General features: G+C 44.5%; 2 protein-coding genes and 1 long non-coding RNA gene across 5 annotated transcripts; 2 read left to right on the forward strand and 1 right to left on the reverse strand.

Annotated features, from left to right (window-relative positions):
• The first annotated feature begins 49,981 nt into the window (after positions 1–49,981).
• On the forward strand, positions 49,982–50,500 carry LOC126933797 (60S ribosomal protein L21-like). The gene has a single exon (XM_050753968.1). It carries the CDS (start codon positions 49,982–49,984, stop codon positions 50,462–50,464), a length of 483 nt encoding a protein of 160 aa, XP_050609925.1. The 3' UTR covers positions 50,465–50,500.
• Positions 50,501–52,434: 1,934 nt separating this feature from the next.
• Positions 52,435–62,706, reverse strand: LOC126933808 (uncharacterized). The gene is made up of 3 exons (XR_007718736.1): positions 62,562–62,706; positions 60,007–60,099; positions 52,435–53,026 (listed from the first exon to the last, which is right to left on the reverse strand). It is a non-coding gene; the product is annotated as an uncharacterized LOC126933808 (long non-coding RNA).
• Positions 62,707–70,587: 7,881 nt separating this feature from the next.
• On the forward strand, positions 70,588–119,955 carry YWHAQ (tyrosine 3-monooxygenase/tryptophan 5-monooxygenase activation protein theta). 3 transcript variants are annotated; one of them, XM_050753948.1, is made up of 5 exons: positions 70,588–70,676; positions 71,083–71,458; positions 112,426–112,549; positions 115,661–115,824; positions 116,486–119,955. In XM_050753948.1, the coding sequence occupies exons 2-5, from the start codon at positions 71,165–71,167 to the stop codon at positions 116,669–116,671; spliced, it is 768 nt and encodes a 255-aa protein (XP_050609905.1). In that variant the 5' UTR covers positions 70,588–70,676; positions 71,083–71,164; the 3' UTR covers positions 116,672–119,955. The 3 variants fall into 3 exon arrangements, with proteins under 3 accessions (XP_050609905.1, XP_050609908.1, XP_050609906.1); XM_050753951.1 differs by lacking the exons at positions 112,426–112,549; positions 115,661–115,824; positions 116,486–119,955 and adding an exon at positions 84,268–84,996; XM_050753949.1 differs by lacking the exons at positions 112,426–112,549; positions 115,661–115,824; positions 116,486–119,955 and adding an exon at positions 74,299–76,374.
• Positions 119,956–129,610: the final 9,655 nt, after the last annotated feature.

The following is a 129,610-nucleotide window of genomic DNA, read 5'->3' on the forward strand; positions in this document are numbered from 1 at the left end:
CTCAGTCTTTTTTAAAAAAACTTAAGACCTGATGAGTCACCATGGAGCCAGCCACAAATAGGCATGTGCCTTCTTCAGATGCCTTGGTCCGTGGCTGTAGGGAAAGTTCTCTGCAGAAGTGTAGATCAGAAGTCCCCCCAGGTGGGTCCGTGATGACACATACAGCTCGACAACACACGGTTCTGCCCCAGGCCGCTCAGGGTGTCACTTGGGATGCTGAACAATATGAGATCCTGTCTCCGAGGTAGTTATGTTCCCTAAACATACCGTTCATTAGCTCCTTATTTCTGTGCACACCTTTGAACGCCTTCTGCTGCAGGTGTCCTTTCTCCTCCAGCTGATGAACGCCTTCCCCTCCCCTAAGGTCCCTATAGAATAGCTCCTTGTATAGTCACGTGGCCATACTGATGTATACTTGGGGCAACTGGCGAAAAAAAAAAAAAAAAAGCTTGAGCTAAATAACCTTGATGAAGATCTAGACAAACAGAGCAGGACAGACAGAACTGGGTCACTCCAAGGATAGGATTCCTGGATGAGTAAACCATTACTCTATCAACCCTCTTTAGAGACATCGCAAAACTAAGTGTCCTGGGACAAGTCTCTTTCCCTCTCTGAACCCCAGAACCCCCTCTATAAAATGGGGACATTGGGACTGGGCGCAGTGGCTCATGCCTGTTGTAATCCCAGCACTTTGGGAGGCCGAGGTGGGTGGATCACCTGAGGTCAGGAGTTCAAGACCAGCCTGGCCAACATGGTAAAACCCCTTCTCTACTAAAAATACAAAAATTAGCTAGGCGTGGTGGAGGGTACCTGTAATACCAGCCACTTGGGAGGCTGAGACAGTAGAATTGCTTGAACCTGGAAGGCAGAGGTTGCAGTGAGCTGAGATCGTGCCACTGCACTTCAGCCTGGGCAACAAGAGTGAAACTCCATCTCAATCAATCAATCAATAAAATTGGGACACTGGATGTTCCTTACAGGTCCCCCAGCTCTGACAACTTTATGCCTTCGTGACTCTGGGTCCCCTTTCTCTTCTCCTGAGGGTCATCTGGTGCCCTGGAGAGCGTATGTCCCCACCTGTTGATACCATCACTGGCCTCAGCCTAAGGAGGGGCTCACTCTGTTTGGTTTTCTAGTTTCTCCTCTTGGTGTCCCCTCCCTCAGTCTTCTGGAACACTCAGCTGTGGGACCCTGGGCAAGCAGGGATCTCTCGGGCCCTTATCTTGCTGCTTTTACCATGCCACCCTGTCTCCATGAAGCACAGAGGCCCTGCACAGCCCTCTCCTCCCAGAGTCCCAGCCAGTGTGCGGAGCACCTGCTCAACCTACCTGGGGTCTGTGCTACTCCCACTCTAACCCTCACCAGCCTTCTGACCCTTCTCTCAGGGACTCACAATAGCAACCCACTTTCTTCCTTCTCAGACTCTCTCTAAACTCTTTCCCCCAGCCTGAAAAGGCACTCATCATCTCTCTGTGATGGAAAAACCCCTGGGTGGTTCATGGCGTTACCTCTGTGCTCTGAGGCCTCTGGACTTTGTTCATAACATTGAAACCAGGCTGCTGGGGAGGGTGGCAGACAAAACATCTCATTTCACTCCCTCCCAAAAGCCCACCAGAATGATAGTAAACAGATTCACTCACACACACACACGCACACACATACGTACACACACACACATGTGCACACGCACACATGCACACATGTAGGTGCACACACAGAAATAACAGGAGAGCAGACCCTGATGTTTGCAAGCAGATGGAAGAATGGTAACAGACTTAGCAGACCCCAGAAAGCAAAATCTCAAACCCACGCTCGAGAAAATTGAGAACCAACTACTCAGAATTCTCAAGAAATCAACAGGATCAAGAACCTCTGGCACTCAAGTAAAAGGGTTACTAAAATAAGGAGGATTGACTCAAAGGAGCCAGAAAAGTAGTTGGGTCCCAAGGGTCCCCTCTTCACTCATGAGTACCTGCCCTTCCTCTTCCCAGAAGAAGATTGGAGGTCTATTCTCAGGAGAAGAGTAAAAGTGGTTCTTGGGGTTGGGGGATGCATGCACAGTTGAGGACATACACTCTCACCACAGATGGCAGGTTTAAGTGAATATATGATGCTCAATGCTCAAACCACTGCCCCCACAGCGGGCCTGAGGTCTGGAGCTGGGTCTTCGCCTCGGTGAAGAGACTGGAAATGTCTTCTCTAGAGAAATGAGCCACAGAGTACACCTTTTCTCACTGGGCATTCAGACCCACACCAGAGCTCATCTCTGAGACATTTCAGAATACCGTGGGTAAACAAGATCATGCAAGCTTCCAGAGAGGGGAACAGGTCACATTCCAAAAGATAGGAACTAGAATGGGCTTTATTTCTTTTTCTTTTCCTGTTTTTTGAGACAGATTCTCGCTCTGTCATCCAGGCTGGAGTGCAGTGGCGCTATCTCAGCTCCCTACAACTCCACCTCCCAGGTTCAAGTGATTTTCGTGCCTCAGCCTCCCAGAGTAGCTGGAATTATAGGCATGCATCACCATGCCCAGTTAATTTTTGTATTTTTTGTAGAGATGGGGGTATCGCCATGTTGCCCAGACTGATCTTGAACTCCTGACCTCAAGTGATCTGCCTGCCTTGGCCTCCCAAACTACTGGGATTACAGGCTACCACACCCAGCCAAGAATGGGCTTGATATCCTACAGCAACCCTGGAAGCTAAAAGATAGGAGAGCAATGGCTTCAGAATTCGAGGGATACTGGTTTATGATCTAGAATGCTACAAATAGCCAACCTATTCATCAGGGAGAGGTAAGAACAGGACACGTTCAGACATGCAAGGACCCAAAAGGCTTAACTGCAATGACTCCCTTCTCAGGAAACCTCTAGAGAATGTCCCCCTTTTAAAGGAGGGGTAACCCAAGAAAGAGTCACTGGGCACAGGAAACAAGCAGCCCCGCATGGAAAGGCAGCTGAGGGTGGTCCCTATACGAGGCACAGGCAGACGCTGGGAAGACGGGTGCACGCCGGACACGGGGCGCAGGTAGGAAAGTGCCTGGAGAGACTGACCGTTTCAGGAGGATGAACCCAGCAGTGCCTGGTACATTGGAATGTCTCGAGAGGACCTTGAGACAACTGGTGAAAAGTTCGGAGTTGAATTGGTGATAAATACACAGAAAATTAAACCATAAAAAGACAATTATTAACTTCAAGGATAACAAAAAATTTGTGTAGAAAAGGAAAAGTACTCACGACATTTTACTATATTTTTTAACTGATCTAAAGTATTTCCATGGCTTAATGATATATGATGACTATGAATCTAACTAAAATTATATCATAATTCCATAGGGATGTAGGAAGGTGTATCACAGAGGCACCTGACAGCAATAACTCAAGCACACCCTGAGAATGACGCTGTGTGTGTTTCACATTCTGAGCTAAGGAATCCGGGAGTGGCCAACCTGGAAATTCACTCCTTATCTATAAAGGGCGTCTGAACCCCTGGTCCGTTCCTTTGAATATAGGTCATACAAGGAATTGAGGTCCTTTGTTTTGGGTTAAATGAAGGTTGCTAGGTGGAAGTTGGTAAGTGAAATGCTACATAAACTACACGCTTTTTACAAACAGTTGCAGTTCTCCTGTTCAGCTGCCACTCCTGAACTGCCCTGTATGTAAGGCCACAATAAACCCTACGTCTCATTCGCTGGCTCCGGGTCTCTTCTTTGGCCTCCTGAAAAATTAAAAAGTGATTATGCAGCTGGGCACGGTGGCTCATGCCTGTAATCCTAACACTTTGGGAGGCAGAGGTGGGCAGGTCACCTGAGGTCAGGAGTTTGAGACCAGCCTTGCCAACATGGTGAAACCCCATCTTTACTAAAATTACCAAAAAACTTAGCCAGGCACGGTGGTGGTGCCTGTAATCCCAGCTACTTGATGAGGCTGAGGTAGGAGAATCGTTCAAACCCGGGAGGCAGAGGTTGCAGTGAGCCAAGATGGCGCCATCACACTCCAGCCTGGGTGACAAGAGGGAGACTCCGTCTTAAAAAAAAAAACAGTAATTATGCAAACCTGTCTTCTAGAGATAGATAGGCCATCCTGATAATCAGCTAAAAACACTTTGGGAGGCGGAGGTGGGCAGATCTCTTGAGCTCAGGAGTTTGAGACCAGCCTGGGCAACATGACAAGACCACCATCTCTACTAAACATACAAAAATAAATTAGCTGGAAGTAGTGGCGCATGCCAGTGGTCCCAGATCTTTGGGGGACTGAGGCAGGAGGGTAGCTTGAGTCTGGAAGGTCGAGGCTGCAGTCAGCCGTGTTCAAAGCGAGACCCTGTCTTAAAAACAAAATCAGTAAACAAAGTGAAAGGCTACTTCAAGGAGGGAAATAGGGAGCAGGGGCAGGAACTGCTGTTGTGTTTCTACAAGATACCTTCTAGAGCTATTCTCTTCAATATATATGCATAAAACACAAAAGAAAAGGAGAAAAGAGGGTGGTGGCCCTCACTTCTGTCTTTGCTCTGTGAGAACAGTTGCATTCCTACATGGAAAGCTCTTGGGGAACCCGAGAGGCACGGGCAGATTGACTGGAGTCCAACTTCAGAGCCGGAGTCTCTGCCATACAAGCTTCCTAGAGGCAGCCAACAGCGCAGAGGCCCAAGACCAGAGAGAATCAAGCCCCTGAGCCTGGCCCTGTAGCATCAGCCCCTGACCACACTGAGCGTACGAGGCCACTCAGCACAGGACGTGTCCCGGTGATGGGAAGTGCACGTTTCCAGTCTCTCTTCCCAGGGAAGAGGGCGCCACGCAGTCCAGCGAAGGGCAGTTCCCCCCACCCTGCCCACCCCAGCCCCGAGCACCGGCTTGGCACCCACTGGGTGCTCTGAACATTGGCAAATGCATGTCATGGACAAAACACTGAGTTCTCAAATTTGGTATGTGTGGCCGGGCATGGTGGTTCACACCTGTAATCCCAGCACTTTGGGAGGCCAAGGCAGGTGGATCACCTGACGTCAGGAGTTCAAGGGCAGCCGGGCCAACGTGGTGAAACCCCATCTGTACTCAAATTACAAACAAAATTAACCGAGCATGGTGCCAGGCACCTGTAGTCCTAGCTACTCGAGAGGCTGAGGCAGGAGAATCGCTTGAACCTGGGAGGCAGAGGTTGCAGTGAGCTGAGATCGTGCCATTGCACTCTCCAGCCTGGGTGACAGAGTAAGACTCCATCTCAAAAGAAAAAAGAATAAAATAAAATTGGTATGTGTGTCTTTCTCGTCTGGTCCTCACATCTTCCGTGTAAAGGAGGTGGAGTTTTTTTTCATATTCCTTTCTTCAGACAAGATAAAGGAGTTGTTTATATTTTTTCAAAGCCAATATATTGAGAGTCCAGAAGGTGAAACAATGTCCCAAGGGCGCAGGGTTCCTGCTTGTAGAAGTGAGATGTTCTCAAACTCACTGCGCCGGCTCTCACCTGAGCACAGCAAGCCCGGCTTCTTTTCATTCCTGCTTCCTGGAGGCCTCACAGAAGCCACCCACGGAGAGGCGGGGGTGGGAGGCCACGGAGCACTCGAAGACTCAGGCAGCGCTGGCACGGGACAGTGCAGTGAAATGGGACACACGGACCTGAAATGGGACGACCAACTTGCCGGCCTTTGTCCCCGCAGTGGCTGCACACAACAATTCACCTTCGTGACTGTCTCAGAAAGCAATTTAGGAAAGCCTGCGAGAAACTGGGTCAATGTACAGGCCTGAGCGATGACAGGCCCAGGTTTTCCTTGAGAGAAAGCTCTCCTGTAGGGACCCAGCAGGAGATGGGCCCAGGGACAGCGTGAACTGACGCGGATCAAACCCTCAGCAGGGTTAGGCTCGCCACACACACAATCTGTGGGCGTATTTGTGGGATGAGGAGACCCGGAAACTGAGGCTCAGACACGCCAGGTTCCCTGCCCGGGAAGTGGACAGTGTCCGAGGTCCTTCCACCAGAGCACACGGACCAACCCAAGCGGGGTTCCTGGGAATCAAAGCTTCCAAAGGTGGCTTGTCCTGGGCTGTCATCTGCGGCATACCTAAGACTTAAACATGAGCTGCTTCAAGGGAGGGCGTTAGCCGGGTGGCCGGCCCGCGGGGAGCTCGGTATTTTTAGTCATTTTGTCATACAGACCAGGATGGAGAGATGAGAAACCGCAGGGACTGGCACAGGCCTCGGGATGAACTCACGAGGCCTGAAATAGGAGGAGCCCAGCCTCCTGATGCCTGTCCAGGCCTCTGTGCTGAGTCAACCACAGAAGTGTCAGTTGCGTTCTTTCTTTTTTTCTGGGGCCCCAAATCTCTTTTAGAGGGTATTAAATCAAAGAGAGATTGATCTAGAAGGAAACTTAAAAGATTGTAGCGTCTAAGCCCTTTCTTTGACGAATGAGGCTAAAAGAAGGGGAGTTTCCTGTGAAGTACTGGAGGACCCTCACCCTAGGCCCCTTGACCACACCCTGTCTCTGCACCATCCCAGGGCAGAGGGCTGAGGTGGAGTGTGGAGGGCGTGGCCCTGCCGTTAGAAAGCCCTGGGTGTGGATTCTGTCTCGTTGCTCACAAGCTTGGCAGCTTCCACCTGCTGCTTTGCTTGCTCTGTGATGCTCATTTCTCAAATCGGGATGTTGTGGATTTTTGAGACATTCCAAGGAGACAACATACAAACATGCCTTCTCGTCCTCTTCCTGTTCCACCAACTTCGGGGAATTCTGGGAGGAAGGAGATCTAACAAGCTGCTGTGGAAGTCCCCAGTGGAACCCTTCCAGCAGCCATTCCCTCCCCCCTCTCCCCAGGAGAACCTGATTGTGTCCAGCACCCTCTCCCCTTGGCCAAGTGCTTCCGGAGGTGGTCAGCGCCCAGCACCAGGTTGCAAGTAAGATGATCCTCAGCCACTTGTTGGCCAATCAGAAATGAAAGGCAATCTGCTGGGGCAAATGGTCCCGAGATGTTGTCATGCAGATGTGACATCTGGGCCTAAGGCAGCTTTGCCAGGAAGGACCTCAACCTGAGAGCTAAGGACAGCAGAGAAGAATAAAGAAAAGAACTGGAGTCCACGGCTCTAGACTGCTTGTCACATGAGATCACAGATTGCTCACCCTCTAAGCCATTCCCCATTCCCCTTGGAGGCTTTTGATATTTGAAGCCCACCCAGATCATTCTCGCTGCAATGGATGAGTCTGAACAGAAGTACAGTTTTATTTTTAATGCCAAGGCTAACTCAAGACTGAACTCTCCTTGAGGCCCTTTCAAAAGACGGTGCAATTTCATTAATCCAGCAGTCTCTCCTTTCACGCAAACTTCCTGACCATCCTGCTCCTCCCAATGTGCCTGTGTGTTCAAGGCTGTGTCGCACTTGGATCCTGAAGTCAGGTGTCCCAGTGATGTCAAAAGAAACTGTCAGGCCGGGCACAGTGGCTCACACCTATAATCCCAGTGCTTTGGGAGGCTGAGGCAGAACACCTGAGGTCAGGAGTTCGAGACCAGCCTGGTCAACATGGTGAAACCCTGTCTCTACTAAAAATACAAAAATTAGCGGAGTGCAGTGGCAGGCGCCTGTAGTCCCAGCTACTTGGGAGGCTGAGGCACAATTGCTTGAACCCAGGAGGCGGAGGTTGCAGTGAGCCAAGACTGTGCCACTGCATTCCAGCCTGGGCAACAGAGTCAGACTTCATCTCAAAAAAAAAATAAAGAAGAATTGGAGGGCATGTTTGTTCGCTGCCTCCTGAGAGCTTCACGTGACCTCTGGGGGCACACCACCAGAGTCTGTATCCCACCCACTCCCTCCCTCATGGGTCAGGTCTGGCCGTGGGGAGCCTGCATTTGTCCCTTCCAGTAGCAGCCAGGCCTGGGCTTGCTACTCAAACTGCCTCCCTGCCGCTTGGCCTTTTCACACTGAACCACAGAGTTTAATCTGGGAGAGGGGCTAGACAGGGGGACTGTGAAGGTGGTGGCCAAGCCAGGTGAGGCAATGGTGGGAAGAAGGGAGATGGGTGACAAGATTCAATTCCTGAACTGTCAAAGGTGAGGTCTCTGCTGGTCTTAGGACTCCATTCTTGGCTCTAAAGACCCAGATGAGCAGGTGTCATTTGAAGGCCAGAAATTTGGGAAGACATAAAATCAACATTTATTAAGCAACTACTGTGTTCCAGGAACCATCCTTTATGAATGAGGTTGCTCTTCTATACCCATTTTATAGGTGATGAGACTGAGGCTCAGAGGGTGGAGAGCATCAAATCCAGCTCAGAAGTCTGGTGGGTTTAGCTCCAAAGCCTGTGCTTTCCACAGCACCGACTGCCCTCAGGTATCAAATAAAGGACACACAGAGTAAACTGGACTTACGATAGACTTCATGTGAGAGAGATCTCACTGCACTTGGCTTTTTAGTAAGAGGCAAGATTTATACAATCTGAAGAGAAACCTTTTTAGGAAAAAATAAGCATGATGGGTTCCATGTACCTCCCCACCAGGAAGAGCGAGGCTGCTGGCTGCAGCGTGGGAGTGGCTCTTCTCCTGGATAGGTCGGGCTTCTGACCACTCTGCTAGGCTAGGGTGACCCCAGGCTATGCTACCTCCGCTCCCTCATCACTAGCTGGTCCCCATCACCAACCCAGGAAGGGAGGCTTATTGGAATAGCACAGTATGTCCGTGTATGCAAGTGGGGGTGTGTGTGTGTAGCTAAAACTCAAGTCTTGGCGGGGAAGGGAAGTGAAACTAAAAGGTCTGTATATTTATTTGACTAGGCCCAAGTGGGGCTGTGTAAGTGTGTGTGTTTGTGTGTGTATAATCTAATTTTGTTTGTGTCCGTGAGGCTGAATTTCAACTCAGGATCCTGCATCCCATCTCCTTCTGGCCAGCATGAGGAGGCTGGCACAACTGGGGAGGAATCTGCTGGGATTCGCTGTGAAGCTACACTGGTTTCCTCCCAGATGAATCTGGACAGGTCTAGATGAGTCACAAATTCTGAATCCCCCAGGGGCCGCATTTCCTTCCTATAATCCCTTTCTGTCGTTAGACTGTGCAGAGTGAAATCAGATTGAGGCTGATTTGCAGGAAGCACCTGAAACAAAATATTCTGAGGTTGCCTCAGGACCTGCCTGGGGTCCTGGGGTGTCAGGGCCACAGGGTCCACAAAGGAGCCAAGGAACTCAGCTGCACTCTTCCTGGCAGGGGCCAAGGCCTGAGCACCCCTTCCTCACACTGCCTCCCCACTGCCCTCCACCAGGAAAGACCCCACCAACAAGAGCTCAAGGAGCATGAACACCAAGGGGGCACACACAGCATTCTGTCTTCCTGTCCCTCTCCAGTTGTCGTTTGTTAAGGGACACTGGAGCCAGTGCTTCCCCACTCTTGCCCTTGCTTTTAATGACCCCCAAGCTCTACCTGTAGCAGGACCAAGAAGTCCATCTTCTTAACAAAATTTTGAGCCTCCATCTCCTTCCCAGAAACCCCCCCCACCTTCCCCTTCTCAGGCCTAGGAAGGCCTCACGGCATGTGGAAGGGGTACTCCTCTGAGTGCTGGGGCCTCTGTCCCTCACCAGCAGCATCTCTGGCCAGCCAGTCAGCTTCCTAAGCCCTTGTTCTTCATTTGTGAACAGAGCTGAGGTTTACTCCTAGCTCACGAGATGAAGAAGGAAACCCAGGCATGGTGGCTCATGCCTGTAATACCAGGGCTTTGAGAGGCCAAGGTGGGAGGATCGCTTGAGGCCAGTTCAAGACTAGCCTGAGCAATTGGACAAAACCCCCTCCACAAAAACCGAAAAAACTCAGTGGTGGTTCATGCCCGTAGTCCTAGCTACTGAGGAGCATCACTTGAGCACAGGAGTTCAAGGGTGCAGTGAGCTATGATCATACCACTGCAGTCCTCCTGCGCTAGATCCTGTCTCTAAAAATAAAAATACAATGAAAAAAAAAAATGTGGATCCAACTCCTGGGAAGCAGAAGCTGTTGGCGTTAGAACTCTGTCCACCTTTTCTGTATCATGTATGTAAAACACCTTTTTCTTTCATTATCTGCACGTATTTTCTACTGGTTAATATTTACATATCTTTTTCCATTATGTACTTGCAACATTCCTGAATCCTTTTATTTAGATGTAAGTAGCATAGAGTGGGTTTAAAAAAAAAACAAATAGTCTCACGATTTTTGTCTTTAACAAGATTATCTAAGCCGGGCACAGTGGCTCATGCCTATAATCTCAGCACTTTGGGAGCCCAAGGCGGGCAGATCACTTGAGGTCAGGAGTTTGAGACCAGCCTGGCCAATATGGAAACGCCGTCTCCAATAAAAACACAAAAATAAGCCGCTTGGTTGTGCACGCTTGTAATCCAAGCTACTCAGGAGGCTGAGGCAGAAGAATCATTTGAACCCGGGAGGCAGAGTTTGCAGTGAACCGAGATCGTGCCATTGCACCCCAGCCTGACTGACAGAGCAAGACTCCATCTCAAAAACAAACAAAAAACCCCAAAAAGACAAGATTATCTAATCTATTTACGTTTTACATAATTTCTGATATATTTCTATTTAAATATACCATTTTTGTGATAATGGTATTTTGGTATTGTAATTTTAAAGTCCTTATCTGATAAAAATACACCCTACAATGTTTATGAATAAAATAACATGATGTCTGAGATTTGTTTTAAAATAGGAAAAAGTGGAAAACAGAAATGAAACTAGACCGTTAAGTATTAGGATAATGGATGCATAACGTTCATGATACTATTCTGTTTATTTTATTTTTATTTATTTAGATACAGGGTCTCAATCTGTTGCACAGGCTGAACTGCAGTGTCACAAGCATAGCTCACGGCAACCTCTAGCTGCTGGGATCAAGCCATCCTCCCGCCTTAGGCTCCCAAGTAGCTATACTACAGGCCTATACCACCATACCTGGCTAATTGTAATTTAATTTTTTTTTTCAGAGACAAGGTCTTACTATGTTGCCCAGGCTAGTCTCAAACTCCTGGGCTCAAGCAATCCCCCCACGTCCACCTTTCAAAGTATCTGGATTACCGGTGTGAGATACCATGCCTGGCCTATTTTTGTGGTACTTAATTTCCCATAATAAAAAGTGTTTTTTTAAATCTGGCTTTTTTTTTTTTTTTTTTTTAAAGAAATGGAGTCTTGCTATATTGCCCAGGCTGGAATGCAGTTGCTATTCACATGAACAATCATAGCACATGCTATAGCCTGGAACTCTTGGGCTCAAGGGATCCTCCTGCCTCAGGCATTAAACAGGATATGCTAAGGGTGTATGCCACCGCACCTGGCCACCTGGCTCTCTGCTCTTATTTTATACTTTCTAGTTGTCCTGTCTATTTTATGTTTCTTTTTCTCTCATATCTTGCCCTCTCTTAGATTATTTTTTAGCATTCTACCTTTCCCTTTCATTCATTTGGAAGTTACATACACTGTTTCCATTTAATCAGAATTTACCATTGAAATTACAACATGCATTCTCAGCTTAACCAAGTCTAACATTAATCAGTGTTTTTGTCCTCCTCTCTCAACTGCATTTATTTCTCCCTCAACTTATCTGCAACTGTTTTCATGTATCTTAATTCTATTTTTAAGCCCTACAGGACGTTATTATCATTGCTTAGTGTAGTCTGTGTTCATTTAGATTCATTCACACATTCACCAGTTTCTTTGTTCCTCATTTCTTTTTGTACCACAGACTTTCCCACTGGAATTATCCTTTTTCTAACTGAAGTATATCCTATAGAATTTAAGTCTTTGTATGACAAACTCTCTCAACTGTCCTTGTATGAAACTCTATTTTTGAAAGACGTTTGTGTTGAGCATGGGAGTCTAAATTAGCAATTATTGCCAGCCCGTTGGATTCTGTTATCTTGAGCTTCTAGAGTTGCTTTGAGAAGTCAGCTCTCAGTCCCTCTGTGGCTCATGTGCATTTTTCTTTCTAGCTACTTCCTAGGTTATCACTTTCTGGTGGTTTTTCTGAACTTTCACGGTGACGTATCGCAGTGCAGATTTCATTTTAGTTATCCAGTTTGGGATTCACTGTGATTCTTTAATTTGCGGATCAATGCCTTTTATTAGTTCCAGAAAAATTCTCAGCCATCATCTCCTCAAATATCACCTCTGCCACACTGTCTTTCTCTTCTCTTTCTAGGCTTTCAGCCTATACTGGGCTTTTTCGCTCTGTATCTCTTGCCTTGTTACTGGAATAATTTTCCATCTTGTCTTTCCACACTGCACTCTGCAAACGTTTTTCTAATTGTTTTTACATTCCACTAATATCGCTTCTGCTACGTACAATCTACTATGAAATCCGTCCTTTCGGTTTTCATTTCAATTATTGCAGTTTATTATTTCTACCAGTTCTATGAGGTTCTTTCTCAAATTTTCTATGGGACTTTTCATAGATTCCTATTGCCTGAAGAATCTTCAAGCCTGGATTTGAGTTTGTTAGTCGCTATAGTCTTTTATAGTCTGGTTCTTGCGCGGTTTCTGTGAGAGCCTAATTGTCTATTACAGGTCTGGTTGTGTCCAGATTTGGGGGGTTCTTGGTCTCGCTGGCTTCAAGAATGAAGCCGTGGACCCTTGTAGTGAATGTTGCAGTTCTTAAAGATTGTGTGTCCAGGGTTTGTTCCTTCAGATGTGTCTGGAGCTTCTTCCTTCTGGTGGGTTTGTGGTCTTACTGACAGGCGTGAAACAGCAGACCTTTGCGGTGAGTGTTACAGCTCGTAAAGGCGGCATGTCTGGAGTTGTTCGTTCTTCCTGGTGGGTTTGTGGTCTCACTGGCTTCAGGAGTGAAGGTGCAGACCTTCACAGCCTTAGTTACAACTCATACAGGCGGTGTGCACCCAAAAGGTGAGCACTAGATTTATTACAAAGAGCAAAAGAAAACAGCTTCTACAGAGTGCAAGCAGACCCCAGCAGGTTGTCACCGCTGGCTCTGGCAGCCTGCTTTTAGTCCCTTATCTGACCCCACCCACATCCTGCTGATTGGTCCATTTTACAGAGAGCTGATTTGTCCATTTTGACAGAGTGCTGATTGGTGCATTTACAATCCCTGAGACTAGACACAGAGTGCTAGATGGAAAAAGCTCAAAGTCCCGACTAGGTTAGCTAGATACAGAGTACTGATTGGTGTATTTACAAACCTTGAGCTAGACACAGAGTATTGATTGGTGTATTTACAAACCTTGAGCTAGACACAGAGTGCTGATTGGTGTATTTACAAACCCTGAGCTAGACACAGAATGCTGATTGGTGCATTTATAATTGTTTAGCTAGACACAGAGTGCTAGACAGAGAAGTTCTCCAAGTCCCCACTAGGTTAGCTAGATACAGAGTACTGATTGGTGTATTTACAAACCTTGAGCTAGACACAGAATGCTGATTGGTGCATTTATAATTGTTTAGCTAGACACAGAGTGCTAGACAGAGAAGTTCTCCAAGTCCCCACTAGGTTAGCTAGATACAGAGTACTGATTGGTGTATTTACAAACCTTGAGCTAGACACAGGGTGCTGATTGGTGTATTTACAATCCCTTGACTAGATATAAAGGTTCCCCAAGCCCCCACTAGACCCAGGAGCCCAGCTGGCTTCACCTAGTGGATCTGGCACCAGGGCTGCAGGCAGAGCTGCCCACCAGTCCCGCGCTGTGCACCTGCACTTCTCAACTCTTGGGTGGTTGATGGGATCCAGCGCTGCAGAGCAGGGGGCAGCCCTTGTTGGGGAGGCTCAGGCTGCGCAGGAGCCCAAGGAGGGGTGTTGGGGGAGGCTCAGGCATGGCGGGCTGTGGGTCCCAAGCCCTGCCCCACTGGGAGGTATCTGAGGTCCGGCGAGAATTCAAGTGCAGCGCTGGTGGGCCAGTAGTGCTAGGGGACCCAGTGCACCCTCCATAGCAGCTGGCCTGGGTGCTAAGCCCCTCATTGCCCAGGGCCGGCAGCACCACGGCCTCTCCCAGTGCGGGGCCCACCAAGCCCACGCCTACCCGGAACTCGCACCTGCCTGCCAGCGCCTTGCACAGCCTGGGTTCCCACCCTCACTTCTCCCTCCACACCTCCCTACAAGCAGAGGGAGCCAGCTCTGGCCTCGGCCAGCCCAGAGAGGGGCTCCCACAGTGCAGCAGCGGGCTGAAGGGCTCCTCAAGCATGGCCAGAGTCGTTGCCGAGGCCAAGGAGGTGCTGAGAGCGAGCAAGGGCTGCCAGCATGTTGTCACCTCTCATGCTCATTGTATTTAAAAATTGCCTGTAGGAATAATTTGCCACCCATTGATAAAGATGTCTCCCCAAAGAGGATATATATTTGTTCCTTCTAGGCACCTAGAGCATTACCAGGTTCAAGCTCGAGAGTTTCTGACCCAGGTGAGGCAGGAGAATAAGGTCTGGAGGCAGGGAACCTAACGGGGATTCACACTGATTTCCCAGAATTTAATCAAAAGGAAAACTCCCCTTTGTAAGCCCTCTTCCCTTTTCCTGCCTCACAGATGAAAAATGAAAGTACTTCTGATTGGTCCCTTCCTGCAACCAATGAGACTAGTCATGGGCCTAGTCTTAATTTGCATAGGGATATAACTTGGTAACTTCATTACAGTTGCTTCCACAACCGATCAGACTGGTTGTGGGCCACTACTTCATTTACATAGGGTGTAAACCAAGTAACCAGTGGGAAACCTCTAGAAGGTATTTAAAACCCAGAAAAAGGTATAACTAGCACTCTTGAGCACTGCTTGTTGGAGTGATCTCACACTGTGTGTCGCATACTTTTGTTTCAATAAATCTATGCTTTTGTTGCTTCATTCTTTCCTTGCTTTGTGTGTGCGTTTTGTCCAATGTTTTGTTCAAAATACCAAGAACCTGGACAACTCGTAGTCAAGACCCTCCCCTGGAAGCACAGGGGCTTTTCCATTTACAGATTTTGATATTATATTTTTCATCCTGAGAATCTTGAATCTTAGGTTCTAGTTTTCTGGATTTAGCAAATGATCTCAGGGCAAGAACATCTGTAATTCAGGCTTACCTCTCTGAATGAATGTTCCCTTCATTTTTGATGTGGTGGTTTCTTAGTGTCTTAATATTTCTTTAATGCTTTCATCAAGACATGTCTTATCCGTATTTTTTAGTTTTGAACAAAACTACTGAACAGTAGGAAGATTTTTCCAAATAGCCTGTCAACAATCCTGAAAATTAGAAGTCTTTTTGAAGTTTAGACTATGAAATCCTCATACTAGAGCAGTGTTTCACAAACTTTAATGTGCATAAACATTACATTGGGATTTTTTTTTTTTTTTTTTTTGAGATAGAGTCTCACTGTGTAGCCCAGGTTGGAGTGCAGTGGCACGATCTTCACTCACTGTAACCTCCGCCTCCAGGGTCCCAGTTCAAGCAATTCTCCTCCCTCAGCCTCCTGAGTAGCTGGGATTACAGGCATGTGCCTCCTCGTCCAGCTAATTTTTGTTTTTTGTTGTTTTAGTAGAGACGGGGTTTCACCATGTTGGCCAGGCTGGTCTTGAACTCCTGGCCTCAAGTGATCCGCCCACCTCAGCCTCCCAAAGTGCTGTGATTACAGGCGTGAGCCACCGCATCCGTCCGGGATCTTCTTAAAATGTATATCCTGACTGAGTCTGGGCTGAGAAATCATGAATTTGCATCTTTAACAAGCTACAGATGCTGCCGGTCCTACTGCTTCATGGACCACTATTCTGTGTGGGAAAGCAATAGAGGACATTTTTCCAGAAAAAATAGGGAATCTCTGCATTTTACTCTGTTTTTTCCTTGTTTGAAGTCTATTAGATTCAAATCTACACTTAATTTTAACAAATCTATTTATCTGGTTTCACAGAACACAAAAGAATAGGAGTGTGTGTGTTTGTTGGGTAGAGGAGGGTCTGCCAGAGATAGGGACATAGATAATTGCCAGAGATATCTGGTCCCTGAATAACTCTTAAGCTACCTGTTCTGGCCAAAGCAGGGTCAAGTATTACAACCAACCTCCAGGTCTGAAAGTGCATTACCTATAGCAATTGTTTTCAATTTTTTGGTCTCAGTGCATCTTTACATTCTTAAAAAGTATCAAAAAACCCAAAGAGCTTTTAATTATGCAGGTTATATCTGTCAATATTTACCATATTGGAAATTAAAATAGATAAAAGTTTTAAAATATATGTTTATTAATGAATTGAAAATAATGCCAGGCATGGTAGCTCATGCCTGTAATCCCAGCACTTTGGGAGGCTGAGGCAGGTAGATCACTTGAGCTCAGGAGTTTGAGACCAGACTGGAGAACATGGTGAAACCCCACCTCTACAAAAAATACAAAAATTAGCCAGGAATAGTAGTGCCCACCTGTTATCCCAGCTACTTGGGTAGGCTGGGGTGGGAGGATCACTTGAGCCCAAGAGGTGGAGGCTGCAGTCAGCGGCAATCATGCCACTGCACTCCAGTCTGGGTGAGAGAAAAAAAAGAAGAAGAAAATAATGACTAATGCATTATATATGAATATATCTTCTGAAATATAATTGTATTTTTCAAAACAACAATAAATTTCCTGAGAAGAGTAGCACTGTTTTATAGTTGGAAAACCTATACCTGCTTTTAAATTCAATCCATTGTGATATTTTGGTTTGTTTGCAGAATTTAAAGAATAGCTAGGCCGAGCACGGTGGCTCATGCCTGTAATCCCAGCACTTTGGGAGGCTGAGGTGAGTGGATCACCTGAGGTCAGGAGTTCGAGACCAGCGTGACCAATATAGTGAAACCCCATCTCTACTAAAAATACAAAAATAACTGGGTGTGGTGGTGGGCGCCTGTAGTCCTAGCTACTCAGGAGGCCGAGACAGGAGAATTGCTTCAACCCAGGAGGCGGAGGTTGCAGTGAGCCGAGATCGTGCCACTGCACAGAGCAAGACTCCGTCTCAAAAAACAAACAAACAAAAAAATAGCTGGCTCACAGAGACATGTAGTTTGAAAAAATAGGAATATTTTAATGGTCTTTTTCAGTTAATTGTGGATACTCTAACTTGATATTACATAAGACTTCAATAAATGGTAGTTTCTTAGAGGTAGTTGCAGTGGAGAATCTGAATTTCTATCAATGAACTTTTTATGCTTGGTTACATTAAAATCCATTGTTCTATCTGCTACTTTCAATGCATCTCTTATTCATGCATGATTTTGTAACATAATGCATTTGTTATTTGCAAAGTATTGGTTCACTGAGTGATACAGAGCTTCCAAATGTTGACATGTTTCATCATACAATATTAAAAGACAGACCTGGCACAGTGGCTCACGCCTGTAATCCCAGCACTTTGGGAGGCCGAGGCAAGTGGATCACTCGAGGTCAGGAGTTCAAGATCAGCCTGGCCAACACGGTGAAACCCCATTTCTACCAAAAATATAAAAAATTGGCCAGGTGTGGTGGCACGCACCTATAATCCCAGCTACTTGAGCGGCTGAGGCAGTAGAATCGCTTGGACCCGGGAGGTGGAGGTTCCAGTGAGCTGAGATCGAGCCACTGCACTCCAGCCTGGGCAACAAGAGTGAGACTCCATCTCAAATAAAAATAAAACAATTTAAAAAATGAAAACCACACACATTCATCTTTACCCACGGCTCATCAGTGTTTAAGTAATGGGAGGCTTAGCTGAAGGTGGCAGATACAAATTTTCTAAATTCTAATTTTTCAGTTGAAAATTGAAATTGTATTCATTGCCGACAAATACTATCAGTTGTTTTCCTTGAAGCGACAGCCTCCTTGATTGATTTTGTGGAAATGTTTGTCAAACATCTAAGTCAGAATAACCAGCACTTGTTTGTCAGTTGTCCTTTGCAAGTAAAAATGACACTCCCTGAAAAATGCAGCTAGTTCAGCCTGCAACTGCGTTGCACAAATGCTTTCCTTCAAACATCACATTTGATCACTTCCCAGTTCCTCATGCAGAATAGTAAAAGGACCTGTACTCAAAGGTTGAGATTTTATAAAATTAGTAATTTCTACAGCTTCACCAAGGACATTCTTTTTGTTCTTTATTTTTTTATTTTATTTTTTTATTTTTAGAGTCTGTGTTCTGCTGAAGTCAAGGACATTCTTAAATGAAACTGGCTTTTTTCTCACTGAGTGCCCGGTTATAAGGAGCACAGTGACCGCTAGAGCAGGTTGGGGCCTCTGCCTCCATCCATGCCGAGGTGCCAGCAGTTTACACACCATCGCTTTTGTACCATCAGTGCAAAGGCCACCTCAGTGAACAGGGCAGAACAACTCATTATTATTATATTATAGAGATAATTTTGACCTTGAGGACTCCTTGAAGGGTTTTGGATTCCGCTAGGGGTTCAAGGACCACAATTTGAAAGCCAGTCCAGCTAAGATTTTAAAACCCTACTAGGCTGGGTGCGGTGGCTCACACCTGTAATCCCAGCACTTTGGGAGGCTGAGGTGGGGGGATCGCTTGAGTCCAAGAGTTTGTGACCAGCCTGGGTAACATAATGAGGCTCTGTCTCTACAAAAAGATTTAAAAATTAGCCAGGTGTGGTGGCATGTGCCTGTGTCCCCAGCTATTTGAGAGGCTAGGTGGGAGGATTGCTTGAGCCTGGGATGCTGAAACTGCAGTGAGTCATGATCACGCCACTGCACTCCAGCCTGGGTGACAGAGTGAGACCCTGTCTCAAAATAATAATAAATAAATCTTACTGTGAGATACTTCATAACCCTTAGAAACAAGGAAGTGGAGCTGTATATCCTCACATGGAACTTTTTCTAAGTCAAATTTAGTATGTAAAAATAAAAATTTAAACAAGCAAGTAATGGGACAATAGTATTCTATGTACTATGACATCACATTTGTGTGTGTGTGTGTGTGTGTGTGATGCATACCATACTGTTAGTAATTTCAGAGAGCTTCAAGGTTTTTTGTTCTTGTTCTTATTTTGTTTTGTTTTGTTTTGTTTTGTTTTGAGACAGAGTCTTGCTCTGTTGCCCAGGCTGGAGTGCAATGGCGTGATCTTGGTTCACTGCAACTCCACCTCCCAGGTTCAAGTGATTCTCCTGCCTCAGTCTCCCAAGTAACTGGGATTACAGGCATGTGCCACCACACCTGGCTAATTTTTGTATTTTCAGTAGGGCCAGGGTTTCACCATGTTGGTGAGGCTGGTCTTGAACTCCTGACTTCAGGTGATCCTCCAGCCTCGGCCTCCCAGAGTGCTGGGATTACAGTCGTGAGCCACCATGCCCGGCCTCAAGTTTTTACTTTATATGCCTGTATCCATCTACTAGAATAATGTATTTATATGTTGTTTCACTCAATGACTTAACAGTTTTTTTAAATGAAACAAAGGGAGAGGAAAGAGCCTATTTTCTCAGCTTAATGGCGCCTTACTTCAGGCCTGGGCCCATGGCAGGCAAAGGAGGAAGCCATCACCACATTTGTTTCCTGGGGGGAACTGGGGAGGGAGTGTGAGCACTGAACTGGTCTCTGAGGAGTGTGGCATGGAGAGCTTTGAAGAGATCAAGCAAATGCACACGTTCTGCTGCCAAGGCTTTTACCAAACAGCCCCGGTTTTCTCCTCAGGTGGGAGCAGCAGAAGAAGGGAATGCTTTTACTTCTTTTTGTTTATATATGTAGCAGTCTGCAATAAAGGAGGTGAAATAACTCTTTTTTTTTTAAGACAGCTTCTTGCTCTGGCACCCAGGCTAGAGCACAGCGGTACAATCATGGCTCACTGTAGCCGTGACGTTGCAGGCTCAAGCATTCCTCACACCTCAGCCTCCTGCGTAGCTGGGACCACGGGTATGCGCCACCATGCCCAGCTAATTTTTTTACAAAACTTTTTGTAAAAACAGGTTCTCACTGTGCTGCCCAGGCTGGTCTCAAACTTCTGGGCTCAAGTGATCCTCCCACCTTGGCCTCCCAAAGTGCCGGGATTATAGGCATGAGCCACCACGCCTGGCTTGAAGTAACTTCTACCTCAGGGTGGCTGTGGTGGCTGAGGGCGGCTGGGAAGGGCTAGGCCTGAACTACAGTCTGTGGGAGCAAGGTCTTGGGGGCAGGCCTGTGGCTGGAAGGAATTACAGTGCAGCAGATGGAGCTGAGGCCTGCAGGAGCCTCCGGGAGAGACGGTTGAACTGCTGGCCCTGCTCCTTCAAGGTTAGGAGACCTCAGGCAACTGGCTTCCTCTCCCTGACTCTTGGCTTCCTGGTTTGTAAGAGGGGATATAACACGACTCGCAAAATGTTGTTGGTGAACAGTAAAGGAAATAATGTGTAGAGGATCAAGCAGAGTCTAGCACATAGCACTCATTCAATGGGAGTGTGATCCTAAGAATAAGTGTTAATCAGGTAAAATGTGGGGGAAGATGCTATGGACTGAGTGCCTGTGTCCCCACCCAAAACCCGTATGTTGAAACCTGTTCTGCGGCAGGCAGATCTATGCAAACCTACCCCTAAAGGCCAGGGGAGCTGAGAGGCCAAAGAAAGGCTGACAAAATCCAGTTTCTCAGAAAGAAACATCTAATAGAGACTTCGGAACAGAAGGCATGTCTTGGGCAGCTGCAAGATGGTGGATCTCCAGGTCATTATCATCTCCCAGACCCAGAGCTTATGTACCATAAAGAAAGGGTATATGCACTTCAGAAAGAATTTGCCTATGCAGAGGATTTACAGTAAACAGTAGATAAAGCAGAAATCTTAGAGGCATTCCTGGAACTGGAATTCATCAGAAGTCAACATGGCAGACTAGCATCCAAGATGGAGTTGCTTTAGCCCCTACAAAACCTAGTCTCCAATGTGATGGTATTAGGTGGAGGGGCCTATGGGAGATGATTAGGTCGTGAGAACAGAACCCTCAAGAATGAGATTAATGCCCTTATAAAAGAGGCCCCAGAGAGATGCCTTCCCTTTCTACCATGTGAGGACACGTCTATGAATCAGAAAGCAGGTCCTCACCAAACACCAAATCTACCTTGACCTTGGATTTCTCAGACCCCAGATCTGTGAGAAATGAATTTCTGTTGTGTATAAGCCACCCAGTTAATGGCCTTGTATTACAGCAGATAATACAGCAGATAGACTAAGACAGAAGGGTCCCACGGGGGTACTGTCACTTACATGCCACTTTGTGGGAGGCCAGCAAGAAGGATGGCAGGTACTGGGGCTTCAGGAACAAGCCTGGGGTTCAGACACAGAATTATAGCACCTGTGGAGGTGGAATGGGGAGGGCTGGCGTGTCCCAGAGCATGAGGCAGGTTCACAGGACAGAGTCCCAGCCTAGGCCCAGGAAATGAGGCAGGGTCCTGTGACCCAAGCAAGAGAACTCGGCAGGCAGCCTATCGTGGGGTTGTGGCAGGCAGGGCTGGACAGACCTGTGCAGGCACCCACACATGCTCTCAGTCTGAAGGCAGGAATGCTGCCCCTCTTCCCCGAGTTCCATGCACTCAGTCCAGGGCTGAAAGGAATGGGTGAAGGACCCCCATGAGGTTGCAGTCCCACCACATGCTACAGCCAGGGCATGAGCTTTTAGGACTCTTTCAGCCTCGGATCTGATGGGTCCTATGGACTGGGCTGGGCTGTGCCTCCTGTCATGTGTAGTGTCTTAGTCTGTTCCAGCTGCTCTAACAAAATATCATAGACTTGTAAACAACAGAAATTTTGTCCTCACAGTTCTAGAACCTGGGAAGTCCAAGATTAAGGTGCTGGCAGACTCAGTGCCTGGAGAGGACCCATTTCCTGGTTCATAGACAGCTGTCTTCTCGTTGTGTTCTCACAAGGTGGAAGCGGCAAGGCAGCTCTCTGGGGTCTGTTCTCTAAGGGTACTAATCACATCGTGAGGGTGTGGTCTCATGATATAATCACCTACTAAAGGCCCCGCCTCCAAGTACCATCATTTCGGCAATTAGATTTCAACATATGAATTTTGGGGGAAACACAGACTTTCAGGCCATAGATGGAGGAAGGCCTGGAAGCAGGCACTGGGTCGGCTTGGTTTTCAGAGTGTCTTACATCTGCGTGGGCCTGAGACATGGGAGCTGGGCTTTGAGGCGTGGGTGGTGATATGGTCTGACTCTGCGTCCCCACCCAAATTTCATCTTGAATCGTAATCCGAATTGCAATCTCCACATGTTGGGGGAGGTGATTCGATCATGGGGGCGGTGCCCCCATGCTGTTCCCATGATAGTGAATGAGTTTTCACAAGATCTGAGGGTTTTATATAGAGGGCTTTTCTCCCTTTTGCTCTGCACTTCTCTCTCCTGCTGCCATGTGAAGGAGGACATGTTTGCTTCCCCTTCCGCCGTGATTGTAAATTTCCTGAGGCCTTCCCAGCCATGTGAAACTGTGAATCGATTAAACCTCTTTCCTTTATAACTTACCTAGTCTTGGGCATTCCTTACAACAGCATGAGGAAGAACTAATACAGGTTGTGCTGGGCAGAACTCAAGAACTTAGTAGAATATCAGCCTACTGTGTACTGTAGAGATTACAGAGAAGTCCAAATGACAACTCCTGCTTTCAGTTTCAGTGAGGAAGTAATATTACCTTATATAAAATAATAATATGATTGTGTATTCTAAAATACAGTACAATTAATGAAAGCCATAAGAATGTGTTTGTTCTTTTATTTACTCATCTCTTTTAATGAGCATATCTGCTCAGAAGCCAGGAAAAGATTGATAAATGTGACTACTAAATTTAAATTTAAAACTTTTATGAGGCAAAAATAAATAAACAAATAAGAAATAAGAAGGAATAATAAACAACAAACTGGGGGGAGATGATATATAAACAGGCTAATTTCATTAAAATCTAAAGGACCTAGGCAAATCAATATGAAAGTGAAAAATAACCAAATAGGACAATGAGAAAAGGACATTGTAACTAAGTAGTTCACTGAAAAGGAAATATAAATGACCAATAATAACATTTTAAAAATACAACTTTTCTCAAATTAGTGCCACTCAGAACACTGAATTGTATTTTTCAGACTAGTAAAAATTACAGAGGTGACTACATTGTGTTGGCAAGAGTTTTTGGAAAAAGACTCCTGCCCTATGCTTGGACTTTAATTTGTTGCCACCTTTTCAGAGACCTTTGACAAATTCTAAATGCCCTTGCTATGTCCTAGCAATTTCATTTCTAGAAATTTGTCCTATAACTACCTATGTACAAGAGCAAATAGGTACATATAAAAAGAGATTATAACGGCCAGGTGCGGTGGCTCAGGCCTGTAATCTCAGCACTTTGGGAGGCTGAGGTAGGTGGATCACCTGAGGACAGGAGTTCGAGACCAGCCTGGCTAACATGGTGAAACCCTGTCTCTACTAAAAATACAAAAATTAGCCAGTTGTGGTGGCACGCACCTGTAATCAATCCCAGATACTCAGTAGGCTGAGGCAGGAGAATCATTTGAACCCGGGAGGTGGATGTTGCAGTGAGCTGAGATGGCGCCACTGCACTCCAGTCTGGGCAACAGAGTGAGACCCTGTCTCCAAAAAAAAAAAAAAAAAAAAAAAGAGAGAGAGAGAGATACGGATACAGCACTGTCTAAAATAGAAAAAAAGCAATTTAAGATGCGAAATTGTTTAAATAGACTTTTCTAGACTTCTATTATGGTATATTATGCATCGATAGATTAAAGTAGATCTATACGTGTTGCCATGGAAAGTTTTAAAAGCTATATTGCTGGCCAGGCCAGGCATGGTGGCTCACACTTGTAATCCCAGTACTTTGGGAGGCCGAAGCAGGAGGATCACTTAAGGTCAGGAGTTCAAGACCAGCCTGGCCAACATGGTGAAACCCCATCTCTACTAAAAATACAAAAAATTAGACCGGTATGGTGGTGGGTGCCTGTAATCCCAGCTACTCAGGAGGCTGAAGCAGCAGAATCGTTTGAACCCAGGAGGCAGAGGTTGCAATGTACCACTGCACTCCAACCTGGGCAACAGAGGGAGACCCAATCTCAAAAAAATAAAATAAAGCTAAATTGCTGGACAGGCGTGGTGGCTCACCTATAATCCCAGCTACTCAGGAGGCTGAGGTGGGAGGATCACTCAAAGCCAGAAGCTCAAGGCTACAGTGAGCTGTGATTGCACCACTGTACTTCAGCCTGAGTGAACCTGCCTCAAAAAAAAAAAAAAAAAAAGCTAAAGTGAAAAAGGCAAGCGTGGGACAGCATGGCCCACATGGCCCTGTGCATATGCTCACGTGTGCACATGTAGTATAGTCGTTCAGGTGTAGTCAATATCTAGAAGGCTGCTCTCCTCATGTATGTGGATGCCTCTGAAGAATGAGATTCAGAAGTGGCAGGAAACTTTTATTCATTTTTTGCTTTAGACCCTTTTGCAATGTTGGAATTACTTTTAAACCAGTTTAAAATTGTTACTGAGCATCTAATCCATACCTAGTGCCGTGTTGTACCCTGCAAATACAAAGATAAAATTCACATTCACTGGCCTCCAGCAGCCCCCACGTCACGAGGACAGAGGTGTAGAAGAATAGGTCGGGCACAACATGTTAAGTGTGACACAGCGAGCTCGGTTTTCAGGAACAGGAGGCAGGGTCTGGCACCACTTTTTGGAGGAGCTGACGTGTGAGCTCTGAAGGCTCTACTGAGCCAGTGAGGCAGAGGGCAAGTGGAGGACCCCAGGCTGAAAAAGAACTGGCACCAGCGTGCGGAGCCCCACAAGCAGGGCGCTTAGGGGTCCCCAGGTAGTTTGCTATGGCTGACATGTGGTGACTGTGGGCACGTGGTGAGAGGCAGGCTGTAGACAGGGGCAGAGCACATAGGGCTATGGGGTCCTCCTGTCCTCCTGCAGGAGTGGGCAGTCATTTGTGGCTGCAGTCAAAGTGGTGGCTTCTTGGAAGAGAAGAAGCTTCCGGCAGCTTCTGGCACCTTCTAGGATTGTTTGCGCAGGATCTCAAATTCTCTCTCTTTCTTGGTTGGCTTTTAACAAATCTTCCTGTGATGGGGAGTGTGTGAAGGGCTGGCGAGCAGAGGAGCTGGAAGCTGAGACCAGGTCATCTGAATCACTCCTTTGTAGAGGGTGCATGTTTTTCCGACAGACTCCTCTCTGCTGTAGGTGAAAATTGCTGAGGGAGTGCACTCCTGGGTGTGCTATAACAACTCCCCCGGGGTCCTAGCTGTGAAGACGCACTGTGCTGCTTCTCACAGCTATCCGGGAAACCAGAGCTGTGCGGCTTCCCAAGGCCCCGCCCTGCGACCTCTCCGCCATAGAGTAAGGATGGGGACAGAAGAGACAGCAACACATTTGCAAATCTGTGATACTTGTTTCTTAATTTCCATCTAACCAAGCTCACTGAAAGAATAGATCAAGGATGATGTCAGCAAGCCTAGGTAGTTTGACTACTTAGTCATCCTCAAGGAAATGGGGCATTTGGTTAATTGAATTCTATGGCTCCCATTGAGTTACCACGGTGACAAAGGATAGATGTGCCAGAGCCGAAAGCATTGAGACATTAAAAGACTATACTTAATACTCCATGCTGCGGATTCAGTCTTTCTGGGAGAATTCAAAAGGAACCAAGTAGCTGGCAAAGCCGGATTCACTGTAATGGGCATCAGTTTCTCTGCCCAAGATTTTGGAGGTAAGAGGTTCTGGAGTTTGGATTGAGTCAATGGCCTCAGGCAAGCTTTGGCTCAAAACCCTTCACTGGCTCCTCAGATAGGATTAACAGGTTTAAGAAAAAAAAAACACGCCCAGTTAAATTTGAATTTCAGATACACAATGAATACTCTTTTAGCATAAGTATGTTCATGCAAATATCCATTGTGTTTCTGAAATTTGAATTTAACTGAGCATTCTTCATTTGAGCATTCTTCATTGGGACAACCCAATCCCAAAGTCTACAATTTAAAGCACCAGTCTGGCATCCAGTTCCCCAGGGCTGAGCCCCTTCCTAACTTTTCCCTCCCGAAACATCCTTTCCTACTCCCTGTTCCCTGATTGGTACTCAGTTTAGCTTGCAGACAAGTTCAACTACCTCCCACACAGCGCATTGTCTTTTGCTTTCTGGCCCTTGGTTCTTTGCAAACTTGTTCCCCTTCACTTTCCATTCTAAGCGAGTGGGTACTGTGACATCCTTGACCCCGGGGAGGACAGAGCCTCTCTCCTTTTTAAACATCTTTAGTATCTTTTTGATTGAGCTTCTGTGATTATAGAGGGCACTTACTGCTTGGTCTGCCTGACACCTCCTCCCTTCTGGGAAGCATGCCTTCTTTGGAGAACTGCTTCTCCTCTGACTCTAACCCTTTGATTTTAGCAGGAGCTTCCCAACTCTTCTATGACTCTGCCGCTGGCCACAGATGACTGGCCCAGAGGTGGACACCTGATCCAAGCCAGGTCTTATCAGATCCTTCTCCAGGCATTTTTAATATCTCATTTTGTCTGGCACCCAGTTCAGATAACACCCCGACACCTGTACTGGGCATTGAGCCAGAATCACCATTCTTATCCAAACATAATCTTTTCATGTGTTAGGATCGATAGTCTAAATTAGCATCTCAACTAAGGATACTCGCGACCGTGTACTGTGGTGACAGAAGAGGCCACAATATAACAGGATAAGCCCTGGTCCAGGAGTCCAGAGAGAGACCTGAGCTCTAGTGGCAGCTCAGCCACTAACTTCCTGCAGGACTCATCATCCCAGCAGACTGCAAGCCCCGAGGGCAGGACCACCTCTTATCCTTCTCTCCAGCCTCAGCACACACACTGGGTAGGTGTTAGATAAATGGTTGACAGTGATGGTGATCATGGTGATGGCAACAATGACAGCATGACTGCTGTTCCCTGGACCTCAGCTTTCTGGATTTTTGTTTGTTTGTTTGTTTGTTTTTTAGAGTTCTGTTGCCTATGCTGGAGTGCAGTGGCATAATCAGAGTTCACAGAAGCCTCACACTCCTGGGTTCGTCCCACCTCAGCCTCCCGAGCAGTTACAACTACAGGTGTGCACCACCACACCTGGCTAGTTTCTCTCTCTCTCTCTCTCTCTTTTTTTTTTTTTGGTAGAGATGGGTCTCACTATGTTGCCCAGGCCAGTCTCAAACTCCTGGTGTCAAGGGATCCTCCCGCCTGAGCCTTCCAAAGTGTTGGGATTACAGGTGTGAGCCACCACACCCAGCCTAAATGTTCTTAATAAAACCCCAAATTAAATACTTAATGTGGCTCTCTTTTTTTTTTTTTTTTTTTTTTTTTAGACAGGGTCTCGCTCTGTCACCCAGGCTGGAGTGCAGTGGTGCAATCTTGGCTAACTGCAACTTCCACCTTCTGGGTTCAAGCAATCTCCTGGCTCAGCCCCTCAAGTAGCTGGAACTACAGGTGTGAGCCATTATGTCTGGCTAACTTTTGTATTTTTAGTAGTGATGGGGTTTCACCGTGTTGGCCAGGCTGGTCTCGAACTCCTAACCTCAAGTGATCCATCCACCTCAGCCTCCCAAATTGCTGGGATTACAGATGTGAGCCACTGTACCTGGCCTGCTCTTCAAAAGAAAGACTGTCAGGAGAAAGAGAAGACAAGCCACAGGCTGGGAGAAAATGTCTGCATAAGGCACTTCTGATTAAAAACTGTTATCTAAAATATACAAATAACCCTTAAAACTCAACAGAAAGAAAATGAACAATTCAAAAAATAATGGGAAAAAGACTCAAACAGGCTGGGCACGGTGGCTGATGCCTGTAATCTCAGCACTTTGGGAGGCCGAGGTGGGTGGATCACTTGAGGTCAGGAGTTCAAGACCAGCCTGGCCAAAATGGTGAAACCCTGTCTCTACATTGGACAGGCATGGTGGTGGGTGCCTATAGTCCCAGCTACTCAGGAGGCTGAGGCAGGAGAATCGTTTGAACCTGGGAGGTGGAGGTTGCAGTGAGCTGAGATCACACCATTGCACTCCAGCCTGGACAACAGAGCGAGACTCCATCTCAAAAAAAAAAAGGAAAAAAAGAAAAAGAAAAACACTTATACAGACCCCTCACCAAAGATGTACAGATGGAAAAATAAGTGTATGAGAAGATGCTCAACATCATACATCCTTAGGGAATTACAAATTAAAACAATGAGATACCACTACACACCTATTAGCATGGCCAAAATCCAAAACACTGACAACACGAAATGCTGATGGGGATGTAGAGTAACAGGAACACGGGAGTGCAAAACGGTATAGCCACTTTGGAGAACAGTTTGGGTTTTTTACAAAACTAAACATACAATCATGCTACTTGGTAGTTACCCAAACAATTGAAAACTTATGTCCACCCAAAAACTTGCACAAGAATGTTTAGAGCAGGCTGGGCATGGTGGCTAATGCATGTAATCCCAGCACTTTGGTAGGCCGACGTGGGCAAATTGTTTGAGGCCAGGAGTTCGAAACCAGCCTGGCCAACATGGTGAAACCCTGCCTCTACCAAAAATACAAAAAAATTAGCTGGGCACGGTGGCATATGCCTGTAATCCTAGCTACTCAGGAGGCTGAGGTAGGAGAGTCACTTGAACCTAGGAAATGGAGGTTGCAGTGAGCCAAGATCATGCCACTGTACTTCAGCCTGGGCGACAGAGTGAGACTCCCTCCATCTCAAAAATAACAATAAAATAATGTCTAGAGCAGCTTTACTCATAGTTGCCAAAACTTGGAAACATCCCAGATGTCCTTCAATAGGTGAATGGATAAACTGTGGTATATCCACACAATGGAATATTATTCAGTGCTTTAAAAAAAGAGCTATCAAGCTGCATGGAGGAAAATTAAATGCATATTACTAAGTGAATGAATCCAAGCTGAAAAGGCTACTTACGGTACAATTCCAGCTATATGACATTCTGGAAAAGGCAAAACTATGGAGACAGTAAAAAGATCAGTGGTTGCCAGGGGTTTGAGGGAAGATAGGGATGAATAGGCAGAGCAAGGAGGATTTTTAGGACAATGAAACTATTCTGTATGATGTCATAATGGTGGGTACTGTCATTATATATCTGCCAAAACACATACCCTAATGTAAGCTATGGACTGTGAGTGATAATAGGGTGTCAACATTGGTTCATCAATTACAACCTCATTGGTGCAGAATGTTGATGGTCTGTGCAGGAGCGGGTATATGGAAAGTCTCTGTACCTTCAGCTCAATTTTGCTGTGAATCTAAACTGCTCTAAAAAATAAAGTCTCGGCCGGGCGCGGTGGCTCAAGCCTGTAATCCCAGCACTTTGGGAGGCCGAGACGGGCGGATCACGAGGTCAGGAGTTCGAGACCATCCTGGCTAACACGGTGAAACCCCGTCTCTACTAAAAAATACAAAAAAAAAAACTAGCCGGGCGAGGTGGCGGGCGCCTGTAGTCCCGGCTACTCGGGAGGCTGAGGCAGGAGAATGGCGTAAAAACCCGGGAGGCAGAGCTTGCAGTGAGCTGAGATCCGGCCACTGCACTCCAGCCTGGGCGACACAGCGAGACTCCGTCTCAAAAAAAAAAAAATAATAATAATAATAATAATAAAGTCTCTATAACAATATATATACTTAATACAGAATTGATATGAGGTGGGGTTATGACTGTTTTTTTTTTAGACCTGTCTTGCTTTGCGCAGTGGTGCAATCACAGCTCACTGCAGCCTTGACCTCCCGGGCTCAAGGGATCCTCCCACCTCAGCCTCTCATGGGGCCACAGGTGCGTGCCACCACGCCTGACTAATTTTTTTTTTTTTTTTTTTTTTAAGACAGGATCTTGTTATGTTGCCCAGCCTGGTCTCAAACTCTTGGACTCAAGCAATCCTCCCACTTCAGTCTCCCAAAGTGCTGGAATTACAGGTGTGAACCATTGCACCCGGCCAGGGCTACAGTATTCTTAAAACAAGGTAGTCCAGGAATAGACTCTGTGTAATAATCATTTTTCGCCTTCCTGTTTACTAAATCTACATATTGTATAAACTATTTTTTTTTTCTTTTTGAGACAGAGTCTTGCTCTTTCACCCAGGCTGGGGTGCAGTGGCATGCTTGGCTCAGTGCAAGCTCTGTCTCCCAGGTTTGAGCAATTCTTTTGCCTGAGCCTCCCAAGTCGCTGGGATTACAGGTTTGTACCACAAGGCCCAGCTAACTTTTTTTTTTTTTTTTTTTTTTTTTTTTTTTTTTTGAGACAGAGTCTCGCTCTGTCGCCCAGGCTGGAGTGCAGTGGCCAGATCTCAGCTCACTGCAAGCTCCGCCTCCCGGGTTCACGCCATTCTCCTGCCTCAGCCTCCCGAGTAGCTGGGACTACAGGCGCCCGCCACCTCGCCCGGCTAGTTTTTTGTATTTTTTTTTTTTAGTAGAGACGGGGTTTCACCGTGTTAGCCAGGATGGTCTCGATCTCCTGACCTCGTGATCCACCCGTCTCGGCCTCCCAAAGTGCTGGGATTACAGGCTTGAGCCACCGCGCCCGGCCCCAGCTAACTTTTGTATTTTTAGTAGAGACAGGGTTTCACCATGTTGGTCAGGCTGGTCTCAAACTGCTGGCCTCAAATGATCCACCCGCCTCGGCCTCCCAAAGTGCTGGGATTACAGGCGTGAGCCACCGTGCCCAGCCTACACCTTGTACAAACTTCTATCATTGCAGTGATCACATAGGTCTTTATCCAACTGAGGTGTGCATAATATTAGGAGTATGTGAAAAGATTTTAGGTGATACACAAACAAATGTTTTTATTCTACTCTTTATTTTTAAATGTATCAGAATAAATATGGGTAACATATATAGTATTGATAGGAAGTTTTCCTTTAAGATAAAGAATGTATTGAGGAAATGATAAATAGTGCAGGGAGCACTGAGGTGGCCTGACACACAAATAGAAATATGGCCCCCCCAAAAAAATCCAGGAAAGGGAAACATAGAGAATGGGTTTGCTTTGCAAATGCTGCCGGGTGGCAACAACCTGCTTACACACCAGGGAATTTGTAGGCCACCCCGGGCCTCTCTCATCTGCCTTTTACAAGGAAGGCCTTTTGTGTATTTAGGGGGTTGATATGCAATGTGTTGGTGTCACTTTATAAAATCAACACATTTTAGGAAAGTTGCACTTAAATCGAACTGTTACAAAGCAAAAATTCATAGTGAAGGCCAGGCACAGTGGCTCATGCCTATAATCCCAGCATTTTGGGAGGTCGAGGCAGGCAGATCACTTGAGGTCAGGAGTTCAAGACCAGCCTGGCCAACATGGTAAGACCCCATCTCTACTAAAAATACAAAAATTAGCTGGGCGTGGTGGCACAAGCCTGTAATCCCAGCTACTTGGGAGGCTGAGGCAGGAGAATCTCTTGAACCCGGGAGGTGGAGGTTGCAGTGAGGTGAGACTGCGCCACCGCACTCCAGCCTGGGAGACAGAGTGAGACTCCGTCTCAAAAAAGAATTCATAGTGACGCTTACTATTCACTGGCTACTGCAGTGGCTTAAAAAAATAAAATGACAGCCTGGGCGCGGTGGCTCATGCCTGTAATCTCAGTACTTCGGGAGGACAAGGCAGGCAGATCACGACATCACGAGATCAAGACTATCCTGGTTAACACGGTAAAACCCCATCTCTACTAAAAATACAAAAAATTAGCCAGGCATGTTGCCAGACGCCTGTAGTCCCAGCTGCTCGGGAGGCTGAGGCAGGAGAATGGCATGAACCCGGCAGGCAGAGCTTGCAGTGAGCAGAGGTCATGCCACTGCATTCCAGCCTGGGCGACGGAGCGAGACTCCATCTCAAAAATAAATAAAATAAAATAAAATAAAAATTTAAAAAATGACAGGGGCTGTGAGAAATCCATCAGCTACTTTGTGTCACATCCAGAAAATAACTAATGGCTTTGCCCCAGGGCTACAGCTGCCCCGAAGGGTATTATGAAGGATTAAAGAGTATCAAGGGAGTAATTCTAATTTAAGACTCACAGTGCCTTAAATCTGTCATGATGAGAAATGAAAACTTCTATTTCTGTACGCTGACAAGAAGGCTTGGAGAGGCATTCTCAGAAAGAGGCAGAAATCTGAAGTCCAGGAGTAGAAGCTCAGCTGGGGGTCAGAGCAAGGTTGGGCGGGGGCCGGACAAAGATGGAGGCAGCAGAAGCCAACAAGTCCAGGCAGTTGAGGCAGAGGGGCCTCAGAAGCCTAAGTCGGTGCTCAAAATACATATCATTCATTTTTTCCTCAAAAGTGAATGAATGGGGCTGGCGGGTGTTTCTGTTACACAGGAGCCTTCATCTTGACAGTCTATCTGGGCTTTCAGAAAGTTTTGTGAAATGTTTTGCCAGTATTTACTCAGCTGCATGAACCTGTTTACTTTTTAAGTAAACATCTTTTAGATTCAAGAGTAAATGAAACCTTAGGCAGTCAAAGCAAGCAGGCAGAAGATTCCAGATCTGCTGATTGCAGTCTCCTATCTACACGTTCAAAATCGAGAACTGGCTCCAGGTAGCTGTCCAGCCCTGGAGCTTAAGTCACCATGACTGGATGCAGCTGGGCCTGGGTGCTACATCAGTGTCTCCACCCAGGTGTCAAGTTCTGCCAACAGCCCCCAACCAGGAGTCTGCCAGGCAGCAAACCCAACTCTCCTTCTCAGGCTGGCACCAGCCCAAGAAGAGAGAATGCAGGGCAATCATGAGCAGGGACAAGGCACAGCCTCTTCCGACAGAGTCCACCCTTCCAGGCTCCTCTCTAGAAAGCAGAGCCAGGACATGTCTTTGCCTGAACACTCCTTCAGAGGTTCTTGCATTTTGGACAACTGCAGTTGGATCCCAGAGTTCACTTGCAGAAAACAGAACCCAGGCTATAGAATGAACTGTTCAGAGGCACCCAGGCTCAGAAACATACATAGAAAATGAAAAGATCATTCTAGATATAAACATACATGTAAAATAAAAATATCTTTCCAGATATAAAAATACCACTCCACCCAGCACTTTGGGAGGCCAAGAAGGGCTAATCTCCTGAGGTCAGGAGTTTGAGACCAGCCTGGCCAACTTGGCAAAACCCTGTCTTTATTAAAAATACAAAAATGGCCGGGCGCGGTGGCTCACGCCTGTAATCCCAGCACTTTGGGAGGCCGAGGCAGGCGGATCACAAGGTCAGGAGATCGAGACCACGGTGAAACCCCGTCTCTACTGAAAATACAAAAAATTAGCCGGGCACGGTGGCGGGCGCCTGTAGTCCCAGCTACTTGGGAGGCTGAGGCAGGAGAATGGCGTGAACCTGGGAGGTGGAGCTCGCAGTGAGCCAAGATAGTGCCACTGCACTCCAACTTAGCGGACAGAGCAAGACTCCGTCTCAAAAAAAAAAAAAAAAAAAAATACAAAAATTAGCGGGGCACGGTGGCTCATGCCTGTAATCCCAGCTACTCGGGAGACTGAGGCAGGAGAATCACTTGAACTCGGTAGGCAGAGGTTGCAGTGAGTCAAGATCACGCCACTGCATTCTCCAGCCTGGGTGACAGAGCAAGACTCTGTCTAAACAACAACAACAACAACAACAACAGCAACAACAAACGCTCCAGAGGGAGTCTGGAGTTCACAGCCAATGTCACCCACTGGGTGCTACTTCAATCCCTAACTGAGCAGGTCTGGCATAGTCTTCCCTGGTTCTGGTCCAGATCAACTTTTCTCATCATTCTCTTTGTGCTTGAGTTATTTTCAGCCTCACAAGTTCTGTGACATTACAGCCATTTGTTGGTGTCAACAACATGAGTGCAGAGAGGTCTTATTCTCTCTGTCTGCAGAGTCCCATGTCAACGGCACAGACTCAACCCACTGTCCTGTCACTCTGGGTATTCCTGTGTCTATTTGTTCCTGCAGGGTTCACGTCAAGCTGAAATGATGGTGTCTTTCTCCAGGCACTCTCTACCCATGGGAACAAGTCTGCAAATCTTCCTCTATGAATGTCTGTTACATCTGCAGAGGTTGGAAGATATTTTTACAGACCTCTTTGGCTTTAAGCAGGGAAGATACATTCTGGAGTTAAGTGGGAGACCTTCTCTGACCCATGATTTCTTACTGTGTTCCTTTATCAAATTGTCCCTTCTTTGGGATCGTTAGTGTTAGGAACCACCCCCGTTCCTTTTCTGCCTCACCAGGGTTTTGTAGTTCTGCTCTTTCCTACCCCGATTGACTGGGATATCCTCTCTGCACCAGCCCATGTGATCCCAGCAAGAAACTGAAGACCCTTGGTCAAATCTTACCTGTGGGAGACTCCTCCACACACCCAGACCCCACGGTGAACATCTGGAGGCTCATCAGGTGAGCTGTTTCTATCAATAAAATGGTTCCTGAAAAGTTGTATGTAAGTAACATTTTTATAAATTGAAAATCTGACAGGAACTCTGCATATAGTCTATTTAGATTTAAATACACCTTGTCGTACAAATACTTAATCCCTCTATATTTTAGGTTTTGTGAATTGTGTTTTTCTAATAGTGTATTTTTTGTTTGTTTGTTTTGAGACAGCGTCTCACTCTGTCACCCAGGCTGGAGTGCAATAGCGCCATCTCAGCTCACTGCAACCTCCACCTCCTGGGTTCCAGCGATTCTCCTGCCTCAGCCTCCCGAGTAGCTGGGATTATAAGCATGCACCACCATGCCCAGCTAATTTTTGTATTTTTAGTAGAGACGGGGGTTTCACCATGTTGGCCAGGCTGGTCTCGAACTCCTGACCTCTGGTGGTCTCCCCGCCTTGGGCTCCCGAAGTGCTAGCATTACAGGCACAAGCCACTGCACCTGGCCTAATAGTGCATTATCTTAAAGAGGAACCCTTCTCCAGCGACAAGGCCATGAGTGTCCACTAGAAGCAAAGCCAGGCCCCAGCTGGAGGAGACAGCCTGTCTGAAGGCAAGAGGCTGGGAGACTGAGTACAAGAGAAGAGATATGTCTCCTACCTCCCTAGCCTGGAGGAACCTGTCCTCACCCTGAGGGGGCCAGTCCTTAATCTATGAGGACCTGTTATCGGCCCACCTGAGATATGTAGACAACATGACATGGCCTGTCCATACCCTGAGGGGACCAGTCCTCAGCCTGGAGAATGTATTTCTACATTTCTTTGTCTCAAGTAGCCTGTGGGCTGTTACAGTCCCCAGCTCGAGACCATGTGCTACTCATCTTTGTGCCCCTTCTGGGCGCAGTGCCCAGGGAATATTGTTGGAGATCCCCCAGCTTCTTCAGTAATTTCCACTTTCCCTGGGACACACCCATGAGGACACACACCTGCATTCTTTCCCATTTTCACCCCCTTTTTCTTTGCAGGTCTCACCTTTGGACCAAAGGTCCATAAGTTATTGTTGTTAAGAATTTCCCCAATGCCTTTTTTCTTGGGGAGCAGTTTCCAGGTCCAATTCAACAAATACTTATTGTATGTCTATAACTGAATGCAAGGGACGGGGCTACTCGCTATGAAGGTACAAACCAATAGTGGAAGTATTGCCCATCCTGTCCCACCTAAAGTCTATTAGGAAAACAGAGGGGATGCTTCCCTATGCTGCAGAGATATTCCCCAGGGAAGATAACCTTAGTTCACACAGAGCCCCCTGGAGACAGGATATTGACATGGCCATTGCATCCCAGGCTCTGATCCAAGGTAAGCCCTTGACGTTGAATTGCACAGCTGAGCTCCTGAGACTGCCGAACTAGCTGGTCGCTAATGTGTGAGCTGTAGGCCGAAAGAGGACTCGCATTCCGGAATGTTTAGATCAACCAGTCAACACCCCTAGGGGTGTCCATGCGGGAGACAAATGTCAGTGAAAGGCAGGAGCCAGAGACTGAGCTGATATCATCCACAACGACTGCCACAGCCACTCACTTCCCGCTGCAGGGACAGGTTACCCTGGGGCCATGGGGTTGTATCACCTGGTCAGGGCCAGAGACATGCTGCCTGGACATGGCTCTGCAGTCCGCGTTAACCCTTCACTTCCACTGACACCTTTTCTTTTCCTTTCCTTTCTTTTCCTTTCTCTCTCTCTCTCTCTCTCTCTCTTTCTTTCTTTCTTTCTGAGATGAAGTCTCACTCTGTCACCCAGGCTGGAGTGCAGTGGTGTGATCTTGTCTCACTGCAACCTCCGCCTCCCAGGTTCAAGCAATTCTCCTGCCTCAGCCTCCCCAGTAGCTGGGACTACAGGCATCGGCCACCATACTCAGCTAATATTTGTATTTTTTAGTAGAGATGGGATTTCACCATATTGGCCAGGCTGGTTTCAAACTCCTGACCTTGTGATCCACCCGCCTTGGCCTCCCAAAGTGTGAGATTACAGGCATGAGCCACCACGCCTGGCCCACATTTGCTTATTTAATCTATTAGGAGTACTGATTCATTAATTCAGTCAGTAAGTCCTTCTCCACCTGCTCCTTTTCTGGAAGACATTTTGCCTTTGAAGTTGATTTTATCTATCACGCACTGCCTAACTAGCTTGACTCTTGGTCTCTGGACATGTCTCCCGGTCACCAATGGGCCACCTCCAAGGCAGGACCTCCATTGTGCCAACTCAACAAAGCAGGCTAAGCTACATGTCTAACAAGTGCTGTGGAACAGTAGAAGGGAGAGCCTTTACTCAGCTGATTCAAAGAACTTCATGGAATGGGTGGGATTGGTACAGGTTTTGGAGGATGCTGGAATTTGAATAGGCAGAAAGAAGAGGGAGGTGGTATATTTAGGTGAGCAGAAACTTGGAGGAAGGCAAGAAAAAAGAGGTGACAGGCCTGCTAAGGAGAAAGCTATGAAGGAGAATCTGGGGAGGTGAAAGCAGAGAGAGAGCCAAAGGAGCTCATGCCGTGAGAATGGGGACCATGGAAGGCTTTTATGCAGAGTGACATAATCAAAGTATAACTTCAGGAAAACTAAGCTGGCGATGGAAGAAGAGCCTGGTTTTAGACAGATCAAATGCCAAGTAAAAGATTCCCAGAATAGAATTATAAATAGAGTTTCCACAAATACAAAAACTCTTGCCCTAGTTCACCCTAGGCATCTGTCTGTGGAGGGGGATTAGAATTTGTCACAAATGGAACTCCCAAGAGAAGGGTAAAAAGGTAATATTGTGCTGCTATATTCAAAAATAGCATTAAGCAGCAAAAACACATTTTGCAAGCCAGACTGTTATCTAAAGAAAGGATCCCCCAAGTTTCTTTCTTCCTTCGGCATGTCAGCATGTGGGCTTGGAAGACTCAGCCCACAGAGTTCTCCTGCAGTGCATAGGACAGATCCCAGTTCATCATTAAAGCTTAGCTGGAAGCAGATTGAAGGAAGATATGATGTAGGAGAAGTAAATGAAAAGCCCACGTTTTTTCTGGCTTGGTGGATGGAGGAGAGAGAGTAAAGAGAGTGAGGAGATAAAGCAGGCAGGCGTGGGACCCCCCATGTCCCCATCAAGGCTTGCACTTGGAAAGGGAGCATTAAATAAGTTCAAGGTTGACATCAAGGATAGATGATCATATCCAGGCTGCCTGCCATGGCAGGATGAGGTGGCTTATGGCAGAAGCTGGGGAGGGCACCTGGGCAGGAGGGCAGGGGCAGGACAGGGCAGACACTCCGGGGCTGCAGCTAGGGTGCCCCTATTGAACCCTAATCACGTAAGGGAAGACCGGGTCACAAGGCACTCCAGCCTCAGACGTCAATGGGGCAAGAGGAATTCAGGTGGGTCAAACTCATCACCTAGGGAACAGAGTGGGAGTGGACACCATCATCGAGGACTCCAAGTATTTGCTGTTGCTGTAAGAAAATGTAAACCCTTCTCTGATACCTCCAGACACCATCTTGGAGCCAGAAGAGGTGACTGAGAGACTGAGTATCTGTATCCAAATGCAAGACAGTTTCCTAAAGGGGCCATTTCAGTGAACAGATCGGACCATGTTTATACAAGATTGAATATAAAATTAATTGTTTCCACTAATCAGTGGGTCGGGGTGAGTGGACCTCAGGAGAACAGACCACATTAAGGATGGAAAAAGTTTAAATTGCACTCTCTTTCCTCTGCACATCCGAGTGGCAGTGAGTTACATTTTACTTTACCAAATTATGAACTAGGTAGAAGAGACAGGAAGCTGTGGGGTCAGAAAACTGGGACAATGTTTGGCTATGCCCTCAAATTGTACCTAGAAAACCCAGTCGTCTTACAGAATGTGGTGAACCTGTGCATGTCTCTTGTTTCTGCTAAAGCCACTGTTAATAAGAACATCTGTCTTTCCCTTTTATATGAAGCAGGGTTACAGGTGGCAAACTTCTAGCACTAATTAGCACTCTGCAATAAGCAGCTCTCCATCTTGAGGGCTAATGTCCCTATCTCTCCCTATCTCATGCCTCGACTCTCAAAGAAACAAGCCCATAAACTGGGGATGGGTCAACATTTCACAACCCGTATGATCATGCAGCGTGCAGCTCTTGTGTAAATCCTAGTGGAAGCTGAATTTGTCGGCTAATAGGATACAAGACAGGAAGAGCTTAGAATCAAGGGTCCAGGAGACAGAGGAGTAGGCAAGACTGTCTCCATTACTTTCTCCTCTGAGATTGAGGACAATTCACACAAATGTGGTCAGAGACTCGTGCTCTGAGAACTGAGAGAGCCAGTGGTAGAGGAGTCATTTTTGGTTGCAAAGAAACATTGCAGTGGATTGAACTGATGAGAGACAGGCTGCCTGCTGGAGTCTTAGCAACCATCTTTTCTGAAAGGAAAGAGAGGCGGGTGGCCACACTGCCAGCACCTTCTCCTGACTGTCTTGCATTTGCTCTTCCCTCACTGGAACCTGATAACTAATTCCTCGTATAGTAAGGGGATACTACTGAAGTTTTCAGTATCGTTAACATCATCCAAAACAGCTCTTATATTGCCTTTGTATACGTACATTGAAATGCTTACTGCATTTATTTTCAATGTAAAGAGCTATGTGATAGCAACCTTAAAGGAAAAAAAAAGTTTAAAAATCAACATCACCCATAATCCCAATATTCTAACTCAAAACAGCCTTTTCCTATTTTGCACACTAACTTCCACATCCACACTTGTTTTATAACCTTGTAATCAAGTGTATAGACAGTATGGTATTCCCCTTTTGTTTTCATTAACGGTATGTCACAAGCATTTTCCCACATTTTCATAAAAATGATTAATAACGGGGCCGGGAATGGTGGCTCACACCTGTAATCCCAGCACTTTGGGATGCCGAGGTAGGCAGATCGCTTGAGGTCAGGAGTTTGAGACCAGCCTGGCCAACATGGTGAAACCCTGTCTCCACTACAAATACAAAAATTAGCTGGGCGTGGTGGCGGGTGCCTGTAATCCCAGCCACTCAGAAGGCTGAGACAGGAGAATCGCTGGAACCCGGGAGTTGGAGGTTGCAGTGAAGCGAGATTGCACCACTGCACTCCAGCCTAGGCAACAGAGCGAGACTCTGTCTCAAAAAAAAAAAAAAGATTAATAATGGCTACAATCTATTTCCTCATATGTCATATCATGATTTACACCATGTATTTTTTAAGTTCAAAGTAGAAGCTCTGTCCCACCTACCACTGTGGCCACCATGGTGCTCTGCCACAGTGGAACCTCAACAGATCTGTCAGGACGTCACGTACAAGATCAATACTCAATAGCATGACAGCATCAGTATTCATCTTGGCCTTTGTCAGCCTCCAAGGTTTCCTGCCTCATCCCACTGCTGCCTCCGCCTATTAATAAGGTCTCTCCTCCCTCAGCCCATTTCCTACACGGAAGTGGAAACCCCAGGTGGGCACACTGGCTCACAGTTGGCAGTCCCAGCACTTTGGGAGGCCGAGGCAGGAGGATCACTTAAATTCAGGAGTTCGAGATCAGCCTGAGCAACATAGTGAGACCATGTCTCTATAAAAAATAAAAATAAAAAATTACCCAAGTGCAGTGGCACGTACCTGTAGTCCTAGCTACTTAGGAGGCCAAGGCAGGAGGATCGCTTGAGGCCAGGAGGTCAAGGCTGCAGTAAGCCATGTTTGTGCCACTGCACTCTAGCCTGGACAACAGAGTGAGGCCTTGTCTCTGGGGGGAAACCCCAGAGGCCCAGAGTCCCAGCCCCTTCCAGGCAGGCCTGAAAGGAATGGCAACCAAATGGAGCCACGGATGGTTCCAGAGGGCTGCAACAGTGGAACAGCAAGCCCCACTGCCCTGTGTTCAGAATTGGTCATAGCCGTGTCCCTTCGTGTTGTGGCCCTGGCCAAGGCTGTGGTCATTGCCCAGTTCTCGGCTCCTGTTTATCTCCCACGCCTGTCTCTGCAGCCCTCTGGCAAGTCTAAGAGCTACCCAATATGCTGTCAATAAATCTCTTTTCTACGTCAACTAGCCTAAGTCTGTTTCTGTTTCTGTTGTTTGCAGAGACAACAGAAACAGACTGGTTCAATCCTCATTTTCTATTCCTATCAAAGCCTGTCCAAGAGAGAACTAAAAATCTATTTCCACTGAGGCAGAAAAATACCCTCTCATTCATACAAAGCTTTACTACGTACAATATTCTTTTTTCATTATGCATGTTCTCATTTGATTTGTCAAGTCAAAGCATTATAACTTACCTATATGTATTGTGTTCAACTAAAAGGTAAGAAAAATAGGGCCCAGAGTGGCTCAGTGAATGATCCAGAGTCACACAGTAAGTCATCACGTCTTCTAACTGGAAATTCCGAGCTATCTTCACCTATCAAGCTACCTCCCACATCACAGGCTTGATTTCAGGCATTGCAGGATGGCAGGAAACTAACTGGGGACAGGGAGATGGAGTACAGAACGGGGGAGGCTTCAGATGGAGCAGTTAGAACGAGTAGGCATATAGAACAAGCAGTGATTTCTGCCAGTTGATGGGGAAAGAGGTCTTGGAGACACATTCACATGCACACACTCACACACACACAACACTCACACACTCACCCGGCTTACACGCCCTTTCTGCTTTTCCATTACAATGTGCTAAGCCTCCTATGAATTGGTGAGCAGCCACCCAGCCTAGCAAAGCACACCTTTGATGAGCTTCTATTTTTGTGACACTAAGTATTCCACCCTGTGGACTTGAAAACCTAACGCCCTCAGTTGAAATGACTCACACACTGAGACCCTGGTGAGGTAAAGGGAACAAAACTGCTGCTTTGCAAGTTTGGTATGAGGGCAGCCAGACCCCAGCCTCCTGCTGCTGAACCACCCTTGCGCTGCCTGCAGGCGGGAATTCAACCAGCTTTGGAAAGGTTCAGACACAAATTCAGGGAGCAGCACCAAATAGGTGACAAAGAAACGTGAGAGGTAGGCCCCTGACTGTGTGAGGCAGACCCCTAGCATTATGAGGCTGAAATCACAGAAGACGAATAGAGGCTCCTCCCACAGATCCACTGCCACTGACGGAATAGCAGGCTCCCGCCGGGCAGGCACAACACAATGGGAAGCACGCGGCAGTGCCGGAGATGCCAACCTGCCAAAACGAGAAAGCGAGGAAGCTGCATCCGGCTGAGCTCTGGAGCTAACCACGATTTATTAGACACAGGAAGGTGTCTTGGCTTGGGTTGCATTGAGAGAAGAGCCTGGGAGGAGGATTTGGGAGCAGGTCATTTATTTGGGAGATGGTCTCAGGAAGGAGTGTGGGAGGAGGAAAACCCAGAAGAAAAGACAATGAGTGTGTGTTACTGACAAAGGGTGGGCACCCTGTTTTAATACATTAATGATAAAGGTTAAGTATCATGTATGGTGATAAAAAATAATAATAATACTAAAGGCCCACAAAGGATGGTTACTATTGTAGGTAATAGAGGCTCAGTCTTGTTAGGGACCCTCTGAAGAACCATGCAGAATGTGCCTCAGAGTTATCCGACCAGAGGATGGGGAAGTTGGAGAATGTAGGTACCACTGGGTTTTTTGGTGTTTTTTGTTTTTTGTTTTTTTGAAGATGGAGTCTCACTCTGTTGCCCAGGCTGGTGTGCAGTGGCACCATCTCTGCTCACTGCAACCTCCGCCTCCTGGGTTCAAGTGATTCTCCTGCCTTAGCCTCCTGAGTAGCTGGAATTACAAGCATGTGCCAGATGCCTGGCTGAATTTTGTATTTTTAGTAAAGACAGGGTTTCACCATGTTGGCCAGGTTGGTCTCGAACTCCTGGCCTCAAGTGATCTACCCACCTTGGCCTCTTGAAGTGCTGGGATTACAGGCATGAGCCACCGTGCCCGGCCCCATTGGAGTTTTGTTTTTTGTTGTTGTTGTTCTTTGATTTTTTTTTTTTTTTTTTTTTTTTTTTTTTTTTTTGAGACAGAGTCTCACTCTGTGGCCCAGGCTGGAATGCAGTGTTGCAATCACTGCTCACTGCAGCCTCAACTTCCTGGGCTCAAGGGATCCTCCTGCCTCAGCCTCCTGAGTAGCTGGGACTACAGGCGCATGCCACCATGCCCAGCTAATTTTTATTTTTATTTTTTATAGAGGTAAGGTCTCATTATGTTGCCCAGGCTGGTCTGGAACTCCTGAGTTCAAGTGATCCTCCCACCTCAGCCTCCTAAAGTGCTGGGATTACAGGCATGAGCCGCTGTCTCCAGCCATTTCATCAGTTAATGGTTGTCCCAGGAGCGTCAGTCCTTTCCCCATTACCTCCCTCTCCTGATGAACACACACAATGTTCAGGAGAAAACCATGAGTCAGTGAAGCAGAATAACAGCTGCAGTGCTTAACGTGGGGCCACAGTTTCCAGAATGTAAGCAATGCTGAAACCAGGCATGCCCAGGCAGTGTGGCATGCAAACCTCTGCTAACCCGGGACGGAGGAGTGTGCAGTGTCACCGTGTGGATGCCGTCAGCCAAATCCAAACAACTGTGGAAAATGTCTGCAGGACTCATGACCTGGTTTCTTCCACAATTAAATGGCATTAAAAAAAAAAAAAAAAAAAAAAAGGGGAACAGACATAAGAAACACACCCATCCAACACCACACTTACTCTTTTAAGGATCCTAATTTGAACAAACCAACTGTAAAAGACTGTTTTGAGACAACTGAGGAAAACTGAATGTGGCCTACATGTGAGATAATATTAAGAAATTTATTGGCTGGGTGCAGGGGCTTATGCCTGTAATCTCAGCACTTTGAGAGGCCAAGGTGGGAAGATCACTGGAACCCAGGAGTTCAAGACCAGCTTGGGCAACATAGGGAGACCCTGTCTCTACAAAAAATTTAAAAATTAGCTGGGCATGGTGGCATGTGCATGTGGTCCCAGCTACTCAGAAGGCTGAAGTGGGAGGATTGCTTAAGCCCAGGAGGTCGAGGTTGCAGTGAGCTGTGATACTCCAGCCTAGGGGACAAAGTAAGATGCCATTTCCCCCACCCACCGCCCTCAAAAAAAGAAAAAGAAATATATTCTGTTAGGTCTGAGAATGGCAAGTAGCTGAGTTTGTTTTTTTAAGTCCTTTCCTATTAGAAATCTATACTGAAATCTTTATGGATGAAATTACATGATGACTGAGATTTGCTTTAAAAGACTCCTGCAAAAACAAAATGTTGGTGCGAGTGCAGATGAAATAAGAATAGCAAAATGATGATCATTGTTGAAGCTGGGTGGTAGGTATAATATGGTAGTATGCAATTTTCTCTACTTTTATGAGAAATGTCTTTAAATAAGGTTACATTTGGGGAAAAAAAGGAAAGCAATGATAGGCTCCAGGAGGCATCATCTATCCAATGCTTGTTTACTGAGTAGCATTTTTGTGTGTTCAAAGATGAGTGAAATTGTCTCTACTCTCTGTAAGCAGAAGGCGGAGGGACAAAGAGGAGCTAAGTCCTCAAGCCTTGTGCACAGTTAAGAAGCAATACCACACCACCCCTGGAGGCTGCCTCCCAGCAGTGATTAACCAGCATCCATGGGAGTAATACTGACAGCGAGTGCTGGGTGGAGCCTGCACTGGAGAAGAGAGAAAAGGTGTGGGGCTTCACACCTCTCCCCATTCTGGAGCCTACAGCTTAATCGCCTATATTAAAACCTTCCTTCTAAACCCTCATTTGTATAAAATTCAATTTGATTTCTGATTTTTTTTTTTTTTTTTTTTTTTTAAGATGGAGTCTCGCTCTGTCGCCCAGGCTGAAGTGCAGTGGGATTTCTGATTCTTAAGATTCCTCTACATTCAGTCAGCTAATGCACTCAAATATTATTATTAGTGTTTTGAGAACGCCTAGAAGCAGCAGAATTGGGTGGTTAGGGGTTGAACAGAGAGGCAGGAGAGAAGTAGAAACTCTGTTTTGGGAAGGCTGGAAGTGAGAAAGTTGGGTCAGAATTCCACAGGGCCTTGGCATCGGGCTCATGCCTAATAGGAAGGAGGAAGCAAGCTTTCAAGATGGGGTGAGGGTCCCATTAGTTTCTGCAAAGCTTTGCACAGAGTCATGTGGTACCCCCAGCCTGGGGCCAAGGGCACCGAGCAGGTTCTCCTGCAAGTGCTGTTCAAGCCAAAGTGATCAGGAAGAACTTCTTCCATCGAGGACACCCAGGCAACTCTGTCTCTGATCCCCAGACTGAAAGCAGGGAGTTATCACAGTTCAACTCAGTTAAACATTTTTGAACTTTACTGTGTGTCAGTAAAAGTTCTGGCCCTGGAGCTACGGAGACCAAGTGGGTACGTTCTCTTTGTCAAGGTTCTTTGATAGTACAACAGAAACGACCTCCAGATGTGAGGGAACTCACAGTCCTAATGGAAAAGCTGAAGAACCAAGCTTCAGAGAGGACAGACACCAGAGGAGCTCTGGGGACCTAGGGACTGAAGCCATAGGACAGGCTCCAGCCATGTTCAGCCTTTTTGTCACCCCACTCAAATCCAGATACCGGGGAAGAGGCTTTTGGAGGGACCATCAGAAGCACACTTGGTGGCAGATGTGCTACCCCTCAATAAGAAAGGTGTTTTGTTTGGTTGGTTTTTGTTTTGAGATGGAGTCTTGCTCTGTCTTCCAGGCTCACTGCAATCTCTGCCTCCCAGGCTCAAGTGATTTTCATGCCTCAGCATCTCAAATAGCTGGGACTACAGGCGTGCACCACCACACCCAGCTAATTTTTGTATTTTTAGTATAGATGGGGTTTTGCCACGTTGGCCAGGCTGGTCTCAAACTCCTGACCTCAAGTCTATCCGCCTGCCTCGACCTCCCGAAGTGCTGGGATTACAGACATGAGCCACCGCGCCCAGCCAATAAGAAAGCTTTTAAAAAGGGAAGTTACTAGCCACTCCTCTCAGTCAGATGCATTGGCTTCTGGCTGTCTGGGTTGTCTAGAGGCAGACTGTGCAGGCTGAGCACAGCAGGGAAGGGGCTCCGTTAGATGGGGGATGAGTCTTTGTTTCACACTGACTCATCCCTGCATCCTGAGGCTGTTGACTGTGTAGACTCAGCCCTGGCATAGGTGAACTGGGGTCAGGCCTGTGGTTCTTACTTGTAAATCTGAGATAATCTATAAATGGTTTTCTCCCTAGTTTTCTTTCCCAGTAGAAGCAGTTCTTTTTTTTTTTTTTTTTTTTTTTTTTTTTTTTTTTTTTTTTTTTTTTGAGACAGAGTCTCACACTGTCGCCCAGGCTGAAGTGCAATGGTGCAATCTCAGCTCACTGCAACCTCTGCCTCTGGGTTCAAGCTATTCTCCTGCCTCAGTCTCCCTAGTAGCTGGGACTATAAGTGCATGTCACCACGACCAGCTAATTTTTTGTATTTTTAGCAGAGACAGGATTTCACTATGTTGGCCAGGCTGGTCTCAAACTCCTGACTTCATGATCTGCCCACCTCGGCCTCCCAAAATGCTGGGATTACAGGCGTGAGCCACCACACCCAGCCTAGTAGAAGCAGTTCTTACAGAAAAGTTTCTGTTTGCACGAGAGGTGACTCGAAACTTGATACTTGATTTTGTTTTGCTGTTAATGACTTTAAACATTTTTTAAAATCCTCTAGAACTTTGGAAGGGGAGGCTCCCCTGCCCGGGGCTGCAGACTGTGGTAGTGGCTGCCAGTCACATCAGTGGGGGCTGGGCACACCCAGGACCCTCCAAGGGCTCATTTCTTACCCCAGGGTCAGGGTAAGCATCTTTGGTGACCACAGTCAAGGTGGGCTTGGAGCCACAGATTCTATTTCATGCTGACCCGTGCCTGTGAAGTGCACCCAGCCTGGGGAGTTGGAATTACTCATGCCCAGTCAGCCAGCTACTGAAGATAAAAATCAGAACAAAAACTAAAGACGCTTGGGGTTGTGGCGTGGTTGAATAGCTGAGTCACACTTCATCTTCTTCCACTCTCAGCTCAAAGATCGAAAGGAAGCCCAGAGTCTGACAGTCATCGAGTCTGACACGCTCCCACTGCAACAGAAGTTTGAATTCCCCTCTCCAGCATTCTGGCCACCGAGTGGTCCCGGCTGTCCTTGAGGGTCTTTGGTGACAAGGAACTCACCTTCCAGGGAAGCCTCTTCCACCTTAGGACAATTCAGATTATGAAAGAACTCTCAGATATGGAGCTGAAACTGTCTACCTAATTGTTCCTTTTGGGTTTCACAGAAAAAAAAAATTTTTTTTCTTTTTTCTTTTTTTTTTTTTTGAGACAGGGTCTGGCTCTGGCTCTGTCACCCAGCCTGGAGTGCAGTGGCACGCTCTTCAGCTCACTGCAACCTCCACCTCTCCGGCTCAAGCAATTCTCAGGCCTCAGCCTCCCAAGTTGGGACTACAGGCACACACCACCACACCCAGCTAATTTGTTGTATTTTCAGTAGAGATGGGTTTTCGCCATGTTGGCCAGCCTGGTCTCAAACTCCTGGTCTCAAGTTGAGCTGCCCACCTTGGCCCCCCAAAGTGCTGGGATTACAGTGGTGAGTCACCATGCCCAGCCAGAAAAAAAAATTTTTTTGTTCTTCTTTCAATGGATAGAAGAACAAATGGTTCTTTCAATGGTTCTTCTTCAGATATATGATAACAGTTTTCAGAGTCTCCTCCAAGCTATAGCCTCAGTCCTTCAGGTATCTCCCGTGACATCTCTCGAACCTCCCCACCAGCCCTAGTGGCTCCCTCTGCGTGCAGTCCAGGCTGTCCCCATTTCTCTGAAAGCCTGTGAGCACAAAAGTCCAGTTTTCTGGGTGAGCAGCGTGTGGCTGCTAATACTGCATGATGCTTGGCACCACATAGGCAGCCATAAGCACTGTGGAAGAAAGGAGAAAAGTGGAGTAGAGAAGACAGGAGGGAGAGGGGGAAAGAAAGGGAAGATGAAAAGAAAAGGAAGGAGGTAGAGTAGATGGCTTTCAGCCAACACCTGCATGTCATTTCTAGCAGAGTTGCTGTTGTTGCAGTCTCCCCTGCCTGGGCTGGACTGCGCTGTCCCAGACCCTGTCCCCCAGGTGCCCCCACAAACTTGCTGCAGTTCAGAAGGCTGTCTCTCTTGGAGTCCTCAGCATACCTGCTCCTGCTGCTGGAGAACTGGGCCCTGGAGAGAGTGCAGCACACAGAGGCAGCTAGGAAAGCTAACAACCTCCCAGCCCCATTCAGCACCATATCCCAGTACTTAGAGCTGGGGCCCTAGCAGGGATGCAGAGGTCCAAGTTTGGGCTCCGGAAACTGCTGGCCCAAGGCAATCAGTGGCTGCTCTGCTTCCAGTTGTGGAATGCACTTCAGAACTCACCCCCAAACTTCCACACCACTTTCTAGGGCCAAGAGAAAACAGAGACAGGAAGATGTAGTGGAGTGATGACCAGAGGCATTTTCACTAACAGGGCGCTTTCGTACTCATGATCTCATTCAGGCTCGCTGGGACCTTTATTTTCTCATTTCACGGATATATAAGCAAAGGATCAGAGAGGTTTGCCCAAGGTTAATCTCAGTATCGTTCAGAGAACTATAGTTCTATAGAGTCTCACAGACAGAACCCAATCTCTATCTCATGTCATTCTCTCCTCTCCCCGGTCCTAGTAGATAGAAGTTGTGCTTACTTTCAGAGATAGAAACTGACAACCAGAGATTTAGGTTAGTGGCCCAAGCTCACACAGTTAGTGAGTATCTCGGAATAAAAATCTTGGTTATTCAGGCTAACACCCATGCTGTGTCCACTTGATTTATATGGGAAATAAAACACCCCATTGAGCGAACAATACGAATAATCCGTATGAAAAGTCTGTTCTGTTCTGTGCTTATGCTAACTTCTTAGTCTGTGGAAACAAAGCATTTCACAGACACCCAATAGAAGCCATGAAAACGTCTCCCATTGTCTTTTCCATGATGTGCTCCTAAGAGGAAAACTGATGTGCCAACGAGGATTGGCCCCAAGCATGGAATCTCCATGAAAGAACAATGCTTTCTTTAAAAAAGGCATTATAAGCAGAATACAAAATTAGAGGTTCACTGTGATCACCACGGAGGAGGATGAAATGCATATGGAAATAGACAAAGGCTGGAAGGGAAATGCAAACATTCAATCAGTTCAATGGCAAAGGGATGGTTTATTTTTCTTTCTTAAAAATGTATTTAATGTCTTTATCATATTTGTGCAATAACAAAAAAGACTCTCATACAATGCACAAATATTATAATCTGAAATACAGAAGACCTCCACGCAGTGGTATAAACCTAAGCTGCAGCTGCCAGAGTCCCTGGGATATTCCTGCTTGGTTGAGCATGTTTGACCTTGACCAGTTCCCTTAACAGTCACCATAGAGATGGAGAAGAGAGGGAGGCGGAGCAGTCTTTCCACCATGCAGTTTGGCTGACTGCTTGTTACTATAACGTTTTGAACACAGACTGTTCCCAACGTCTCCGTTTTTGTAGAGCCTTGTCTTCAGGTCAGAGTTAATTAAATTCTGCTGACTTCCCAGAGCACCTACTATGTGTTGAGCCCCGGATATACAAAGAAAAGCAGGATAGGTCCCTGCCCAGTGACAGCTCATAGCAGGCTCAGTTCTTGGTGGTTTTTGGAGCCTGTGAAGGGTGAAGAATCATACGCTCCTAAACTGCTTCAAAACTTAAAAATAATAGAACCCATAATGTACCCTTTAAGTCTCCAAATCTTGCTAAGTAATTGCTAATCTTGCTAAGTAATTGCCAAGGCTTTTTCTTTTCTTTTCTTTCTTTTTTTGGCTCACTTTCTTTTTTTTTTGCTCACTAAACAGGACATGAGATATGTATATTTTATTTTTATCCCTAGACTGTATCATCAACTTCTGGAGAACAGAGGCTGTGCTTTAATTACCTATATTCCTGGCACAGGGCCTAGCACTGGCCACTTACTGAGCAGTAGGGACTCAGTGTTTGCTGAATGTACTAAGCATCCAGAATGAATGCTGCATTGTGCTTCTGAATGGAAGAGTGAATGGATGGGTGCATGGATGGATGGGGGGGTAGATGGAGGGTGGAAGGATGGATGGATGGATAGATAGGTCGATGAGTGAATAGATGAATGGTGGATGGGTGATTGGGTGGATGGATGGATGGGGTATGGATGGTGGGAGGGTGGATGGATGGATGGATAGATGGATGAGTGGATGGATGAACAGGTGGATGGATGGATGGATGGATAGATGGATGAATAGGTGGATGGGTGGATGGATGATGGATGGATGGATGGATGGATGGGGGGTAGATGGAGGGTGGAAGGATGGATGGATGGATAGATAGGTCAATGAGTGAATGGATGAATGGTGGATGGGTGATTGGGTGGATGGATGGATGGGGTATGGATGGTGGGAGGTTGGATAGATGGATGGATAGATGAATGAGTGGATGGATGAACAGGTGGATGGGTGGATGGATGGATGAAGGGATGGAAGAATGGATGGATGGATGGATGGATGGATGGATGGATAGATGGATGAATAGGTGGATGGGTGGATGGATGGATGGATGGATGGATGAATGGATGGATGGATGGATGGGTGGGTGGAGAGTAAGGCACTGCATCAAGATACAGATGCAGAAGTTGGGAAACAGTAGGAAAGTTTAATCAAGAACTATTCACAAAGTGGAGGAAAATGTTTATGGCAATCAGTAATGGATGCAGTTTCCTGGGGTAAGAAATAGAAGGAGCACTCCTTTCGGCCGGAACCGCCATCTTCCAGTAATTTGCCAAAATGACGAACACAAAGGGAAAGAGGAGAGGCACCCGATATATGTTCTCTAGGCCTTTTAGAAAACATGGAGTTGTTCCTTTGGCCACGTATATGCGAATCTATAAGAAAGGTGATATCGTAGACATCAAGGGAATGGGTACCGTTCAAAAAGGAATGCCCCACAAGTGTTACCATGGCAAAACTGGGAGAGTCTACAACGTTACCCAGCATGCTGTTGGCATTGTTGTAAACAAACAAGTTAAGGGCAAGATTCTTGCCAAGAGAATTAATGTACGTATTGAGCACATTAAGCATTCTAAGAGCAGAGATAGCTTCCTGAAACGCGTGAAGGAAAATGATCAGAAAAAGAAAGAAGCCAAAGAGAAAGGTACCTGGGTTCAACTGAAGCGCCAGCCTGCTCCACCCAGAGAAGCACACTTTGTGAGAACCAATGGGAAGGAGCCTGAGCTGCTGGAACCTATTCCCTATGAAGTCATGGCATAATAGGTGTTAAAAAAAAAAATAAAAGACCTCTGGGCTGAAAAAAAAAAAAAAAAGAAAAGAAAAGAAATAGAAGGAGCAGTTACCACCCCCAGCCCTGAGGGACAAAGGGAAAAAAATAATGACCAGAACCCAGGGAGAGGAGCTGACCAGAGAGGAAGCATCACAGAGAGGGAAGTAGGCAGGTCACACATATAATGTGTGGCCTTTTCCCTCTGACTTTTTTCTTTTTTTAATTATACTTTTAAGTTCTGGGGTACATGTGCACAACGTGCAGGTTTGTTACATATGTATATATGTGCCATGTTGGTGTGCTGCACCCATTAACTCGTCATTTACATTAGGTATATCTCCTAATGCTATCCCTCCCCGTTCCCCCCACCCCACGACAGGCCCCAGTATGTGATGTTCCCCACCCTGCGTCCAAATGTTCTCATTGTTCAAGTCCCAGCTCTGAGTGAGAACATACTCTTTTTTCGTGTAGCATAATGTCTTCAAGGTTTATGCATGTTGTACTTTATTTCGTTTGTTGTCTAGTAGCATTCCATCCTGTAGATATACTACATCTTGTTTATCTGGAATGCATTATGAATGCTGCTATGAGCATTTGTGTGCAAGTTTTTGGGTGTACATGTGCTCTCATTTCTCTTGGAAATATACGCAGCAGTGGAATGGCAGGGTCATGTGGTAACTCTGTTTAGCCTTTTGAGGAACTGCTAGACAATTTTCCAGCCACTGTTAAGTGTCTGCCCCATTTAACATTCCCACTAGCAGCACACAAGGGCTCCAGTGCCTCCACACCCTCCACACATTATGATCTGTCTTTTTGATATGTAGCTGTCTTTTGATGCATCCTAGTGGGTGTGAAGTGGTGTCTCATTGTGGGTTTCATTTGCATTTCCCTGAGAGCTAATGGCAAACATAGCTTTGCCTTGTTACTTCATCTGCAGCAGTGTCAGTAAAAGACAGTATGTTAGGTTTGGAGGGAACTTGGATGTCACTGCTCCAACTTTGTCATTTTCTAGATGGGAAAACAAAGGCTCAGAGCAGACCAGGGGCTTGCCCACATTCATGCAATCAGTCAGGGGAAACCCTGGGGATAGAGCTCAGGTTTTCTGACACCTAGACTGTGACTTCTTTCTCTGTCATCTGGATCAGAGGACAGGTGCTATGTTCCTCCAGCGCTGTCGCCACCCTTCTTCACCCTGTACTGTGCCCAGAGAGGCTGGCGCATACCAGCTACGTCAATGCATCCCTTGCCCTCTAGTTTCTTTTTTCTTTTTTTTTTTTTTTTTTTTTTTTTTGAGACAGAGTCTCACTCTGTCTCCTGGGCTAGAGTGCAGTGGTGTGATCTCAGCTCACTGCAACCTCCATCTCCCAGGTTCAAATGATTCTCCTGCCTCAGCCTCCTGAGTAGTTGGGACTACAGGTGCACATCACCATGCCTGGCTACTTTTTGTATTTTTAGTAGAGACGGGGTTTCACCATGTTGGCCAGGCTCGTCTCAAACTCCTGACCTCAGATGATCCACCTACCTCAGCCTACCAAAGTACTGGGATTACAGGCGTGAACCACCGTGCCTGGCCCTAGTTTCTTTTTTTTCTTTTTTTTTTTTTGAGATGGAGTCTTGCTCTGTCGCCCAGGCTGGAGTGCAGTGGCACCATCTCAGCTCACTGCAAGCTTAGCACCACCACACCCTGCTAATTTTTGTATTTTTTGTAGAGACAGTGTTTCACCGTGTTGCCCAGGCTGGACTTGAACTCTTGGCCTCCCAAAGCGCTGGGATTACAGGCATGAACCATGGTGCCCGGCCGCCCTTTATGGGGTTCAGCCAGTGGAAGGCACCAGCTAGAGATTGGCATGCAAGAGGTGCTGAGGCTGTGTGACCTGGCTCCCTTGAGGGCAGACCAGAGAGTGAAGAGAGGCTGGGAGGGAGACTTGGTCAGGTGAGCAGCCAGCCAGCAGGAGCCTCCTTCAGAGGAAGATGTGGGTTTATTTATCTCTCTTGCTGTCTCCTATGCGGAAAGCTCTTCACTGCTGCTCAGCCCTGGAGAGGCGGGAGAGGGGCAAAGCTCCCCCCAACCCCACAACCCCTTGCAAGTGATTGCTAATATTTATCATGTGTTTGCCAAGTGCCAGGACAATGCCAAATACCTCAAAGGTGTTAGCTCATTTTATATTTGCAGGAACCCTAGGAGGCAAGTCCAGTTTCCAGATGAGGGACGTTCAGGTGCGGAAGGAGTAGCTGTCAAGGTCACGCAGCAATGCAGGTGCAGTCGGTGGCAGGACTAGATATAGAAACTCCTGTTTTGGCACAATCCACACTCCATTCCTCACCCCGCCCCCAACACTGCATTCTGCTGCAGGGCCAGGCCGTGCCACTGAGAGGTCACCATCTGTAGCACCTGCCTGGCTGCCTTGAGGTCTAGAGTCCTGGGACTGTGACAGGACCAGGTAGGTACCAGCTGGGAGGCAGGCCATCCATAAAGACCTCATGGGTGCTGAGCAGGCCTCGCTGGGCATGGAAAACAGCCCTCCCTACTGCACCACGGGTCACTGTTGTACCTGGGGAGGGATGAAATCCAGGTGTGTTATACTCACGGCACATCTCAATGCAGACTCATCACGTTTCAAGCGTTCAATAGCCACGTGTGCTTAGTGGCTACCATATTAGACAGTGCATTTTGAAATGAAATTTCAAAATAAAATTTTAATAATAAAGGCTCAGGAAAAGCAGGTAACCTTCCCAAGGTCACGTAACTAGAAATGGCAGCGTTGAGGTATGAACCTTGCCTGTCTGACACCAAACCTGGGCATTGCCCACTACCCCACACAACCAGGGGCCTCAGGGTGCAGATCTGGGCGTGGTTTGGAACATCGCATCCTGCACAGCCTGGGCAGGGGGGCTGCCTGCTGACTTCCAGCTCATGACTTCTTCCGGTTATGAAGATGGCACTCAGGGGGTGCAGGGTCGGGTAGGGAGGCAGAAGGATGCAGTCTGTGTGTCCTGTAGGGAGGACTTGTACCCAAGAAGCCAAGGGAGCCCTAGCAGTTGAAGCTGTAACCCAGAGACAATCAGTCATTTTCTGCCACTCATTTCTGTCTCAGCAAAGCCCACCTAGCTGCAGGGCCCAGCCCTCCCCAGGAAAGCCAGGAGCGTGCTGTTTCCAAACTCCCAATATTTGCTGTCCTTGCAAACCAATAAGGTCGCAGCCTGCAAAGAATGCTGATGGAATCGATGGCAACTAAGGGTGACTTTGAAAAAGAACAGGAGCACTGCTGAAACAGCTCACTCAATGACAGGGACATCAATGAGAGAACTAGAGAGGGATCAATACCCTGAAGGTGAACCGTTTGCAAACTAGAACCACTATTGAGCAACTGACAAGCCAGCCTCAGAAATGGGCATCCATGTGAACATAAAGGGAGGTGCTTACAAGCTCCCCAAACCATCTTTTTTTTTCAAGCAGAAAATTCTGCTTATGCACATGTAATGGAAGTCTCTTTACCAAATCATGAGTCTCTTTGATTTTCGGAGTTTCAAAAGAGATCCTGGCTTCCTTTGACCTGAGTATCATTTCACGAACCACTTCAGGTGTCAATAAATAAGAAATGGTTTCAGGTCTGAAGGGCCTGCTTTACACACATAGTGCAAGGGTCTGGAACCAGAGCCAGGACTGGGAAATTTAGAGATCTGGATTCAAGTCTTGGTTCAGACATTAACCAACTGGGAGCTCTCAGATACCCCATTTACCTAGTCTGAGCTGCAGTTTCCCCTTCTATAAAGTGGGTCTGGATGACGTGTGGTGTCCAAGGTGTGCCCATTCCTTAGTGGCAAGGGGGAATAAGGATTGCTGGGAAGATTCGAAGAAAAATATCTCACATAGAGAAGGAGCTTAATAAGTGATTGTAAATTGAATGAAGGTAATAGGTAAATTCTAGATCCCTCTGAGCTCCATTTACCATTTTTTGTGTTCTCACTCCCACCCACCTCCTCTGCCCCATCTCTCACTATCCCTGCCTGGTACTTGAAGTTCCCAACGTTATCTCCCTGTTTGTGTCTTCCTGAGCACGCAGTTTTTCATGCATGACTGTCTTTGCATATGCCGTTTCTCCTGCCTAAAACTCCCTTCCATCCTGCACTGGCTTGCCTAACCCTTATTCATTCTCTAAAACCCAAGGTAAGTGTCATTTACTCCTGACCTCCCTTCCTGTACGTTATGAGTGAGTTTCCATCCCCAAACAGCATTGTTCTCTTCTTCTCTGGGGCTGCCTCAGCACTGTGGAGACTTTTTTCCCTGTGTGTAGAGAATTGTACTGTAATTGATTTTTATCTCTACTGAACTGGGACTCCCCAAGGGCAGGGACTCCTTGTTCCTCATTGTGGCCCCAGCCTGGGACCGTGCTCAGGAAGATGGGTATGGTTCTACCTTGTCCCACAGCACCTTATTCCTCTGAGGAGGCCCGAGGATGTGCCGGACATCCTATCTCGGGGGGCTTTGCTCCCCTGAAGAATCCAGGCTTTCCTATATCCGAGAGATCCCTTCCCCAAACGCTCCCCAGAGATATGTTCTCCCTGCAAGTAAACATGAGGCTGGGTCTATGGAGGCTGGGCGCTGGCAAGAGCCTGGTGAGGAGCCCTCTTTGCAGCCAGGACACACCACGCCCACCCTTCCTCTTCTTCCTCCATTGCTGCCATTGTCCATTAAAGCAGCACTGCCCCAGAGGACCAAGGGAGCCGGAGGAGTAGACAGGTTATAGGGAGTTTCCCTCTACCCATTCCCTCTCCTCCCCTCTAGCTCTCTTTCTCCTTTAAAAAAACATTTGTGGACAGCTTACCATGGGATCCATGGTTACTTATCACAGTTACTTGGGATTCAGAAGCCATCGTCACAGGCCCTGCCTTGGGAGAGCTCATGGGCCAGTGGGAGGAAGCACAGAAGGAAACCTATGGTTACAAGGGAGGGCAGGAAATGCAATGCTGAGGTCCACCAGGTGCCAGCATGCAATGAGACAGCAAGGGGCAGGGCGAGGGCAGACACTGTGCAGATGGCTGAACAGGGGAGGGAGCTTCAAGAACAGCCTGCACCCTTGGTGGGCTGCCTCTGCCATGCCTCTTCTCTGGATGTCTCCTGAACCTTGCAAAAGCACTATGGTGGGCAGTGGTGGCCCTGGGGTCAGGGCTGTTTGGAAAAGAGTCGGAGAAAATTTAGAAGAGGAGAACCTTGGTCTTAAAGGATGAGTAGACTCTTGTCAGTAACAAAGAGCAGGACATTCCAGGTAGAGGGAAGAGCATGATGCAGGGAGGGAGGAGGGCGGAGGAGGGGCTGGAGAGCAGGAGGACTGCCAGAGACAGCGGAGAGGTGGGCAAGGACCAGGACTGGGGGCCTGATGCCACGCTCAGGGGTTTAATTATCCTGGGCAGGTGGACAGCCATGGAAGGGGTGCACATGCGGGGGTGACATCATCTGCCTCTCCTTCTACTTAGGTCCCCCAGAACCTCTAGGCTCTCTGTAGGTAGAGCCACAAACACTACTCACATGCCATGTGTTGAGTTTCTCAGCCTCCTGAGGCCTCCTCAGGATTAGCCCCAGAAGCAGCCAGCTTCAATCTCCTGAAGTAGCCACGTCCTCGCACAGCTTTCCTCACTGGGAACCCATTGATGCAGCTCTCCAGTGCATCAGGTCCGAATCCCCACTGCCAGGAGTGACAGTCAAAATACCTCACCTCCGACCCAACGACCCAATGTGGCAGAGTCCCAGAAGCAGCAGAGCTGGAGGCCCCCTCCCACCACCCCCAGGGCTGGGCCAGGGATTAACCCTTTCATTGCTAGATCAGGGTGTGGAGAATTTATAGGGTTCCAGGAAAGAATGGGAGCGACAGGGGGGCACTCATGATGCTTGGGGGCAGCCAATCTTTACTCATGAGAGCAGCCTATTTCAGTATGTTCACAACCCACACACCTGTCCGGGCCACACACCGTCCACGTCGGCCCTTAGGTAAAGACCTGGAAGAGATGCTTCCTGAAGTCCCTTCCAGCAATGACAGGGAGGCCCCTAATCCAAGTGACGGAGGGCTCAAGTGAGACTAAACACGACTTTGAACTGGAAGGCACTTTTGTTGGTCAGTTACCGTAGCGCAGTTACTTCTGCGCTAACCAAGAGAATGACTCTGTACTCGAAACTCTGGTCAGTGATGAAACTCACTTTCGAAGAACTTTGGAGTACGTGATGGTTTTCCTGCCTATGGTTTTTCACAAAAGCTGCCAGGAGCCTAGAATTCTGCACCGGGAAATACAGACAAATACTTGCTGTCATCGGAAACCTGTAAAACCGCTCACCAAGTGAAGAGCATGTGTGAACAGGGTCTCTGATGAGACATTGGTCCCTGCAATGCCTGCTGGATACTCACTTTTCAATCATCATCAGCTGACTACACAGGAATCCGGGCAGACACGCATGAAAACGTGCAGCATGCACTGATCACAGGCAGCCCCGAGTGGTGTCTCACTTACTTGAAACAAGGAATTAGGCCTGGCAGGTGACTAAGTTGGAATTTCTGAGGTTAACGATCTAGAATAAATAATGTGTGCTACAAAAGATGCTCGAAATTAATATTTATTGAATATCTACTACACATTCACCACTCTGTTAGGTGCTGGGAGAGACACAAACAGTCTCTGCGCTCAAGTTGGGGAACTACCATGGCACATGGTGAACAATAAATTGCTTTTCAACAACACTGAAAAATGTAAAGGACCCTAAAACTATAGGGTGATACAGAACCTCAAGCCTCACAACCAAAGTCACTTCAAAATAGATGTTGAACTTCATGAACAATTTCTAAACACAACTTGAAGCTTTTTCCATCAACAAATATTTGACTCTTACCAATCAGTCAATTGGGTATGTGCCTAGCCCTGTGGATTGTTGTCTACAAAGTAAATGATTTTAAACTACATACTGCGAAGAAGAAAAACACATGGGTTCTCTCTTAGGTAGGGAGCACTTAGCCCTGTGGGAACAGTCCAGGCTAAAGCCGTTTCCTATTGTGTGGGTTTCCAAGATGCCTCCAATCCATGCACCTTCACTCTAGCACCTGTGTCTCTTCTCAGTCAATAGAGTTCACATTGGCCCACTCTGTGTTTCAAATACAGATGTCAGCCCTGCACCAAATCACAGCCCAGCAGCCCCCTCAGAGCTCAGAGGCGTCCCTCAGCCTGGCCTCCCACAGGAAAAGTCCCAATATCTGAGGCTCTAGACAAGATTCTGTACCCAGAACATAGCTTTCAAGAGGGCTCCCAAAGGGGAGCTCCGAGTGGCAAGGAAGGCTCTGAGGCTCAGAGATAGGGGGCAGAGGAGCTTCAGGGAGGGGTCTATGGCCAAAGAGAGGAGAGAGAAGAGGGTCTCACCCCTTCTCTACCTCTAGTGCGCCCAGATTCAGAGGAGATGTTGGCATCATGGGGGCAGAAAAGGAAACAGCACAGCTGCTAACGAAGACTAGACAGGGTGATTTGGGGCCAGAGTAAGTTGGGAGAAGTGAGAAAGAAAGAGAATGAGGCTGGCGGAAATGTCACACTCCAGAAAAGCTGAGGCTTAGCCTACAGGGATGGGGGAGGCCCCGCAGGGAGGGTGGGACACTCTCTTCAGAACAACCAGGAATGGACAGTTTCATCTCCCTCTCAAGAACAACTGCAGGCCGGCGCGGTGGCTCACGCCTGTAATCCCAGCACTTTGGGAGGCCAAGGCATGTGGATCACAAGGTCAGGAGATCGAGACCATCCCGGCTAACACGGTGAAACCCCATCTCTACTAAAAACACAAAAAAATTAGCCGGGCTTGGTGGCGGTTGCCTGTAGTTCCAGCTATTTGGGAGCCTGAGGCAGGAGAATGGTGTGAACCCGGGAGGCGGAGCTTGCAGTGAGCTGAGACGGCACCACTGCACTCCAGCCTGGGCGACAGAGCGAGACTCCGTCTCAAAAAAAAAAAAAAAAAAAAAAAAAAAAAAACAACTTCAAAGTGCAGGGCGTCAGGGCTGAATGAGTCCTTGGAGATAATGATGATGATCAGTGTTATCATAACAGACAACAGCAACCACTGTGAACTGAGCACTCACTGTTGGTCACATGCTGCGCAGGGCTTTACACAAAGCATCTCATTTAATTCTCACAGCAACCACTGTGCTAAAGAGGAAACAGAGATGCAGATAAGTTAAGCCACTCTCCCAGGGTCACCGAGTTCGTGGCAGACTGGCCTGGAACCCGGGTCTTCTGATCACTTCAGATCCTGTGTTTAGTCAGCTGTCTTTTGAATGCAAGCTTCAGATAATTCTTCTTAGCACAGGAACTGTTCTGAATTGTCATTGCACATTTCATGACCATAAACTACTTTCGTAAATGATTTCTCTTTTATGAAATGGATTAGAGCATGCAAACTTGCCCTAAAGTCCTCTCACACATCTTATGGGAATGATATGGGAGGATGTCCTTCACCCTCTAAATAGCCTGTAATTTTGAAATATTTATGAATTGATAGGGTCAGAGGATTATTTAAAACTCCTGTACGATCATAATCGCCTCTCTGTCTCACACAAGAATGGGTGTGGGGGTTAACATCATGAAAATAAAATAGAAAAAGATGCCTCGGGCCAAGTACAGTGGCTCACGTCTGTAATCCCAGCGTTTTGGGAGGTCAAGGTGGGCGGATCACTTGAGGCCAGGAGCTCAAAACCAGTCTGGCCAAGATGTCGAAATCCTGTCTCTACTAAAAATACAAAAATTAGCTGGGCATATGGCATGTGCCTGTAGTCCCAGCTATTCAGGAGGCTGAGGCACGAGAATTGCTTGAACCCAGGAGGCAGAGGTTGCAGTGAGCCCAGATCATGCCACTGCACTCCAGCCTGGGCAACAGAGTGAGACTCTGTCTCAAAAACATAAATAAATAAATAAAAATAAAAAGATGTCTTGGAGTGACCTTGGATGCCTCTTGATTTCTGCATCTAATCAATATCTCTGCAATCTCTCTCGTCGCCCTCCTGCACACACTCCCCCAACCCACTGCCACTGTCATCGTCACCTCTGGAGTTCTCTGCAGTCGCCTCCTACCCCAAATCCTCCAACCTATCCTTTACAATGTAGCTGTGGGGACTTTTCTTAAAAATCCCAGCAGGTGGCCCTCGGGCTTAAAAGCGTTGATGATAGAGACAGAAAGTAGGATGGTGGCGGTTGCCGGGAACTAGGGTGAGGGGAGCATGGGGGGTGAGTGTTAAATGGGTGCAGAGTTTCAGTTTTAAAAGATGAAAGAATTCTGGAGATGGATGGTGGTGCTGGCTGTACAGCATTTTGAATGTGTTTAATGTCACTGGACTGTACACTTAAAAATGGTTTACATGGTAAATTTTATGTTATGTATATATACCACAATAAAAACATCAATTTAAAAAGTATCTGATGATTTCTAATGGTCTCAGGATACAATGTCTTTTCCTCAGGGAGATACTCAAGGTTCCTAAGAATGTGGTTTCAGGCAAGGCGCAGTGACTCACACCTGTAATCCCAGCACTTTGGGAGGCTGAGAAGGAGGATCACTTGAGGCCAGGAGCTTGAGACCAGCCTGGGCAACATAGCAAGACCTCTGTCTCTACAAAAATAAGAAAATAAAACAAAATGTAAAACTCAATGGGTTAAAAAAACAACACAAAACAAAAAAACCCAGCAGGTTTTAAAGATTGGGGTAAAAAGAATGTGGTCCCAATCTTTGTTTTTTTTGTTTTGTTTTTTTAGAGACGGAGTCCTACTCTGTCGCCCAGGCTGGAATGCAGTAGCATAATCTCGACTCACTGCAACCTCCACCTCCCAGGTTCAAGTGATTCCCCTGTCTCAGCCTTCTAAGTAGCTGGGATTACAGGCTCCCGCCACCATGCCCGGCTAATTCTTGTATTTTTAGTAGAGACGGGGTTTCACCATCTTGGCCAGGCTGGTCTCGAACTCCTGACCTCATGATCCACTCACCTCGGCCTCCCAAAGTGCTGGGATTACAAGCGTGAGCCACGGTGCCCGGCCATGTGGTCCCAATCTTTAGCAGCGACCTCATCTCCCACCTCCTTGCCTGCTGCCCACACACACACCATATCCCAACAAATCCATTCCAAAACTGCCATGCCTTCTCATGACTCCTTGCCCTGTACATGCTGTTCCTTCTCTCTGGGATGCACCTCTCCCTCTACCAATGGCTGGGAACATCTTCAGACCCATTTAAATAAGTCACCTCCTCTGCAAAGCCTTCACACCTCCACACACTTGGCACCCAATGTGACCTTCTTCTCAAAGGCACAGGCCATGTCTTTGTGCCCTAGGTCTCCCCAAGGCCTAGCAGACACTCAGTGAATGTTTGTTAACTGTTTAATGAATATGAGTTTTGTCCTCATCTGGGGGAGCTTGACAAGACCTACATAAATGAAGTTATTCATTTCTAAAAAGTGTGATGCAATCTAGAGGTAGAATCGCATCTTCAACAAGAGGCAGATCTTTGTGGGTCTTGGAGGAAGGCAAGTCTGGGGAGGGAAAAGCCTTCCAGGTAGGGGCATCAATGACCGTAAAGCTCCCCCAACCTTTTCCAGAGAGAGAAACATGAAATCCAGGCTAAGGCTTTTCCCAGGCTCCAGCTTCTGCACACTGTCCAAGCATAGCTTTTGCTTCTTTTTTCTGCCATGTAGACTGGAAACCCAAGTATAACTGCAGGGGATGTGCTATTTTTGGGCTGCCCAGGCTCTGAAGCCCCTTTCTTTGTTGGAAGAATCCCCCACTTTACGAATCTTAGTGGGAAGTGGAGCCCACTTTCCTTTTTGAAAGGTGTACATTCTAGATACTTATTCCCCCTAGCTTATCTTGAACCTTAGCATGGCACGTGACTTGGGCCTGGCCAGAAACCACAGCCAGGATTTTGAATCTGGAGTGAATGATCCAAAGCAGCAGGGACTGTGGAGAATTCCTTTGTGGGGCAGCAGCAAGGCTTGGTGTCATGGATTTCAATGAGAGTAGAGGGTACTGGACTGTGTTGGCATCCAGGTTCCAGGACCTGGTGCCATGGAGTCAGTGCAGCATGCTGTGATGTCTGCTGTTTAGTGGCAGAAGCAACAGGGATCTCCCTGGGAGAGGTCTGCATGGTGATTTGGGCCATGGTTCTAGCTGCACACCCTCCCAGCGCCTGCTCATTCGATAAGCCTGCTTCACCAACATGCCTCACCATCAGTAAGAAGTAATAGTCTTATATTTCAATCCACTAGAGTTGGTTTCTTTCATTTGCAAATAAGGACTCTGATATAGTAATTAATACAGACCAAGCTAGGCCCCTGGTCTTCAGGAAAGGGAAAGAAAATATGCATTTTCTGAGCATCTACTAGGTGCTTACTAGTGTTCTAAAAACTTCAGCTAATGTACCTAGATGTGCTTTTTTCCTGGATGCTTTGAGGGTCTTGGAGTGATAATCTCATCTGCACTGCCCAGACCTCTGACAGTGTAGGGGCTGTCAGAGCCCTGCTTCATCAACATCACCTCCAGGCCGAGGTTTCAGCATCAGCCTCCAGATCCCAGCCCCGGCAGGGACAGCTTATATGGCAGCTACAACTGCCCAGCAAAGACCCAAGACTGCCTGCTTTGGCCTGGTGAGCTAAATCCTCATTTCACCGACTTCTTGCATTTTTTATTTTAATGTCTCTCATTTGGTCTCATGTTCTAAATCTCTTGGCTCAAGAAGCAACAAGTTGCTACCTTTTGTCCTCTATTCTAGGAAGTTTGTGTGACGGTTGTAGCAGCTGGATTCCGTCTGAACACATTCCAGCAATTTGCCTGCTGCAGGATCCTTCAGAGTGAGGCTGGCCGCATCAGTCTGGTCAACTGCAGCTCTGAGTTTCAGAACCACAATCAGTGAGTGTGGCTGGGACCGTTTGCATCAATTACAGCAATTGCTGTCCCCAGGCAGAGAGCATCTCATATTAATAGCTGAGTGGGTTGATGAAACTCTGTTTTTTTCCAGGGGTGGCTTTTGATGTAACAAGCTTTTATGTCCTTTGTCTAGATGAATGACGGCCCCAAATATCTTACCTGGGTTTTCCCTGGTTTAAGGAAATCCAGAAGAGAAATCATCCAAATAAATCAGGGTGATTGATCACATTCAAAAGGGTTCTTTTCTCTCTCTGCAAAAGGTTTCTTCACTGGGTTCTCTCAGCTGCCTTCTGGTGCAGTTGAGAATTTGTTTACAGAACTGGACATGACTAAGGAGAAGGAGGGCGGTCAGGGGCTGCCTGGATCTTCCAGCCCCTCCCAGCTAGAGTCACGGGTGCCTCCAGCTGTGTGCTGGAGCCTGGCCAGAGCCTGAAGCTGTCCTGACCAGCAGCCTCAGCTCTGTCCTTTGGGTACTGTGCACTAGCCTATGACTCCTCCTTTCATCCTTTGTGAATTCGTCCACTTGGCCATTGCTTTCTTGGCACCCAGCGTGTCTGCCAAGCACTCTGCTAGGCACTGGGGCTACACAGGCAAATCACATGGATGTAGCACCCCCTCTCTGAGATACCTTCAGCTATTGGACAAGTGGACCAGAGGAAGCAACATCAAATAACTACCTGCTTGGGGAGTCCAGGATGGGGGCGCTCACCTAGCTGAGAGGGGCTCAGAGCCCTAGAACACCCCAGGGAGAAAGTGCCATTTCCTCGAAGACCTGAGAGATGAGCGGGTAGCCAGGGGAAGATGGCAGCAGAGCAAAGCCCAGAAGAGGCTGAAGCAGAGAGAAGGAATGGAGCCAGAAGAGAAGACAGACAGGAGTCAGGGAGCTCCTCACCAGCCTTCCTCCCTGGAGCTTCCTAACAACCCTGTGGGCTAGGACTCTCACTACCATCACCCCCATTTTATAAATGGGGAAACTGAGGCACAGAGCGGCCAGCTGACCTGCCCAACGTCACATATCTCGTGAGTAGTGCAGCCATGATTTGAACCCAGGTCATCTGGCTCCTGAGTCCAACCACCATGCTGAGCTGCAGCTGAATAACGGTGAAGGGTTTTAAGTCACAAAGCAAAATGAAGGTCACACTTGCGTTTTTTTGTTTTATTTTGTTTTGTTTTTGAGACGGAGTCTCGCTCTGTCGCCCAGGCTGGAGTGTAGTGGCCGGATCTCAGCTCACTGCAAGCTCCGCCTCCCGGATTCACGCCATTCTCCTGCCTCAGCCTCCCGAGTAGCTGGGACTACAGGCGCCCGCCACCTCGCCTAGCTAATTTTTTGTATTTTTTAGTAGAGACGGGGTTTCACCGTGTTAGCCAGCATGGTCTCGATCTCCTGACCTCGTGATCTGCCCATCTTGGCCTCCTAAAGTGCTGGGATTACAGGCTTGAGCCACCGCGCCCGGCCCACACTTGCGTTTTTTACAGAGCTCCTCCTGCTGAAGGGGTTGAGGGTAGCACAGCGAGTCTCCCAGCATGTCCTGGGCTTTTAAAGTGCCCCATGTGCTTGGTGCTGAGCTGGTTAGGGCAGGAGGAGGAGAGGTAGAAGAGTCCTCTGCACCACAGCTGCCTAGCTCTCCTGGCCGGTCACATTCCAACTTCGTATCCAGATCCACCTTTTCGGGAGTCAGCCCCGTCCAAACGAAACTCCAGCACAAGGAGAAACACCTGTGCCTTCCTCCCTTCCCAGGGGCCCCTCCAAGGGCAGCAGGAAGGATGGAAACACAGATTGGCATGACCTCAGTGGCTGTCCCCACAGGGGTCCCTTTCACTCCATAGCCTTCTGGTGCCTGAGCCCACACTCATGTCTCCCTTCTCTCAACTCCCATAGCACTTATTGTGAGAAGCACACAATCAACTCCTGTGTGCATTGTTCTCTAGCTGTTTTGTGGTCATTCATCTCTTCAACTATCTCGAATTGTCTGGAGATGAGTCATAATTAGGGAGATGATTATGTACCAAAACTTAAAAAAATCCCAACTCTCATATATGTCCAGAGAGAGACAGAGAGAGAACGTATATGTCTACGTATAATATGAAGCATAAAAATACGAAACATAATGACCATTTTTTTGTGATGATTAAGGCTAATTGCCGCGTACCTAGGGCCTGACTGGGACATATGGGCCATGTACCTCGACACTATTTGGCCCTGGCCTCTCCAGCTTTTTTATGAGCTCTTTATGGGTTTGTCATCTCTGCCTTGTCCACTGATTGCCTTGCATAGACCATAGAAATGGGCTCCCCAAAGCCCTAGCTGTCACTCTACTCAAAGTCATCTGCGGAAATGTGGAGTAGATTTCAGAGGAAGTGTCGGGAATAATTCTGCTCCCACCTTCTAAGTAGCCACTTCTGGACTGCTGTGGACCCGGAAACCTGGTAACTGAACAACTTGCAACTGAAGAGAAAGGGGATTTTCCCTGCCTTTGCTGGCCTCCAGGTTAGGCACCCACCTCTGTGCTCTCAGTCAAGCTCCTTCTAAGCACAGACTGTGTCTTAATCATGCTGGAAACCCCAGCCCTTAGGACAGCATCTGGCAGGTGGAAGACCTTCAAACATTTTGTGGAATGAATTAGCAGGAAATTGAGTCTGAGCGAGGGCTTGGAGAATGCTCCTCTAAGTCTTGTAAGGGTGAGCATCAGTCTGTGATCTTGCGACAGTTTTCTGATGGCTCAGGGACCTTCTGTGCTGGCTTCAAGGTTCTGGGTACACTCTTCCGAGCAGAGGCAATCCTGTATCTATGGAACATCTGCTGAAGACATAGCTCTGCCTTGTGTGCTTTCCTCCTGTGGCTTTACTATTCTAGTGACTCTGCATATGGTTGGGCACATAGTAAGCACACAAGGCCAATGGTCAGCGTTATTGGAAACGCATCCTGAATGGTCTGGATCCAGTCTCCAAACAAGCCTTCACTGAATGCCTTCTGTGGCCCAGTAAAGTCACCAGGGACATGCAGGTCAGATGTAACTTCTCCCACTGGGAGGTAGCAGTCTGATGGTGGTAGTGGGAGAGGACGGGAACCATGTAGACAATTAAAGGGAACAGACAAGGGACAAGGATGCACCTCTTTCGCTGCTGGATGTGTTGAGCATAGAAACAGAGCCTTCTACATGAAAATAAAATCAGCCTCTGACTCACGGGTAGATACATATTCAGCCGCCCACCAGCCTCAAATAACTAAACATTGTTCCCAGGCCAGCAAACACTGGAGCTTCTGTCTTCCACTGCAGGTAGCACAGATTCTTGCTTGTTGTAATAGAAGATTGAAATCAGACAGACCTGTTTTTAAGTCTTAACTCTAAAGTTTACCAATTGGGATAGGTAATTTAACCTCTCTGAGCATCAGTTTAGTCAGCCAGTGGGAACTACAATAGCTAAGTTTACCCAGCTGTTGAGCAGTCACCGAATACAAGATTTAAAAACAAACAAACAAACAAAAAAAAACCCTTACCCTCAAGAGGCTCATGGTCCGGTAAGGGAGAGAAGAGAGACTGGTATGTTGCAGACACACATTAAAAGCTATTAAAAGATATCCATATCTGACCAGGCGTAGTGGCTAACACCTGTAATCCCAGCACTTTAGGAAGCCAAGGTGGGCAGATCACCTGAGGTCACGGGTTCAAGACTAGCCTGACCAACATGGTGAAACTCCATCTCTACCAAAAATACAAAAATTAGCCAGGCGTGGTGGCATGTGCCTGTAGTCCCAGCAACTTAGGAGGCTGAGGCAGGAGAATTGCTTGAACCCGGGAAGTAAAGGTTGCAGCGAGCCGAGATCATGCCACTGCACTCCAGCCTGGGCAACAGAGTGAGGCTCCAAAGAAAAGAAACAGATATCCATATCATTTGTTGGGTAAAAAAAAGGTTACTAAATGCATTCAATAGAATACACACATGTATTTATATGTATGTGTATGTGTGTAGAGAGAGAGATTTATTAAAAGGAATTTGTTCACACAGTTACGGATGCTGGCAAGTTCAAAACCTGCAGGCCAGCAGGATGTAGATCCAGGAGAGCTCATGTTCCCTTTCTAGTTCTAAAAGCATCTGCGGGGGACACAGGAAGGGCCGGCGCTTCGGATGGAGTCTGAAGGCAGTCTGCTGGAAAGTTCCCTCTTGCTCAAATAAGGATGCTTTTTGTGTTCTTTTCAGGTCTTCTGACTTGATGAGGCCCACCCATATTAGGGAGTGCAAACTGCTTATTCAAAGTCTACTGATCTAGGCCAGGTGCAGTGGCTCACGCCTATAATCCCAGCACTTTGGGAGGCTGAGGCAGGTGGATCACTTGAGGTCAGGAGTTCAAGACCAGCCTGGCCAATATGATGAAACCCCGTCTCTACTAAAAATACAAAAATTAGCCAGGCATGGTGGTGCACATCTATAATTCCAGCCACTCAGGAGGCTGAGGCAGGAGAATCGCTTGAACCAGGGAGGTGAGGGCTGCAGTGAGCCAAGATCACACCACTGCGCTCCAGCCTGGGTGACAGAGTGAGACTGTCTCAAAAAACAAAACCAAAAAAACCACCACCAACAACAAAGTCCACTGATTTAAACGCTAATCTCATCCAAAAACACCCTCACAGAAACACTCAGAATAGTGTTTGACTAAGTATCTGGGTATTGTGATCCACCAAGTTGACACATACAACTAACCATCACCTTGAACAAAGTGAATAAAGTTTCAAACTAAGGAATATGTAGAAAGACTTCCTTGACCAGGCTCCCTTGATTTCCCCATCTATCTGTGACTCTGCGAAACCTCATTTAGCACCCACAGGCCAGGTGGGGGCAACTCTTTATCTGCCCACTGCACAGAAGCACCAATAGTAATTATATGAAGATTTTGGATGAAAAGTCCCACTCAAATGTTTGCTTGTCACTAAACTAGCTGCCATATGGCAGGAAAGGAAGAAGTTTCTGGCGATCCACTGGTCTGAGTAAATAAATCACTGAAACAATTTATGAGAGTGAGCTCAACCAGGTCTCATTCATTCTGAAATGTACATGGAATGCAGCCATTCTGTAGACCATTAACTGCACTAATTACAACAATGATTCAAGAGATAAGCTTTCACTAAACATTTAATAAAGTTCTAAGGTTCCTTGCAGCTGGATAGCATCCCCCCAGTGCTGTACCCCATCCCCAAGCAGAGGGAAAGAAGGAAAAAAGAAAATGCTATTTACTGAACACTTGCTATATGCTCAGCATTTTCCTATGTGACAGTTCATTTAATCTCCAAACAACTCTTTGATGTTGCGATGATGATGATGATGATGATGATGATGATGATTTTTGAGACAGGGTCTCACTCTGTTGCCTAGGCTGGAGTGCAGAGGTGCAATCATGGCTCACACCAGCCTCAACCTTCTGGCCTCAGGTGATCCTCCCATCTCAGCCTCCCAGGTAGCTGGGACTGCAGGTGTGCGCCATCACGCCCAGATAACTTTTATATTTTTTTGTAGATACAGGTTTTTGCCATGTTGCCTACACTGGTCTGGAACTCTTGGGCTCAAGCAATCCACCATCTCAACCTCCCAAAGTATTGGGATTACAGACATGAGCCCTCAGTACTCCCTTTGCTAGCTGTCTGTTCCCTGCACTTCTTCCCAGTATGTTGGATGTGATGCTTAACAGGTTTCATATTTACTAGGGAGAAACTCTTAGAAGACAGAGGCTGGTCTGATCTGTCCTAGGTTCTCTGCAGCACCTAGCAGAGATCTGGGGAGACTTGGTGAGGCAGCCTCAGCAGTGGTTAAAAAGATGGGCTTTGGCACCCAAACTGCATGGGGTCCGTATCCAAGTTCTGCCGCTCTCTAGCTGTGTGGCCCTGAACATCATGCTTGACCACCCTGTGCCTTCATTTCCTTGTCTGTGAAATAGAGACGGTGAGCATAATAACACCTACTTTGTAGTGGCATTAAGCAGATTGGATAAGTTAATTCTCGCTAAAAGACTTAAAATAGTGCTTGACACATGCAATCACTCAACACACATTAGTTCTTTCTGTGTCCAGGGACTTCAAGTTCCCAGTGCCTTATTTCTCTCCAACCCGAGTTCTTTCAGGCACAGAAGCCTTTAGCTATGCAGAGGGTCCTCTGAATCTTCCTAAAATGCAATTTTATACTGCATCATTGGTTGGAAGCAGTTTTTACCCATGATTCTATATGATTGCAACCAGATGAGTTGGTGTTTAATAAATATTTGATTGAATGAAAGCAGAAATTTCAGAGACTGAGGTACAGAAAGCAGCAAAAACTTGCCCAAGGTCACTGGGGGAGACGGCAGCACAGCCTAGACTTTCTGACAAAGAATTTAGTGTGCTTGCTCCTTCTGGTAGCACCTCTCCCTACCACAGAGGTCCCATCCCCTGACGATTTCCTCTCCAGGGTCTCTATCCCCCATCCACCTCCACTGGCTTCTCCCCTTGCCCGGGTTGCCTCTAATTTTGGTGAGCTTGAAATTCACTGGTCATACAGAAGGCATTTTATCTGACCTTCCACATGCAAATTCTTTCCATTGGGATTTCTCGGTGTCCAGCTCCACCCCAGCCCACAGGGCCATAAACACTCATGTGTCTGCAGTGGGGCCCCAGGGATTCCAGAAATAACAGCAGGGCCCTCCATTAGAAGGCTGGAACATAGTAAGGCATTTCTGCGTTAAGACACAGGCCCTTTCCAATCCAGGCCGCTCCTGTCTGTCAAAGCACAAAGCAACCTTTACAAGTCAGGACAGGGAGGGGCAGTCAAGAGGGAGTCTGAATTTCTGGAAAGTCGGCACCTTCTCCTCCCATCTGTCTGCACTCTCAGATCTCCCATTCTAGAGATTCTCCGGATTCGCTCAGGTCTCCACCGAGAATGGGAAATTCTTTCTTGCCTGTGGCATTCTTGGGCCTTCTATGATCCATTCTCCCTAGACCTGCTGGAATCGGGATCATAGCAGCGTGAACCCAGAGGGCAATTCGCATCTTAAGATGGCACAAAGGCCACTCGCCAGACGGGCAGGACAGCCACCCTACCTGGATGGAGTTAGGGGACTGGAGTGCCAAGAGAGACAGGGGTGGTTTAAAAGGAAAGGGAGCTGCCAGGGATTACCCTGAATGGGAGGGGCCTGGGGAAATCTTTCTCACTTCAGCAGGGTGTTCCCCAGGAGGAGAAAATCAGAAATCGACATCCAGGGAGAGGATTTCGGCTTTTCAAGTGTGCTCTTACAAATAATACCAGAAACAAAAAGCGTGTGCGCATGTGACAATGATGTGAAAAATTATGGATTTAGATGCATAACCTGGAAAGCCTGAAAGAAACATAAAAATTGCTTTTTTGCGGGGAGCGATGTTATGGGCAGGGTTTTTGTGGGGGGGTGGGAAGGGGTGGTTCTAGGTGTTTTCCTGCAGATTGTGCTGAATGTCATTTCCCATTTTAAAGAAAACCACAATACTTGGCATTGTCACAGAGACTCGCCTGGATCTTCTGGGACCTACCTTTTCACAAGGGAAGTTTTTGTTTTAGGGTGCCCATCTGAAAACCTGAATTTATCACGTACGTGCCATACTGAAGCCACTGTCTCCAGGAATCAATTATTCTTTAATAGGGATGCGGTTTGCTTAATTCCCAGCCCTAATGGCAACGTGATTAAGGTCTGGGTTTAGTATCTTGGGATCCAAACCTTTGTCACAGATCGGAAGGTGGAGGAAAGAAAGACCCCTGTGCTCCCAAACAGCTGAATATGTCACCCTCCAGTTCAGACTCGGCCAGAGACCTTGAGATGCAATGCACCATCCGCACCGGGAGACGTGGTCGCCGCTTCGGAGGTCGTGCGCGCCTCTGGGTCTCGTGCCGCACCCAGAAGTGCCGGGGTGGCGGGGAGGCTGAGGGGAGTTGGTAACGGCATCGCCATGGCAACAGTGACGTCCTTTTACCCTGGATCTAATTGGAGGAAACCCCGTGGCCGAAGCTGCAGCCTGCCGGCCAACCGAACTTCCCCGCGCCGACCCACCCTCCTAGCCTCCGCGTTCCCTCCCGCTCCGCCCCCCTCGCCCCCTTCCGCGCGCTCAGTCCTCATTGGCCAGCGGCGAGTCGGGGGGCGGGACTCTCGGGCCAAGCTCGGCGCATCATTGGGCGGCGGACCGCCCCTCGGCTCCGGGGTAGGCTGAGACGGGAGGGTCCTCAGCTAAAGCCAAAAGCAGATCAAAGTGGTGGGACTCGCGTCGCGACCGCGGAGACGTGAAGGTGAGCACCTGGGTCGGCCCGCGGGCATCCAACGGCCGCTCTGGGCTTGAGGGCCGGGCGGAGGTGCCGCCCTCGCGAGCAGCCGGCTGTCGATTCCGCTCCCCTCAGGGACGGCTCCGGGCGGGAAGGTGCGGGGCCAACGGTCGCTTCCATCTTGGGCCGGCCGGGCGGGGGTGGCGGGAGCGGTCGCGGCTCGGGCTCTGTGCGCGCGGGGCCTTCGCGCCGCCCCCGCCTCCTCCCGTCGCGGGCCGCGGCCTCCCCGGGCGCCCGGCGGGGGCGGGGGCGGGGGAGAGGGAAATTCAAGCGGCCGCATGTGCGAGAGACAAAAGCGGGCGGCGGGCCGCATTGTCTGACGGCGCTCCCTCCCTGCTTTTTGTTCTCGCCTCGCCGCCCCGCCCCTCCGCAGCTCTCGAGGCTCCTCCCGCTCCGGGTCGGCGCTCTCCCTCGCTCTCCTCGCCCTCCGCCCCGGCCCCGGCCCCGCGCCCGCCATGGAGAAGACTGAGCTGATCCAGAAGGCCAAGCTGGCCGAGCAGGCCGAGCGCTACGACGACATGGCCACCTGCATGAAGGCAGTGACCGAGCAGGGCGCCGAGCTGTCCAACGAGGAGCGCAATCTGCTCTCCGTGGCCTACAAGAACGTGGTCGGGGGCCGCAGGTCCGCCTGGAGGGTCATCTCGAGCATCGAGCAGAAGACCGACACCTCCGACAAGAAGTTGCAGCTGATTAAGGACTATCGGGAGAAAGTGGAGTCCGAGCTGAGATCCATCTGCACCACGGTCCTGGTGAGTCCTCGGCGCGGGGAGCAGGGGAGGCCTTTTGTGCGATACTTTTCATTGAGAGTTTCGCGGGCACGGAAAGAAAGGTGAGCCGGGGCTTACCGGACTCTGCCGAGGTGGAGGGTTTCAGGTGAGCCCTGACTTCCGTTCTGCGTCTCTCCGGTTCTGGAGACTCAAGAGGCTGCTTTTCCAAGGATAAGTTCTTTTTTTTTTTTTTTTTTCTTTCCCCCAGATGCTGGGTAGCTACCAAACGATGGAACTTGGAAACATCCAAGTAGGTCTCTGCGAGACTGAAAGGCGTTTTCAAGTTTCTTGTGCGGGGAGATCTGTGAGCTCTCTAATGGCTTCAGGCAGTTGAAAGAAGGCGCAGGCACCTTTTTGTTACAGACAATGTAGTAGGGATTTTTTCCCAAACCCAGTAATGGAAACTTACTTCGAAAATCTGAACAGATACTTTATTTTTCAAGCAAGAGTATCTGTTGCGCTCCCCCCCACCCCCTATAAACAGGAGAGGAGGGGAGTTCGGTAAATGTGAAAAGGGCACAGCTCTATCTGAAGAACACAATGTCCTGGTAAATTTCAACATTTAATAACATTTCCTTGCTGTTGCACAGCTGTGCTTAAACACTACTGTTGAAGTGAATTCGTTTCTAGTGTGGAGCGGACAAGGAAAGCTTTCCAGGTTTTGAACTGTCCAGTCTTAGCAAGGACGATTGTTGGGTGGAGTAGGTGGCTGCTGTGATTCACCCTTATTAGTGAGAGAGAACATTTTTAGCTTTGTCATTGCACGGATCTTTTGATCCGTAGGATAAGTTTTTCAAATTGAAATACCAGCATTATATCCAGGAGTGTTTTTAAATGTTTCAGTGCTGCAAAGAGTCATTTCTATGAATAAAATAGGAAGTAATCCGATATGGTTTGCCTTTCTTTAAGTGTCGCTTTTACGAGAGGCCTACTTATTTTTGATGTGTTTGTGCACATCATATTTTAGGTGGGCTTTGATAGACAAGCATAGTAGACTGGCGATTTTTTCAAAAGGGAGTGGAAGAAATAATTTCTCCCTGGCCCCCTCCTCCACCCCCGAAGCCTTCTTTCTTCATGTCATCAGAATGGTGTGTTCCCCACCCCTTGTTTAAAAAAAAAAAAAAAAATCCACGAAACTTTTTTAACCTCTTTTTCTAATACGATGACAGGCGATCCGGACAAAATCATGGCTGATGGAAATAACTGGTAAAGGGGGAAAGAAAGTATTGTAGACAGAGTGTGTACTAAAGTGGAGAAAACTTGAGATTATTTACTTTATGAAGTCAAAACTTTGTTGTATTTGTCCGTGTGCTCTTAGCTTCCAGTCCCTGCTTGGCATTGAAGAAACACTTGTAAAAGCTTTTTGGACTGAATTGCCTGTATTAAAAAATTTTGCCAACTTGAAAGTAATGGTAGACTTCAACTTGAGTAACATATGGTAATGGCTATTAACAGCATTATCTGTTACCAAGGGAAGACTCACAAGAATTACATATGTTAAGGTTTTCTATATATGTATTTTGGGTGCTCTCACAGCATATTTCAGTCTCTTTCTGTTCAGTTTTTTACTTTTCAGTTATGTTGAAGCAATTCAGAATCACCACATGATTTTTCTTTTTCTCGAGCAAGGTGACTCTGAGCCGAAGGAATATTCGTTTTATTTTGTGGCTCTTATAAATTCTGATTTTTACGATAGCATTAGTGGGGGAAGAGTTTTGCTTAGTTGATATGTAGCTTGAGAGATAGACCAGGTGACGTTAGAATAGAACTTTCATACAGACCATTTCAATGGGGACAACCCCTGAATTTAGGACAGTCTCTTTTATATACTGAGAAGAAATAGAGTAGTTTAGCTTGATGAATCTGAGACACCAAGGTGTAAATGAAATATTCATAAAATGGCATAAGAAGCTAACTGGGGCTTGGTGGCCAACCTATAAAAAAATATCTTGGGAAAGCACTTTTTCAAGTTGGCAACTGTATTGAGAGCTTTCTGTGTGCCAGGCATTGTGCTCTAAGTAATATGGGGAAGTACAAAACAGAATTGTGGATTTTGCCCTCTGATGATTCATAATTTAGAGAGCATGTGAGAGATACACAAACATAAATAACACAATATTCCCATCAGACAGTTAACACAGTGCTATGTAGTCTGAAGGAAATAGAAACCTTTGAAAAGGCTTCACAAAGATAGGTTTTTGGGGGCTGAACATTGAGGGAAGAGGCTGGCGGAGGTGTCAGGATTAAAGGCCGAAGGAATACCTGAATATCCTGGATAGGGCTTTTTCAGGAAACAATGTGTCGGCATGGCTGGAGCAGAGTTCATGTGTAGAGTTGTTGCAGGAGACAAGCCTGGAAAGGAAGGCAGGAATGATCATTTATAGAAGGTTGGAGTAAGGGGGTTTCTTCATTTGGTTGATGGGAAACTGGAGTTTTTTTTAAAGTTTTATTTATTTATTGTAGAGATGGGGTCTTGTTATGCCCAGGCATAACAAGACCCCATCTCTACAATAAATAAATAAAACTTGGGGTCTTGAACTTCTGGCCTCAAGCAGTCCTCATGACTTAGCCTCCCAAAGTCCTGGGATTACAGATGTCAGCCACCACTGTACACATAGCAGCATCTAGAATTCGTGGTTTGAGTGCTAACCAGCCAGTCTGTGATCTGAACTGATGGACAAGGAAGTGATAGACAAGTGAACAAGAGTCTGATAATTGATGAGTTAGTAATTTAATAAGGAGTCTAGGAAAGTAGAGTAAAACCTAAAATTTCTGAACATGCATGCTAATACAGGGTTTTCTTTTTTTCCTTTGGTGAACAGGAAGAAAAATTTGGTGTGGAGGAGGTGAGACTTGACTTGGTGGTTGTAGAAGACTAGTAGAAGTAACATGAAGGATAGCCAAAATTTTGATAGAAAAGAGCAGATATTCTCAGCCTCTTCTTTCCCTTTCATACAGTAGATTGGGGCAGAATTACTTGAACCATGTATTCAAAATAACTCTGTGAACAACTCTCAACCCTTTTGATAATCATTGTATTGAAAGAGGTTGCTGAACCGTGGAAGCAGAAAAAAATGTTAAAATCCAAAAGTAAGGAACTATAAGTGGACCAAACTCTAAGATGAGAGGAGTTAGAGAAGATTTCATCCAGTTAGAGCTGTCTCTCAGTGTCATTGTAAAACCGAAGACTTTGGGCTAAACTTTCTAAGTCTCTTCCAGTTCTCATAGTTTGGGGCTGTAGGGTAAGTAGGTCCTAGCCATTCTGCTCTGCTCTGACATCCTTCTACCTCTTAAATGAGTAGTTTTTAAAGTCCAAATTGAAGAATGTGAAGAATACATAACAGGTTGAAAACTGGTGACTTCAGCGAAATGGCTTCAGAAAGAAGTGAGGCAGAAGTCATTGGTGATCTTACTGAGTGTTGGGAGGAGCAAAATCTAGGCAAAAAAAAAACTGGGCTTTGGCTGTGGTGGCTCATGCCTGTAATCCCAGCACACTGGGAGGCCAGGGCCAGTGGATCACCTGAGGTCAGGAGTTAGAGACCAGCCTGGCCAACATGGTGAAACCCCATCTCTATTAAAAATACAAAAAAATTAGCCAGGTGTGGTGGCACATGCCTGTAGTCCCAGCTACTTGGGAGGCTGAGGCAGGAGAATCGCCTGAATCTGGGAGGTGAAGGTTGCACTCCAGCCTGGGCCACAGAGCGAGTCTCTTGTCTGAAAACAAAAACAAAAAACCCTGGGCTTAAATATTACAGGTAAGATGTTTAGGAGTCATTAAGAAGAACTTGGGTGTGAGGGAAGGGCAAATGGAAAAAGTTAGAGGGGTTCACAAAGCCCCTCTGGGACTTGGGAACAAAATCTGTCATTTACAAAGTCAGTGACCTTGGAATAAGAACCAGGCAGTTTGAATGTATACAAGATAATTTCTATCTTAAACATCTTATTATCGTCTCCTGTACATCAGTTCTAGTAGAATTTCAGTAAATTGCTTCAGCATAATGCATAAACAAGTTCAGAAACTAAAGTGCATATTATGATTTTTAAAAATAAGAGTCATTTAAAATAATATGTAGAGAATCTCTGAAAGTTGTCTGTCTTAGTGTAAAAGCTTTGTAACCTTAATTGAGTAATATGCTTGAATTTAGTTGTGTTTAAATTTAATCTCAATAAAAAATGTCTTATGCTGGTCATTATTTTTGAGTAAGACTGATGTTTTTCTTCGTAGTTAATGAATCTGAATGTGATTTTATTGACACAGTGGAAAAAGTATGGACTCTGAATCAATTTTTGAATCATTGCTCCATTACCTTTTAGTTGCATGGACACTGGCAAATTTCTTAATCTCTCAGACTCTCTCTCTTCTGTAAATTGATGATGATGGTGCCTGTTTTTAGAGACTTGTAGTTAGAATAATGGCTCATAATTGACATTTACCAGGCATTCACTGCACACTAAACACTATTTTAAGCATTTTATACTCACTTTGCTCCGCTAAGGTAGGTTGATAGTATTTCTGTTTCACAGTTGAGGAGAATGAGGCATAAAGAAGTTAGTAATGTGGTCAAGATTATAAAGCTAGTAAGTGATAAGAGCAAGGATTTGAACCCAAGTGGCGTAACTGCTTATGACATGGACCACAGTAGGCCCTAAGTGCATGGTAGCTCACTTAAGACCATGGTGTGAATTTCTGTTTTGAGGAATTAGTGCATTTTGATAAATACAAGACATTAATGCTTCTAATGAGGAAGGAAGGTAGATCTGTGATGGGCAAAACTCCCAGTCTGTAATATTGAAGACTTTCTTATACACACAATACTGTAATAAGATTTAAAAACTCATTGACGTTGAGGGTTTTGCCTTTAGATTGTAGGCTGCTTAAAGGCAACAGTTTTGGGGAGGGGGGGGAGTTGGGTGTTTTTTTTTTTTTTTGAGATGGAGTCTTGCTCTGCCACCCCGGCTGGGGTGCAGTGGCACCATGTCAGCTCACTGCAACCTCTGTCTCCTGGGTTCGAGCAGTTCTCCTCCCTCAGCCTCCTGAGTAGCTGGGATTACAGGCATGACCACCATGCCTGACTAATTTTTTGTATTTTTAGTAGAGACGTGCCTGGCCAGGGTTTTTTTTTGTTGTTGTTTTTTAAAGAATGAAATGGGCTGGGCATGGTGGCTCATGCCTGAAATCCTGGCACTTTGGGAGCCTGAGGCAGGTGGGTGACCTGAGGTCAGGAGTTGGAGACCAGCCTGGGCAACATGGTGAAACCCTGTCTCTACTAAAAATACAAAAAGTTAGCCTGGCGTAGTGGCGGGCACCTGTAATCCCAGTTACTTGGGAGGCTGAGGTGAGTTGCTAGAACTGGGGAGACAGAGGTTGCAGTGAGCCGAGATTGCGCCATTGCACTCCAGACTAGGCGACAGAGCAAAACTCTTGTCTAAAAAAAAAAAAAAAAAAAAAAAAAAAAAGGGTGGAATAGAATATTGTAAGTTTAAGGTTAGATCCGTGTTACCCAACCAGGTGATTTTTACCCACTCCCCACTGCCCCCAGTGGAATTTTGGCAACATCTGGAGACATTTTGGGTTAAGACTTGAGGAAGGAAGGTGCTGCTCATGGCTAGCGGGTAGAGGCCTGAATGCTACTAAACATCATGCGGTGCACAAGACACTCCCCAACAAAGAACCCAGCCCCCCAGTGCCAATAATGCCAAGGTTGAGAACACCTTGGATTAGACCATAAATAAAATGAGCTGTACTAAGTTGTATTGGATTGTGTCATGCTGTCCTTTGATTTCTTCCTAACGTGTTGGTATCTTACCTGAACCTCTTGTCTAGCTAGACTTGTTATTTTTCCCCTTGTCATTATTTTGTGTATGCTGTTAAACTCTACAGTTCACCTTACTGAAACTTATTAAGTGGGTCCTATTTTTTGTTTGATTTGGTTTGATTTGTTTTTATTTTTGAGACAGAGTCTGGCTCTGTGGCCTGAGCTGTGCCACTGGGCTCACTGCAACTCTGTGGCCTGAGCTGCGCCATCTGGGCTCACTGCAACTTCCACCTCCCGGGCTCAAGCCATCCTCCTACCTCAGCATCCGGAGTAGCTGGGACTACAGGCACTTGCCTGGCTAATTTGTATTTTTTATAGAGATGAGGTTTTGCCGTGTTATCCAGGCTGGTCTTGAACTCCTTGTGAGCTCAAGCAATCCACCCAGGCATGAACCACTGTGTCTGGCCGGGTCCTATATTTTCAAAGTGCCACCTCTTCATAGCTGTCTCCAAAGCCTTGAGATTTGCTCTTTTAAAAACTTCGCACAGACTGCAATTATATTGAAATCTATAAATGCAGTGAAAATTGATGAAGGGCAAATGTACTCCCCTCCATCATAGTAGCTTGGCATATGTGGTGCAGACTTTCTTTTTTCTTTTCTTTCTTTCTTTTTTTTTTTTTTTTTTTTTTGGTGATGGAATTTCGCTTTTGTTGCCTAGGCTAGAGTGCAGTGGCGCAATCTCGGCTCACCTCAACCTCTGCCTCCGGGTTCAGGCAATTCTCCTGCGTCAGCCTCAAAAGTAGTTGGGATTACAGGCATGCACCACTACACCCAGCTAATTTTGTATTTTTAGTAGAGACGAGGTTTCTCCCTCCTGGTCAGGTTGGTCTCAAACTCCTGACCTCAGGTGATCCTCCCGCCTCTGCTTCCCAGAGTGCTGGGATTACAGGCGTGAGCCACTGCACCAGGCCGTGGTTCAGACTTTTAACCCAGTGGTGAACATTTAGGTTGTAAACAGTTTTTCTCCAAACAACACTGGGAAGAAGATCGTTGTTGGCATGCTTTATGCTAGGATTTACTTAGGTTCTTGGAAGTGGAATTTCCAAATCAAAAGATTTGCGTTTTTTTCCAGATAGCCCTCTGAAAAGCTATGCGTGTATGCTGTCATCAGCAGTGGTTGAGAAGGCCATTCATTTCCTCTAACCCTTTCCAGCACAAGCAAGTTTAAGTCTCATGTAGTTTCATTTAGAACATGGCATGGCATGGGATTAGTTGAGTCAAGGTGTTGGTTTGGCAGTTGGGAAATCTGGTTGGCTCTTGGCTGTGTTAATGTTCTCTATTTTTGTCGTTAAGACCAATTTTTGTATTTAGCACTAATTGTTTCCAAGTGGCAACAGAAAATATATCTGAGTTTATACCATTGACTTTCTGGGTATCAAGGGGCTGGTAGAGAGGCATCATTTGAAAGATGTGAAGAGAAGACAAGTTTATCAATTGCTACTTTAATTAAACTCTTAATCCATAGGTAAGTCAGTGATAAATATTTTATGATAAATTACTAGATTTTAAAGCATTGTTTGCATATTGAATATTTAAAGACAAAATGATGATAATACCTAGGACTTCAAAGTAATTGGGGGGATACAGATGAAACAGGAGTGTTTATGAAGTAATATAGTTGCAGCTGGCTTCAATTGGAATTCATTGTACTATTCTCTGTTCTCCTGTGTACCTTTAAAATTTCCCATTATAAGTTTTTCCTCCCCTAGAAATTCCACTCTTAGGTGTTTACGCAAGAGGGAATGATACATGGGGCCAAGACGCATAGGTACAAGAATGTTAATCACAGCTTTATTCTAAGAGCAGAAAACTAGAAATATTCCACTAGTAGGAAAATTGATAAACACTGATGTATATACAAGTGGAATACTACTCAGCATTAAAAAGGAACGGACCGCTGGGTGTGGTGGCTCAAGTCTGTAATCCCAGCACTTTGGGAGGCCATGACGGGCGGATCACAAGGTCAGGAGATCGAGACCATCTTGGCTAACCTGGTGAAACCCTGTCTCTACTAAAAAATACAAAAAACTAGCCGGGCGAGGTTGCGGGCACCTGTAGTCCCAGCTACTGAGGCAGGAGAATGGCGTAAACCCGGGAGGTGGAGCTTGCAGTAAGCTGAGATCCGGTCACTGCACTCCAGCCTGGGCGACAGATTGAGACTCCGTCTCTCAAAAAAAAAGGAACGGACCACTGATACTACAGCGTGAATGAATTTCAGAAACATGCTAGGTGAAAGAAACTCTGCATGAAAAAGTACATAGTGTGTGTGATTCCATTTATATGAAATTTTAGAACAAACACAGCTTGTTTGTGGTAGGGAAAAAAAAGATCAGGAATAACGGCCTCTGTGGGAGAATAGGCAGAGATTGATTGGGAAGGGGCAGGCTTCTAGGATAATTGTATTTTTTTTTTTTTTTAATACTTTTAAGTTCTGGGATACATGTGCAGAACGTGCAGGTTTCTTTCATAGGTATACATGTGCCGTGGTGGTGTGCTGCACCAGTCAGCCTGTCATCTACATTAGGTATTTCTCCAATGCTATTCCTCCCCTAGCACCTCCCGACAGGCCCCGGTGTGTGATGTTCCCCTCCTTGTGTTCATGTGTTCTCATTGTTCAGCTCTCACTTATGAGTGAAAACATGCAGTGTTTGGTTTTCTGATCTTGTGATAGTTTGCTGAGAATGATGGTTTCCAGCTTCATCTATGTCCTTGCAAAGGACATGAACTCATCCTTTTTTTATGATTGCATAGTATTCCATGGTGTATATGTGCCACATTTTCTTGATTCAGTTTATCATTGATGGGCATTTGGGTTGGTTCCCAGTATTTGCTATTATGAATAGTGCTACAATAAACATACGTGTGCATGTGTCTTTATAGTAGAATGGATAATTGTATTCTGTAGTTGATACGGGTTTGAGTTTTATACATTCATCAAAACTCAGCAAATGTGCACCCAAGATTTGTGCATTTTGTATGTAAATTTTACTTTGAAAGGAAAAACTAGTGATATGTATGTACCGATGTCTTCAGTTTATAACTGCTAGAAATGGATGGATATCTGATAAAGCAAGTATGGCAAAAGGTTAATGGTAAGATCCAGGTGGTGGGTATATGGGTGTTCACTGTAATTGTTGGTTGCCATGTATTGCGGGTTATGATATTTCACATCACTTGTTGAGAGTCTTTAATACATATAGCAAGAAGATAGTGTAGCCTGTGTCTTGTCCTCAAGATATGAGAATGTATAGAAAGGTATTGATCCCCACTTAGGAGACATGACTGGCACCATCACTTTTTGGTTTGGGTGATGAGTGCTAAGTAGATTGATAGAGTTACCAGATGCTGTGTAAGACCTCTCAATTGGCCATACTCTAGGACAGTGGTTCACAAACTTGATCTCAGAACCCCTTTTTAGAAAATAAAATAACTTGGCCGGGCGCGGTGGCTCAAGCCTGTAATCCCAGCACTTTGGGAGGCCGAGACGGGCGGATCACGAGGTCAGGAGATCGAGACCATCCTGGCTAACACAGTGAAACCCCGTCTCTACTAAAAAATACAAAAAAATAGCCGGGCGAGGTGGCGGGCGCCTGTAGTCCCAGCTACTCGGGAGGCTGAGGCAGGAGAATGGCGCAAACCCGGGAGGCGGAGCTTGCAGTGAGCTGAGATTCAGCCACTGCACTCCAGCCTGGGCGACAGAGCCAGACTCCGTCTCAAAAAAAAAAAAAAAAAAAAAAAGAAATAAAATAACTTTAAATTGAATGAGAATAGCAGCATTGCTTTTCATTCAACCTATTGTAGCATCACACCTCTTGTAGCTTCTGGAAAACTCCAGTTGTGAGAAAATGACAGTGGGAAAAAAGCAAATATCATCTTAGAATTATGAAAGTGATTTTACTTTGTCTCCTCTCCACCCCACAAAGGGTATAGGGGAGACCTCTAGGGGTTCCCAGACTATACTTTGCTCTGTGGGAATTTAATTACTGAAGTTAATAGAACTGCTGTTCCACAAGAATTTTATTACTGTGGTTGGGTGATTGAGCAGTTTATTTTCTGAGGAGTCATCATATGTAGTGATAATGAAATTTGTAAAAACTTTCCCCACCCTTTCCATTTCTCTGCCCCTTCACCCCATCTTATCCCGAGGAATATAGGTTTGAAGACCAGGAAAATCACAGATGTGATAATGAAGAAAGGAGAATAGTTGATATTAGACATTGGGTAGTAAAAGTCCCTGTTAATTCCTGAAAACCAGCTAAAGAACTAGTATGTTGGAATGTCTTTCTGCTTCCTTGTGTTGAGAAGGATAATATGAAGTTAATCTCTTCACTTGCCCCTCCCAATACCTGACCAAAAAGCAGAGTTGACATCCATGAAAAATATGGATAATGGTCTTTCAGAGCTGGTTGCTTTTAGGTTTTAAAAATACATAGCTTTTGGAGGTAGTAAGTCAGGTTAGCTTTTAACCAGCTTTGGTCAAAGTATTTATCAGTGAAACTTATCTTCATACCAACCTTTGATTGTCAGTTTACATGTTTTTCTATCCAGATAAGTAGTATTTCATGATCTCTTTGTCGTCTGGATTTTTTGCTACAGTATCCAGTTGGGTTTGGCACAGTGTGGTACTAAATACATATTCTGTAAGATACTCCTCATTTGAACATTCTCTTTCCTGTACGTTTGCTACAGGCTTTACTTAGAGAAATGGAAAAATAATGGTGCAAGTGGTGAGATCATGACGATAAGAACTTACTTAAATTTAAATGCTTTCTTAAAGCATGGTCATAGATTGTGAGTGTCATGTTGTGGTGATTAGAGAAAATAAATGGAGAAGTGTGTGAAAATGCTTTAAAGCCATAAGCTATATGGATCATCAGATTAGACATTTTATTCCTGATAAACTCCTACTGATGTTGTTCTTCAATAATTAGTACTCCATTTTCCCTTGTGTTTTGTACATTCCGCCAAACGTTACTTGAATGCAGCTCACAGAATTTTTGCTCTTTAAAAAACTGCAGTTGTTAAACATCTGCAGTTAAACATATTTATACTAGGTGTTCTGATCTTTCAGCCTGGTACTATTTCCAGTAATTTGGGAATATGCTTTTTAGATCTTCACTGCTAGTGTTTGCCCTCTTGGGATTCTGATGGATTAGTGAAGAGGTTGGAAAGGTTACATTACAGGTTTAAAATACTCTTGATTATTTGGGGCCTGATTGCAGAGACCACCATTTGGAAGGATAGAATATCCCGTTAAATATAGCTATGCTCTAAGTTACTTTTTACATAATTAAATTTTTAATATCTTTTTAATTTTTTACATATAACTCTTTTTCTTTTTTTTCTTTTTTTTCTTTTTTGAAACAGGGTCTCCCTCTGTCTCCCAGGCTGGAATGTAGTGGCACAATCTCAGTTCACTGCAACCTCTGCCTCCTGGGCTCAAGCACACATACAACATTTAAACATTTAATATCTTTTTTGGTATTACCATATTTCTCATTAGGGTTTTTCAGGTCTTGTTTGTTGCTGTTTTAAATTGTGTAGTGTACACTGATGCAGTTTGAATAACTCAGCAGGTAGGATTTAAGGTTGTATACCTCTGTTGTTTACAGTCAGCTGTACATCTCTGGAAGGTGATCCTTCTTATACAGATAACAGAAAGCACTTAGTGATTTATTTTTTGTCCAGGACAGGTTACTGAGCATTTCTGCTTGTAATCAAAATGGCCTGATAGATGTTCATAAACTTATTTTATCTGTTGATAAAACTATAGTTTTCTTTTAAGTTTATATCAGGACACCAAAGCAACATATTTAGCCCCCAAGTCTGTTGAGTCTTTAAAGGACCTACTAATACATCCTTTCAGAAGGATGTATTCCTCTTTTTTCCTGTGGTAGTAGAATTTATAATTAGAGTTTATGGAGTAAAAGGACCAAGGGGAGGGGTGGAGGTCACAAATTTATGAAAGCCCTGAACTATTTCTCATTTAATACGTATTCTCCATCATTTTGTCTAGAGTGTTATTTTTGTTTGTCGTTTCGAACATCTAAAATAAACAGGCTGGGCAGGGTGGCTCATACCTATAACCCCAGCAATTTGGGAGGCCAACACGGGAGGATTGCTTGAGTCCAGGAGTTCAAGATCAGCCCGGGCAACAAAGTGTGAGATGCTGTCTCTACCCAAAAAAAACAAAACAAAACAAAACAAAATCAAAACATTGGCTGGGGATGTGGTGTGTGCCTGTGAGCTAACTGGCAGTTGAGGAAAGAGGATCACTTAAGCCCAGGAGGTTTAGGCTGCAGTGATCCGTCTTCCTGCCACTTAACTCAAGCCTGGGTGACAAAGCAAGTCTCTGTCTCAAAAAACAAAGTGAAACAAAGACAACTCTAAAAGTATAGGCACATATATTTGAAAGTCATAGTGATGATTGCTACATAAATAATTTCCCTCTTTAGAATTCATTTCTCTAAGGAAACTTAATGATCTCCTTTCCTTAAAGTTTCAAAGAAATGTTTACAAAATAATTTGGCTTAGTTGCAGATACTATCCTTATTAGAGAAGCTTTCTATCTTGTTTTTTGTTGTCCCATTTAAAAACTTGGAATGTCAGTTTACATGTATTTTTAAATTAAATATAATTCAAATACATTACATTTTACCTTTTTAAATATGATTCTGTGGTTTTTAGTTTATTCACAAAATTGTGCAGTCATCATTATTAATTCCAAAACATTTTCATTACCACAAAAAGAAATTCTATATCCATTAATAGTCATTCACCATCTCCCCTTACCTCAGCTCCTGACAACCACTAATCTGCTTTCTATCCCTATAGATTTGCCTCTTCTGGATGTTTCATATAAACAGAATCATAATATGTAGTGTTTTGTGTCTGGCTTCTTTCACTTAGCCTAATGCCCTCAAGGTTTATTTGTGTTGAAGCTTGCATCGGAACTTCTTTTTTTCTTTTGGCAGGGGCTCTCACTCTGTCACCCAGGCTGGAGTACAATGGCATGATCATGACTCACTGCATCCTCAAACTGCTGGGCTCAAGGGATCCTCCTACTTCAGTCTCCCAAATAGCTGGGATTACAGGTGTACACCACCACCCTCAGCTAATTTTTTTGAGACGGGGTCTCACTTTGTTACCCACGCTGGTCTCAAACTCCTGGGCTCAGATGATCCTCCTGCGTGGCCTCCCAGAGTGCTGGAATTACAAATGTGAGCCACCACACCTGACCTTTTTTAAATAAAACTCTTGTTGTGTGGTAAGAGACACGTAACATAAAAGTTAGCATTTTAACCCTTCTTAAGCTACAACAGTTCAGTGGTATCAAGTACGTTCATTTTGTTGTGCAATGCAACTGGCAACCATCACCACCATCCATCTCTGCAACTCTTCATCTTGCAAAACTGAAACTCTATACCCGTTCAACAAAAGCTCCCCATTCCCCTCGGCAACCACCATTCTACTTTCTATGAATTTGACTACTGTAGGTACCTCATGTAAGTGGAATTATAGAATAGTTGTCTTTTTGTGTCTGACTTCATTTTGCATAATGTTTATGTTGAAAAATGTATCAGAATTTTGTGCTTTTTTTGTGGCTGAATAATATTACACTGTATAGAAGTACTTTTTAAATCTATTTGTCCATCGATGGACATATTTGGGTTGCTTCCATCTTTAGGCTGTTAAGAATAATGCTGCTGGCCGGGCGCGGTGGCTCAAGCCTGTAATCCCAGCACTTTGGGAGGCCGAGACGGGCGGATCACGAGGTCAGGAGATCGAGACCATCCTGGCTAACACAGTGAAACCCCGTCTCTACTAAAAAATGCAAAAAAAACTAGCCGGGCGGGTTGGTGGGCGCCTGTAGTCCCAGCTACTCGGGAGGCTGAGGTAGGAGAATGGCGTAAACCTGGGAGGCGGAGCTTGCAGTGAGCTGAGATCCGGCCACTGCACCCCAGCCTGGGCGACAGAGCAAGACTCCGTCTCAAAAAAAAAAAAAAAAAAAAAAAAAAAAAAAAAAAAAAGAATAATGCTGCTGTGATAATTTGCATGGGCATGTTTTCTTTTTTTGAGACGGAGTCTCGCTCTGTCTCCCAGGCTGGAGTGCAGTGGCCGGATCTCAGCTCACTGCAAGCTCCGCCTCCCGGGTCCACGCCGTTCTCCTGCCTCAGCCTCCCGAGTAGCTGGGACTACAGGCGCCCGCCACCTCACCCGGCTAGTTTTTTATGTATTTTTTAGTAGAGACGGGGTTTCACTGTGTTAGCCAGGATGGTCTCGATCTCCTGACCTCATGATCCACCAGTCTCGGCCTCCCAAAGTGCTGGGATTGCAGGCTTGAGCCACCGCGCCCGGCCTGCATGGGCATGTTTTCATTTCTCTTGTGTATGTACCTGTTTAATGTTTTAGGAACTGCCAGATTGTTTTCCAAAGTGGCTATTTTACATTCCCACCACAGTGTACAAGAGTTCCAATTTCTCTACATCCTCACCAATCCTGGTGGATATGAAATGGTATCATGTACTTATTGACCTTTAGTATATGTTCTTTGGAGAAATGTCTGTTCATATCCTTTGCTCGTTTTAAAATTGGGTTATTTGTGTTTTTATCATTAGGTTGTAATCTTTTTTTTTTTTTTTTTAATATATTCTGGATACTAGACCTTTATCAGGTACATAATTTGCAGATGTTTTTCTCCAGTTCTGTAGATTGTCTTGTTAGTGTCCTTTGAAGCAGAAACATTGTTAATTTTGAAGTCCTTTTTTTTTTGGTTGCTTGTATTTTTGGCGTAAGATCTAAGAAACCATTGCCTACTCCAAGGTCATGAAAATACATACTTAGGATTTTTTCTAAATTTTTCTAAATTTTATCATTTTAGTTTCTGTGTTTAGGTCTTTAGTCCATTTTGAGTTCCTTTTTGCATATGGAGTGAGGAAAAGGTCCAATTTTATTCTTTTTGCATGTGGATATCCAGTTACCCTGGCACCATTTGTTGAAATAACAATTCATTTATCCTTGATCTGAAATTCTCACAAAAAATATAATCAGAGCTAATTGGGTATAAGGAAAACTCATGATTTCTCTGTTCCCTGTGGTCTAGTCAAGTTGACAGTACTGTATTTTGTTTCCATTACTTTACTGTAATGTATTTCCTCTCCCTTTCTACATGCTGAAATCACACCCATCCTATGAAATGCAATTTGGGTACCATTACATTCTATAGTTACAAATTATAGCTTGTTAATACTTTTCAATTCTGTTACCTAGCACCATCCAGTGTGCAGTTATGGGTAGATAAGACATGGGTAAGGACATTGTAAGGAAATTGAGGCATGTTAATTTACTCAGTTCCACAACTAGTTAGCTGTGGAACTCAATTCTCCTTTTCTAGAAACATGTTCTTTCAGTTCTACTGCCTTTCATTTTAGAGCCCTCCTTTACAGGACCCTATTCTTCTGAGATCATCTCTCCTTTATCTGAATTCTCTTGTGTGTAAATGGGGAAGAATCTAGGCTTTAAATATATATACCCTTCAATCAGTGTGCTCCCTTTTGTCTGTTTTAACATACTGATATTGCTCATAAAGACTTGGGGAGGGAATAATTACTGCTTCTTCACTCAATCATTACCGTGTAAGATGGAGTTTAGGTTCTGCTTCTTCACTCAATCATTACCGTGTAAGATGGAGTTTAGGTTCCCTGAGAGGGACCTCTAAGACCTTCCAGCATTTTTCTTCAGTGTCCTTTCTCACTCATTGTTCCCTCTGTCCTCCAACCACATGAAATTACCTATGGTTCTCTCCTATATTGCTCACTTTCTTACCTTTGCTCTAGTTCTTCTTTTTTTTTTTCCTTTTTATTACTTTCTGAATTAAAATTATTTTTAAGAGTAGTCAAGTGCAGTAGTGAGAAGGGGGAAGAGTGGAGCAAGGAGTTTGATTTGTAACTGAGCAATCAAGATAACTCATTACCTTTGGACCAGCCTGCTCTGATTTTCTACCCTGTATAAGAATGTGTGATTATGTTTATATAGTGTCTTCTTTTTCACCAGGTTTGGTAGTGAGACCAAGTTCAGTTTTTTTTTTTTTTTTTTTTTTTTTTTTGAGACGGAGTCCCCAGGCTGGAGTGCAGTGGCGCGCGGTCTCTGCTGACTGCAAGCTCCGCCTCCCGGGTTCACGCCATTCTCCTGCCTCAGCCTCCCGACTAGCTGGGACTATACAGGTGCCTGCCAACATGCCCAGCTAATTTTTTTTTTTTTTTTAGTAGAGACGGGGTTTCACCATGTTAGCCAGGATGGTCCTGATCTCCTGACCTCGTGATCTGCCCTCCTTGGCCTCCCAAAGTGCTGGGATTACAGGCATGAGCCTCTGCACCGGGCCAACCCAGTTCAGTTCCATATTGTCTGGAGTTTACCGGTTTCCTAAGTTGCTCTTGTGACTGCCCCTAAAGTAAATTATGCCCAATTCAGATCAGTATTGGTAAGCTGTAAGGGCATAAGAATAAGGACTTCATCTTTATTTTTTCCTCTATGTACTATTAAACACTACTTCATTTCCAGGGTTTTTATGTTGTCCCTGGGGGGTTCATTTGAATATGATCAGTAACTCATATAAGTTTAGTTGTAAATGCAAAATAATTTTCTTCACCATAGGCTCTTAAATTCCTGTTGACTCTGTTCTTCCCTTTGTACCCCATAACAGAACTGATAGACTCGAGGCAGGAAGGGGTTGTAGATACTTCAGCTGCAGAGATAAATGTATATGGCATGTGTTAGTTATAAATGGAAAAGTTAGCCTGTAAATAATGACATAATTTCTATAATGTAGTGGCTTAATTCAGTTTGCCATATAGAAAAGGCAAAGCTCAAATCAAAGTATAATTGTGTCCTTGCTAGTATAAACCGTTTTCTATCTTTAGTAGTCTTCTTAGGATATAGCAAAACTTGACCCATATATACTAAGTTAGCAAGGCAATTTTGACCTATTTTTGTTTGAGGGAACATCCTTTCTATTAAATATCAGGATGTCTGTCCATTTTGATTACTTTATGACCAGACCAAGATTTGACTTTCCCCCTGATTTTAAGGAAAGTTCTTTGTTTCCTCATTATGATTTGTCCTTTTCCTCCCCAAATTAATGGCTAAAACTGATGTCCTTCCCAAATCAGTAGCTAAAACAGCTCGTGGATGCTAGTAAATTGTAAATTCTCTAAGGGGAAGAAAGTATGCATAGACATTGGCATTTATTTGCCTTGGTTCTTTTGTAGCACTGTCCTGGAAATGTTGCTAAATGATGGTGATATATGTGTAATTGTTTTTAATGCAGATTGACAGATTGGGAAGGTAGTATGTGTCACCAGTGGAGGTATTAAACTTTTCTTCCAAACCTGAACATCCTGGGAATCTTGGAGTAGAAGGTAGAACATTTTATGTTGCAGTTATGGCCACTCAGTATCCAGCTGCTCAAATGTGGGGGTATAACATAGGAGGTCAGAGACTGGACATTATGTTTATTGCTAATAGCATCGAGAATTGGTTAAGCTGCATTGGATGAAGTGAAAGAACAAAAACTCTGATTTTCTCTAATACTGGCACATTGCAGCTCACACATACCCGTACTTTATTGTCCCATGACTTGTCAGAGGCTGCCATCTTTCTGTTAGGTATCTTCACCACTGCAGTCACAGCACCTCAGTACCTGAGTTGGAAGATAGGATGAACATTTTTCCTCAACTACGTCTTTATTTTTTTTTACATGGTTAATTGTTTGGATCAGGGGCGAGGTAATACTGTGCTCACAAAAAGGCTGTCCCTTTCCCTGTAAGACACCACTGTGCTATAGCAGATGTTGATAGCAATATTACTGTATGTAATTTTGCCTGGGTTGTGGGATGGTGGTGGCTAGAGATCAGATGGACTGGGAAAAGATGTTGAGAAATATTTGGGTCATGGAGATAATGCTGCTTTGTATTTAGAATCTTGGATTTTCTTCATCTGCTGCTTCCCTTTTTCTTTTGCCTATTTATCCTGTCGGTTTTAGCTCCTTATTTTCTTTAGCCCACAAAAATAATAAACCACTTGATTGCATAGACTACCCTTTGACTTATTATTGCTGTCACTATAACTACAGTGGCACATATCCCACTGAGTGTGAGGAGCCCATAGTCTCTGACATCATGACAACTTATTGTTTAATTCCTGACATTAATTTGATAAATATTCCAGCTAGTGTTGGGTTTTATGCCTTTTTTGTTCATTTTAGACTCAAATCTCAAAAGTTTGAAAACCTTTTATGCAATGTGATTTTTAGTCTGCACACTGATGTTAATCCTTTTTCATCCAGAAAGGCATATTCACATTAATGAGTGCTCCATATGAAGGCCCAATAAAATTTTTTAAAATAAGCCGGGTGCGGTGGCTCAAGCCTGTAATCCCAGCACTTTGGGAGGCTGAGACGGGCGGATCACAAGGTCAGGAGATCGAGACCATCCTGGCTAACACGGTGAAACCCCGTCTCTACTAAAAAATACAAAAAACTAGCCGGGCGAGGTGGCGGGCGCCTGTAGTCCCAGCTACTCGGGAGGCTGAGGCAGGAGAATGGCGTGAACCCGGGAGGCGGAGCTTGCAGTGAGCTGAGATCCGGCCACTGCACTCCAGCCTGGGCGACAGAGCCAGACTCAGTCTCAAAAAAGAAAAAAAAAAAAAAAATTTTTTTAAATATATATTTTTGAAGGATTTTCCCTCTTCTTATCAGGATAAAGAAGAGGTAGTAGGGTGCTAGGTGAGTGAAATAGTAGTGTACATTCATGGTTGAGGGTTTGTCCCCTCCCTCATCCTTATGGGCTCCCATATCTAATTTGTTGGTCTATTGAGAGAGGAGCTGCAAGGATTAAGTCAGGCAAAGAGACATGATCGAACCGTGTTTATTGTTTCTTGGTAAATGTACAGGAGGACCCAAATTACCACTAGAAGATTGTGTGGTGAACACAGAGATCAACAAGAGGCTGTAGTTGGATGACTTTAATGACCAGTCACTCTTAATAGTGCTGCCTGTAGCCTCAGTGTAGCTGCCTTACTGTTGAAAGACTGTATTCTTGGGCTCAGGTGGCTTTATCTTTGAGTGGTGCTCAAAGATTTTGTATTTACAGTGTTGCTTCTTAAACTTTCCTCCCAATACCTGCTGTATTCCTAGCATCCTGACATAAAGAATACTTATATATGTTCCTTAGAGTGCCACTTATGTTTTTGGGAGGCACTTTATTGTTGCTCCACATTCCTCCTACTGGTCCAGAAAAGGTCATAATAGACATAAGGTTGATGTCAGTCAGTTAGGACAATGCTTCCCAACTCCTTTTGTGTAATGGCACACAGAATAACCATATTTGTATAGTACAGAGGAAAATGGATTTCTCACCCTGCTGTTGTGGTGACTGAGGGGATCAATATCTCTTTACCATTTAAATTACCTGGAAGCTCTAGGTTAGGGTCTGATTCTGCAGGACCTTGAGTCTGCAGGACAATGGCTGGCTTTAAGTTTATCCTTTAACAGGCCATTGAGGGTTTTGAGCAGGAGTTAACATGCCCGCAATGGAATTTAAGATTAATCTGGCAGCAAGGTGTAAACTGGATCCGAGAAAGAAGAACCCAAAAACCTGGTAGACCAGTTAGATTATTGGAGTAGTTGAAGTGAAATGTTATGGTTAACTTGGGTAATAGAAATAGGCATGATACTGAGAAGATAGATTTTCAAAAATACTGTGATAAAGGTGAAATCAGTAGGACTTTGGCAGCTTGTGGTGGAATGGGAAATGGAGAGTGAAAACTCAGAGGTAGTGTGGATGAACCTAGGTGGCTGGGAGATCAGAGGGTGAGAGAATAATTAGTAGAAATAAGTAATACAGAAACAGGGATGGGTGCAGTGGCTCATACCTGTAATTCCAGCACTTTGGGAGGCCGAGGCGGGTGGATCACATGAGCCCAGGAGTTTGAGACCAGCCTGGCCAACACGGCCAAACCCCATCTACTGAAAATACAAAAATTAGCTGGGCGTGGTGGCGCATGCCTGTAATCCCAGCTGCTCGGGTGGCTGAGGCACGATATTAATCACTTGAACCCAGGAGGCAGAGGTTGCGGTGAGCTGACATCGCACCACTGCATTCCAGCCTCTGGGTGACACAGCGAGACCCAGTCTCAAAAAAAAAAAAAAAAAAAAAAAAAAACTATAGAAACAGGTTTGGGATCTAGCAGATATATATATTTCAAAATATGTAAGGATACTCAGGCATGTAACACTACAGAGAAGTTAGGAGTGTGTTGGGGGGGTATTTCCCAAAAGATGGAGTGGGAGGGTTAGCATTACTCTTGTGAGTTTACTGCAGTTCATGGTGTGGCCTTTAGCTTTATGAACTATACCAGGGTGGAGCCATCTTTCAAGCCTAGATCCACAGTGATCAAGCTCATGTGACTGGTGCATAAAACCAGGAAAGTTAGTTTACTCATTTACAGTGAGCCATAACTAGCACAAATATTGCAGTACTGTGTTGACATGACCAGTATGTTCTCTTTCAGGAGGCAGATAGACTCACATAGGAATCAAGACATAATCAGGAAGTTGCTTAGTAAGTGTGGTATGCCAAAGAAGAGTTGGATGCTGCTTAGATGTTGAAGGACCATCGTCTCCACTGTAGGGGATAGATTTGTTAGTGCGTTGATAATGGTTCACACTTTTTTAGACTATATATTGGATCCTTCAGTGTCGTTATGTATCAGACTCAGACAAGAAAATATCTTTTCCCTCAGTGACTATAAAGAGAAGGGAGATATATGTTCTCAAAGTATACTAGGCTTACTTGTCTGAGAAAAGTTTCCAAATTAGTCTTGACTTCCTGGAGAAAACTACTTCCAGGGGCTTGGGTGACTAAATATAGAAGGCAGGGGAAATGAGGCCAAAGAAAGCAGTAGGGTGATACCTAGGTTTCTGCCTAGGGCTCCTGAGTACTTTTCCTAAGACAGAAAATTGAGTAGGGGAGCAGAATCAATGGTAGCTCGTGTCAGGAAGGTAAATTTAATTTTTAAAAAATGAGTAGGCAGGGTGCGGTGGCTCATACCTGTAATCCCAGCACTTTGGGAGGCCGAAGCAGACGGATCACCTGAGGTCGGGAGTTCGAGACCAGCCTGACCAACATGGAGAAACCCCATCTCTACTAAAAATACAAAATTAGCCTGGTGTGGTGGCGCATGCCCGTAATCCCAGCTACTTGGAACGCTGAGGCAGGAGAATCGCTTGAACCCAGGAGGCGGAGGTTGCAGTGAGCCGAGATCACACCATTGCACTCCAGCCTGGGCAACAAGAGTGAAACTCTGTCTCAAAAAAAAAAAAAAAAAAAAAAGAGTAAAGTTTAAAGTTCCAGTGGTCTATCCAGATGTCAATATATGTAGGAGGCACTTGGTCTGGTATGTAAGAGAAAGATTTGTGCCGTGCTGTATGACGCCATTGAGGGTTATGTACCAAGCAGAGTTTGTGTTAACTCATTTAATCTTCACAACAACTCTGTGAAGTAAGAATTGTCATTAACTGTTTTACAGATGAAGAAACTGAGATACAACTAGGGAAGGAGCAAATTTGTGAGTTATTAGCATGTAGATGTTGGTTAAATCATGCCAGTGAATATCTCAAATGGACCCATGTCGTCTTGTCATTTACCTTAAGATGGATAATAGGCTATTGAAATATTTAGGATCTTTGATTTTTCTAGTGAAACATTTTCTCCTGGAGCAAATAATCAACAGTTCAGTTGTCAGATTTTAGAAAGTATGGTCTTAAAAGGCAGACACTTGGTAGATTAAGGAGGAAAAAAATCATGTAACTGTCCTCAAAAATTTAGATAATCCTCTGAAAGAGATGTGGGAAGCACTTGTCCTCTTCATGCTTCTTTGCTTTAATAGCCAACTCATTCCTTTGCAGTACTCTTATTTTAGGTACTGTTAATACTCTAATTGATGACTTCTTTTATTCCATTACTTCTTCCTTCCCACTCTAAAAAAGTTTCTTTTAGTAATGATCTATGAGTGGGAACATCTGTCTTTCTGGAAATGTCTTTTATTTTGCACCTGTTTTTGTGTGGTACTTTAATTGGTTATGGAATTCTAGCTGACAGTTGTTTTTCTCAACACTTTGAAGATACTTGATTGTTTTCTGATGAAAAATCAACTGTCGGTCATATTGTTGTTTCTTCCTTTATAGGTAATGTGTCATTTCTCTGGTAGCTTTTAAGAATTTTCTTGTCTTTGGCATTCTACAATTTTACCATGATCTAGGTATGAATTTATTTTTATTTTATCTCGCTTGGGATTTATTGTGCTTTTCCAATCTGAAGGTATTTATGCCATTAGTGGGAGTCTCGGCCATTATCCTGGAATAACATCTCATCCTCGTTCTTTCTGTTCTCTCCTGGAATACCTGTTGGCTATTACCTTAGACCTTTTCTTTATATTCGTATCTTACAACTTTTCCACTTTTTCATCTTATTCTTTATTCTGTATTCTGAGTAGTTTCTTCAGATGTGCCTTTTGTTTTATTAATTTTGTTTGTCCAGCTCCAATTTTAAAGTTGTTTTCATTTTTTTAATTCTAAAAGCCCTTCCTCTTCTCTTCTCCCACCTCCAAGCTGCCTTTTAAAATTCACTGTAGGGCCGGGCGCGGTGGCTCAAGCCTGTAATCCCAGCACTTTGGGAGGCCGAGACGGGTGGATCACGAGGTCAGGAGATCGAGACCATCCTGGTGAACACGGTGAAACCCCGTCTCTACTAAAAAATACAAAAAAACTAGTCGGGCGAGGTGGCGGGCGCCTGTAGTCCCAGCTACTCGGGAGGCTGAGGCAGGAGAATGGCGTAAACCCGGGAGGCGGAGCTTGCAGTGAGCTGAGATCCGGCCACTGCACTCCAGCCTGGGCGACAGAGCCAGACTCCATCTCAAAAAAAAAAAAAAAAAAAAAACAAATAAAATTCACTGTATATACTGTTCGTTTCTCCTGGCTTCTGTTTTTCTTTTAAAATCTTTTTGATTGTTTTAGTCAGGAAAAATTTCAAACTTAAACTGAGGTGAAGAAAGTCCTGTAATAACCCTGTGTATCTAGCCTCAACATCTTTAAAAGATTATTTAATTATTTTCAGCATATTTATGTTTTATTATACACAGTTTTAAAGTTCTTGGGAACTGACCATCCTATTTGTGTCTGCTAACCCCTCATGATAGAGAATCTGTCCCTTGAGTATTTTTTTTGTTTTGTTTGAGTTGGAGTCTTGCTCTTTTGCCCAGGCTGGAGTGCAGTGGTGCAATCTCGGCTCACCGCAACCTCCACCTCCTGAATTCAAGTGATCTTCCTGCCTCAGCCTCCTGAGTAGCTGGGATTACAGGCACCCGCCAACACGCCTGGCTGATTTTTGTAGGGATAGGGTTTCGCCATGTTGGCCAGGCTGGTTTTGAACTCCTGACCTCAAGTGATCCACCCACCTTGGCCTCCCAAAGTGCTGGGATTACAGGTGTGAGCCAGCACGCCCAGCCTGTTATTTTTAATAGCGTGGATGTTGCTTTTTTTATGGCACTTGTGTGTACCTTAGATTGTGAGAGTCTCTCTCTTTACACAGTAGTTTTGATTATTTGTGCTGGGCACACTGTGCTCCAGCCAATTTTTAACATTTTCAGCTTGTGTTTTCGTACATCATGCATGAAATAAACGTTTGTCTAGCACCTGCACAGAACATAGGTTGGAGTTTCTTTTTTTCGTGGGAGACTACACCCCCCAAAAAAGCCCAGGAAATAGATTTCTTACTACTTTTTATCTTGAAGTCCCCACCCAACAAAAAGCCCAGGAAGTAGATTTCTGCCTGCTTCTCAGCGATGACAGAGTTTTTCTGTGGTCCGCAGCCTCCTCCACACTGTTGTTGTGTTGCAAACTTTCACTTACTGCTGTAGCTTTCTTTCCTCCTCTTATCTAGTGCCTGGATATATCTCTCCTTTCTTTTGAAGCTCTACTGTATGTTTTTTCTATTTTTATGTACTTCTACTTAGCATTTAGATTATTTTTAGTAGAAGAGGTATTCTCCTTAAGCTCAGTCTATGTTGCCAGAACCAGAAAGTCATGTTTCTGTGAATCTGTTTTAAAGTTGTGAGTCACAGATTTCTTAGGTACTCCATACTGAGAGTGAATGCAGTGTGTTTTAATCTGATATACTGCTCTTTATTGCTCTAAAATTAGTAACACTTGGCCAGCCTCGGTGGCTCACGCCTGTAATCCCAGCACTTTGGGAGGCTGAGGCGGGCGGATTACGTTGATTTTGAGACAAGCCTGGCCGATATGGCGAAACCCCATCTCTACTAAAAATAACAAAAGATAGACGGGCATGGTAGTGGCGCTTGTAGTCCCAGCTACTCGGGAGGCTGAGGCAGAAGACTTGCTTGAACCCAGGAGGCAGAGGTTGCAGTGAGCCAAGATTGCGCCACTGCACTCCAGCCTGGGTGACAGAGTGAGCCTCTGTCTCAAAAAAAAAAAAAAGGAAGAATTTAGTAACCTTTAAAATGGGTTACCATTTCATGTGGTCAGGTAGACAGGAAAGACAAATTCAGATTTGCATTTCAATTAAAAGTCTCCTCTTTGTGTATTTTATTTGTGCTGAAATCACATAGTCATATTCACGTGTGTTTCTCGTATTGGTCAGAAGTGTTGGTACTGTTTTATCTGATTTAATGTAATAGAAAAATGCCAGGTGCGGTGGCTCACGCCTGTAATCCCAGCAGTTTGGGAGGCTGAGGGGGGTGGATCACGAGGTCAGGAGGTCGGGAGTTGGAGATCAGCCTAGCCAGCAAGGTGAAACTCAGTTTACTAAAAATACAAAAAAAAAAAAAAAAAAAAAAAAAAAAAAATTAGCTGGGCGTGGTGGCTTGTGCCTGTTAGTCCCAGCTACTCGAGAGGCTGAGGCAGGGGAATCACTTGAACCTGGGAGGCGTAGGTTGTAGTGAGCCGAGATCGCACCACTGCACTCCAGCCTGGGCAACAGAGCAAAACTCTTGTCTCAATAAAAAAAAAAAAGAAAGAAAAAAAAAGTAATAGAAAAATATTAGACCAGGCGTGGTGGCTCACGCCTGTAATCCCAGCACTTTGGAAGGCCAAGACAGACAGATCCACAAGGTCAGGAGTTCGAGACCAGCATGACCAACATGGTGAAACCCCATCTCTACTAAAATACAAAAATTAGCTGGGTATGGTGGCACGCGTATGTAATCCCAGCTACTTGGGAGGCTGAGGCAGTACAATTGCTTGAATCCGGGAGGTGGAGGTTGCAGTGAGCCAAGATCACGCCACTCTACTGCAGCCTAGGCGACAGAACAAGACTCCGTCTCAAAAAAAAAAAAAAAAATATTAAATGCAGTTGTGGTGCCAGACAGACTGTTTACATATAGTTTCATCTGAGAGACAGCTAGAAAATGAACTAATTAGTATATAGAGTTCCTACAAAGCAGTAAGGAAAAACTCATTAGGAAAAGGGCAAAGGGTATAAACTCACCAACATGGTGCAACCCCGTCTCTAGTAAAAATACAAAAATTAGCCCAGTGTGGCAGCACCTGCCTGTAATCCCAGCTACTCGGGAGGCTGAGGCAGGAGAATCTCTTGAACCCAGGAGGTGGAGGTTGCAGTGAGCTAAGATCATGCCACTGCACTCCAGCCTGGGCAACAGAGTGAGACTCCGTCACACAAAAAAAGAATATACAGATGTTCACCTGCATTTATAATAAGGAAAGATGCTAATAAAACTGTAGTAAGGTATTTTTCACCCATTAGACTGGAAAAAAAATTTTTTTATTTTTTTTATTTTTTGTATTTTGTATTTTTGTATTTTAGTAGAGACGGGGGTTTTGCCGTGTTGCCCAGCCTGGTCACGAACTCCTGAGCTCAGGCAATCCGCCTGCCTTGGCCTCCCAAAGTGCTGGGATTACAGGGATGAGCCACTGCGCCTGGCCGGAAAAGGTGTTTAAAGTTTGTTACACACTGGATTCAGAAAGATGTTGAGAAATGGGAACATTTATGCATTGCTTGTGGGAGTGAAATTAACTCCAGGGAGGACAGTTTAACAATTTATCTTGAGGATCAAGTGTACATTTGGTGCATAGTTGGAAATACCAAGATCGGAAGCAACGTAAGTGTTCCTCAGAGGAAGCTAAATAAATAATTAGGGTACCCACACAGTAGAATACTGTATATACAGTGTTATACATAGAATGAGGCAGCTGTTAAATATATGGACATGGAATTATCTCAGAGGGACTGTTAAATGGAAAAGCTAAGGTGTAAAATAATGTGTAGTGTGCTAACATGAGGGAGAGGGGGCCATACATGGATTTTAAATGTTTTGAATCCTTATAAGAATGTACAAGAGGCCGGGCGCGGTGGCTCATGCCTGTAATCCCAGCATTTTGGGAGGCCACGGCGGGCAGATCACTTGGGTCAGGAGTTGGAGAGCAGCCGGGCCAACATGGTGAAAACCCTCCTCTACCAAAAAATAAAAATTAACTGGTCGTGGTGGCGCACACCTGTAGTCCCAGCTACTGGGGAGGCTGAGGTGGGAGAATTGCCTGAACCTGGGAAGCAGAGGTTGCAGTGAGCTGAGATCGTGCCACTGCACTCCAGCATGGGTGATGTATTGAGACCCTGTCTCAAAAACAAAACAACAACAACAAAAAGAATGTACAAGAAACTAGTAAATGATGGCTGCCTTAGGCAGGGGGCAAGAATTGTACATATCAAGTGAGGATTTTTTTTGAAAGTACTCCCTGAAGGAGCTTAGAAACAGAGCAGAAGTGTGTGGTGGCCTCATGCCTGTAATCCCCGCCCTTTGGGAGGCTGATGTGGGAGGATCACTTGAGCTCAGGAGTTACCAGCCTGGGTAAAATGGCAAAACCCCATCTCTACAAAAAAATACAAAAATTAGCCAGATGTGGTGGTATGTACCTGTGGTCCCAGCTACTTGGGAGGCTGAGGTGGGAGGATTACTTGAGCCTAGAAGTTGATGCTGCAGTGAGCCGAGATGATGCCACTGTATTCCAGCATGAGCAGCAGAGTGAGATCCTGTCTCAAAAAAAAAAAAAAAAGAAAAGAAAAAGAAAGAAAGAAAAAGGGAACAGAATGGGGAAACTCATTTTTCCTTAGGAATTTTTGAGTGGTTGTTAGTTACCTATTTCACATTATGACTTTGATAAAAATAAATATTTAAAATAATTCAAGTATCACTTCAAAGTGGTATTGTGTATGAAATTCCATTTCTGTTGCATCCGTTTCAACATGTTGCCAGGCCATGGCTGATGTTCATTTGACAAATAATGAGTCCTACGTGATAGACACTGTGCTACATTTTGTGAATGACAAATCCCGAGGAAACATTTTTATTGAGTTCATCTGCTTAAGAGTTTGCCCTTTTGATTTAGTGCTTCAGAATTACTGTAGATTCTTAAAACGAGAGTATTTTTTATTATAGCCATCGCTCTGTATCTGAGGGGAATTGGTTCCAGCACCTCCTTGTATACAAAAATCCACACATACGCAAGTTCCTCATTCAGCCCTCTGGAACCTGTGGATACAAAAAGCCGGCCCTCCTTATATGCAGGTTTTGCATCTCCTTAATACTGTGTTTGTGATCCATGCTTGGTTGTGGTTGCAGAACCTGCTGATAGGGAGGCCTGACTGGAAAAAATTCTCAGAAAAGTGGACCCATAAAGTTCAAACCTATGTTCAAGGGTCAAATGTATTTTGTAGAAGAGGAGATGAAACTGAGGAACTTGATCTAAACCAAATTACTGGTCCAGTACGCATTCCACTGAGTCAGTCAAATGTAATTCATAGTGAATACTGTGAAATATTGGTGTCTTTAGTTCTCTTTGTGATTAGAATTTTTTTCTTTTATAAAGATTACCACCTTCAGTGACTTTCTATATCTTTGTGCAGATAAACCTTTTCAAATGCCAGTCTTTGCCTTGGCATGCCTTTTTCCCCTGTATTTTCTGCCTCTCATTTGATACCTTCTTACGAAAAATTCTTCTAATTCCATAACTAAATAATTATTTTTTATTTTGAGCTCCTGTAACGCTTGTATATTCCTTTCTCTCAGTGTTTCTGCTCAGGTGGGGAAGGTAGCACTGACTTTGGACAGAGGTCAGTGGTGCTACACATCCTTTAACACTTAGAAGTCCAGGCCTGTGTAAGGAATTGTCCAGCTGCTCTTTCAGTTAGGTAAAAACTTAGGGAGCTATCTGAGGCCAAAGCCTAATTTGGCTTTACATTTAAAGACAAAGTTTTAGTTTATGGGTTTTGTTGTTGTTGAGACGGAGTGTCACTCTGTCGTCCAGGCTGGAGTGCAGTGGTTTGATCTCAGCTCACTTCGACCTCCTCCTGGGTTGAAGCAATTATCTTGCCTCAGCCTCCCGAGTAGCTGGGATTACAGGCATACACGACCATGCCCGGCTAGTTTTTAGTATTTTTAGTAGAGATGGGGTTTCACTATGCTAGCCAGGCTGCTTTCGAACTCCTGACTCTGAGTGATCCTCTTACCTCAGCCTCCCAAAGTGCTGGGATTACCAGGCCTGAGCCACCATGCCTGGCCTATTTTATGGTTTTAATAACATACAGAATTAACCAGGAATGCATGTACTGTGTAAAAATCAAGGGAAGCCAGGCATGGTGGCTCACGCCTGTAATCCCAGCCCTTTGGGAGACTGAGGTGGGAGGATCACCTGAGGCCAGGAATTCGAGACCAGCCTGGCCAACATGGAGAAACCCCGTCTCTACTAAAAAAAATTACAAAAATTAGCCAGGCGTGGTTGTGTATGCCTGTAATCCCAGCTACTCAGGAGGCTGAGGCTCAAGAATCACTTGAACCTGGGAGGTTGAGGTTGCAGTGAGCCGAGATTGTGTCACTGTACTCCAGCTTGGGCAACAGAGAGAGACTCCGGCTCAAAAAAAAAAAAAAAAAAAAAAAAAAAAATTGAAGAGAGAATTGTACTTTGTTTTGCTTGTAACTTGACTGGTCAGGCCATTCATGATATTTGAACAGATCGTAAGTCTGTATTTGAAGGTTGTTTATTGTTGTTGATTCTTAGAGGCAAATATCCAACTACATTGTGTTTGTACTTTAGGTATATAAATGTTTATTGAAAATACTGTTTTATTAAAAATTACTTTGTTCCTTATACCTCAGGAGATAAATGTACATTTTAAAAGTGTTCCTCAGTCAGATGAGGTGGCTCACGCCTGTAATTTCAGCACTTGGGGAGGCTGAAGCAGGAGGATCACTTGAAGCCAGAAGTTCAAGACCAGCCTAGGCAACATAGCAAGACCGTGTCCCTACAAATATATATATGTGTGTGTGTGTGTGTGTGTGTGTGTGTGTATATATGTTTTTTTAAATATATATATGTTTTTTAAAAACATATATATATCTTTTTTTAAGTGTGTATATATATATATATTTTTTAATTTTTTTAATTAATCAGGCATGGTGGTTCACACATGTAGTCCCAGCACTTTGGGAGGCTGAGGCAGGAGGACCACTTGAGCCCAGGAGTTACCAGCCTGGGCAAGATGATGAGACCCTGTCTCTCCAAAATTTAAAAACAATTAGCTGGGCACGGTAGCCCGTCCCTATAGTAGGGCTAAGGTGGGAGGATCCCTTAAGTCCAGGAGTTCAAGGATGCAGTAAGCTGTGATTACTGCACTGTACTCCATTCCTGACTGGGCAAGACAGCTGGGTATGGTGGGACTCACCTGTACTCCTAGCTACTCAGGAGTAGCTATTTAAAAAAAAAAAAAGGCTGGGCGTGGTGGCTCACGCCTGTAATCCCAACACTCTGGGAGGCCGAGGCGGGCGGATCACAAGGTCAGGAGACGGAGACCATCATAGCTAATACGGTAAAATTCCGTCTCTACTAAAAAATACAAAAAATTAGCCGGGTGTGGTGGCAGGCGCCTATAGTCCCAACTACTCAGGAGGCTGAGGCAGGAGAATGGCATGAACCCGGGAGGTGGAGCTTGCAGTGAGCTGAGATTGCACCACTGCACTCCAGCCTGGGTGACAGAGCGAGACTCCTTCTCAAAAAAAAAAAAAAAAAAGTGCATAGGCATATTATTACCTACTAATTTCATTTTAACCTAGTTAAGGAGGCATAAAATATTATAAAAGGACTTATTTTTATTTATTTATTTATTGAGACAGGGTCTTGCTCTGTCACCCAGGCTGGAGTGCAGTGGTGTGATCATAGGTCACTGCAGCCTTGAACATCTGGGTGCAAACAACCCACCTAAGTAGCTGGGACTTACAGGCGTGAGGCACTATGCCTGGCTAATTTTTAAATTTTTGTTAGAGACAAGATCATGCTTAGCTGCCCAAACTAATCTGGAATTCCCAGCCAAAAGTCATCCTCATTCCTTGGCCTCCTGAAGTGCCTTGATTTTAGGCATGAGCCACCACACCTGGCCAGGAGTTATTATATTAAAGGATAATTGAATAGAGGAGGAGGGACAGAATATTTTAAAAGTAAAAGCTCTAATGTATCATTACGAAAATTGCTTATTTTTTGGCATTAATGAGGTTAATACCATGGTTCGTTGTCTGAATTAGTATCTGTTCATTTGATATATAGACAACTTTTTGTTTTTAATAATCTTAAGAACCGGTCAGGCGTGGTGGCTCATGCCTGTAATCCCAGCACTTTGGGAGGCCGAGGCAGGCAGATCACCTGAGGTCAGGAGTTCGAGACCACCCTGGCCAACACGGCAAAACCCCGTCTACTAAAAATACAAAAAAAATTAGCCGAGCATGGTGGTGGGTGCCTGTAATCTCAGCTACACAGGAGGCTGAGGCCGGAGAATCGCTTGAACCCGGGAGGCAGAGGTTGCAGTGAGCCGAGGTCGCACTACTGCGCTCCAACCTGGGTGACAGAGCAAGACTTTGTCTCAAAAAAATAAAAAAAATCTGAAGAACTGCTCTTAGTCATGGATGGCATCACATGTGTGGTTCTCAGTGCGTGCCTGAGGAAGTTTTATTACCTTTTATGTGAACGTTAAATGGTACACCAGGATGATTCATTTTTTAACTTTTAAGTATTGAAGTAATAATTTTGAATTATATTTTTTTTGTGTGGTGGAGTTTCTAGGCTGGGCAAGACAGCTGGGTATGGTGACAGCTGGGTATTATAATTCAGACCGTGCCCGAATTATAATATTAAGTCTTATCTACAGGATGACCACACAATGTCTTCCAAAGTGGGATATTTCTAAGAATGAAAAGAAATAGCATTAATAATTGCAGATTTGGTTCTAGACCACCACAATAAAGTGAATTATCTCAATAAAGCAAGCCACACAAATTTTTGGTTCCCTAGAGTGTATAAAAGTCATGCTTATACTATACTGTAGTCTATTAAGTGCACAATAGCATTTTGTCTAAAAACCAGTGTACGTACCTTAAATAGAAAATAATTGCCAGGAAATCGATCGTCTAAGCTTTTAGAAGTTTTTATCTTTTTGCTGGTGGAGGGTCTTGCCTCCATGTTGACGGTTGCTGACTGGTCCTGGGAATGGCCATTGCAATTGCTTAAAACAAGGTAACAGTGAAGTTTGCTGCATTGATTGGTGCTTTCTTTCACAAAAGATTTTTTTCATTGTGTTTTTTTTGAGACAGAGTTTCACTTTTGTGGCCCAGGCTGGAAATGGCACGATCTTGGCTCACCACAACCCTCTGCCTCCTGGGCTCAAGCAGTTCTCCTTAGCCTCCCAAGTAGGTGGGATTACAGGCATGCACTGCCACGCCTGACTAATATGGTATTTTTAGTAGAGACGGGGTTTATCCATGTTGGTTAGGCTGGTCTCGAACTCCTGACCTCAGGTGATCCGCCCGCCTGGGCCTCTCAGAATGCTGGGATTATAGGCGTGAGCCACCATGCCCATCCCTCAAAAGATTTTTCTATATAGCATGTGATGCTGTTTGATGGCATCCCAGCTGGAATAGAATTTCTTTCAAAATCAAAGGCAATCCTCTCAAACCCTGCCACTGCTTTATCAACTGAGTTTATGCAGTGTTTTAAGTCCTTTATTGTCATTTCAACAGTGTTATTGGCATCTTCACCAGAAGTAGATCTCAAGAAACCACTTTCTTTGCTCATCCATGAGAAGCAAGTTACCATCTGTTCAAGTTTTAACGTGTGTTTGCAGCAATTCAGTCACATCTTCAGTCTCCATTTCTAATTCTAGTATTTCTCTTGCTGTTTCCACCACATCTGCAGGTGGAAGATTTCCACTGAAATCTTAAAGTCCTCAAAGTCATTCATGAGAGTAGAAATCAACTTCTTCCAAACTCTTGTTAATGTTAGTATTTTGACTTCTTCCCATGAATCACAAATGTTCTTAATGGCATCTAGAATGGTGAATCCTTTCTAGGTGGTCTTCAATTTATTTTGCCCAGATCCGTCAGAAGAATCACTGTCTATGACAGCTATGGCCTTATGAAATGTATTTCTTAAATAATTCCACTTGAAAGTTGAAATTACTCCTTGATTTATGGGCTGCAGAATGGATGTAGTTTTGTGTTAGCAGGCATGAAAACAGCATTAATCTTGTACATCACCCTCAGAGCTCTTTGGTAAACAGGGTCTACATTGTCAATGAGCAATTATAATTTGAAAGGAATCTTTTTTTTTCTGAGCAGTAGGTCTCAACAATGAACTTAAAATATTCGGTGAACCATCCTGTAAACAGGTGCTGTCATCCAGGCTTGGTTGGGTGTTCCATTTGTAGAGTGCAGGCAGAGTAGATTTAGCATAATTCTTAAGGATCCTAGGATTTTTGGAATGCTAAATGAGCATTGGCTTCATCTTGAAGTCACCAGCTGCACTGGCCCTGGAGAGTCAAGTCCTTGATGGCATCTTCTGGTATAAGGCTGTTTTTTCTACATTGGAAATATGGTACTTTGTGTAGCTACCTTCATTCATCAGTGATATTAGCTAGATCTTCTGGATAACTTACTGCAGCTCTACATTAGCACTTGCACCTTTACCCTGTACTTTTATGTTCTGGAGGTGGTGGCTTCTTTTGGTCAACCTCATGAATCAACCTCTCCTAGCTTCAAATTTTTCTTACGCAGCTTCCTTACTTCTCTCAGCCTTCATCGAATTGAAGAGAATTAAGGCCTTGCTCTGGATTAGGCTTTGATTTAAAGGAATGTTGTGGCTGGCCTCAGCTTCTATCCAGACCACTTAAAGTTTTCTCCATATCATCAATAAGTCTATTTTGCTTTCTTACCATTTGTGTGTTCACTGTAGTAGTGTTCACTTTTAATTTCCTTCAAGAACTCTTTCTTTGCATTTACAACATCGCTGTTTGGTACAAGAGGCCCAGCTTTAGCTTATCTTGGCTTTTGAAATGCCTTCCTCACTAAGTATAATTGTTTCTAGCTTTTGAAAGTAGGAGACATGTAACTCAGCTTTTCACTTGAACGCTTAAAGGCCATTGTGGGGTTATTAATTGGTCTAATTTTAATATTTTTGTGTCTCGGGGAATAAGTAAGCCAGAGGAGATAGAAGAGATTGGGAGCACCCGATTGTTGGAGCAGTCAGAACAGACACAGCATATATCGATTAAGTTTACCATCTTATGTGGGCATGCATGTGGTACCCCAAAACAATTACAGTAGTAACATTAATGAGCACTGATCACAGATCGCCATAGTAGATATAATAATCATAAAAAGTTTGAAATATTGGGAGAATTACCAGGTTGTGCCACAGAGACATGAAGTGAGCACATGCTGGTGGAAATTGGCTCTGATAGACATGCTTGATTCAGTGTCGCTACAAACCTTCAATTGGTTAAAACTACAAAAACACACCACAATATCTGTAAAAGACAATAAAATGAGATCTGTCTGCTGGGACGGACAGTGGGCTTAAACTGAAATGGTCCTGGGCAGCCAGATCACATGGTTGCTTTACTCCTCCAGTATACTTCATTGTTAAAATGTGGTTGTAGAGGTTTGGAATTTGGTATAGAATTAAATGAAAAGTTTTAACCTTGGGGATGCAAGGATGTAAGGATCTGATTAGGCTTTGCAACTTGAGTTTGATGTCTGCTGTGTGGTGTCTGCTAAATCCCACAGAGTATAGGATCAGTCACATTGGTTATAAGGTTTGCTTCTGGCTGGGCGCAGTGGCTCATGCCTGTCATCCGAGCATTTTGGGAGGCCGAGGCAGGCAGACCACCTGAAGTCAGGAGTTTCAGACCAGCCTGACCAACATAGAGAAACCTCATCTCTATGAAAAAATAAATAAATAAATAAAGAGCGAAACTCCGTCTCAAAAATAAATAAATAAATGATTGCTTCTATCTCTCAAAATTTTTACTTCATTCTATACTTCGTTTTTTTGAAAATGAACTTAACATGGGCACCAGAATGGGGTTGATTCGTCATTCTTGGATTCTAAGTCTTAACAATTTTTTTTTTTTTTTTTTAAAAGATGGAGTTTCGCTCTTTTGCCCAGGCTGGAGTGCAGTGGCACCATCTTGTCTCACTGCAACCTCTGCCTTCCGGTTTCAAGCGATTCTCCTGCCTCAGCCTCCTGAGTAGCTGGGATTACAGGTGCCTGCCACCATGCCTGGCTAATTTTTGTATTTTTAGTAGCGACAGGGTTTCACCGTGTTGGCCAGGCTGGTTTCGAACTCCTGACGTTGTGATCTGCCCTCCTCGGCCTCCCAAAGTGCTGGGATTACAAGTGTGAGCCACTGCACCTGGCCCAACAATTCTTAATTAGTAACATTTTAAAATGGACATTTTAAGGACATTTGACTGTTTAATGCATTCATTTTTTTAATGATTAAAAATATTTCCATAGATGAGTTGATGTTATATGATCAACTTGGATTAAGTCTTAGGTGATTCACTGCCTTCTTGGTTAAGGCAGCAAATCCTTTATGAGATTTAATTCTAGCAGGTATAGTCATAAAATGGTAGTTTCTGAGACCAGAGACCTTTAGATCATAATAGTCTCATTACATAATTACAGAGACAGACACTTGAGAAGGTGTGATTTCCTACAAGATTATAGAGCTAACGATAGTATAAAAGTTCCACAAATGATAATCTAATTTCTAAAACTCAATATTCTGATACATAACACAGAGTTACTCTGTCCCTTTTTTGTTTTACTGATTAAACCTCTAAACTGGGCGCTGTGGCTGAGGCCTGTAATCCTAGCACTTTGGGAGACTGAAGAGGGCGGATCCCTTGAGGTTAGGAGTTCGAGACCAGCCATGGTGAAACCCTGTCAATACTAAAAATGCAGAAATTAGCTGGGTGTGGTGGCAGGTGCCTGCAATCCCAGTTACTTGGGGAGGCTGAGGCTGAGGAATCACTTCAACCGGGAGGCGAAGGTTGCAGGTGAGCTGAGGTTGCGCCACTGCACTTCACCCTGGGTTGGCAGAGCGAGACTCCGTCTCAAGGGGGGAAACATCTCTAGCTTAGATTTGGCCTTATCTTTATTAGAAACGCTCCATTTTAGGGTCTATTCATATCCTGACTAACTGATAATATAGAAATAATGACTGATACGTGTATCCTAAAGTTAGAGATTCAGCATGATAATAGTGTGTTTGCTAATCAACCTCAGTAAACTATTAGGAAATTGAAACTTCTTAGAACATTTTTTTTGCTTCCTGTTATTTTGCTTGTATTTTAAGGCTCTTCATAACAGTTATCTACTCTTTCTTAAATCAATCCTATAAATAAGCATAATAAGCTTAATGAGAGACAAGAGTAGCTTAGTCTGTAAAATGGAAATCACTTATAAATGAATTTAGAATTAAAAGATTAAGTTGTTGAGTGTTACAGAATTTTACCGCTGAAACCAAATAAATTATTTTGAAAAAGCGGTTGAAGTGGCAAGTAGGATTGTTTTATACAGTAGTTAACTCTTAAAAATCGTATGGGGATTTTGTTTTTCTTCTGGAAGCCTTTTTTTCTAAGATATGGGGGTGGGAGAAAGGAGGAATAGTTACTGTTCTAAATTTGCATTAATGTTATTTCTTGACAGTTTCATTTCTTACCCTTTACGGCTTTTGTGTTATAGTCTATTATTGTTCCCGTCCTGTTTTTCTAAGATTAAACTTATTCTGAGTTCCTTTAGCATTTCCTAAAGCAACCTCTATAATAACTTATGTTCTTTCCTTTTACTTAACCTTGTTTCTTTGGTCTAGAGTGTTCTAAATTACTAGTTCATCTTGTTATTGTGGGTAGTACATTGACCTCTTAGTTTTCACATTCTCAAAAAGGAACACACTACCATCCACGTTTTACTCCTCAGTCAAGTAACACTGTCAGCACCAGAGGGACCTCCAATATTAGCCCACCAAAACTCCCAAGATAATAAAATTTGCTAAAGAGTTTACAAGGGAGAGCTCCTGCTTAATTGATAAGAATAATGTACAGAAGAAATAGTGGGGGCACTTCTAACTATGCTCCCTCTTGGCGACTTTTTTTTTTTTTTTTTTTTTTTTTTTTTTGAGATGGAGTTTCGCTCTTGTTGCCCAGGCTGGAGTATAATATCTCAGCTCACTGGAACTTCTGCCTCCCGGGTTCACGCAATTCTCCTGCGTCAGCCTCCCAAATAGCTGGAATTACAGGCATGTATCACCACGCCCAGCTAATTTTGTATTTTTAGTAGAAATGGGGTTTCACCATGTTGGTCAGGCTGGTCTCAAACTCCTGACCTCAAGTGATTCACCCGCCTCAGCCTCCCAAAGTGCTGGGATAACAGGCGTGAGCCATGGCACCTGGCCCTCCCTCCTGACCTCTTACCAGTACCCTTATTTGGGAAGACTTTCAGGGAGTTATGTGTCAGTTTGGGGTTTTTGGTCTCTGATCTGTATTTTTTACAATAATTTTAAAAGATTACACATTTGTAGCCTATATTCTATCTGGTATTAATAATATTTGGTATTTTTTTTTTTTTTTTTTTTTTTGAGACGGAGTCTCGCTCTGTCACCCAAGCTGGAGTGCAGTGGCCGGATCTCAGCTCACTGCAAGCTCCACCTCCCGGGTTTACGCCATTCTCCTGCCTCAGCCTCCCGAGTAGCTGGGACTACAGGCGCCCGCCACCTCGCCCGGCTAGTTTTTTTGTATTTTTTAGTAGAGACGGGGTTTCACCGTGTTAGCCGGGATGGTCTCTCGATCTCCTGACCTCATGATCTGCCCGTCTCGGCCTCCCAAAGTGCTGGGATTACAGGCTCGAGCCACCGCGCCCGGCCATTTGGTATTGATAATACAGATACAGACTTGATTATTTGGGTAAGACATGAAGCAGAATCCATTATGTCTTTTAGTTGAGCTAAAGTATACATCTTTACTACTGATAGTATATGGAAAGACGGAATTATTCTGTACCTGTTGTTTCCTTCACAGAGAGCTAGTGGCATCTGACAAAGAACCATGATACCTGGCTGAACAACTCCAGGATGGAAGTAATGCCCAAGTCAGTTTATAAAAGCCCAACACTGTAAATCATACGTAATGGCTATATGCAAATTAGTAGTCAAAGTTAATAATTTTAGAAAGGAAAGGTTAGCTCATAAGTGGCTGTGTTGTAATGAATGCAGCAGCTGTTTGGCAACTTTCTGAATGCTTGGAAGGCCCTTTGTCCACAGTCCTTGTGAACACCCACACATCTAGCATGCGTGACTCAGGAGAGACTAGTGCTAGACTGGAAGTTTCTCTCTTTCCTACTCCTCACCCTAAACCCTTGTTCTGGTCAGACTTTTCTCAGCCCCTGCTCTTACACATCTACCACAGTTAACAGAGCACTAGGTCTTAAAGGTACTGAGTAGCTTTTTTTTGTGACTATAAATAATATCTTCACCAGAGCTGGCACCTTTTTGGAGATCCTGTGGAATTTCATTGTAACTGACTGACTCACTTGGAGGAACAAGAAAAGTGAGAGGCATCTTACTTTGTATTAGGGTTCCTTGGTGTGGGTACAGGCAGAGGTGGTATTTCTCTTGGTATAAATACTATGTTTGCCTTCTTTGATATTACTTCTCAGAATCCACTCATTTAAAGATTCCAATGACTGAGTCAGTTTGAGATCTAGAACTTTTTTGTGACTATCTCACTATTGCTTCCTACCCCCCTCCTTCCACCACAACCCTAAATTCAGTTCATAAAGATAGTTTTTAGTATGAAAGTCATCCATAATACATAAAAATGGTAATAGAGGAAAAAGTTAAAGTAATGTAATTTTTTAGGATTCAAGTGTCTCGGTTTATTACATAACTATTAAAATATATTGGTGATGTTGAGCACAATAAATTCTGAAAATCTGATTCGTCTGTTCTTTTTACAGTTAAGAGTGTAGTGATGCTGGAGCAGCACTTGTCACAGTTGCCTTTAGTTTGGGTGTGGCCCTAATGACCTCTGTTGCCACACTCCTGGCTCAGCAACTTTCCAACTTGAGCCACAGTTTTGATACTCATCACTTTTATAATGTATAAACTTCTGGGACTTCGATACATAATTTTATACTAATTTTTTTTGTGCACGTGCACGCGTGTGTATGTGTGCGTGTTTTAACTTTCTCTGGCCTCAGGCCCTTAAAAAATATATATATGTGTATATGTGTGTGTGTGTGTGTGTGTATATATATTATCTAGATATTTAAAATCTTTTTTGAATTAAAGGATTTTAAATGTTTTTCTGTTTTTTTTTTTTTTTTCTTTTAGAGACATGGTCTCTTTTGCTCTGTCTCCCAGGCTGGAATGCAGTGGCACAACCATGGCTTACTGAAACCTCCACCCCCAGGGTTTAAGCCTTTCTTCTGCCTCAGCCTTCCAAGTAGCTGGGACTACAGGTGTGTGCCACCACACCTAATTTTTAAAAAATTCTTTGGAGAGACAGGGTCCTATTATGTTGCCCAGGCTGATCTCAAACTCCTGGGATGATAGGCATGAGCTATTGCACATGGCCTCTGTTTATTTTCTCTAAAAATAACTTGCGGGCCAGGAGCATTTGCCCACGCCTATCATCCCAGCACTTTGGGAGGCCGAGGTGGTCAGATCACTTGAGGTCAGGAGTTTGAGACCAGCCTGGTCAACATGGTGAAACCCCGTTTCTACTAAAAATACAAAAATAAGCTGGGCGTGGTGGTGTGTGCCTGTAGTCCCAGCTGCTCAGGAGACTGAGGCAGGAGAATCGCTTGAGCCTGGGAGGTGGAGGTTGCAGTGAGCCAAGATCACACCACTGCACTCACACTGGGCAGTAGAGAGACTTTGTCTAAAAAAAACCATGGATGCAGTGATTGCGTTTTGTTAGACCACTTTTAGTCAGATAAAGAAGAAGAAAGTTCTTGGTTAGAATTGTATTTTCTAAACTTTTGTTATTTTAAATTTATAAACAGCTTTCCTTTTCTTTACCAATTATGTGAATTTGACTCAACCTTCCTTGTTTATTCTCCAGACTTGCCAGTTTGGTATCACAGATAGTATTTTTATGTAATATTAACTGATTGTATCTGTGGTTATTTTTCCAAAATGTAAAAAGGATCTTCTCTCTTCCCTGCTTTAAAACGTTCACTAGTTTCACTTTTCCTAGAGCAGTGCTTTTCAAACTCTCCCTGGGCAGGCAAACTGTGTACCTAGGCTGATACTAGCCAACATTTACTGAGTACTTAACATGTGACGCTATTCCAGGCTTTTGACATCTGTTATTGGTTTTATTCTCAAAACAAACCAATGAAGTAGGTATTAGTATCTTAACATTTTTATGAGAATTTTGTTTTGCTTTGTAATATTTAATACAAAAAGACTTTTTTTGGTTTGTTTTTGTTTTTGTTTGTTTGAGACGGAGTCTCGCACCGTCGCCCAGGCTGCAGTGTAATGGCGTCATCTCGGTTCACTGCAACCTCCACCTCCCAGGTTCAAGCGATTCTCCTGCCTCAGCCTCCTGAGTAGCTGGGATTACAGGTGCCCACCACCACGCCCGGCTAATTTTTTGTATTTTTAGTAGAGACCGCATTTCACTATGTTGACCAGGCTGGTCTCGAACTCCTGATTTTGTGATCTGCCCGCCTCGGCCTCCCAAAGTGCTGGGATTACAGGCATGAGCCACCGCACCCGTCCCTAAAAAGGTTTTTAAATGGATGACTAGCATCAAGAAAAATTGAATCTAAGAAGATTTCTATCGTATTTGTCTTTTGTGACTTTTTATACTCCAAGGCATACCATATCCTGTACCTCTAGAAGTGAAAATTTCTTTGTATGAAATTAGGAACAAAAGACACACTCAAGAACTTTTTTAAAAAAATAGATTTTGTAGACCTAAAATTATTCTTTTAAATTGCTGTGCTAAGTTTCTAAACCTCTTACTCTCGATTCCTGTATTTACCTCATTTTAGATGCACACTTGACTGCAGAGGACACTGAGTAGCACTGTTCTCCCTCGTACTTGATGTTTTAAACATTTTGTTTCCCCTCCCTAAAATGAGTGCACCTCCCTGTTTTCTGCTTGGTGCATTTCTACTTTTCCTTCTTGACACCTCAAATACTCTTTCCCTGGGAATTCTGTCTTAACTGGAGGCCATCTCCAGCAGAGCCAGATGCTCTCTCTTTGTGCTTTCTTAGCACCGTATCCACATCTTTCTTAATGCTTGGTGTGTAGTTGGTGTACTTACAGACTGTGAGCTTCTTGAGGGCAGGGGCCTGATTTTAAGTCTTCTCTATATCCATTATAGCACCTAGCAGGTATGAAAATGTTTGTTGAATGAATGGATGAGTGAACAGACAGGCTGTTTCAAATTACAATGTTTGGTGTAATCTAGAATCTAGCCTTACCATTAGAAACTATAGGCTACATCATTTAAAGCCTCCCAGGGCAACTAGTGGCAACAACCTAACCCCTGCTGTAAGAACATGTTTCAAGTCCAGGCTTGTATGGTATAGTATTACTGTAGTAGTTAATGATTGAAATGCCCACTAGGCAGAAGTTTTATCATTTAATGATAATGTGCAGTAGGCAGAAGTTTAGTGCCCAATGTTCTGTCTTATTTATTTCAGGAATTGTTGGATAAATATTTAATAGCCAATGCAACTAATCCAGAGAGTAAGGTCTTCTATCTGAAAATGAAGGGTGATTACTTCCGGTACCTTGCTGAAGTTGCATGTGGTGATGATCGAAAACGTAAGTATATTTGTTATATGGGCAAAAGTAGAATTAAAAAAAAGAAATGGGGATAAATGGGATACTATGACAGTATACGTAGTCTTAAGGCTCTTTGTGACTTAAAAACAATTCAATGTATATCAAGAAAATTAGTATTACCTTACGTTCTCAAAAATGAAAATTGGGTTATAAATTTACATCATATGCTGTTTAAAAAAAATTAAGCTCATCTATGAACTCTGTAATGTCGTATGGTATTATTTAGAATGGGCTTAATCTTTTATGCTTTTTAGAATTTTGGTTCACCATATTTTTAGCTCCAGAGTTTTTTGTGTAAACTTTATGAGTGATTCTGCATTTCACATGGCCTTTCTGTCATCATGCCTTAAAACTTCAGATGACTGGAAATTACATACAGAACATGGAAACAGGTTGTTGTGCTTTTTCTGTTTGTCATATTAATTCATTATCGTCTATTTTAAGGGGGTCATAACATTGACTGCTAATTACATATAATCAAATTTCTGAGGAGGAGAGGTGAAATGAGTGTGTTATTGCTGGTGTATAACTTGTTCCAACTTCACAGTAAGTTTGAATGAGCCATATGGTTAGGTTTTACTTGAGAAGGTTGAATACATAGGAATTGTTGATTAATCAAGTAGTGGTCATAAAAATAGATTTTAGTATGAAATACCTATATTTATTTATTTATTTACCTAGACTATCATAGAAAACATGGATATGGGAAAAAGTGACCAAATTGCCTAACTTGATAATAAAAAAGTGAATTTATTTGCAATGAGTGTCTCCTGGGATACTGGTAGCTGAGTGTAAGATAGAGCTCATTAAATTTAGTGTATGTGCTTGCTACCAGATTTATCAAGTTCTAGGTAATAGAAGGATCAGTTCCTTATTTTTTCTAGTAAGTTTGTTATTTTGTTCTTAATTTTGCCCTGTCTACAAAGATATACCCCTACAAATAGTTACTATGACCTGAAAATGAGAGTTTTGCCATCCTAAATATCAGTGTAACTGCATATATAAAGAGAACTTGTACTTGAGAAACTGTTGTACCTTGCTATAACAAAATCTGTATACTAAACTAACTTATTCTGTTACTGATGTGTAATTTCTGTTGCCATGAAGATAAGCAGAATTGGACATGATACTGGCACAGAACTGTACATTTAAGTATCAGAAAGCCAAAGAGAAGTATTTGGGAGATTGAGACATAGCTGTAGCTTTAACCTGATTTAACCCTTAGGATCTCATTGGCACTTTCCGGTCTCACACGTAGTCCCATTTACATTCTGATAGTCTGGGATTTGTAGATAGGCTGTCTTTATAACCTAATTGCTGAGACACTGGTGCTTCCTAATTTGTCAGGCTGGAAGAACTTCTTATTGCATGCGGGCTATACCAGTCAGGATTAGATCAATCAATGTGCCATTTCAGAGGAAGGAAGATGAACATGATTCATGTCATAAAGGGATAGCTTAATTCTCTTACATCAGTATCTCTAAAGCTGTAATAGGCCAGTGGCCTCATACAGAAAACTACCCTTTTCAAAACATGGGTATAATCAGATTAGTGTTGGTAATACTGAACATTTTGTGAAAGGAGAGTACCATTTTAATTAGGCCAGTAATCAAACTCAGGTCAGAGCAGATTTTGTCCTATGTATTGAAACTTTTATATTGCCTTTCACATAGTATCTCTTGATACTAAGAATCAGTATTTCTCCAAATCAGAAAAATAGAGATTTTGGTGTTGATGATCTTTGTAAAGTTCACATTATTTCGGGAAAGGGTATTCCAGTCAAATTATTATTATTATTATTATTATCATCATCATCATCATCATTTTTGAGACGGAGTTTCGCTCTCGTTAACCAGGCTGAAGTGCAATGGTGTGATCTTGGCTCACCGCAAGCTCTGCCTCCTGAGTTCAAGTGAGGCTCATGCCTCAGCCTCCCAAGTAGCTGGGATTACAGGGATGCACCACCACTCCCAGCTAATTTTTGTGTTATTAGTATAGCTGGGGTTTCTCCATGTTGTCGGGCTGGTCTTGAACTCCCAACCTCAGGTGATCTGCCCGCCTCGGCCTTCCAAAGTGCTGGGATTACAGGTGTGAGCCACCGCACCCCATCCAAATTATTTTTCATTGCTGCATTTCCAAGTAATAGAGTTAAAAGACATAAAATAAGAAAATAGTTTTAGCCTAGGGATGGAAAAAAGTCTGGTTTACTATAATATCTCATGTTTTTTTCCATTAAGCTGTTTATATGTAAGCAACATTCTAAACTGGTTTTTTGTTTTGTTTGTTTGTTTGTGACAAACTCTGTCACGCACATTCGGAGTGCAGCAGCATGATCTTGGCTCACTGCAGCTTCAACCTCCTGGGTTCAAGGGGTCCTTCCCACCTCAGCCTCCCAAGTAGCTAGAGCTACAGACATGCACCACCATGCCTAGCTATTTTTTTTTTTTTTTTTTTTTTTTTTTCGTAGAGACAGGGATAAGGTTTCCCTATGTTGCCCAGGCTGGTCTTGAACTCTCGGGTTCAAGTAATCCCCCTCCCTCACCCTCCCAAAGTGTTGGGATTACAGGTATGAGCCACTGCACCTGGCCATAAATAAGTTCTTAAATACCCAGTACACAATATTGTTTTTGTGTGTTTATTTGTTTGTTTTTGAGACAGAGTGTCATTCTGTCGCCCAAGCTGGAGTATAGTGGTGCGTTCTCAGCTCACTGCAACCTCTGCCTACCGGGTTCAGGCAATTCTCATGCCTCAGCCTCCTGAGTAGCTGGGATTACAGATCCCCGCCATGACGCCTGGCTAATGTTTGTATTTTTGGTAGAGACAGGGTTTCGTCATGTTGGCCAGGCTGGTCTTGAACTCCTGATCTCAAGTGATCCCTCCGCCTCGGCCTCCCGAAGTGCTGGGATTATAGGTGTGAGTCACCGCACCTGGCCATGATAATGGTTTTTGTTAGCTACCGTGATTTTTAAAAGACCCATACAGAGAAAAATCTTGGTTCTACCAAGAGCTAGTAGCGAATGTTCAAGTTGTTAATGTACTATGCACTGGATTGTTATTTTTAATATTGCACTTATTTTTTTCTCTTCACAGAAACGATAGATAATTCCCAAGGAGCTTACCAAGAGGCATTTGATATAAGCAAGAAAGAGATGCAACCCACACACCCAATCCGCCTGGGGCTTGCTCTTAACTTTTCTGTATTTTACTATGAGATTCTTAATAACCCAGAGCTTGCCTGCACGCTGGCTAAAACGGTAAGATGTGTGTCCAGGAAATACCTACTTTAGCTACAGTTATTTGAGATACCAGGTATGTTAATTTATAGGTATTTTACTTGGTTGCCCAGGGATGATTTCTACTATATTTATTTTGAAATCTCCTCTTTTTCTTACCATCATGATTACGTTATTCCTGCCCCTGACACCTTAACTCTACCCTATGATTATAAGCAGTGATACATCTACAGAGCATACTGAGCAGAGTAATCAAAGAAGGATAAATGATATTAAGAAGGAAACATAAAAGATTGGAAAGTCATGCCTGCCAGGTTTGGTTACTAGAATAGCTGTGCATTAGCCACACTCCTCAAAGTGGCTCAAAACGAGAGAATAAAGAGGACACTGTACAGATAAATACTACTACTTATTGGAAAGAAGTATATTAAGCATTACTGCTGTTCTGTTTGTCCTGTGAAAGAACCAAGACATGCTTATTTACTTAAATGTATAGTTTTATAGAATTCCAGTTATACTCATAAGTTCTTAAACTGAGAGTGTGAGAGAATGGTTCTGTTGAGTTTGTTGATGGTGGAATATAAGGTGGGTGTTCATTTATTTTGTAAAATTGGTTTGTAATTGTAGAATAACCAGTTTTTGTCAATGCACATATTTTACCATGGATATTAATATTTATCAGGCTTTTGATGAGGCCATTGCTGAACTTGATACACTGAATGAAGACTCATACAAAGACAGCACTCTCATCATGCAGTTGCTTAGAGACAACCTAACAGTGAGTTGTTTACTCTTTAATTTTATTTCCTTTTCAGAAACAAAAATATATTTTATTTTGGACTTTGTGTCTTTTAGGGCAGATACGTAAGAACTGAAAGTATGAAATATGTGTTAGTATTTTATGGGATGAACATTATTTTGTAGGCAGGTTTTCAAGTTGAATAGGCATTTTATCAGACCTTCCTGAGAAGTAACATTATAGGAACTCAACTGTTTCATTGGGATGAAGATGTTGATAAATTATGTTAATAAAGAGAGCTTCTAAAGTTTCAATATTTTGGGGCAAATCAGCTATAGCCAGTTAGGGACTATCTAGATATCTAGGCTTTCTTAAAATCACATGAAGTACCTCGTTCTAATAAAAGTTTACTTTGTGAATTTTTAGGGAGTAAACCTGTACCTAAATTTACTCCTTCTCTGCTTCTAGGCCAAAGTCTCTGTTTTGTTTGTCTTTTTCTCCCTGCTTCTTAGATAGGCAATTGATAAAGGAAGTAATCAAGAAAAAGTACAGCTTAAGCTTTACTTTAACATTCTTTTGTAGGTTCAAGTAAATTTGATAGGTAAAATCTTAGACTTCACAGAATGAAAAAGAAGGGAACAAATCTTTTAATATAAATCTCGTCCTCTCAGCCCCCTTGTTTAGTGCTTTATCATTTACTAGATAGTATTTTTTAAATTAGCACCATGTCTGTTCAATTTTGCTGAATAGGGTGTTTATGCATCCACTGAAAGGGGAATAAAGACCCTGCATTTCTAGCCATAAGAAGTCCCTGTGGTTGTGAGGGGACAATGGAAGATGATCAGCAAATAGTTCTGCAGAGGAAGAGCAAATTAGGCAGTTATACCTCTTCCCAGATGTATACCTTGGAGCTAACTATCTTTTAATCAGTTTTGTTTCCTCTATTATGGAGACAGGTCTTTGGGGGATTTTGTTTTGTTTATTTTTATTTATTTTGGTATCTTCATAATAACCTAAGGATTATGTAAGATTCTAGCTTTTCTGAAATTAACACTAATGTCTTGGTGTTGGTCTAATAAAGTACAATTATAGTCAATAAATACTTCTCTTCTTCACTTCATCTTTCTATCCTAAAAATAGAGAGATCATGGAAGATCCACTTACTTTTAACATTCTGTCTAATTCAAGAACCCTGTCTATACATGCACACATTGCTTCTCTGTAGCTTCCATCACCCACTTCTGTTTAATTCTTGGAGAAACACAAAGTAAGTCTGCTTTTGCTATAGTTTAGCTCTTCACACACTTTAAAATTGTTAACCATGATTGTGGCTTTTTCCTCCCTGTGAAAATTTTTTGCTTTATTAGTCTGTAATAATACTGCAGTAGTGCTTTCAAGAAGAGCATTGGGCTGCTGGGAATAGAGACAGCATTAAATTCTAAGACTGTCACTTTGCTTATTATGAAAGTAGAGTGCCTTTTTTAAAAAGTTACTTTCTTTTTTTGAGACAGGATCTCGCCCTGTCACCTAGGCTGGAGTGCAGTCTCGTAATCATGGCTCACTGCAGCCTCAACCTCCTGGATTCAAGCAGTCCTCCTGCCTCAGCCTCCTGAGTAGTTAGGACTATAGGCACACACCACCCCGTACCTGGCCAATTTTGTTTTTCAAATTTTTTGTAGACATGGGATCTTGCTATGTTGTCCAGGCTGGTGTTGAACTGGCCTCATGCGATCTTCTCATCTTGGCCTCCCTACGTGCTGGGATTACAGGCGTTAGCCACTGTGCCTGGCCAAGTGCTTTTTAAATAAAAAGGAAGCTATAAAACCATATATCCAATGACATGTGTGTATGCCATTTTGTAAATGCATAGTGAAAGGTCTGCAAGGATGTGATGGTCTTTGGGGTTTTGAGAGAGAACTTCAGTCTTAGTCAAGATCTCCATTGTTTGAGGAATTTACTACTCTTGTAGTTATTTTTGATATGACAGTAGTACTTAGTGTAATGGCCTAATCTAGAAATAATGACTTAATATGATTCTTCTTTTTCTAGCTTTGGACATCAGACAGTGCAGGAGAAGAATGTGATGCGGCAGAAGGGGCTGAAAACTAAATCCATACAGGGTGTCATCCTTCTTTCCTTCAAGAAACCTTTTTACACATCTCCATTCCTTATTCCACTTGGATTTCCTATAGCAAAGAAACCCATTCATGTGTATGGAATCAACTGTTTATAGTCTTTTCACACTGCAGCTTTGGGAAAACTTCATTCCTTGATTTGTGTTTGTCTTGGCCTTCCTGGTGTGCAGTACTGCTGTAGAAAAGTATTAATAGCTTCATTTCATATAAACATAAGTAACTCCCAAACACTTATGTAGAGGACTAAAAATGTATCTGGTATTTAAGTAATCTGAACCAGTTCTGCAAGTGACTGTGTTTTGTATTACTGTGAAGATAAGAAAATGTAGTTAATTACAATTTAAACAGTGTTCCACATAACTTCTTAATTTCTACATTCCCTCCCTTACTCTTCAGGGGTTTCCTTTCAGTAAGCAACTTTTCCATGCTCTTAATGTATTCCTTTTTAGTAGGAATCCGGAAGTATTAGATTGAATGGAAAAGCACTTGCCATCTCTGGCTGGGGTCACAAATTGAAATGGCTCCTATAATCACATAAGGAGGTCTTGTATATCTGTGGCAACAGGGAGTTTCCTTATTCACTCTTTATTTGCTGCTGTTTAAGTTGCCAACCTCCCTTCCCAATAAAAATTCACTTACACCTCCTGCCTTTGTAGTTCTGGTATTCACTTTACTATGTGATAGAAGTAGCATGTTGCTGCCAGAATACAAGCATTGCTTTTGGCAAATTAAAGCGCATGTCATTTCTTAATACGCTAGAAAGGGGAAATAAAGTACACAAGTCCAAGTCTAAACCTTTAGTACTTTTCCATGCAGATTTGTGCACATGTGAGAGGGTGTCCAGTTTGTCTAGTGATTGTTATTTAGAGAGTTGGACCACTATTGTGTGTTGCTAATCATTGACTGTAGTCCCAAAAAAGCCTTGTGAAAATGTTATGCCCTATGTAACAGCAGAGTAACAGAAAATAAAATTACATTTTATAAACCATTTACTATGGCTTTGTAACAATTGCATACCCATATTTTAAGGGACAGGTGAATTTACTACTTTCTAAAGTTTATTGATACTTCCCTTTTATGTAAAATGTAGTAGTGATACCTATATTTCTGCATTGTGCATTGTGACACACTTGTCTAGGGATGCCTGGAAATGTATAAAATTGGACTGCATTTCTTAGAGTGTTTTACTATAGATCAGTCTCATGGGCCATCTCTTCCTCAGATGTAAATGATATCTGGTTAAGTGTTATATGGAATAAAGTGGACATTTTAAAACTAGCAGAGTTAATTATGTGATTGTGAGTGCCTTGGCTGTTATTAGAATTGTGCTTCAGTGGATATTCAAAAGGAATGTAAGAGTTCAGATACAGATACTCCTCAACTCAAAATGGGGCTATACCCTGATAAATCCATTGTAAGATGAAAATACTAAGTCAGAAATGCATTGAATACACCTAACCTAATGAACATTATACCTTAGCCTATCCAACATTAAATGTGCCCAGAACACTTAGCCCTACAGTTGGGCAAGATCAAAGAGCATGAAGCTTATTTTATACTAAAGTGTTGGATTTCTCATGTAATTTTGAACCCTGAAAGTGAAAAACATTCATTGTATGGGTACTTGAAGTATGCTTTCTACTGAATGCCTGTCACTTTTGCACCATTGTAAAGTCAAAAAATTAAGTTGGGGACTCTATACTTCTGTTGGTAAACATTCAATCTTACTATTAGTGAGTTCAAAATAATTTTGGTTTTATAGTATCACAATGGCTGTTTTACTAACCGAACTCAGATTAGTAAAAATAACTGAGACTGAATGACTTGAGAACTGATTTTTAAGTCAGAAGATAACCTGAAAAAATAGCTATGTAGGATTCTTGATCCTAAAATGTGAATATGAAACAAGGCTTCATTTATACTTGTTTTCCTTTTTTTTTTTTTTTTTTTTTTTTTTTTCGTTTGAGACAGAGTTTCACTCTGTCCCCCAGGCTAGAGTGCAGTGGTGTGCAACCTCTGCCTTCTGGGTTCAACCGATTCTCCTGCCTCAGCCTCCCGAGTAGCTGGGATTATAGGCACCCACCACCACGCCTGGCTAATTTTTTGTATTTTTAGTAGAGACGGGGTTTCACTGTTGGCAGGGTGGTCTTGGAACGTCTGACCTCAGGTGATCCATCTGCCTCTGCTTCCCAAAGTGCTAGGATTACAGGCATGAGCCACCATGCCCGACCTATATTTGTTGGGGTTTATTTCTTCTTTTTTTTTTCTTTTTTTTTTTTTGAGACGGAGTCTTGCTCTGTCTCCCTGGCTGGAGTGCAGTGGTGCTATCTCGGCTCACTGCAACCTCCGCCTCCCAGGTTCACTCCATTCTCCTGCCTCAGCTTCCCGAGTAGCTGTGACTACAGGCGCCTGCCACCTCGCCCGGCTAATTTTTTGTATTTTTAGTAGAGACGGTTTCACTGTGTTAGCCAAGATGGACTCGATTTCCTGACCTTGTGATCCACCTGCCTTGACCTCCCAAAGTGCTGGGATTACAGGCATGAGCCACGGCGCCCAGCCCCTATACTTGTTTTTAAGGGGAAATGAAAAAGCAGAATTCAATAGGACTCTGGTACCCCAAAATTTAAATCAGGACACTATTTTTTAAATAAAAATATTAGTAAAAATAACATTTTGAATTGGGAAAAAATGATCATGTCTTAAGACCAGTAAAATGGTATGTGCTGAGTAATGAATTATGTTATCAAAGTGGCCTTAAAAAATAGATCATTTTCTGGCGGGCGCGGTGGCTCGCGCCTGTAATCCCAGCACTATGGGAGGTTGAGGCGGGTGGGTCACTTGAGGTCAGGAGGTCGAGACCAGCCTGGCCAACATAGTGAAACCCTGTCTCTATTAAAAATACAAAAATTAGGCTGGGCAGAGTGGCCCACACCTGTAATCCCAGCACTTTGGGAGCTTGAGGCAGGTGGATCACGAGGTCAGGAGTTCGAGTCCAGCCTGGCCAACATGGTTAAACTCCATCTCTACTAAAAATACAAAAAAAAAAAAAAAAAAAAAAAATAGCAAGGCGTGGTGGTGGGCGCCTGTAATCCCAGCTACTCAGGAGGCTGAGGTAGGAGAATTGCTTGAACCTGGGAGGCAGAGGTTGCAGTGAGCCGAGATCACGCCACAGCACTCCAGCCTGGGTGACAGAGCAAGACTGTCTCAAAAAATAATAAAAATTCAAAAATTAGCCAGGCATGGTGGCACAGGCCTGTAATCCCAGCTACTTGAGAGGCTGAGGCAGGAGAATCACTTGAATCTGGGAGACGGAGGTTGCAGTGAGCGGAGATCATGCCACTACACTCCAGCCTGGGTGACAGAGTGTCTCAAAAAAAAAATTATTCTCAACATTTTGTCCCAACTTGAAATGTCTCCTTGCTTTAGAAAAACTCTGCATCTTTTAAAAGTAGGCTTAGCCTGTGGTATCTCCTTTTGACTCTGCTTTTTGGGCTTCCTTGCACCAGAGGAAGAGGATGTAGAACACTGCTAAGAACTCAGTAGGAGAGAGGACGCCTTTCCCGAGGAAAAGAGTGTAAGTAAAGTTTTGGGGTGGGGGGAAGATTTAAATCTAGGAGCTTTGTCTTTAGCTTTTTAAACTACTTTCTGAGATCAGAAATTTTAAACATTGCATCTATTTTGTAGTTAGAACTTGGCAGTTTTTTCTTTAAAATGGCATTTAGATAGATAGTAGTAAATTTTTTAAATTGCATTCTAACACTGACGAGAATAGAATCAGATTTTTATTTCAACATATTTGTACTTTGATTTGTTAATCTTTGGTTGGCAAAGAAGATCAGTAAGTTTTCTTTTGACACGGTCGGTAGAATATAGTTATACCTTGTAACTTAAGCATGTATCAGTACAAAAAATTAGCTGGGCGTGGTGGCGGCACCTGACTCTTTTAAAAAGTCAGTAGAGACTTTTTAAAAAATGGTGAAAAATATTAGGAAGGCCATTTAAAGATGCATAAAAACTACAACTGGAGAGTAAATTTAAGAAGAGCAGAATCTTGGTCACTGATTTTGAGATGGGCTAATTTTTAGGAGTTGAGTCATTCATTCAGAAATATTAGGCCTTTTACAGGAACAGACGTGACTTTTTGTCCAATGATGAGTCTCATAGGTTCATGTCATTATATATTTTAAAGTAACAATCATTCTTTATGGTTTAGAAAGACTTTCACTTTAAACTGATAAAGGCAATTTTGCATATTTTCTTTTTTTTTTTTTTTTTTTTTTGGAGACAGAGTTTCACTCTTGTTCCCCAGGCTGGAGTGCAATGGCACAAACTTGGCTCACTGCAACCTCTGCCTTATGGATTCAAGCGATTCTCCTCCCTCAGCCTCCTGAGGAGCTGGGATTACAGGTGCCCTCCACCATGCCTGGCTAATTTTTGTATTTTTAGTAGAGATGGGGTTTCGCCATGTTGGCCAGGCTGGTCTCGAACTCCTGACCTCAGGTGATCTGCCCACCTTGGCCCCCCAAAGTGCTGAGATTACAGGCGTGAGCCACCACGCCCGGCCACAATTTTGCATGTTTTATTCTGCCTTATATCTCTATGACTCTCCCATGTAGAATTTGTATTTGGTAAGCTTTGCCTTCTCTGGAATTAATGTTACTTAGCTGAACAGTTCACATTTATCGAGAACTGAATATACAACGGTGATTTTTACTGTATCTTCTGTGTTTAGCTATGTTTAGCAAATATTTAGTGTTGTTGAAATTGCCTACAGTAGTTAGTATGGTAACGTGCTGTATGTGTTTGTAGCCTAGGAACATAGGCTTTACTGTATAGCCTAGATGTGTAGTAGGGTCTACTATGTACTTGTTTAAGTACATCCTGTGCTGTTTGCACAACAATGAAGTCGCCTAATGAGACGTTTTTCAGAACATATTCCTGTTAAGTGACACCACTGTGTAGATGTGAAGATCATCATGAAATCCAATTTGGGGCAAACTTTCAAATTTACTCCTTAACGCACACTTCATTTTAAAGTGGCTATGCTGGCCAAGCACTGTGGCTCATGCCTGTAATCCCAGCACTTCAGGAGGCCGAGGTGGGTGGACTGCTTGAATCTAGGAGTTCGAGACCAGTCGGGCAACATGGCAAAACCCCGTCTCTACGGAAAATACAAAAATTAGCTGGGTATGGTGGTGCACGCCTTTAGTCCTTGCTATTCAGGGGGTTGAGGTGGGAGGATTGTTTGAACCCAAAAGGTTGAGGCTGCAGTGAGCAGTGATTGCACCACTGCACTCCAGCCTGAGCAACAGAATGAAACCGTGTCTCAAAAAATAAAATGGCTATGCCAGCTAGGCGCAGTGGCATGACCCTGTAGTCCCAGCTACCGGGTACACTGAGGTAGGAAGATCACTTGAGCCCAGGAGTTTGGGGCTGTGGTGCTTGATGATCATGCCTGTGAATAGCCACTGCACTCCAGCTTGAGCAACACAAAGACCCTGTCTCTTTCAGAAAGAAAAAAAAAAAAAAGGTTATGCCTTCAGAGCTAATGCTTTAAAGGGGGCAAGTAATAATACCCGGGAGGAAATGCTGGAGACTTCCCCTAAAATTATAACACCTTAGCATGTTTATATAGCCCTTTTAGTTAGAAGGATCCAACGTTTATTGAAGTCTTTTTGGTACCTGGTCATGTACTATGCACGTTCATATTTAATCCTCTCGAGTGCCCTTACGTGACAGAACATCTGATAAGAAAAAGATGAAATTATGGCCGGGCGTGGTGGGTCGTGCCTGTAATCCCAACACTGGGAGACTGAGGCGGGGGGATCATGAGGTCAGGAGATTGAGACTATCCTGGCTAGCACGATGAAACCCTGTCTCTACTAAAAATACAAAAAAATTAGCCGGACATGGTGGTGGGCACCTGTAGTCCCAGCTACTAGGGAGGCTGAGGCAGGAGAATGGCATGAACCCGGGAGGCGGAGCTTGCAGTGAGCCAAGATCACGCCACTGCACTCCAGCCTTGGCGACAAAGCGAGTCTCTGTCAAAAAAATAAAAAAATAAAAAAAAAAATAAAAAAAATTATTAGCTCAAAGTTAGGTATGTGGGCCTTGTGCCATAGCTCATGCCTATAATCTCAGCACTTTGGGACGCCAAGGCAGGTGGATCTTTTGAGCTCGGGAGTTTGAGACCAGTGGGCAACATGGCAAAACCCTGCCTCTACAAAAAAACTAGCCAGGCATGGTGATGTACGCCGGTAGTCCCAGCTACTTGCCAGGCTCAGGTAGGAGGATCACCTCAGCCCGGGAGGTCAAGGCTGTGATGAACCGTGATTGCACCACTGCAGTCCAGCCCCAGTGGTAGAGCGAGACCCTGTCCTAAAACAAAAACATTTATGTATGTGTCTATTAAGTAGCCAACTAGAGTTTGAACTCAAGATACCATACCAAGTTCATTTCTGTGTCTCTGTTGCCTGCTGTGAGTGCATCACCCTCCTTACTATAGCAAGTAAATAACGCTGTTCATCTTTTTTTCCTAGCATCTTTGGAGATGGTTTTTGTTTTTCTTTTCTTTGACTTTCCCCTTAGTCTGTCAGTTTTGCCCTTTGGGGAAAACCTCGAAAGGGGCAGTGCTATGCCATCCTGGGCCTAACTCATCTTATGATTCCAGAAATGAGCCCAAAGAGACTGCAGACTTGCCCAAGCTCCTAGCAACTAGCTAGTGTTTGGCCTGAAACTAGACAAGAATCAGAGGCAAATAACTCCAAATCTCAATCTCTACTGGCTACATTAAAAAGAATTCTCAATGAAAATCATTTTTATTTTTCCCTGCCACTCAGAAAATGAAGGCTTTAGTTCATATTTATCTGGTAAGTTTTTATTTTATTTTATTTTTTAAATGCATGAGCCCTCTAGTTGCTTTGCGAAAGTAAGGAAATAAACATTTATTGTCCAGCATTGCTTGTCACATTTATTTTACATGCTTTACACCGAAGGCCCTTATATAATCAATGTTATTTGCATGCTCAATGCTGCAATATAGTGGAAAGGCCATCAGCCAGGGTCCCAGGCCAAGCTTCCCACTCGCTGGCAAGCTACATGCAATCTTGGGGCCAGCATCTTCACTCCTTAATAGGAACGTCGTGTAGGCATCTTCACAAATAAAACTCAGTTTCATAACAAAGTTTTATTAGAAGGTTTCTCCTGATTTCTGGAGGGGGAAACTGAAGCACTGAAGTTAGTGACATGACCTAGGACTTGGGCTTCATAGCCAAGTAGTGGTGTCAGGACTTGAACCTGGGCAGTCCTACTTCAAAGTTGGTACTCTCAGCAACTGTGTTATGTTGCCTTGTTTGTTTGTTTGTTTGTTTGTAAGATTAAAGCAATAGATCAGTGCTTTTTAAAACTCTAGTCATGACCAGCTGGTAACAAACTTAATTAATGGGTGACAGCCAACTTTTATAGGAGGGAAAATATGTAGCATGTTATAAAGGAAATTATACTTTGTGAAACCAATTTGAGTTTATACATGTACGAAAAGTGGGTTGTGATGTCAAAAATTGATTTCAAATAAGTTTGAAAGCCATTTCTTACGGATCGTCTTAAAGGTTTCTGCAATCCGTGTCCTAGGACTGTAAATTGGTCCTAATTTTACTGTTGTGAGTAATTCTAGAGGTTTTTTCATGATGGGATTGTTGAGTCTCTTCTGCCTACAGCACTGTGACTATTTCTACTTCAGAATCCGCTGAGCCATGAGTATCCCTTAATGCCCTTTAGAAGAAAGAGGAGACTTCCACTTTTGAGAGTGATATTTTCATTACACATTGCTGAACGGGTTATGCAGAGATTAATTTTTTATCTGTTCTTTGTCCTCAGACACTATTTTCTGCAACATATCATAGCCTGGGCCTCCACAGAAGCCATGGTGGAGTTAGAATTTATTCAGCTAGCAAAGAGGCTAATAAGGGCTTTCTTGGGATACAAATTATTAAGCAGACTTGAAACTGGGTTGAGCCCTGAGTGAAAATCAGGCAATACAATGGGCCTTACTACGCTAGGCTCCTAAATTCTTTTGAGCTGTAACACAGTTTCTTCAGGAATATCTGGGGTTCTTACTCAAGTGCTTATCAAAAGAATTGTTTAATTACTGTAATTTTAGCTAAAGACTTTAGGAATTTTCTTGCTGATTTGACATGTGAAATTGCATACTGTAGACTTGCAACGCTGGGCTGTGGCAAGCTGGCTTAGTTCATTTTATTTGGATGTTTGCTTTGCTCTTGCTTATGACGTGCTACTGAGGGTAGTAGCTGCCACTGCTAGCTAGGCTACTTAGGATGCCTTGTCATGGTTATTTTTTTTTTAATAGTAGAAACTTGCCCATGTAAAAGAATTACACATTTTGCCAGGCACAGTGGCACATGCCTGTAATCCCAACACTTTGGGAGGCCGAGGCGGGCAGATACCTGAGGTCAGGAGTTTGAGACCAGCTGGCCAACATGGTGAAACTCCGTCTCTACTAAAAATAACAAAAATTAACCAGGCGTAGTGGCATGCATCTGTAGTCCCAGCTACTCAGGAGGCTGAGGCAGGGAATCACTGAACCCGGGAGGCAGAGGTTACAATGAGCCGAGATTACATGACTGCACTCCAGCCTGGGTGACAGACTGAGACTCCGTCTCAAAAAAAAAAAAAAAAAAAAAAAAAAGAGTTGGCTGGGTGTGGTGGCTCACTCCTGTAATCTCAGCACTTTGGGAGGCCGAGGTGGGCGGATCAGAAAGTCAGGAGATCAAGACCAGTCTGGCCAATATGGTGAAGCCCCATCTCTACTAAAAATACAAAAATTAGCCGGGCATGGTGGTGGGCGCCTGTAGTCCCAGCTACTTAGGAAGCTGAGGCAGGAGAATTGCTTGAACTCGGGAGGTGGAAGTTTTAGTGAGCTGAGATCGTGCCATTGCACTCCAGCCTGGGTGACAGGGCAAGACTCCGTCTCAAAAAAAAAAGATGTATTTTTCTTTCTGTGACAGCTTACACTTGAGGATGTATAGATAACAATGTTGAAAACTAGAAAAAGTCCCGGGCGCAGTGGCTTACGCCTATAATCTCAGCACTTTGGGAGGCCGAGACAGGCGGATCACCTGAAGTCAGCCTGGCAAACATGGTGAAACCCCCGTCTCTACTAAAAAAATATATAAAAATTAGCCAGCATGGTGGCAGGTGCCTGTAATCACAGCTACTTGGGAGGCTGAGACAGGAGAATCACTTGAACCCCGGGGGGCGGAGGTTGCAGTAAGCCGAGATCATGCCATTGCACTCCAGCCTGGGCGACAAGAGTGAAACTCCGTGTCCCAAAAAAAAAAAAAACTAGAAAAAGTTTAAGTCCAACTGAGATTTAAATTCCAGTGTAGCCTGATTTTCTTTCTACTATCAGAGGTGTAGACAAGTTAAAGCACTTAATTAGGCTTAGATTAACCTTCACTTTTCTGTGGAAGTGTGTACTGAAAGCTGGCATTCATTGCAAAGATCTCTGCCATTCAGTTATCTTGTGGATTCTACTCTCCACCATTTTATGGGAGTAATTCAGGTCCTTTAGTCCTTGAAGGAAGCCAGACTATTTGTTTCTCATTTTCTGCTGATATTACCAGGTTTTTTACCCATCTGAAATTTGTTCTGGCCGGGCGCGGTGGCTCACGCCTGTAATCCCAGCACTTTGGGAGGCTGAGGCGGGCGGATCACAAGGTCAGGAGATCGAGACCACGGTGAAACCCCGTCTCTACTAAAAATACAAAAAATTAGCCGGGCGCGGTGGCGGGCGCCTGTAGTCCCAGCTACTCAGGAGGCTGAGGCAGGAGAATGGCGTAAACCCAGGAGGCGGAGCTTGCAGTGAGCCGAGATCGCGCCACTGCACTCCAGCCTGGGCGACAGAGCGAGACTCCGTCTCAAAAAAAAAAAAAAGAAATTTGTTCTGAGAGCTCTTTCTCCATTCTAGCCCTGTGGGTCTTTAGATAAGGCTCTGTGTTTCAACCATGCCGCCATGCCATTCTCCTTGACACATGGTGCTTTTTTGGCGGGGTATGGGGGAGGGTAGAGATGAGGTCTCACTTATGTTGCCCAGAGTGGTCTTGAACTCCTGGTCTTAAGCAATCTTCCCACCTCAGCCTCCCAAAGTGCTGGAATTACAGATGTGAGCTACTGTACTCAGCCTGTGTATGTGATGTTCTTTCAGTTATTTTGGAACTTGGTAGGCACCTTGGAGGATTCATTGGAAAGATTTTGAAGACCACTGTGTTCTAATACTGGTGGCAACACCACAACTTGGGAGCCAGGAAAATAAATGAGACAAGATTACTAACCCTTTTTGGAGTTAGACTTGTCTATTCCCACAACTATATAACGTGAGAGATGGTGTGATGTAGTGATAGAAAGGACCAGGCAGAGGCTGAGTACAGTGGCTCATGCCTGTAATCCCAGAACTTTGGAAGGCCAAGGCAGGCGGATCACTTGAGGTCAGGATTTCGAGACCAGCCTGGCCAACATGGTGAAACCCCGTCTCTACTAAAAATACAAAAATTAGCCAGGCATGGTGGCACATGCCTGTAATCCCAGCTGCTTGGGAGGCTGAGGCAGGAGAATCGCCTGAACCTGGGAGGTGGAGGTTGCAGTGAGCTGAGATCGTGCCACTGTACTCCAGCCTGGGCAACAGAGCAAGACTCCATCTCAAAAAAAAGAGAAAGAAAACCAGCCTAGAAGTAAAAGATCTGGCTTCTGTGGTCATTCACATACTTGTTAAATATGTTGAGTGCTTGTTATGAGTCAGGGACTGAACTAGGTACTAGAACTTTAAACTTCACTACTTTATAGCTATGGCTTTAATCTCACTGAGTTTCTGTTTTACCTTTTACAGATAAAAGGTAGACTAACTAGCCTGCAAGCCAAT

The sequence above is a fragment of the Macaca thibetana genome, chromosome 13 (assembly GCF_024542745.1).
Source record: "Macaca thibetana thibetana isolate TM-01 chromosome 13, ASM2454274v1, whole genome shotgun sequence".
Classification (NCBI taxonomy): Eukaryota; Metazoa; Chordata; class Mammalia; order Primates; family Cercopithecidae; genus Macaca; species Macaca thibetana.

Bases quoted from the DNA above. Each gene is read 5' to 3' on its own strand.
- LOC126933797 (XM_050753968.1), top strand. From the start codon at position 49,982: ATGACGAACACAAAGGGAAAGAGGAGAGGCACCCGATATATGTTCTCT.
- YWHAQ (XM_050753948.1), top strand. From the start codon at position 71,165: ATGGAGAAGACTGAGCTGATCCAGAAGGCCAAGCTGGCCGAGCAGGCC. The intron at 112,550-115,660 runs GTAAGTATATTT...TTCTCTTCACAG, and splicing joins ATGTGGTGATGATCGAAAAC to AAACGATAGATAATTCCCAA. The intron at 115,825-116,485 runs GTAAGATGTGTG...AATATTTATCAG, and splicing joins CCTGCACGCTGGCTAAAACG to GCTTTTGATGAGGCCATTGC.